This window comes from Narcine bancroftii, chromosome 1, assembly GCF_036971445.1.
Source record: "Narcine bancroftii isolate sNarBan1 chromosome 1, sNarBan1.hap1, whole genome shotgun sequence".
In the NCBI taxonomy this organism is placed as follows: domain Eukaryota; kingdom Metazoa; phylum Chordata; class Chondrichthyes; order Torpediniformes; family Narcinidae; genus Narcine; species Narcine bancroftii.
The window spans coordinates 18474660-18618838 of record NC_091469.1 but is presented as its reverse complement, the minus strand read 5'-3'; positions in this window follow the sequence as shown (position 1 = coordinate 18618838).

Below are 144179 nucleotides of genomic sequence, written 5' to 3'. Positions count from 1 at the left end.
GTTGCTTTATGAAGGGAGATGGAGTGGGTCCCAAAATTTCGAATGCAGGAGCTATTGCTGTCCTCAATGTTGGGCCCTGCTTGCCGCTGTGGGTATCGAGGTCTGCCAGTGTCGACCTGGAAATGCCTGCACGATGGGGATTCCCAGACATGGGCCAACCGCTGCAGCCATGAATGACGGTTGGTGTTTCCCAGAAACCCGCATCCGCATCCCATCGCTGATGGTAGTAACATAGCTATCTCAGGTTATTAAATTGCTTCTCCGCTGGCCTTGATCTTGCCGGGGGTTCTTCGTGGGGCTTACTGATGTGTTCTATGATGGTGCTGGTGTCCTTCTTCGCTCTCCAGAGTATGTCCACCTGGGCAGTGACCGTCCAAGGGATGCTAAAGTCCTTGTCTGTGAGCAAGAGCCGTATATCCTCAGGCAGCTGTTACAGAAAGATCTGTTCAAGGCCTGTGGCCCTCAGTTAGAGTGAGCATCTTGCTCATTAGGGTGGATGGGGCCCTGTCCCCCAGTCCAACTGTAGGAAACCTATAACCCTTCATCGAGGGCGCTGACAACGTAAAAGTAGTAGGTGTCACCACTGGTGATGTAGCAAAGCTGGAACTGAGCCTCAACCTGCTTGAACCACATGTGTGGCTTCGACACCCAGAATGTCAGAAGCCTGAGAGAGACCATATGGATGGTTGCTAGCTCCACTTGATATGTCATCTTCGGGTCCAGCTGCCAGTTGGACCTGTCGGGGTCACCAATGTAGTGAATGTGCTGCAGCAATTGTGGAAGGAAGACACACACATGAGGAATCAAAGTCAAAGACTGATTTATTGCACTGGTAGTTTATATGGACCCCTGGCTCTGATGTCAGGGGCCCGCATCATCGGAGCACCGGCCTGAGTTGGCCAGCATTCCTGCCTGAGTTCCCCATCTTCCCACCATGCGGAGATCACCCGCGTCGACGGCCAGTGTCACCCCCAGGTCCATGCGGTTGCCACGTTGTCGGCCATTTTCTGGGCCGGTCTGTGTCTCTGTGCACAGGTCACTACAGTGGTACAATTAGGACAGTATTTAGCCCAATGTTATTAGAGCGCCAACAACTCAGGTTTGACTGTAAAGAGTTTGCATGTTCATTGTATGACCTGCATGGGTTTTCTCTAGGTCCTTTCGTTTATTCCCACCCTTCAAAAATGTACATGGTTCATAGGTTAATTTATGTATTTGAGCGGCATAGGGTTGTGTGCTGAAAGGGCCTGTTACCATGATGTATCTCCTAAATAAAATAAAAAGACTGATTTACAGCCACAGGTATAACGGCACTGAATAATTTTGAAAAAGGTTATGTGTGCCTATTGAGCACAGTAAATTTGTTCAACTGGTTGTTCTTACATATATTTTCTTCAGGAGATCTTTAGAAGCATTTCATTGATATAGTTGTTCAGCTACAGAAAATGAATTACAATGACATTCCTTCAGTAAAATATAAAGCAATTTATCAGCATTTTGTCACACCTGAAAGACATTGATATTAGGAGAAGCATATATTACAGGCAAATTACACACACAATTGTCCTTGCTAGAAACTAGGACTGTACATTCAATGACAGCAGGTGTTTGAACTTAAACTGCATCCTCAGAGAAAATGGCAACAAAGTAAATCCAGATATAGGGAGTCACTACCTTCTCTTATTTGGATCAAGCTGAATACATAATTCCCAATCTAGATATATCCCAGAAATTTCCACTCAGTGGTGAAAATTGAAGTATCTTTTTTTTCTCATTTCCAGATCATCCAATGAATGTCAGTCGAAATGACAGCAGAACTGTTCTGGAAGCTTCTCACATTTTCAGTCAACTGTCTACATGACTAGCAACAAGTAATGAGTTTTCAACTGTGAAAATGTACATCTACACCCCCTTTACTGTAGATCTTAGCAAAGCAAGAATTTAAACAGGCAGCTCCATAACAGGTCCAACTGGACCATGCCCCCCCAAAACACCAATTAACCTACAATCCCCATACCAGTTTGAAGGATGGGAGGATACTGGAGCACCTGGAGTAAACCCACGCAAACTCCTTGCAAACAGTGTCGGTTTCTAACCCAGGTTACTGGCGCAGTAATAGCTTTGCTCCAACTGCTGCGCTAACCCTGTTGCCCATAAAGTAAAATAGCAGATGAGATCATTTGTGTTTTAAATCATATTTAACCAGCTCTTCATTGGCAGTTGCACTGTCAGCTGCTGAGACCCTCTGCTGTGGAATCTCCTTCCCTCAACCTCTCCACCTTCCTAGCTCTCAGCCTCATTGCCTTGAAAATAGTCCTTACTAACCACCTTATTGACCAAGATTTTAGTTAGGATCCTTATCATTTCTATTGCAGTTCACTATCATTGTTTGTTTGCAAATGATTTTGTCAAGTGTTTTGTCTCAATGAAAGAGATTTACATATGTTAGTATATTTACCATCTGTAAAATCAAGTGTTCCAGATGTTGAACATCTGGATTGAGAGGGAGAGAGAAACATAAGTTCAAAAAGTTTAACAATATTATATTTGGAAACTTTCACTCCAGAAGAAATTAGATTCAATTTTGATAATTGTTTATTTTTTGCATAAGACAAGTTGATTCACAATCAAATGCAAACATCACTAAAAGAAATATAAACAGTTACTTGCAATCCTCAAACTTATGCAATTTATTTAACATGCAGATGCGGTCACTTCATAAAAATATTGGAAATAATAAACAAATGATGCCATTCTCATGAAGCTGATATCAATTAACTTTTTGTAAATCACAGATTATTCTTCCAATCCATAAGATGCTGGTGGATTTGTGAATTGACAGAAGACTGTGTCAAAACAATAGACTTTTTTTCAGCAAATTCTGGCCCATTGTGACTTGTTTATTTTCAGTGAATATTACATACCAGCTCAGAGTTTTTCTTGTCAAACATACTATCTTATAGACTATTTGATGTAACTGCAGTCAAGTCTTTTGTGTGTATGCAACTCGCTTCCTCAAGTTAGTTTTAAGTTATGTATGTGAGTGGACTCCAGGCATGTACTACTTCAAAGAGGATGTAATGTTGCTTATGCAAAATCTCTATGCTTTCTGAAGGTCATTTCATTATTTCACCATGTTTTTCTAAAGTCTATATGTTTCTTCCACATTATTTATTCCCTTTCAAGATTTTGTGTCAACTGCAAATATTGCTCATGCCCTGAATGTTCAAATACAAGCCACAAACATAAATCAACTCCTGGTGCCGGGACTGAACTTGTACTCAATGTGCTGACTGATGAAGGTAACCATGTCAAACATCATCTTCATTCTCCTGTTCCGTGTTGCCAGGTAATTAGAACCAGAGAACAATAACAGCAAAGAAACCGACCACCTTGGGTCTTCTAGTCTGTGCTCAACACTCTCTTTTCCTTGTCCTACTGACTTGCACCCAGCCTGTAGCCCTTCATACTTTTCCCATCCATGTATCTGCCCAAATTTTTCTTGAATGTTAAAATTGAGCCTGCATTCACCACTTCAGCTGGCAGCTTGTTCCACATTCCCACCAGTTTCTGTGTGAAGAAGTTTCCCCTCATGTTCCCCCCAAACTTTTCCCCTTTTACCCTTAACCCATGACCTCTAGTTTGTATCTCACCTACCATCAGTGGAAAAAGCCTATCTACATTTACTCTGTTTATCCTCTCATTATCTTAAATACTTCTATCAAATCTCCTTTCATTTTCTACACCTGAGGAAATAATGTCCTAACCTGTTTAACTTTTCCCTGTAACTCAGTTCTTGAAGTCTGGGCAACATCTTAGTAAATCTTCCCTGCACTCTTTTTGTCTTATTGATATATTTCCTGTAGTTAGGTGACCAAAACTACACACAATACCCCAGATTTGGCCCCAGCAATGTCTTATGTAACTTTAACAGAAAATCCCAACTTCTGTTCACAATACTTTGATTAATGTAGGCCAATATGCCAAAAGCTCTTTTTACAACCCTATCCACCTCTGAGATCACTTTCAGGGAATTATGTACAGTACAACTCCAATTATCCAAAATCAGATTCTCCAAAATCCTCAATTTAAAAAAAAAATTGGATAAATGAGGATATTGGGGACATCAGGCTCCTGGTAGTGGCAGCAGCAGACCTTGGGCTCTTGACCTCAAGTTCCTGGGCAGGAGTGGGACCTCAGAGGGGAAGTGTTGGTGATCGGCAGTGGCCAGCATTTTTTTTTTTGGTGAGAATTAAACATTATTTTAATGCTTAAAAGCCATCTCTTGTTGTTTCTTGTTGTTTAAATACTGTTACAAGTGAGTTGCTGTTGCTACTGGGCTATTTTTTAAAAAAAATGACCACTTATCTTTAAAATCTTTGACCTGAAATGGTCCCGGACCTGACCATTTTGGATAATTGGAATTGAACTGTTTCTGTATTCCCAAATCCCTCTGTACTTCCACACTCCTCAGTGTGCTTCCAAAATGAACCACCTCACAATTGTCTGCCTTAAACTGAATCTGTTATTTTTCAGACAATTTTTCCAGCTGGTCCAGATCCCTCTGCAAGCTTTGAAACCTTCTTTGCTGTCCACAACACCTCCAATCTTAGTTTCACTGAAAACTTGTTGATCCAATTTACCACATTATCATCCAGAATATTGATATAAATGACAAACAACAGTAGACCCAGCACCAATCCCTGAGGCACACCTCTAGCCATAGGCCTCCAATGTGAGAAGCATCCATCCACCACTATTCCCTGGCTTCTCCCTTACAGCCGTTGTCAAAACCAGTTCATTACTTCACCATGAATACCTAATGTATGATTAATTTCTCATGTGGGACTTTATCAAAGGCCTTACAAAAGTCAAATGTAGACAACATCCACTATTTTCCCTTTGTTAACTTGCCTGCTAACCTCCTTAAAAAATTCTATAAGATTGGTTAAACATGACCTATCACACACAAAGCCATGTTGATTATTTCTAATCAGTCCCTGGCTATCCAAATAATGTTCAGCTGATCTTTTAGAACACCTTTCAATAATTTACTTACCACTGACATTGAGCTCACCAGTCTATAATTTCCAGGGTTACTTTTAGAGCCTTTTCTAAACAACAGAGTAAAGTGAGCTACCCTCCAATCCTCTGGCACCACACCTGTGGGTAAGGACTTTTTAAATATTTCTGCCAGAGCCCCTGTAATTTCTACACTAGCCTCCTTGAAGGTCCGAGGGAATATCTTGCCAGGCCCTGGGGATTTATCCACTCTCATTTGCTATTAGACAGTAAGCACTTCCTCCTCTTTAATCTGTATATGTCCCATGACCTCCCTGCTTGTTTTATTTACTTCCCATGACTCTGTGCCTGTTTCCTGAGCAAATAATCATGAAAAAAAAATTAGGATCTCCCCCATCTCTTTTGGCTCCATACATAGCTGACCACTCTGATCTTCAAGGGGACAAATTTTGTCCCTTACTATCCTTTTGCTCTTGATATACCTATAGAAACCCTCAGGATTTCTGTTCACATTGTTTGCCAAAGCCACCTCACTTCTTCTTTTAGCCTTTCTGATATCTTTCTTGAGGTTTTTCTTACAATTTTTTAATACTACTCATGTACCTCATTTGCCCCATGTTGCCTATACTTGTTACACTTTTCTCTCTTCTTCCAAACCAGATCCAAAATATCCTTCGAAAACCAAGGTTCCTTATACCTTCTAAACTTGCCTTTGATCCTGACAGGAATACGCAAACTCTGTACTTTCAAAATTTTACCTTTTGAAGGTCCTCCACTTACCTAGCACATCCTTGCCAGAAAACAACCTGTCTCAATCCACACATTCTAAATAATTTATCATTTCTTTAAAATTGGCCTTTCTCCAATTTAGAATCTCATTCTGAGGCTCAGACATATCCTGTACCATAATTAACTTGAAACTAATGGCATTATGATCACTGGACCCAAAATATTCCTCTACACATACATCTGTCACCTTTCCCTTCTCATTCCCTAATATGAGATCCAGTATTGCACTCTCTCTTGTTGGTACCTCTATATTTTGTTTTAGAAAACTTTCCTGAACACATTTGACAAACTCCAAGCCATCTAGCCCTTTTACAATATAGGAGTCCCAGTCAAAATGTGGAAAGTTAAAATCTCCTATTATCACAACTTTATGTTACTTGTACTCCCAATAGTCTTTGTTTTACAACTCTCCTCAGGTCTATTCACCATGTATGTCCTGTCTTGGTTTGTCCTACCCAAGTACAACACCTCACACTTGTTCAAGTTAAGTTCTATCGGCCATTCCCTGGTCCACTCTACAATTTCATCCCGATCCTGTTGTAATCTTCACTGTCCATTATACTGAACACTACACCATAATTTATCTGGTAATGTAGAACCTAGCCAGTTCCCTAATGCAAACTGCATGTGTGACAATGGCCTGGAGATCGATTTTGGCTGGATTTAGTTCAGGCTATTGCAACCAACAGGAGACCAGGCTTCAGTGCAAGGCTTGGCAGCTGACGTCTTCACACTTCTGGGAACCAGGTATTGTGTCCAACATTCGTGAAGATGTAGTGGTGAGCAGAGATCCCAAATGGCCTTGGGTACAGATGGCTTCTTATTGCATCAGAGGTTCAGAACCAGATTTCTGGGAGATGTAACTTGGATGATTTGAGCTCAGGTTCACCACTGAATAGCAGAAGACTAGGCTCTGGAGGTTATGGGTGCACAGGAGGCAGCAGCATCAGAGGTGGTGGCAGGATCCATGAGCACTCAATGTCTTTAGCCCTTTTTTGCACTGGCATCCCAGTTCATTAGCCGTTCAGTGTCCCAGTTAAAGTAGCCATTCCGTAGTTCCCACTGGGCCACTTTTAACTGGGACACTACCTGCTTTCACACTGACCACAAATCAACCCCAGGCATAGGAGAGTCAACCTTAAACTAGCTATCTCTTCCCTCACCTTCCACTGTGTGACTTGTGATTTTCACACTGGGTAAATCAGCACACCGGTGTCAGCTTATGTCAGGGATGTGAGTAGGGGGGGGGCGTGGCAAGATGGCGTAGGGAACGGACATGCCTTCCACACCTCTCCTGACTCTGATTTATTGTTTTGTCTTTAAGTGCCCGTTAAAGTTCTTTTAAAAGTTTATAAATAATAAGAGGTGCTGCATTAATACCTAATGGTTTATATGCAAAAAAAAGGTAAAAGAAAACATCAACAGACTATTAAAAAACTACATTTTCCGAAATTATCTGAGCCTACTTGTTTACAAGAAGCCAGGACTCAGCGTAGAATGGATCCAGAAGAAGACGTACAGAATTTGGCATTGAAACTCCGTTTTATACCGGTAAGACTCTCTGAAGGTCACACTCAGCAGCTTTCAGAACAAAGAGCTGGCCGGGTGCCAGTATTTCACACAACGGCCACTGTGAGTGCTGTTACTGAGACTTTGACAGTTGAATCAGCTGGGGCGCCACCAGCTGGAGAGTTAAAGAGCTGTCATTCGACTGCTACAGTGGTGGGGCTGCAAAATGCATCTTCAATTACAACAGTTTTTCCAGACATCGATTCAGTGAAGATGATTAAAGATATTTGGCTTAAAGATAACCCTGATCTTCAGTCTCCTGGCATTGCTGGGGGGACTTTAAGAGGGATTTTTATACAAAGTCAAACTGCTAGAAAAGATACTAAATTAGGGAAGAGACAGAAGATCCCGTGGTCTCTAAGGAACAGCAAGACCCCATTATGCCTGAATCTACTTCTGTTGAAATGTTTGTTAAGGATCTTGAAGATAAGATATATTCTGTATTGAGTCACTTAGCTAATTTTGTGAACCCGTTTATTTCCAAGATTAATGCGATGGCGGAAGCCATTAATGGAGCTTTTAAGCTTGAAACCATTGAAAGATTTGAAATGTGTGATCAAGGTTTAGTCGATGTACAGGATCAACTGCAAGATGAAAATAGAATAATTGAAACATTGCAGATCCAAAATAAAAATTTAGCAAAAAAGGTTGATTATTTGGAGAATCAATCTAGATGGAACAACGTGAAAATTGTTGGTTTGCCAGAAGGCAAGATCCAAGAAATTTTTTTACTGAATGGATTCCACGAGTGTTAGGACAGGATAAATTCCCTGAAGGTTTAATACTGGAACGTGCTCATGGAGTTTTAAGAAGAAAATCTTTTTCAGGACAGAATCCAAGACCTGTTTTGATCCGTTGTTTAAACTATTGTGACAGAGAGACAATTTTACATACGGCTATTAGAAATGCCCAGCAAAATAGATCTCCTTTGATGGTTCAGAATAATCCTGTTTTCTTCTATCAAGATTTGAGTCAAGAAATTATGTTTCAATGACGCGAATTTAATTCTGTGAAAGAACGGTTGTGGAAAAAAAGACATAAGGCAACATTCAGGTATTCTGTGCTACTGAAGATTTTTCAGGATGGAAATCATCCAAAGTTCTTTGACAATCCTAAAGAGGTTATGGATTTTGCTCAGTCTCTACCAATCATGGAGTTTCAGGAACGATGTAGTCCTTTAAGGTCTCCAAAGAGACGAGAGATGTAAGGTGGGATCCAGATTTTTAAAAGAAATGGAAGCAATGGTGACCGAAGTGGTAACGTTGATTTAAAAAAATACATCTTTTATCTTTTTTTTTTGAGAAGAGTTTAAATAGTTTAAATAATGATGATAGTTTAATGAAATGGGAGTTGGGAGAGGGAACTGGGTGGGCACTAGTTTCCAGAAGTCATCAGCTACCTGTGAGTTATCTCACACCCAATATTTTGGGGGAGTTACCGCTTTGGGCGGTTTAAACAGGAGGAGGTAGTCGTGATCTCCGACCTGTTTTTTTTTCTTTTTAATTTTTGGGTTAAGAAGTGAAGGCTTTTTTAAATTATTTTTTAAAAAATAAATATATGTTTTTTAACTCTTTTTGTTTTCTGATTATAATTGAGAGGGAATTAGGAGGTTCTTTTTCTCTCCTTTTTTTTCTCTTTTTGGGGGGTGGTTTTTTTTCTCTTTTTTCTCTCTTTTTTAAGATGTCACAGAAGATAATAAGTCAAAAATTGAGGATGTTGAATTAGATGAAGAGGAAGATGAGGGGAAAGGTGATAAGAAGAAAAAGAAGAAAATCAAGTACAAATACATTGAGGGAGAAGAGTTTAATAAAATGAAGTTAATTTCAATAGAGAATTTTGAAGATGTTATAAATGAAGAATATGGAGAATTTTATGAGTTTGAACTTTTTTTTCCCTCTTTTTTTATATAAGGGGAGGGGAAGGGAATAAAAAGTTTATCTGATTGTTTTTCTAAGGGATGTTTTTGTTCTCTCGATGAATTATAAAGGAAACTTGTTATTAATGGAAATTCTGTATTTATGTATTATTAATTATTATTTTTTGTATAACAGATATGTGGTTGATATATGATTTTAATATTTGAACTTAGTTTTAAAGTGGATTTCATTTGTTAAATACATGTATTCTTCTTTCTTTCTTCTTTGGCTTGGCTTCGCGGACGAAGATTTATGGAGGGGGTAAAAAGTCCACGTCAGCTGCAGGCTCGTTTGTGGCTGACAAGTCCGATGCGGGACAGGCAGACACGATTGCAGCGGTTGCAAGGGAAAATTGGTTGGTTGGGGTTGGGTGTTGGGTTTTTCCTCCTTTGCCTTTTGTCAGTGAGGTGGGCTCTGCGGTCTTCTTCAAAGGAGGTTGCTGCCCGCCAAACTGTGAGGCGCCAAGATGCACGGTTTGAGGCGTTATAAGCCCACTGGCGGTGGTCAATGTGGCAGGCACCAAGAGATTTCTTTAGGCAGTCCTTGTACCTTTTCTTTGGTGCACCTCTGTCACGGTGGCCAGTGGAGAGCTTGCCATATAATACGATCTTGGGAAGGCGATGGTCCTCCATTCTGGAGACGTGACCCATCCAGCGCAGCTGGATCTTCAGCAGCGTGGACTCGATGCTGTCGACCTCTGCCATCTCGAGTACTTCGACGTTAGGGGTGTAAGCGCTCCAATGGATGTTGAGGATGGAGCGGAGACAACGCTGGTGGAAGCGTTCTAGGAGCCGTAGGTGGTGCCGGTAGAGGACCCATGATTCGGAGCCAAACAGGAGTGTGGGTATGACAACGGCTCTGTATACGCTTATCTTTGTGAGGTTTTTCAGTTGGTTGTTTTTCCAGACTCTTTTGTGTAGTCTTCCAAAGGCGCTAGTTGCCTTGGCGAGTCTGTTGTCTATCTCGTTGTCGATCCTTGCATCTGATGAAATGGTGCAGCCGAGATAGGTAAACTGGTTGACCGTTTTGAGTTTTGTGTGCCCGATGGAGATGTGGGGGGGCTGGTAGTCATGGTGGGGAGCTGGCTGATGGAGGACCTCAGTTTTCTTCAGGCTGACTTCCAGGCCAAACATTTTGGCAGTTTCCGCAAAGCAGGACGTCAAGCGCTGAAGAGCTGGCTCTGAATGGGCAACTAAAGCGGCATCATCTGCAAAGAGTAGTTCACGGACAAGTTTCTCTTGTGTCTTGGTGTGAGCTTGCAGGCGCCTCAGATTGAAGAGACTGCCATCCGTGCGGTACCGGATGTAAACAGCGTCTTCATTGTTGGGGTCTTTCATGGCTTGGTTCAGCATCATGCTGAAGAAGATTGAAAAGAGGGTTGGTGCGAGGACACAGCCTTGCTTCACGCCATTGTTAATGGAGAAGGGTTCAGAGAGCTCATTGCTGTATCTGACCCGACCTTGTTGGTTTTCGTGCAGTTGGATAATCATGTTGAGGAACTTTGGGGGACATCCGATGCGCTCTAGTATTTGCCAAAGCCCTTTCCTGCTCACGGTGTCGAAGGCTTTGGTGAGGTCAACAAAGGTGATGTAGAGTCCTTTGTTTTGTTCTCTGCACTTTTCTTGGAGCTGTCTGAGGGCAAAGACCATGTCAGTGGTTCCTCTGTTTGCGCGAAAGCCGCACTGTGATTCTGGGAGAATATTCTCGGCGACACTAGGTATTATTCTATTTAGTAGAATCCTAGCGAAGATTTTGCCTGCAATGGAGAGCAACGTGATTCCCCTGTAGTTTGAGCAGTCTGATTTCTCGCCTTTGTTTTTGTACAGGGTGATGATGGTGGCATCACGAAGATCCTGAGGCAGTTTACCTTGGTCCCAACAAAGCTTGAAAAACTCATGCAGTTTGGCATGCAGAGTTTTGCCGCCAGCCTTCCAGACTTCTGGGGGGATTCCATCCATACCTGCTGCTTTGCCACTTTTCAGTTGTTCGATTGCCTTATATGTCTCATCCAGGGTGGGAACCTCATCCAGCTCTAGCCTTAGGGGCTGTTAAATACATGTATTATGTTTGATTTAAATATATGTTTAAGGGTATTATTTTAGTATTGATTTTTTTTGTTGTTAGTAATTTTTTTTGTTTTTAAGTTTTATCCTTTTTTTTGTAAGTGGGGATTTTTCTATTTTATTTACAACATTGTTAATTAATTCTTCACTCTTTACTTTGGGGGGAGGGTTGGACTAATTTTAAATTAGATGATTATTGTTGTGTTATAATTATTGGGGGGGGGTTAATTTGTGTAGTTTAATGATGTAGTATTCTAATTTTTATTATCTTATTTTTTATTATTTCTTTAAATGTAATTTTTATTTTATTCATGTCATCAAATTTTAAATAAAGTTTAAAAGAAAAAGGGATGTGAGGAGGGGTCGAGGCTGTCATTCTCTGGCGTAATTTTGTGTGATTTGTCCCCGGCATGCTAATTGATTCGCTTTCTCACTGGACTCTTAACCAGTAAATTTGCCGTCAATTCCTGGGACAAGATGCCAGTGAAAAAGGGGCTTCTGAAGAGACACTCTTTTGCTTCTCTTACTTGACTTGATAGTGGGGTTGGACTAGTATCACCTCTTTATGTGCCTTTTCAGGGAAAACAAAAGAAGAAGGCATCTGTATTTTTTAGTGTCCATGACAATAAACAGAATCCTGAAGATAGAATCATAGGACCTAGAATACTACAGCACAGTGCAGGCTTTTCTGCCCTTGATGTTGTGCCAACCCATATATTCCTACCAAAAAAGTACTAAACCCTTCCTACCTCGTAACCCTCAATTTGTCAGCCACCAACGACTCTCTGTGTAACAAAACTTGCCCTTAATATCTGCCCTAAAGTTTCCTCCATTCACTTTGTACATATGTCCTCTGATGTTTGCTATTCCTGTCCTGGGAAAAATGGTAGCTATTCACCCTGTCTATGTCTCTCAACTTTATACTCTAGAGATTTCAAAATCTCACCAGAGATTTGTAGAGTTGCAATACGGCCTCTAAACTCTTGAACCTAATCTCGCTACAGTATTAATGAAGCTCAATATCTCACAGCCCTTCTTAATTCTCTTATCAACCTGCGTGGCAACTTACAGAGATATATGGATTTGAACCCTTAGGTCCCTCTGTTCATTCACACCTTTAAGTAACCTTGTACTCATCTTTCTGGTTTATCTTTTCAAAATGCATCGCCTCACACTTATCCAGATTGAACGCCATCTGGATGTCTATATCATTTTGTAACTTATGACAAACTTCAGCAGCATCCACAACTCCTCCAACTTTTGTATCATCTTACTGAGCCATCCTTTTGCACCTTCATCTAGGTCATTTATAAAAATTACAAAGGGTAGGGGATCCCAGAATAGATCCATGTGGTATTCCAGGCAGAATATTTTTCATCCACTGCTACACTCTTCTTTCAACATGCAAGCCAATTTTTAATCAACACAGCCAAGATGCCATGGATCCCATGCCCCATGACTTTCTGAATGAGTCTCTCATGGGGGTTGTGAAATGCCTTACTAAAATCCATATAGACCACATCTTCTGCTCTACCCTCATCAATTTACTTTGTTATCTCCTTAAGATACTCAATGAGACTTGTGAGGCACAACTTTCCCTTCCCAGAGCCACGCTGACTCCTTGAGTAGACTGTACTTCTACAAATGCTCATAGATGCTATCATTAAGGATCCTTTCCATTTGTTTATATACCACTGACATAAGACTCACTGATCTGTAATTCCCAGGATTCTCCATATTAAATTTTAAAAACAAGGGACCACATTTTCCATTCTTCAATCATCCTGAACTTCCCCTATGGCCAAAGAGGACTCAAAGATTTTAGCTATTCCCCCAGCTGTCTCTTCCCTCACTTTCCGCAAGAACTTGGGGTATATCGCACCTGTGGACTTATCAATCTTAATGACTTTTAAGAAGATCCAACACTTCCTCTTCCTTAACCTCAACATCATCCAGCCTGTTCTAATCCAACCTCACCCTGATTAAGGTTCTTTTCTCTTGTCAATACTCAAGCAAAGTATTCAGTTAAGATCTCTCCAACCTTTTCTGCCTCAAGGTGCATGTTGCCTCCTTTATCCTTTAGAGGCCCCACCTTCATTCTCATTATCCTCCTGTTGTTCACATACCATCGATTCCCTGTCCCAGTGGGACAAACCTATCTTGAACCCAGAGCAAGTGATCCCAAAGACTTCTTTCACATTAGTTCAATACTTTCACCCATGAACATTTGTTTCCAATTTATTCTCACTAGTTCCTGCCTCATCACATCATAATTAGCCCTTCCCCAATTAAACATTTTCCCATTTTATCTGCTTTTATCCTTCTCCATAGCTATGATAAAGCTTAGAGGGTTGTGGTCACTCTCACCGAAATGCTACCCCACAGAGAGGTCCACCACTTGACCAGGTTATTACCAGTATTAGATCCAGTATGGCCTATCTTCTCTTTGGCTGGTCCACATACAGTGTCAGGAATCCTTTTTGAACACACCTGACAAATTCAGTTCCATCCATCCCTCTTGCAGTCAAGAAGTGCCAGTCAATATGAGGGAAGTTGAGGTCTCCCATAACACCAACCCTCTTAATTTCTGCACCATTCTAAAATCTGCTTGCTTACCTATTCCTTGATGTACCAGGGCTATTTGGAGGCCTGTAGACTACTCCCAGCACAGTGATTGTTCCCTTCCTATTTCTGACTTCCACCCAACCGACTCAGTGGACACTCCTTCACCAGCCACCTCCCTTTCTTTAGCCGTAAAACTATTCTTGACCAGCAATGCTATTCCTCCCTCTCTTACATCCCATGCTATTCCTTTCAAAACACCTCAACCCCAGTACCTACATTAGCCACACCTGCCCTTCCTCCAGCCAAGTCTCTGCACATCATAGTTCCATCTACTGTTTAATGCTGTTTATCTCCTTTATTGCTAATATTCCTAGCATTTAAATAGACACATTTCAAACCCTCTAACTGACTACATTTATGTTTCCTCCCATTTATCCTTCCTGACAAACTCTGAACATATATCATCATGCTTTTGATCTTCTGCCCTAATATTGGCCATAACATTCTGGTTCTCACCCCCTGCCAAACTAGTTTAAACCCTCTCCAATAGCTCTAGCAAACCTAGCTCTAGCAGGATATTGATGCCTTTCCAGTTTAGGTGCAGCCTGTCCTTTTTGTACAGGTCAGACCTTCCCCAGAAGAGATCCCAATGATCCACAAATCTGAACCCCTGTCCCCTGCACCAACTCTTCAACCACAAATTCATCTGCCACAACCTCCTATTCCCACCCTATCCAGTGTTTGGTACAGGCAGCAATCCAGAGATTACCACCCTTGAGGTAATTATTTTCACCTTCTTTCCTAATTTGCTATATTCCCTCTTGAGAATCTTGTCTCAATTCTTATGTCATTAGTCCCAACATTGACTATGACATCTGGCCACTCACCCTCCCGCCTGAGAATGCTATGGACTCGATCAAATATATCGCTGACCCTCACACCTGAGAGGCCACATACCATCTGAGAGCCTCGATCTCATTCACAAAACCCCCTATCTGCTCACCTAACAAATCCCCAGTCACCATAGCTCTCTTCTTCCCATTTCCCTTCTAAGCTGAAGGACCAAACTCTGTTCAGAGACATGACCACTACAATATGTCCCTGTAGATTGTCCCCTCCCAACAGTACCCAAAACAGTACACTTATTGTTGAGGGGAATGGCCACAGGATTGTTGTTCACTGTCTACCTACTCCACATTCCTCTCCTAACAGTCACTCAGCTTCCTGTCTCCTGACATTTGCGGGTGACTGCCTCCCTAAAACTCTTGTCTATCATTGCTTCTCCCTCTGGAGTTCATCCAGAACCATTTCTTTAACTTAGTATCCAAGGAGCTACAGCTGGATGCACCTCTTGGAGGTGTAGTTATTGAGGACAATTGTTCTGACCCAGATTTTCAATTTCTTGCACTCAGAGAATTCCACTGACCTAGCTGCTGTCTCCCTCAACAATTCTTTGTTTAGATGCAAAGATCTTACCTGGCCTTACCTTACTAGAAACAAGCTCAGCATTAGCCTCTGCTCATGAAAGTCTAGCGAGCCAAATCCTCAAAGTCCCACTCCTACCCTGAGCCACTCACATACTGGCTGCTCCACTTGAGCTTCACCTTTTCAGACAGTGATTTTATCACTGCCTGGTAATGCGGTGCCAATGCAGAGGACAGGGAAAAAAAAATCTCCAGATAGTTGTTAACTCAGTCAATGACATCATGGGCATCAGTCTTCACTCTTTTGAGGACATATACAAGAGGCAGCGTCTTAAGAAAGCTGGTTCTATCCTCAAGGACCCACACCACCCAGGCCATGCCCTCTACCATCAGGAAGAAGGTGCAGGAGCCTTAAGACCTACCCAATGACACAAGGACAGCTTCTCTCCTTCTACCATCAGATTTCTGAATGGACAAAGAACCAGAGACAGTACCTCACTTTCTATTTTCCCCCTCTTTGAAATGCCTTGTAATTTCTTGCAATAGTTGTAATGCTGCCACAAACAACAAATATTGTGACATATTCATGACAATAGATCTGATTCTAATTACTCAACTGAAATCCAAACAAAAAGAATTGCAGGAGGTAATGGATCCAAAGCAGCATCTATAGAGAGAGAAGAAAGTTAATGCTGAAGCCAACAATTCTTCATCAGAAATCTCCACAGATGTGGCCTGACCTTCTGAGCCTTTTCAATTTTCTGTCTTTATTACTTATTTTCAGTAACTGCTGTGCTTTTTAAAAAATATATATATTTTCTTTCAATTTGAGTGTAGAGATGGACAACATGTTGCTGCCATCTGTTGCAATGTACACGAGAGAATACTGAGAGGATTAGGAGAAACTGGGGACTTGGTGAGGTTGTTTCATCAGAGGTCTTGTGTGAAACAGTTTGTGGGATGTAGGGGAGTGGTTGTAGCAGATCAGAAGGCAAGAAAGAAGCACTGATGGAATGAGAGGAGGAAGGGGTAAGGAAAGGAAAACCATGGGAAAGAGGTGAAGGAGGAACAGGGGAATATGATGGGAGAGAGAGAGTGAAGGATCAGAGAAAATGTCTTCAAACAACCAAGTGAAGGGAATGAGAGTGACAAGGAGAAAACAGAGGAATGGCACTCGGGGGAAGGGGAAAGGAAGGCTCTTCTTTCAAATATATCCTTAATTTTTCAAAACCTCTTTGAACATCTTCCATAATCTTCCAACATCTTAATAAAAATATATTCCTTCTATATTTTTATATTACTGAGATTCTCCTTGTTTGTCATTTCAACTCTGACCTCCAATCTTGCCCAGATACCTCAGATTAATGGAATTATGAAGGAATCCATTTGATGTTTACCAGCAGGACAGGATTTATATTATAGATGCAACAGGGAGAAATATGGAGAATGGGGAACATTCCATCAAACAGAATAAAACCATATGCAAGGAAGTTTAGCTTATTGAGATGCAAAAGGAAATGACAAATGGAGATCATGTTATTTATTTGTATGTTTACTCATGAGCAGATGGGAAGGTAGTGAGCATGAAATCTTGAAGGAACTTCTGCAATTATGGTCAGACATGTCCATGGTAGAAAAGACTAATGTAGTTGAGTGGGATAGAGACTTGTGCTATTTAGTTTCCAAGGTGTTGTGGCCTCCTGATCCTTCAGCAATCTTGGTGAGAACAGTAAATTTTGTCTTGTGTTGAGTAATTATGCTGGGATGCTGCAGGTTATAGGTAGCACCTTAGACTCTTTCACTCATCCCAGATCATACCTGTGAGGGACTTCTTTTGTGCAAGGATAGACAGGGGCTCCAATTTTGCAATTAAATATTGTGATGCAACTTTGTGTTGAAAGGCCTGAATACACTAAATATGTATTGTTACATTCCAGATGACACAGCACTTTAAACTGCCACATCTGTTCCATTCAGTCGTAGTTTTGGATTTTTCTCAATTTACACCTTCAACATTTCTGCCAGTAACAACTTTGAGAGACCCCTGAAGATATAAAAATGACTGAGAAAAATAAGATTGGTCAAACTATTAAATTAATGCACAGACTGGTAAAACATCCTTGTATAAAACTGTGTAAAATTCTGTATACTGTAATACAATGAAAATGTTATAGTCTAGGTCAAAACTGATGATGAAAACAAATTTTTGCTGGTATTTGCAGTGATGTATCACTATGATTTAAATATAGTTATCACCTTGATACAACTGCTTGTAATAAATAAGATATAATGCCACTGCATACTTGATGTCTTGTTAGCTTTTATTAGTCACTTGGGACTCCTGGAAGTTATGGTTTATGGCTTTTTTTTTCCAGTGGGAACCATTTTTCTTGAAAGGTGCTTAATTAATGCAAACATTAGCAACTACATAAATAGAAGTGTGGAGTCCAAAGTAGGCACATATTGTGAGCAGAGTATTCAATACAGGAAACTTAAATCCAATGTGTAAAATCCAAATGAACTGATGAAACAGCAGCTAAGGTTATTGGATTGTAACTACAGCAGTAGAAACATGACATTACAGTCTACTGTGTTTCAATGACAAAACACAAAATGAGTTATTCAGGCAAACTGAGCTGTTGGAATTAACAAGTTAACAAGAAGCATTTAACATCTATTTGAAGAATTTCTGGCATCTTATTTTCCATTAACGTTGCCTTGAAGCTCTATATTTCAGCTTCAGAATCAGACTGACTACTGGAATGTTCCAAAGTTCAGTTTAAATTTGCAATAGTTCTTGATCACAGCCAAGAGATCATGGTGGCCAGTGCTCAGTTTGAGGAGATTTGGCATGTCCCCAAAGACTCTTGCCAATTTCTCCAGCTGCACTGAGCATTCTGACTGGTTGTATCACTGTCTGGAATTGAGAGAGGAAAAGACTACAGAGAGTTGTGAGCATGGCTTGCAACATCACAGGTACCAGTCTTTACTCCATTGAGGACATCTACAAGAGGCAGTATCTTATGAAAGCAATCTCTCTCCTCAAGGACCCTCACAACCCAGGCCATACCTTCTTCACAGTGCCATCAGGAAGGAGGTACAGAACCCTGAAGACAAACACCCAGCGGAACAAAAACAGCCTTTTTCCCTTGGCCATCAGATTTCTGAACAGACAATGAACCACATACACCGCCTCACCAATTTGCACCAATTTATTTATTTTTGAAATGTAATTTATAGCCATATTTGCACCTGTGATTGCTGCCGCAAAGCAAAAAGCTTTGTTACATGTTCATGACAATAAATTCTGATTCAGATTCATATCTGTCATAGCACTTCTACATTGTGAATTTTAGCAATGTCTGCACTTCTAGACCATGACACCAGGTCAATGAGTGGTAACTTGACTATAAGCATTAACCTGTGACCTGAAACACACATCCACAAATTACAATGTTCTATGACGTATCCACGATCTGGTTGAGCAGTATCAATATATACACACAAACCTTCCATTGCATGAACCTTGCTGTCCACTGCAGAATGTGTCACCTCATTCAAGAATGTGATCCACAACTGAATAATAGCACAGGCTTAATCATTGCTCACACCTATAGAACCAGGCAGTAGAAGAGGGAGGAGATGTTGTTTTGGGAGCACAGGATTAACCAACGCAACAGAACTGCCCATAAAAAAAATTCCAATCTTAGTATTCCCCTACAATTAACAATTTACCACTCCTCCATAAATACGCTCCTCAATGTCTGCTTCACTACGGCAAGATCAATGGAAAAACACATCAAACCATATTTATTCCTCCAGCTATTGTAAAACTGCTAAATCAACCGAAATGCAATGATGAGGAGTTAGGGATAGTCAACATGACTTTTTGCATGATTAGTCATGTTTAAAACAATCTTATAGAGTTTTACTAGGAAGGTTGATTAAGGAAAGATGGTGGATGTTGTCTACATGGACTTTAATAAGGCCTTTGACAAGGTCCCACATGGGAAGTTAATCAGGAAGGTTCAGACGTTCGGTGTTCATGGCTGGACTGGAGAAGCCAGAGAGTTGTGATGGATGTTTGCTTCTCAAACTGGAGGCCTGTGTGTGCCTCAGGGATCATTGTTGTTCGTCATCTATATCAATGATCTGAATGATAATGTGGTAAATTGGATTAGGAAGTTTGCAGATGACACAAAGATTGGAGGTATTATGGACAGCGAAGAAGGTTTTAGAAAGTTGCAGAGGGATCTGGACCAGCTGGAAAAATGGGTTGAAAAATGGCAGATGGCATTTAATGCAGACACGTGTGAGGTGTTACGTTTAAGAAGGACAAACTAAGAAAGGACATACATGGTAAATGGTAAGACACTGAGGAGTGTGGCAGAACAGAGGGATCTGAGAATATTGACACATAATTCCCTGAAAGTGGTGCCAAAGATAGGGTTCAAAAGAGAGCTTTTGCCATATTGGCCTTCATAAATCAGAGTACTGAATATTGGAGTGGGGGTGTTATAGTGAAGTTGCATAAGACATTGATGAGGCCAAATTTGGAGTATTATGTGCAGCTTTGGTCACCTAACAAATTTAATTTTTTAGACATATAACACTGTAACAGGCCAATTCAGCCCTACTGGTATGTGCTACCCAATTTACACCCATTAGCCTACACCCTGGTACGTTTTTGAAAGGTAGGAGGAAATCAGAGCCCCCAGTGAAAACCCATGCAGACATGAGGAGAATGTACAAATTCTTTGCAGACATGCGGGATTTGAACTCAGTTCCGGAGCTGTAAAGGTTTTGTGCTATCCACTACACCGACTGTACCATCTAACAGGAAATATATCAATAAGATAGAAAGAGTGCAGAGAAGATTTACTAGGAAAGTATTTTTAAACAAAAAAAGTGCAATTTTTTCCATTGCCTGGACCTTACTGTCAAAAAACATGCCCATTACTAGGATGTCGCCCAGACTTCAGGAACTGAGTTATAGGGAAAGGTTAAACAGGTTAAGACTTTACTCCCTGGAGTGAAGAAGAAGGAGGGCAGATTTGAAAAGGTATTTGGAATTATGAGGCGGATAGACAGAGTAAACGTAGGTAGACTTTTTCCACTGAGGGTAGGTAAGATATAAACCAGAGGACATGGGTTAATTGTGAAAGGGGAAAGATATAGTGGGAATATAAGTGGGAATTTCTTCACACAGAGAGTGGGTGGGAGTGTGGACCAAGCTGCCAGCTGAAGTGGTGAATGCAGACTCAATTTTAACATTCAAGAAAATTTTGGACAGGTACAGGTATGAGAGCTATGGACAGTGCAGGTCAGTGGAACTATGCAGAAAAATGGTTCAGTACAGACTAGAAGAGCTAAAGGGGCCTGTTTCTGTGTTGTAATTTTCTAATTATCTAATTTTTTCTGGTTCTAGTTTTGCTCACCCTACAGTTGAACTTGTGTAATTGGGGGAAGTAGAAGGTGAAAAGGCTTAACCATGGGGATACATTGCTTTCAATAAATTTAGCAGTTTTGACATCAGAGGTGCAGCCAAATGAAGAAGGATGTGGCCTCTGCTAAACAAATGGGTCCACATGGGCTGTGGGCGACATGGTCAAAGGACCCCCACAGGCTGATGGTGTTCTGACTCATGGAAACCAGGAACCTTCCAGAGGGCACTCGGGGCAAGAAAGGGCTCCCCAAGGACTTTGGGTGCTGAACACTTCCTGATCGTGTTGGAGGTTTGGATCTGGATATGGAACAAGGATCTGTGCAGCTGCAGAGGTTGCAGGAGTGCTGAGGGCTAATCCTTGGACAACCAGAGTCTCTGAAAGGACTCTCTTTTTTCCTTACTCTAAGGGGCGCTGGGCAACCCTAATGGTGACTTTGTCTTATGATAGGAAGAAGACAATTTCGTGTAATATTACATGTTCTGAATTATTGCATTACAATGAATGGATCTTGAATCTAGAAATATTTCTTTTGACTGATCACAGGCTACAGCATTGCATTAAGGGTAAATGAAGGGATCATTCCAAAACAGTTTCCTTTGCTTTGACTGTTGTCTTTAAATGGGAGGATTAGGGTCAAATATTGCTCCTTGATATGTCATGCATTTTGAACTGCCTTGATAAGATGCTCTTTCATTTATTCTACTCCAATGTCGTCACAACAAATGAAAATCATCACCGGAAGAAAGTTATTTGCAGGTCTCTGGTGCTTTTCCTCAGGACACAAACACAACTGGACATTGAAAATCTGCAGACAGCTGAAACATGGGGATGTGATAACCAAGCTTATTCCCTGGTGGTCACTAACACACAAATTCTGTCTGCAGGGAGCACTGTGGAAAATCCAGCAGTGGATAATATAGTCCTTTTCAATTTAGAGTTACTCACATTTGCACTGATGTCATGCAGGATAAATAAACAGTACCAGTTTAAAGCCCAGAACTTACATTTCCCCCTGGACTTTATGTACAGGAATAAAGTGCAAACATCATTTCCAACGATGTGTACTCACTTCCCTACTACACTTCATCGACACTCATGATTGTACAGTTAAATACAGTTCCCACTCCATCTTCAAGATTGACGATGACACCACAGTTGTGGACCAAGTATCAAATAACAATGAAATGGAATGCAAGAAAGAGATTGAAAATCTAATGGCTTGGTGCCAAGATAACAATCTCTCAATGGCAATGAGATGAAGGTGGCAGAGTCCACACCACTGTCCCATTACTGGTGCTGAAGTTAAATGAGTAGATAGCATAACTCCTTTGTAATAAATATTTCTAATGATCTGACCTGGAACAAGCACGTTGATGCAGTAATCAAGATCACAGCAAATGCCTCTGCTTTCTAAAATGACCCAAGACATTTGGCGTGTTCCTCGATGTCTCTCAACAACTTCTATAGGTGCACCATCGAAAGCATACTTACTGGATGTATCACAGTGTGGTACAAGAGCTGTTCTGCTCAAGATTGGGAGAAGCTGCAGACGGTGGTGAATGCAACTCAAAACATAATGTAAATTTCCCTCAATAGACTCCATCTACATCTCCTGCTGCCTGGGAAAGACCCCTCACACCCCAGACCCTCTTTCTGCTCTTTGCTCCCATTGGAAAGAAACCACACAACAATAGGCTTAAACACCATTTCTTCCCCACTATCCTATCATGCCACCTTTCTTTGAAACTAATTGATCTTGTTAATTGTAACCTTATATACAGTAAACTGTACATTAGAGTTTACAAATTAAAATGGCAGCACTGCTAGAGCTGCTGTAATTTCTCAACCTGTTAAGGAGATTTCAATTAAAATCCTGCAACTACTTGGTCTATGCCTAAAATGGTGATGACTATGCTAGGCAGCAGCCACAAGGGTTTTCAGACTCCAGGGGAGCAGCGGACTGATGATGGGGGCCAGAAATGGGGAGAATATCCCCCAGTGAGAGGGAGAAGCAGAGAGACAACCTTAGAGGACAGTGCCCATGGCAGTAGACCAGAGAGGGGCTCAGCAGCTGAAGTCCCCTACAGGACAGTGACCACGCCAACAGACCAATGCAAGGCTCAGTAGATGAAGGATCCTCACAGACTGCAGGCAGTCAGTGACTTGCAGTTGAGGGACTCGCAGAACAGGGATTTGTGAGGGTGCTGATGGCAAGAAAGGCTCCTCCAGTGCCTCAGATCCTGAAGGATTCCTGATGGTGTTAGAGCTTTGCATCCAGAGCTTAGGCTGCTGATAAATCGAACAGGAGTCTGTGTGGCTGGAGAGGCTGCAAGAGCACGGGAGGCAAATCCATAGATGCGCAATGTCTCAGAGGGGACTTTCTTTTTGCTACTTTTTCACTCTTACTGCAAGGGGCATCAGTCAATAATAATGACGATTCTTATTCAGCCTTACAACAGGCAGAAGATAATCTTGTATAATATTACATTATTACATGCCAATAACAGAATATTGAATATTGAAAAATAAATCTTGTGCTTATACTAGCCTGTATGTATGTTAGTGTTTTATTGGTGTGTTAGCAGAAGAACCCTTCTCATTGTACAAGGTATTTTGTGACATAAACCAAATACACTTTGAGTGTATTAATCGTGTGCTAAAGTATTTTGGAATTTCCTTACAAAGTTAAAAATATAGCGGCCAATTGAAAATATGAGCACACAGAACTCTCATTGTCCCCGGGTTTTCCTATACCTTGTTCGCTCACATTCCCATCAACTTCCTCCCCCTCCCCCTATTCTATCACCCACATCCGGGATGTGAGAACTCAGTGGAAACCCAAAGGGGCACAAGGAGAACATACAGACACCATACATTCAGCAACTGGGGCGTTGGGGTGTGAGGAAGCAGCTAAATCATGATTTAACAATTGTATTCTGATCCTAATCAAACAAGAGGGATAAGAGATGGTACCTGGAATTTTGCATTCCATATTTGGCAAACTGAGAGTAAATACATTAACTCATGATAAAATTTTGGACATGCATTTTTATTTATTTAACCCACAACAAAAACTACATACTTCACTTCAGTACCATTTTTTTTAAGCAAAATTAGATGTTCCAAGGCATGTCACAAGAACATTAAGCAAAACACAGCCCTACCTTACATCAATGGATGTTAGAGAAGATACCAAGAACTTGGTCAAAGAATTTGGCTTTAAGAAGTGTTTGAAAGAAGAAATAAGGAGTAATTGTGAAGTGTCATGGAGGGCCTCCCAATTTCCTGGCCCAGAAAGCTAAAGGAACTGCCACAAATGGCAAAGCAATGAGAATCAAGAATGTGCATCGACTCAGTGGGAGGTCCATAACAGTTGTTAAAGGATTGTCAGGCAGAAGAATGATGTTATAAGAATATTGGATGAGAGGATACCATGAAGATAGGGAGAGCAAGATCATGGATGGAACTTGAAAACAGGTGTGGAAATTCTTAAACTGAGCTGATGCAGCCAATCTTAATGAATGAGTGCAGCTACAATGTAATGAAACAAGAATATCTTGTATAGTAAATACCGAATATCGCTGGAGAAATTCAGCAGGTTCTGCAGCATCCATAGGAGGCAAAGATATAAAACCAACATTTCTGCTTGAATCCTTCAAGGAACGATGAGAAATACAATAAATACGAGGCTACGTATGATACAATATAATTGGTTACACAGACTATACATTACACCGCAAAAGTTAAATAAATGGGACCCAACAGTATCTGATAGATGTTTTCGATGTAAAAAAGAAATGGGAACAACAATTCATGCAATCTGGACATGTGAGAGAGTAGAAAAATTTTGGGATGATCTCAATCAGATATTAAATAAAATAACAGAAAACAATATACCAAAGAATCCAGAGATCTTTCTCCTAAGTAACATAAAAAACAAAGAATTTGGAATTGATTTGGAGGATGCACAAAAAAGATTTGTTAAGATAGCCATAGCCGTAGCAAAAAAATGTATTATGTCAACCTGGAAATTGGAAGATAATTTGAAAATACAACAATGGTATATAGAAATGAATAAATGTATTCCATTAGAAAAAATAACATATAGTTTAAGAAATAATATTGAAATATTCGAACAAGTATGGGAGCCTTACATTAAATACAATAGCGAAAACCTACCGGGGACAAACATTACCTAAGTTGATGGAAGGAGAAGGAAAGAAAAGAATGGACTCAGTAGAATTTCTGGTGTATTTTTGTTGAATGACAACATTGTCTGACTGGTTTAATGCAACCTAGATTGTATACCTAAAATGGATGAGAGGGGTGGGGTGGGGGGGTGGCTTGGGAGGAGGGAGGGGGGGGGGAGAAAAAGTCACTGTCTTTTCTTTGGCTTGGCTTCGTGGACGAAGATTTATGGAGGGGGTAAAAAGTCCACGTCAGCTGCAGGCTCGTTTGTGGCTGACCAGTCCGATGCGGGACAGGCAGACACGATTGCAGCGGTTGCAAGGGAAAATTGGTTGGTTGGGGTTGGGTGTTGGGTTTTTCCTCCTTTGCCTTTTGTCAGTGAGGTGGGCTCTGCGGTCTTCTTCAAGGGAGGCTGCTGCCCGCCAAACTGTGAGGCGCCAAGATGCACGGTTTGAGGCGTTATCAGCCCACTGGCGGTGGTCAATGTGGCAGGCACCAAGAGATTTCTTTAGGCAGTCCTTGTACCTTTTCTTTGGTGCACCTCTGTCACGGTGGCCAGTGGAGAGCTCGCCATATAATACGATCTTGGGAAGGCGATGGTCCTCCATTCTGGAGACGTGACCCATCCAGCGCAGCTGGATCTTCAGCAGCGTGGACTCGATGCTGTCGACCTCTGCCATCTCGAGACTGTATATGTGTGAAAAAGAACAAGTGTATATCATGGCTAATGTGATTTATGGTGTGAAAAAATAAAAAATTAAAAAAAAAAGGAATAGCTGAGAGTTAAATGCAGATTTACTCAATCAGATTATAAGGACTCTAAAATGGTTAGCTATGCAGAATAATTTTGGAATAACTGTGCCTTGAGGAAAAAATGAGTTCCGAAGCAGTTGAGCAGCTCATATGATGTTTTGTTCCAATTAACAATGATTTGTTGGAGCTCATCTTGTGACCTTGCCAGCAGTTGGACATTTGACATAAATATGCTAATTGCAGGCATTTATTGCTTTACAGCCAGTCTCATACCACCTGGAGGCTGCAACTGGCCAGTCTGATTTTAATAGCAAATACGTTAATATGTTTGCATAATATTTATCTGTTCACCAATGGCATAGACTTCTTTATTTTTAGCTGGTTAATACCTTTCTTTCTGAGAGACTGGACTGAGAAATTTCACATTAACAATTTATTTTTCATTATGTTACAGCTGGTCTGAGCTGTCCAAAAGCTTTCATTTCAGAAGCTTTTCCCTTCACCAAAGTAATGTGATGATGTTACTGAGAATAATTTGGTCAAACAAATTATGGTCTGAACCCTCTGTTTCAGTAGATACCTGGTTACTGCATAAATGCAGGCCATTGCCTAGCTGAAAAGGTCAGGCATTTAGCCCACCCTGTGGAAAGTTGTGAACCCTTTTGGATTATGAGTTTGATGGAAAATGGTCCTTCCGCTGCCACACCCCCTTATTCAAAATTCAGCATTAACTCAGCTGTGCAATCAGCATGCAGAAACAATGAACTGCTGGAGAGACTCAGCAGGTCAGGCAGCATCCATGGGGAAAAGTGATCAGTCAACATTTCAGGTGGGAATAACTTACTGAGCTTTAAATATGAATCCTTAACCTAGCCAAAGATGATTCACACTTACTAAAACTTAGTTGGACATTCTTGAACATTAGTTGTTCTTTCTTTCCTCATTCACTCTTTTGAAAACATAACGACCTAAAGCTGGTCTGGAATTGCTAGACTTATCCTAGTCTCCTTTTTTGATCTGCTCCATTCATTTAATCATCCTTTACTTTTGTAGCTTTGTTTCAGTTTTCGTGCAAACTCTGTTCTGCTGTGCTGATTATTGCTTCTAATAGAATCAAAGAACCAGAGACCTAGAGAACACCAGAACACAAAATTGGGCCCTTCAGTCCTTCTAGTCTGTGCTGAACTATTATTCTTCCTGGTCCCAATGACCTGCACCCGACCATACCCCTCCAATTCATGTACCTATCCAAATGTTCCTAAACATCGAAATTGACCCTGCATTCACCATTTCAGTTGGAACCTTGATCTTCACTCACCACTCTCTGTATGAAGAAGTTCCCCTAATGTTTCCCTTAAATACTTCATCTTTCACCCTTAACCCATGTTCTCTAGCTGTTGTCTCACCTAACCTCAGTGGTAACAAAAAAAACCCCTGCTTTCATTTATTCAATCTATATCCTTCAGAATTGTGAATACTTGTATCAAATAGTCAGTTACAATTTGGCTGTCATGCACATTGTTCCAAAAACCCATTAACCTCTCCTTAATGACAGTTTCCATTGCATTATTTTTAATGGTTATTTTATTCTTCTGTTTTATAACCAGTACTTTCCAGCTTTGTTTATTTATCCTTCAGGCTAATATACATGACAAATTCAGACAATCCATTCTAGTTTATTTTTGCCCTAGTACTGATAACAAATTTGCATGGTTTGGAATCTTTCATTATTTCTTAATATTTTCAGATAAGTAAATCACTTCAAGTCCATGTGAATCTAATCCAATCATGGCACAAATTACAAACAAGAGACTATGTTCCACTGATGGTGCTACAGCCTTGTCCATCCACTCTATTCTGACCCACCTGGAGAATGACACCTCAGACACCAGTTCATTGAGCAGCTCAGCATTTAATACAATCATTCTCTATAGGCTGGTGGAGAAGATATCCTCACTGGGACACAATACACCTCTCTGTAACTTCCAAACAGAAAGATCACAGTGTGTCAAGGTTGGTAGCAGAATTTGAGCACTGGCGTACCTCAGGGCCGTGTGCTCAGCCTGCCGCTGTTCACTCCACTGACCCACAACTGCAACAGCAGATCCAGCTCCAACAGGGTCATCAAGATTGCAGATGATTCAACAGTAGTTGGCCTCATCAGCCACAAAGATGCGTTACACTACAGAGAAGAGGTGGAAAATCTTGTGTTATAGTGCAAGGGTAACAACCCGAGTCTCAATGTGGATGAGACAAATTAGATGATTATGGATTTCAGGAGGACTAAGTATAGCCACCCTCCTCCACACATCATAAGTAGTGAACTATACTGACACACAACATCTCCTCACTTATCAGGAAGGTGCAACAGCGACTTTACTTCCTGAGAAGACTGAGCTCTATGAAGAGCTTAACATTGGAGGTCAATCCACAGGACCATAAATTGAAATTGACCTGCATCGAACTCAGGTTTTTATCTGAGCTGATGAAATCACTGATGATGCCACTTTCTGTCCATGTGACAGAAGCAGTGATGATAACAAGCCCAGCATGCAAGCCTGGAGGTGTCAATCTTGCCCTAGACTCCACAGCATGTAATCGACTTCCCTGTGTATACATCGACTCGACAACATGTAAACCAGCGTCTACAGTAGCTTAAATTCTGAGATGGAGAATCGAGCTCTCCATTTACAATTATGACATACTGTACTGGCCTCGAAAGCTAAATGAGCCCTTGGATGTCCTGGTTCGGGAGACTTGCACAAGTGTACAGATGGATCAATCGCAGGCACTGCACGACAACCTCTGCCACCCAGGGATCACTTTTTTTTTCATTTCAAGGCCCGTAATCTCCCCTATTCCATTGAGGACATCAGGACACTGACCAAAAATTGCTGAATCTGTGCAAAATGCAAACTGCACTTCTACCAACAGGTCACACCTGATCAAAGCCGCTCACCCCTTGGATTGTCCGAGTATGGACTTCAAAGAACCCCTACCCTCCATGAACATCATTGATGAGTACTCGAGGTTCCCCTTCGCCATCCCCTGCCCGGACATAACTGCAGCTACTGTCATAAAGGCTCTGAACAATCTGTTCATTATTTTTGGATACCCCTGCTACACCCACAGCAACAGGGGTTCATCTTTCATGAATGATGAGCTGCATCTGTTTTTCCTGTCTAAGGGCATCGCCTCGAGCCAGACCACCAGCTATAACTCCAAAGGGAATTCCCAGGTGGAGTGGGAGAACAGCAAAGCCTGGAAGGCAGTACTTCTGGCCTTCAAGTCCAAGGGCCTCCCCGTCCCCCACTGGAAAGAGGTTCTCCCAGAGGTGCTCCACTCTACCCAGTCCCTCCTATGTATAGCCACTAACAAGACACCTCGTGAGAGAATGTTTGCATTCCTCAGAAGATTGGTGTCGGGAGCCACCTTACCTATCTGGATGATGATCTCCAGGCTAGTCCTACTCCGTAGGCACATGAGGACCCATAAGTCTGATCCCCTGGAGAAGGTCCAGCTGCTCCATGTAAACCAACAGTACCCCAATGTGGAATTCCAAGATCAGCGTGAGAACACTGTATCTATCCGGGTCCTGGCACATGCAGGATCATCTGGAGCCCTCCAATCAGCTGAAAGGTATGTCCCACCTTAGCTCTCTAGGGCCCACCTTCCCAACACTCACCACTCCTGCCAAGCGGTAGGGCAACCATTTACCTGGATGTCCATCATGGACCTAGAGTGTTGATGGGGTCTGTACTGATTGAGGGTTACTGATACCATTGTTGGCTCATCGTCTGAGGAGTTCCATTGCCTGCTGGAGGTCTGGTAAGATGGCAGTCCCCATAGCATGCACGCAGCTCCGTCGTAGTTCACCAGAAGAGAAGGGGAAGGCAGACGTGATGTCATCACAGGTAACAGTCTCCATGGTGCATGTGCTTAGCTGCTCCAGGTACCCGGAAGTGACAGCATCAAATATGGCTGCCCCACTCACACACAGTGCAGCTGTAACAGGATTGGTTTAGACGCACACCTTTGAAGTGCCCTTTTTGCCCTCAGTTGGAGCAGACTGAATCCCTAGCAGGGTAGTGTTTCCTTGAGTGCTTAGCCTGCCCACAGAAGTAGCTCTTTGGGTGGTTGCTAACAGCAGCAGTCGTCAGTTCAGAGTGGGAGGAAGCTTGCGATGCCACCTCCCAAGATGGCAGCCCCAATGTTCCCCATGAGGTGGCCATGTGTTCATTGGAGAATGATTCAGCATTGTAGATGGCTACCTCGAGTGTTCACCGGTTCGATGGTCTAAGATAGGCTTAATTGTCTCTATTCGAGTAGGCTCTGCCTCACATAGTCTGAGCAGACATCTCTATAACAGGCTGTTTTTTTTTTAAGACACCGCCTCACTTAGATGTCCTCGATGGAGTGAAGTCTGGTGCCTCTGATGTCGCAGGCTGAGTTAACAATCCTCTGGAGCATATTTTTGTCCTGAGAGTTGGTGCCTCCATGTCAGGCATTGATTCAACCTGCCAGAATGCTTTCCATGTGTAGAAGTTTATGAGAGTTTTTGGTGACATACCAAATCTCCTCAGACACTTCGCAAAGTATAGCTGCTGACAAGCCTTCTTTGTAATTGCATCAATGCTTCAATGTGGAGGCTCCAGGACAGATCCTTGAAGATGTCAGCACCCAGGAATTTTAAGTTCTTTACCCTCTCCACTACTTAGGCCTCGATGAGGACGAGGTCATTTTCCCCCGACTTCCTCATGAAGTCCACAATCATCTTCTTGGTTTTGCTGACATTGAGCATAAGGTTGTTGTCATTACACCATTCAAAAACCTGTTCTATCTCCCTCCCTTACACCTCCTCATTGCTGTTTTTTGTTTCTACCAACAGCTGTGGTGTCACTGGCAAACTTGTAGATGGCCTTGGAATTGTGCCTAGCCACACAGTTGTGCCTGTATAATGAGTAGTGGAGTGGGCTATGGTTTTGCAGTCTTCTTCACACTTTCACAAGAGATCAGTGAATTGATGAGTGCAAGTAATTGAAAATATCTTTGTGTACCACTGCAAACAAAGCATATTGTTGTTTTTATATGTTTATGCTGCACCAAGCCATTATACTGCTTGAGAATATTCCCAGCCTAAAATAAACAAATTTTATGTATGCATGGACTGTAATTCCCTTGTATAAATATTTCAAAATATAATTATCCAGAGCTCACTGCATGCAGAGTGCCAACGGTTTGGGATCCATGAATAAATCACTAAATTGGATGAAATGTCCTTTTGAAAGCAGACGATCAATTCTGTATTGAAAGATGTGGGAAGTTTTGAGCTGTGCGTAGTTCAATGCGAGTTGTACATAAAACTCTCTCCTGCGCGGGTATTACTACACTATTATCACTAGTAATTATGATTTGAAACTCTGCAAGCCAATCTGTGAGTCCAAATTCAGTTAAATATAACTGGAAGATGGAATATTGATGATGACACCATAATTGATAAAAGTTGTCTCAAGGACCCAGTTAGTTGGGAAGGAAATGCCTTGTGAGAATCCATATTGATAAAAATTAAGTTGATTCTTATGTTATGAGGCCAGGGGTCCCCAAATGCAGCAGCAATATATATTCACCGAGACAAATGGTTACTTAAACAAAAGTTCCTTTTAATTATCTTTAAAAATGAAAACCGCATCAAACTTCTTATTATTAACTTAATCTAACTTAACCCCCTTCTAATACTAAGTGCATGTATATGCAATGTGTATGTTCAGAAAAGTTCTTTGATTCACAGTCCAATCTCACTTCTCATTCCTCCAAGTTCACTGGTATCAGACAATTCTTATACTGTGCACAGAATTTAACATTTACACATGTCACCAGACTTTGGTGCTTGAAAGGTAAATAGTTACCCCTCAGGAAGGTTCTTGTTGGCTTTCAGAGAGAGATTTGTTTCTCGTTGGATTCCCACAACTGATTCCGTTAGATCAGCCACTTCAGTGTCTTGCCAAAGAAACTTGCCCCATCAGGGTTTTCCAGATGATAACCTCTTTCTTTCAGGTCACCATAGAGCTCCTTTTTGTTTCCCTTATTTCAACTGAAACATTATGCAGCCAGTCCTCTCCTCTTGTATGGATGATAAGGGTTTTCACCAGGCAGAACTATGAACTCACAACCCATCTTAAAAATGGGGTTCTTCCCACAAATTTGCCAGCTTGTCCTGTTCCAGTCCCAGCTGCTGCTGCTGAACTGTAGAACTGAATTTTCCCCCTCTCCCCCTCTCAGAGAAAACCACATGACCCTCTTAGAACAGCCAACTGCACTCAGACAGACTGTGGCTCCAGACCTAATCTGAGTTTGTTCATCTGTTGCTTTCCAAAACAATAATTCATTACTCCATAGCATGTCCAATTACCACCTACTTGTGAAGTCCTTGTAGCCATCCTTCAAAGTTTTTGCAAAGGCACCTGGAGCCTAGACTGTCTGGCTTGAGCAGAGCTTTGGCATTTTAAGTGAGATCTGTTTTGAAGTGTTTGTATGAGACCTTCTTTTCTTTGGCTTGGCTTCACAGACGAAGATTTATGGAAGGGTAATGTATGAGACCTACACTGAAAAAAACTGCCACAATTTATCTCCTTTAAAACTTATCTATATATGATATAAAATATTACATAATCTGTCACATTTAACTTACCTTTGAAGTGCCGAGCAAGCTGGCTCAACCTGAAACAAATAACAGGGAACAAACCATATTCTACCAATATTTTTTTTTCAGAAAGCTGCAGAGGTTAAACAGCCATCTGTCAGCCATTCCCCCAAATTTCCTAGCAGGAATATCTCCTGATTGTGAAATGTAGACAGCATGCTGTGAGATCAGTGATGATAAGGGAGGGAATAGTTGAGGATAAACTTGGGTAGGGAAAAGATGGGTTGAAGAGAGGGAGGGAAGATGCAGGAGAATGGGCTGGAAAATCTTTGTAATCACCACTCTCACATCTCCTGAGGCAACAGAATAGGTTGAGAAACTTAGTACTTTGGAATTAGGACTGAAATTCACCATTAGTTTGAAATAAGGACTGGTGATGGGAATCCTGTGCACCTATTTTTTTTGGGACAGCACGGCTTCAGAGGTGGCATGGTTAGTGCCAGTTATTACAGTGCCAGCATCCCTCGGTTTGAATCCAGTGCTTTCTCTAAGGATTTTGTGCATTCTCCTTGTGTCTGTGTGGGTTACCTCCAAGTGCCCTGGTTTCCTTCCACCCTTCAAAAATGTTCAGGGATTGTAGGTTAATTGGGTGTAATTGGGTGGCATGGGCTTGTGAGCCACAAGGGCCTGTTATGGTGCTGTACGTCTACACATTATAAAAGCTTGAAAAATAAAAAATATGTAGACTTGTCTGAAAGCTGGTGTATAAACATTGTTCCCAAACTCTAAACAAGACATAAAACTGTTTTCCTCAGCTAGATGATGGCTACCAGCAGTTGAAAATGTTCTCCCAAATTGGAGTATAATAGCCAGTAATTAGAATTATAAACACATTCAATTCTGTCATCTAGCAGGCCATCAAAAATGAGTTAACCATTTATTACAAGCCACGGCCATCAGGTCTCTGGCATGGAGTCTGGTCCTGTGGCTAAGAAGAGGAAAACAGGTGAGCTGAAGTGTGACAGATTGTCATATGTTATATTGTATATAAATATGTTTTAAAGGAGATAAATTGTGGTAGGTTATTTTTTAGTGTAGGTCACAAATAAACACTTCAAAACACAGATCTCACTTAAAATGCCAGAGCACTGCTCAAGCCAGACAGTCCAGGCTCGGAGTGCCTTTGCAAAAACTTTGAAGAATGCCTATAGAGACTTCACAAGTAGGTGTTAATTGGGCATGCTGTGGAGTAATGGATTATTGTTTTGGAAAGCAACAGATGAACAAAGTCAGCAGATTAGGTCTGGAACCGTAGTCTGTCTGAATGCAGTTGGCTGTTCTAAGATGGTCATGTGGTTTTCTCTGAGTGTGAGAGAGAAATAATTCAGTTCTACAGTTCAGCAGCAGCAGATGGGACTGGAACAGGACAAGCTGGCAAACTTGTGGAAAAAAAAAATTAAGACGGGTTGTGAGTTCTTAGTTCATCCAAGTCAAAGCCCTTGTGGTTCATATTAGAGGAGATGGCTGGATGCATAAAACAAAAAAGAACTTTGTAGTGACCTGAAAGAGAAGTTATCATCTGGAAAACCTTGATGGGGAAAGTTTCTTCGGCAAGACAGTGAAGTGGCTGATCTAAAGGAATCAGGATGTGGGTGTCCAACGAGCAACAAATCTCTCTCCAAAAACTGTCAAGAAACTTCCTGAGTGGTAACCATTTATCTTACAAGCACCAAAGCCTGGTGAACTTCATAAATGTTAAATTCTGTGCACAGTTTAATAATTGTCTAATACCAGTGAACTTGGAGGAGTGAGAAGTGAGATTGGACTGTGAATCAAATAACTTTTCTGAACTTGCACACACATTTAATACATGTGCACTTAGAATTAGAAGGGGATGTTAGGTTAAGTTAATAGTAATAAATTAAAGTTTGATCCTGTTTTTATGTTTAAAGATAATTAAAAGCAACTTTTGTTTAAGTAATCATTTATCTTGGTGAATTTCTATTGCTGCTGGGTTTTGGGCTCCTCCAGGCCCATAACAGCAGTGAAAGAGGATTCCACAGTTCAGAGAAAGGTAAGAGGTTCTGTTGAAGAGATCAAGGATCCCAGATGGCATCTTGCCTTCTTGGTCCCAGTGTCAGAGATATTTTAGATCAAGTTGATAGAACTCTCAGTAGGGAGGTTGGGCAGCCGAATGTTGTGGTCTGTGCTGGGTCCAATGACTTAGGTGATTCTGAAAGGAGAATTCAGGGAATATGCACTTGGTTGAAGTACAGGACCTCAAAGATAGTGCCACATGCTAGTGAAGTTAGAAGTATGAGGATAATGCAGCTTACCATTTGGCTAAAGACATGGTGCAGGAGGGAGGGCTTCAGGTTTATGGATCATGGAGCTCTCCTCTAGAGAAGATGGGACCTGTTCCATTGGAACAGTTTGCATTAGAACTGGAAGGGGAATAATATCCTTGCGGGAAAGTTTGCTAGTGCTTCTCTGGTGAGTTTAAACTAGATTTGCAGGAGATGGGAATCAGAATGCCAGAGCGGATAGAGGAGTGGAGGAGGGAAAAGATTCTTAAAATTGAATGCAATGTTAGAAGTCAACAGGTTAAACTTTGTGGAAATGTTCTCAGGTGTATCTATTTCAATGCAAGAAGTATTGTAGGAAAGGCAGACAAACAGAACATGGATTGGCACATGGAATTATGACATTGTGGCCATTAGTGAAACTTAGTTGAAGGACAGCCAAGACTGGCAGCTTTATGTTCCAGTCTTCCATTGCTTTAGGTGCGATAGAATGGGGAGGAGTGGTATTTCTTGTCAGGGAAAATATCACAGCCTTGGTCAGGCAGGACTGACCGGAGGGCTGTCTATTGAGGCTATATGAGTGGAGCTGACATATCACATGGTTGAGGAGTGGGTATGTGTGGATGGATGGTAATGACCCTGAGGAAACAGAGTCCTATGATGCACATCCCTCCCTCTGCATGCCTGAGACTTTGCATGCCCGATTAATGTCCACATGGTCCCAAGTCTGCCATGAGAGCACCCAGCTGGCCCTCCAAAATAGGAAGGTAGCTGAAAATGGAGGGACCTCAGGTGGGGATGTATGTGGTCACTATGAAATTACGGAGTCCCAGGAGTACTCAGCTAAGGAGATAACTGGGTGAAGGGACCAATAAAACCAGTGGCAAGGTGAACACTTAGCCATGCCACTGCCACAGCTGTGGGGGTGAGGGGGCCCCCCAATGTCTTCCCCTCTCATTGGGAAGTGAGCACCCTGGGCATTCTGTCTGAACAACAGAATTTGAAGAGAAGATGATTTATGATGGCACCACCCATTGGGTACAGGTAGTGACTGTGTCCGGGCCAGATTCCCTGCTCTCCTTGAATGGGGCCTGCACAACTGGTTACAGTGGCAAATTGATGGGGAGTGGACAAGGGTTGGTAGGATGTGGGTATTGATTGTGGGTATCTAGGGGGCCCCCATGAACAACACTCCCCAGAGAGCACAAAGGTGCCTGTTGCCTTGGTGGGCTATTTAGTCATCACCACATGCCTCGACCTAAGAGGGTGGTCTTGCCTCTCATGGGAATGGCAACCAGGAAAACCATCCAGGAAGCCATAGCCTCCTGTAGGGACCGGAATACATGAGTGGGGGACACCCACCCTGTAAAGGTGAAATTCAGTCATATCACCATGTCGGTGACTAACAGAAACAAATTTTCTCTGGAGAGATGATTACAGGGGGAAGCCCCATGGAAGTGGATGTTCCTGTGTACTGCTCACTCTGTCCTGGACCATCCTCCACTCTGGTCCTTTCCCACCGGAGGTGGCCCCTGATTAATCTATCTTGAGCTCTCCCAAACACCCCACCACCTTACCTTGCTCCCCTCCCCCCCACAGGGGAAGGCGACCCTTCAAGCTCTTCCTCTTCTCAATGTGAGCATCTACAAAATGTTCATCAAAACAGACATCTGTGATTCCTGACACTGGTCTTCACAGTCTTCCTGCCGTCTTATCATTCTGTTTAACTGGCAAGGAGCTGTTGTCAATTATAATGCACAAAATTTTCAAGCAGACATATGCAGTGGCATATCTAGATCAAATGGCACCCTAGGGTTGCCATTGACATCGCATCCCCTGTCAAAAATCCACCACACACTAGCTGTGCCATTGTCGCCAGACATATCTCTGTAAGTAACACACAATGTGGTAATTTATTAGAAGTCTGTTTCTTACCTGCCATTCTGTTTCCAGCTGGAAGGTGCAGGGGTGGCTAACGGGGCAGTCAGCGGATTACTGTGGCGGGCTGTTGGCAGGGAAGTTAGCGGGCAGTGGGCTGTCAGTGAGCATCCGGGGGAGGCTGTGGGTTGGACAGTCACGGTGTGGCCAGCGAAGCTATCAATGGGTGGCTGGGGCAGGCAGGGACAGCTCATCCTATTGGCCGCTCCAGCTTCTGGCATCTCATCAGGCCACTTAGGCCTTCGGGGCTGCTCTTCGGTACCAGCGGCTCAAGGCGGGATCAATACATACATATAGTTAGAATGTGCACATAGAGTTTACTGTGTAGAAGTCAACTATTGATTGTCTTTGTAGCGATTGCAGTGACATGACTTCTGAAGGTAGAAAGGTTTACGTGGATTGTGGAGAAACACTTAGCTTCCCTGTCTGAAATATTGTGGATTACAGATGGTCACGTGTCCTCCCTGTCTGAAATTTATTTGTAAGTCACATAACCTGTCAATCAAGGTTGGACTCTGGCCACCAATCAGTGCACACCTTGCTGTTGGTTCATTTAAATTAATTACGGTTATTATTGGCTAGGTACCCAGATCACGACTGTATAAAAATCAATGCATAACATGTTTGTTTCTCTCTGTCTCGTGGTCAAGCTCCAGATATCATTCAATGCCAAGTTGCTACTGTGAATGTCGCTGGAAGTGTCATGGTTAAGGTGTGCACTTAAACTGAGCCACAGTACTGCGATACATCAGTACTTGCAGAGAGCCACATCCCTTATTGGTACAGGGAACCAGGAGTGTGTGAGAAAATCCCTGTCAAATGTGCGCACATGTGAGTGTGTAGATTATAGGCAGCCACTGGTATCAGTGTCCAACCTGGGTCCGATGTGAATGTCTGCATGGTTGTTCAGTAATGTAGTAATTGAGTATCTTTTGACATTCTCCCTGTTTGTCTCCTGAAGGTTCATTACATTTACCTATGAATATAACATTTGTGTCCAGACTCGTCTCTCCATGAATCCACTGAACCAGATACTCTTCCAAATGCAATAGTTTGACTAGTTATTTGGTGCACTCAGCTTCCAGGAGTTGAGATATTGAGGCTGAACTATACAGTTTAATAATATCACTTTATGTACATAACTTGGAGTGGCCTCTGGGGGGTTTAAGTTATCTTCCAGCTTTAGGGCATTTAATGGTAATGCTCTTAATGGTCAGAGCTTTAATGCCAGACTTGTCTCTTGCTTTAATTTTGCCGACATTTGTAAAGAAATTGGAAGGTAAATTACCCCATTTTTTTTGCTATACTCCAAACCTGAGAAACTCGGGTAATAATCCAGATCAATGCTTATATGTGAAGGCAAGAAGGCTAATCTCACACAACCAATACCTGGGTCTTCCTCAAACTTTATTATGGCATTTACCTTTCTGATCTATTGCTGTTAGGTCACATTCTGGGACATGTGGGACAATTTTTGTTTGTGTCTCTCTCAAGGCTGCTGCCTGTCTCTTCAGCTGGAACACTGACAATACATTGGAGCTGCTCCTTGCACTCGCATGGATAAAGATTGCTTCACTTTTCCTGTCTCTTCTCATCCTGCTCTCACCTATACATGATCAGTCTGTGACTCTTATTTTCCCTTTTTTGACAGCTGCAAAAGTGGACAAGCGAGCCACCTACATCCACAATTAAACCACAGACTTCCATAGCTGTCTCAAACCCACATCCATCCATCCACCCTGCTTTCTATAAGGACTTGATTCTATTCTTTCAGATCCTCCTTCTCAGTTTTTCCAGTGATGACACATACTGGACCGCTGACTGAAATATTTTCTTTCTTTCTGAGCCATGGCTTCACCTCCACCATAGGGGACAGAGCCCATGTCTGCACCTCAATTAATTCACTCACCTCTGCTCTCTCTCCTCCACCTGGGCAGAGCAGGATCAGGAGTTTGCAGAGTCCTCACCTTCCACCACATCAACTCTGCTATAAGTGGACCAACCCTTCCCATTTCTGCAAACTGACAGGATTCCACCACTAGGCAATATTTCCTTCCCCCTTCAGCATTTTTGATGGATTGCCTCCTTCACAACTCCTTGGTCCACCAGTCCATCCTTATCCCCCTCTTCTCATCTCACAGCACTTACCCAACCAACCACAGTAGAAGCAGTGTTCATCCTTCCACCTCTTCCTTCCTCACTATCCAGGGACCTAAGCACTCTTTGCAGCTGAAGCATTGTTTTCACCTCTTCCAATCTGTGGTGCTGCAGTTGGCATTTATGTGGTCAGCTGAGGGTGGTGAGTACATGGAGCTGTCAGAGGAAGTGATCGAGGCAGGTACAATTACATCTAAAAGACATTTGGACAGGTATGTGGATAGGAAAGGTTTGGAGGAATATGGGCCAAAAGCAGGGACATGGGTTCAGCATAGAATGGCATCTTAGTATTGATGTGTTAGGCCAAAAGGCCTGTTTCAGTGTAGTATAAATTTAAATTTAGAAATGCAGCCAAGAGGCGCTTCCGGCACATGAATCCATGCCACCCAAATACACCAATTAACCTACAAACCCCTTATGTTTTTAAAGGGATAGCTCTGTGACTCTAATTGCATTTGAAATGACCTGGTAAATGACCTGAATTGACATGTGATCTGTGTTCCAATCTCAACATTATGATACATTGGACTCTCATTGTGTTTTCAAATATGCAGAAATCCATTTAAGCTGAGAATTTTTTTCTTAACAAGGATTTGTCAGAAATTAATAGTTTGATGTGGTGATGTGATCTTTCTCAGTTAAATTAGCTCATACAGATGATCAGAAGTAATGTAAAAAGGCAATGTTATTTACCTGGAGGAAAGGTTGTCACATGGAACTCATTTTATTGGATTTACTTTGATGAATGGACATTTTCCACTTCCAATTTTCTTGTTTGATGATGTAAATACTGTTTAGTTAAAAGTTTAGATTTATTACTGAAGACCAAAACTAAAAATTTTACTATAGATTCAGAGATGATGAATAGATTTACTACTCTGCAAATTGATTTGTTCTTTGAAGAAGTATCAACTAAAGTGGATGCAGGCAACCAGGAGCTGCAATATATCTATTTTTTTTAGTACTGATGTTTGATAATCCATACACAACGTAAGATGTGGTGTGGAGATAATGCAGGTATATGGATAAGGAATTTGAGGGAGGTAGTGATTCAGGGTAAGGGTGCCATTTTCAGTTTGTCCACATAACCAGTGGAATCCCACAGGGCTCAATGTTGGGAACATAGTTACTTACAATATTCATTCATGACATACAGAGAGGAAACAATATACTGTAATTTGCAGATGTTATAAAGGTAAGGGGGAAAACACAAGCCATGAAGAGGATATAAAATGCTTGGAGTGATTGATGGGGTACATGAATGGCACAAAGTTGGCAAATGGTGTGAAGATGTAGAAGTACCGTGGCATGCTAACATTATACACAGTCTCAGTGTAGAGTAGGGAACAAATATCTGTGGGCAGGAAAGCATACAAATACTCTTAAGACGATCGGAACAGCCAGCCTCAGTGATCAATACCAGAGCCAAGTCTTGGATCTGCAAGGATACAACCATTGCATGGATGTGATCAAAGGCAGTAATTGGATGTCCATTTGAGAAAGTGAACCCCCATCAGGCCAGACACTGCTCATCTCATTTCACACATCCCATTTTCTCTCATCTCACAGGTAACTCTTGTTTACTAGTTGTAGCTGGAAGAAGAATGGAATTATTTTCGACCAGCCACCTCACATATTTATCGTTGTCCTTCACTCTACAAGATGCACCAAATTAGCTGATTATTCAAGCTAGTAATGAAGTCTCTTGGTAAATAAGAAAACTCATGATGTCTGAGATAATTCTGATGAACTTTCTTCTGTAGAGAAAGGAAGACTCTGAACATCTCTCACTAAAAAAAGACTGCAAACCACAAAGTATTTAGTCACATGGATCCAATTCTGAATGGGATAAGAACTAATGATGAACATTAAACATATTTTACACCATATGGACATCACATAATAATTAGTGAGAGAGACATGGTGAACAGTCACAATCTTTTTCCTGGAGTCTGAGTGCCTAATACTAGAGGGCAGAGATTTAAGATGGTGGGAGGAAGATTTAAAATGGACCTGAGAGGTAAATTTTGTGGTGGCTGTGTGGAACAAGCTGCTAGAGGAAAGTGGAACATTCCATTGTGTATATCAACTGGAGCAATGAGAACCATTCAGGGCACCATACTGCAGGAAAAAATAAAATGACTTCAGAGAAGGTTCATTGGGCATTTCAATGAGGTACATTAGTTGTGAACTGAGGTGCTAAAAGAGTAGAAGGGATATCCTCAGAACAAAGATGTTTAAGAGATAACCTGGCAAAAGTCTTCAAGAAGATATGAGAGTTTAATGAAACAGGGTGATACATTCAGTGGAGGAAAGTCAGTTTACCTCATGTCAAAGATGCTGATGTCAATAGATATATGAGCGTTGAATTGATGTGTGTTCAACGTGCCCCCTCCAAAAGGAGTCAGATTTAAATCTATGTAACCTGTCTCTGGAGAATGCATCAAACAAGAGATTTTAGTTTATTACATCAGGATCTTAAACGTGAAGGTTTGATTTCAGATGTCAGAGTACATGCATGACATCACACACAACCTTGAGATTCTTTTTCCTCTGGGCAAGGGAGAATTACCATTTATTGGTAGTGCAATTATAAAAAAAGATGGTTCTCAACGAATACATGTAAACAGAAAGAAATATAAACTGTGCTATATAGAGAGAAAATAAAAAAAATCAACGTGCAAAAGTAAGAGTCTTTAATTGAGTTTGTTGTTGGAGTCTGATGGTGGAGGGGTAGCAGCTGTTCCTGAACATGATGGTGTGAGTCTTGTGGCACCTATAGTTCTTAGTTCATAGAAGCAGCAGCAAGAACAGAGCATGTTCTGGGTGATGCGGATCCTTTATGATGCCGCTCTCTGACAACAGTGTTTCCTGTTCTCAATGGTTGTGAGGGTTTCCTGTGATGTCCCAAGATGTGTCCACTACCTTTTGCAGAGCTTTACACTCCAGGGAATTGGTGTCCACATATCAGACTGTGATGCAGCTAGTCAGCACAATTTCCACCATACAAATGTAGAAATTTGCAAGGGTTTCTAATTTCACATCAAACCTCTGCAAACTCCTTAAATTGTAAAGATGCTGACATGCTTTCTTTATGATGCCATTAGTGTGAGGCATCCAGGAAATATCCTCTGAGATGGTGATTCCCAAGAACTCAAATGTTCTCACCCTCTCCCCTTCTGATCTCCCAATAATCACTGGAATATACATCTCTGGTTTTCCCTTGCAGAAGTCAACAATCATATATTTGGTTTTGATGACATAATTGTTGTTGGTGCACTATCAATTTTAGGGGATGATGCTGTTAAATGTCAAACTGAAGTGAACAAAGAGCATCCTGATGTGTGCATCTTTGCTGTCCAAGTGTTCCATGGCTTTGGGTAGAGCCAATTGGAAGGCATCTCTGTAGGCCTATTGCTACCATGGGTGAATTGGAACAGATCCAGGTCACCACTCAGACAGGAGCTGATATGCTTCACCTCCAGTTATTTCAGCAGGTTACCACACTCTTCTTGGGCACTGGTACAGTTGACACCCATTTGAAACAAGTGTGTACCATGCCCTGCCAGAGTGAGATGTTGAAGATATCTGTGAATATATTGGCAAGTTGGTCAGCACAGCTGGCACTCTGTCCTGATGGGATGCTTTCCTGGAATTCATTCTCCTGAATGATCTTGACTGATCATGGTACATTGGATGTTTGAAAGAAGATTCACCTTTGTCTTGTGTCTGCCTACAATCTTGAAATTCCTTCACTCAAAAATTACTGAGCTGCATATTCTGCCAAAATTATGACCAGGCTGAGTGGAGGTGATTGGATCATAACCTTGTCCATCAAGCTTGGAAGAAGACGACTGTAACAAAGATTGATTTCATGTGAATAACCTCAATGTCACTCCACTCCATCCACTGCAGTTTTTTCAGACATAACCCTGCATTTAATGGGACAAGATACAGTTGTTTCTGGTTCCTCTATGCTTTACATGGAATTCCTCTTCTGAGTAAATGGTCGGGAAAAAAATAGACTGTGAATCATTTGCCTCCGTTTAACTCATTAGCTTACTTTGTAAAGTATTATTAATCCAGAGCGAAATTATTCTTACCTCCCATCTGAAACATTTGCTTCCAAAATTAAGAATTACTTTTCATTAGAAAAAAGGATGGTACGGTTAGTTTAGTGGTTAACACAGCGCTATTACAGCACCAGCAAGTCAAGTTCAAATCCACCAATATCTGTAAGGAGTTTGTACATTCTCCCCAAGACCTACCTGGGTTTCCTCGAGATGCTTTGGTTTCCTTTCACCCTCCAAAAACGTAGAGAGGTTTTAGTTTAATTGGTGTATTTGGGTGGCATGGGCTCATGGGCCAGAAGTCTATTACAGTTCTGTATCACTAATTTAAAAAAAAAAGAAATTGTTTTCCCTACTAAGGAGATGGTTTAATTTATAATAATTTCGAGGCACAGCATGATAACAGGCCCTTCCATTCCATGAGCCTGTGCCACTCAAATACACCCATGTAACCAATTCTTCCCTCTCAATAACTGAATGGATGCCAAGCACAATTACATGCAAAGAAAAATTTGCTGGAGGAACACAGTGAGTCTAGCAGGTTGTTATTTGCTCTGGGTTCCAGCATCTGCAGTTTCTCCTGTGTCCCCAACCACGCACATGTTAATGCTGTACAGTATCAGTAGCACAGGATCAGGGCTGAAAAAGATAGTTGGAATTTTGCAATGACAGGATTTTGGAGTGATGTTTGTGGTCAATTACATGCTTTAAGTATCACTGATCCTTTTATAAAGTGGTTAAAATAGAAAAGGATAGTCAGTGAATCAAGTTATGTATTTTTCATAAGTAAAAAAGACTGAAAATTTAAAGTGATTAAATTCTGTTCATTCCCAGAAGGGAAATGTAATTACATCATCAGGAACTATCTGTGCATTCCATGTTGACCAGATTTATAAACTCAGTGAAACATCTGGGCAGCTTTCACTTCTCTTTGGAGTTGATTGGTTTGATCTGGTCCTGAAGAAATAGTGATAAATATTGTTCATCTGCAAAATTAAATTGCATAATTTCTCACATCAAACTTGAACGTCAATATTCTAATTCACTGACTGACTGAAATTACTCACACCTCAGACATTAGCTGAGCCTTAGTCTTTCTCTGCTTCATGTCATGATGGAGTTACACAAACTAAGAGTGCAGAAGGAGATTAGCCAAACCATGGTAAAAGTTCCATTATTGTCATGTAATATTACATTTAGAATTTAACATGCATGAAATTCTAACTTTTGTCCACTTTATCCAGCACCCCTCACAGAAACCTACAACCTCTGGTGTTCCTAGGTGATCTACCCTCCAAGAATTGACCAATCCTGTGCCTGCTTAGCTTCTGAGATCAGGCAATGCCAGTATATTCAAGCTATTAGGTGCTGTGGGTGGTGCCTCCACTGGGTGTTTTGAAAGAGCAATAACCTTTTATCATACATCACAGGTTTAATCCATTAACCTCCTACAAAGGAGTCGGTATTGTGACAAAGTATTGAGAGGTGGTTTGGGAGGAATTGTTAGAGCAGCTTGCATACACACATGTTAAAACAAAATATTTGCAGAACTTTTGCAGAATGCTTTTTGCAGAGGAGCAACAAAGTAGCAACATATCCCATGCCTGGGAACATGTGATCTTTGCAGGTAGAGGAGAAGAGTTTTGCTCTCAGAGAGTGTAAAACAGAAAGAGGAGTCACAGAAATCCATTCCAGAAGGACAAAGCTGGCAAACTTTGGAAGGCTGTCTGGTCAAAGGAGAAGATTAGCAATCTGAAAAGTGACCTGAAAGAAAGAGGATCATCTGGAGAACCGTGAAGGGGATAAGTTTCGTCAGCAAGACTGATTGAGAAGGAATCAGTTGCGGATGTCCTGGAAAAGGAATTTCTCTCTGAAAACCAGCAAGAACCCTCCTGAGTGGTAACCTTTTGCCTGTTAAGCACCAAAGACTGGTGAACTTTGTTAATGCTAACTTCTGTGCACAGTACAAGAATTGCCTGCAACCAGTGAGATTGGATTGTGATGCAAATAACTTTTCGAATCTTCAATATACATTACACACACCTGGGCTTAGTATTAGAGGGGGGGATTAAGTAGTTACGTAGGTTAAGTAATAAGTTAAAAGTTCTATTTTATTTTCTTGTTCAACTATATTTAAAAACTACTTTTGTTGAAGTAACCCTGTGTTGTGGGGCATATCTATTGCTGCTGGTTTTTGGGGTCCTCTGGACTCCGTAACAGTATGATTTATAGAAAGCCATCTTCTGGGTGAAGTAGAGTTTTCGTACAAGTTCTCTTCAAGATTCCTGATTCCATGGAATGCCTTCCATGAACTCATTCTGCTCTCTCTCTGATAGCTAACATATGGCATCACTTTGGCATCTCCCTGTAATCTGGTGCATAGAGTCAGTGCCAAGTGTAAATTTTGAAGTGGTACCAGGGAAGAGGGAGCCCCTGGAGCTTCCACATTAGTTCTCATTATCCAACATCCCCAATTGCTTACTGCTAGTGTATTTCAACTTTAAGGACTTCTGTTGTTATTACATAGAATGAATGAGTGTAAGAGTATATTGTTATATACATATTACAAGGCAGTTTCTTTTGCTTCTCTTTCTCCTATTGTTTGGGGTGCCAGACAATGCTCATGGCAACTCCCTGTTTGCCTTATGGCAGACAGAAGCTAAAATGTATCATGTATATTTCATTTTTAATGTAACCAAAACCAGATGAAACAAAATTCTTGCTACAGCCACTTAGGAGGGTAACATACACCAGCTACAATTGTATAAATAAAATTTCTACAATATGAGACAGAAAAAAATATAAATATAAAAGGATAGTTAAATGAATATTCATTTGCTTCGGGGAGTTCAAGGAGGTCCAGGAATCTGATAGCTGTTGGAAAAATAAGTTCTTGATCCTAGAGTGCTGGACTTTAGGGTTCTGTACTGAGATGAGATGGTGACCATGGTGATGGGGATCCTTTGATTTTGGCTGCCTTCTTTTGTTTATATATATCTAAATTTTTATTTTTCACACTATGAACCATATTAACCAAAATACACACAAATATTTCACTCTTGAATATACACAGTCATTTTCTCCCCTTTTTCCCCCTCCCTTCTCTCCCTCCTTCCCACCCCCCTCCAAACCCATTAAAACGTTCAACATATACAATGCAATAAACCCATTAAACAATGTCATCACACAATGAAAATAAACAAGGAAATTGTGTCATCTACTTTTACACACTGGCTCAGTTAATTTTGTCTTCTCATTCTATCATTTTAGGGAGTGGAGGTCTGCGGTAGGCCCTTTCTGTTGTGTTCCATGTACGGTTCCCAAATTTGTTCGAATACTGTGACTTTATTTTTTTAAATTATGTGTTATTTTTCCAATGGAATACATTTATTCATTTCTATGTACTATTGCTGTACTCTCAGGTTCTCTTCTGATTTTCCAGGTTGACATTATACATTTTTTTTGCTACAGCTAAGCCTATCATAATAAATCTTTTTTGTGCTTCATCCAGTTTGAGGCCTAATTCTTTACTTCTTATATTACTTAGAAGAAAGATCTCTGGATTTTTTGGTATATTGCTTTTTGTGATTTTATTTAATACCTGATTTAACTCTTCCCAAAACGTTTCCACTTTCTCACATGCCCAAATTGCATGTACTGTTGTTCCCGTTTCCTTCTTGCAGCGAAAACATCTATCTGATACTGTTGAGTACAATTTATTTAAATTTTGGGGCGTGATATATAGCCTGTGTAACCAATTATATTGTATCATGCGTAACCTCGTGTTTATTGTATTTCTCATAGTTCCAGAGCATAGCTTTTCCCATATTTCATTTTTTATCTTTATGTTTAGATCTTGTTCCCACTTTAGTTTGGGTTTACAGCTTGTTTCCTCATTCTCTTTCTCTTGCAGCTTGATGTACATGTTTGTTATAAATCTTTTAATTATCATTGTGTTTGTAATCACATATTCAAAGCTGCTTCCTTCTGGTAACCTCAGCCTGGTTTCCAATTTGTCCTTTAAGTAGGTTTTCAGTTGGTGGTATGCAAACATTGTACTGTGAGTTATTCCATATTTGTACTTCATTTGTTCAAAAGATAATAAATTATTTCCCAAAAAACAATTTTCTATTCTTTTAATCCATTTTCTCTCCCATTCTCTAAAGGAAAGGTTATCTATTGTGAAAGGGATTAGTTGATTTTGCATCAATAATAATTTTGGTAGTTGGTATTTTGTTTTTTTCCTTTCTACGTGAATCTTCTTCCAAATGTTGAACAGATGGTGCAACACTGGTGGACTTCTATATTGCACCAGTTTTTCATCCCACTTATAAAGTACATGTTCTGGTACCTTCTCCCCTATTTTATCTAGCTCTATCCTCGTCCAATCTGGTTTTTCCCTTGTTTGGTAAAAATCTGATAGATATCTTAATTGTGCTGCTCTATAATAATTCTTAAAGTTTGGTAGCTGCAAGCCCCTTTGTTTGTGCCATTCCGTTAATTTATCTATGCTGTCCTCATTTCCCCCCCCCCTTTCCATAAGAATTTCCTTATTATTTTCTTTAGCTCATTGAAGAATTTCTCTGTTAAGGGAACTGGTAGCAATTGAAATAGGTATTGTATCCTTGGGAAGATATTCATTTTAATGCAATTTACCCTTCCTATCCGTGTTAGTGGTAAATCTTTCCAATGTTCCAAGTCATCTTGTAATTTCTTCATTAATGGCTGATAATTTAATTTGTATAGGTGGCCTAAATTATTATCCAGTCTAATACCTAGGTATTGGATTTCTTGTGTTTGCCATTTAAACAGTGATTCTTTCTTAAACTTTGTGAAATCCGCATTATTCATTGGCATCACTTCACTTTTATTCACTTTGATCTTGTACCCTGATATTTCTCCATATTCCTTCAAATTCTTATGCAATTTTTTATTGATAATTCTGGTTCTGTTAACTCCTCATCTGCAAATAAACTGATTTTATATTCCTTCTCTTTTATTTTTATCCCTCTTATTTTATTTTCTCTTCTTATCAGTTCTGCAAGGGTTCTATAGGTAATGCGAACAGTGAGGGAGATAGTGGACATCCCTGCCTAGTTGACCTGCTTAATTTAAATTGGTTCAATATATATCCATTTACTGTCACCTTCGCCAATGATCCCTTATATAATGCTTTAATCTAATTAATATATTTCTCTGGTAGGTTGAACCTCTGTAATACTTTGAATAAATAATTCCATTCTACACTGTCAAAGGCTTTCTCTGTGTCTAAAGCAACAGCCAATGTTGGCGTCTTATTTCCTTGTACTGCATGGATTTAATTAATGAACTTACAATCATTGTCCGTTATTTGTCTTTTCTTAATAAATCCAGTTTGATCTAGTTTTACTATTTTTGGTACACAGTTGGTCAATCTGTTTGCTAATAGTTTTGCTATTATCTTATATTCTGAGTTAAGTAGTGATATTGGTCTATATGATGCTGGTGTTAGTGGATCTTTCCCCATCTTTGGTATGACTCTAATAATTGCTGTTTTACATGAATCTGGCATGTTTTGTGTTTCTTCAATCTTCAATCCAGGAGAGGAGGAATTAGTAACTCTTTAAATGTTTTATAGAATTCTATTGGGAGTCTGTCCTCCCCAAGCGTTTTATTGTTTGGTAGCTTTTTTAATATATCTTGCATTTCCTCTATTCCAAATGGTTTTATCAATTTGTTTTGCTCCTCTTCTTGCAATTTTGGTAGTTCAATTTTAGCTAGAACCTCATCTCTTTTGTCTTTTTTCCCTTCGTTCTCAGTTCAATATAATTGTTTGTACAATTCCTTGAAGTTTTCATTGATGTCTGTTGGGTTATATGTAATTTGTTTGTCCTTTTTCCTTGATGCCAATACAGATCTTTTAGCTTGTTCTGTTTTAAGCTGCCAAGCCAGTATTTTGTGCATTTTTTCTCCTAGCTCGTAATACTTCTGCTTTATTTTCATTGTTCTTCTCCACCTTGTATGTTTGTAGTGTTTCGTACTTTATTTTTTTTTGTCTGGCAATTCTCTTCTTTTAGTTGTATCTTCCCTTGTTGATAGTTATTTTACTGTACTTACTATTACCCTTTCCAGCTGTTCTATTTCCCAATTGTAGTCCTTTTTCATCTTAGTTACATAACTTATTATCTGCCCTCTGATGAAGGCTTTCATTGTATCCCATAATATAAATTTGTCTTTCAGTGATTCCATATTTATTTCAAAATACATTTTAATTTGGTGCTCAATAAATTCTCTAAAATCCTGTCTTTTAAGTAGCATGGAGTTTAATCTCCATCTATACATTCTTGGTGGGATGTCCTCCAGTTCTATTGCTAATAACAGGGGTGAATGATCAGATAACAATCTAGCTTTATATTCCGTTTTCCTAACTCTCCCTTGGATATGGGCTGACAACAGAAACAGGTCAATCCTTGAGTATGTTTTATGTCTACTCGAATAATATGAGTATTCCTTCTCCTTTGGGTGTTGTCTCCTCCATATATCCAAAAGTTGCATTTCCTGCATTGATTTAACCATCAATTTGGCCACTTCATTCTTTCTGCTAATCTTTTGTCCAGTTTTATCCATCTTTGAATCCAAATTAAGGTTAAAGTCCCCTCCTATCAATATATTCCCCAGCGTATCTACAATCTTCAAAAAAAATTCTTGCATAAACTTTTGATCCTCTTCATTAGGTGCATATATATTGACCAAATTCCAGAGTTCTGAGTATATCTGACATTTTATCATTACATATCTCCCTGCTGGATCTATTATTTCCTCCTCTATTTTGATTGGTACATTTTTATTGATTAATATAGCTACACCTCTGGCTTTTGAGTTATATGATGCTGCCATTACGTGCCCTACCCAGTCTCTCCTTAATTTCTTGTGTTCCTCTTCATTTAGGTGCATTTTCTGCATGAATGCTATATCTATTTTTTTCTTTTTCAGTAAATTTAATAGCCTCTTCCTTTTGATTTGTTTATGTATTCCATTAATATTTATAGTCATATAGTTCAACATGGCCATCTTATACTTTGTTTACACCTCATTTCCGCTTCCTCACTGCCACCTTTCCCCTTTTCCCCATTTCCATTCCTCAGTTTTCTTTTTTTGAACGTATTGTATGACAACACTTCTAAAATATTTCAACCATTCCCACATCTAAAATTCCATTAACCCCAAGTGTCCCCCCCCTCTCTGAGTCACCCCTTGTCCCTTGCCGGGCAACCACAACTCCCCTCTCCATTTGGACCGTGAACCCGTTCACAAGTGTCAACTGATTTCGCAGTGACTGTTATTCTCTCCCACCCGATCCCCTCCAGAAGACTTTAATCTTCCCATTACAACAAAGATCCCCTTCATTTCTTATTTTTCCCTTTATTTATCTATTTATTTATTTGTTTATTATAATTTTTTAACCCCTCCTCTTTTTTCCCCCTTCTCCCTTACTTCCCTTTTCTCCCCTCCTTTAGTTCTTACTTGTACATTATTTTTACTTCTTTAAATGTAGTTAGTCATTGTTCTTTGTTCTTGTTACATCTCTTCATCTTCTTTCCGTCTTGCAGGTATTCTGCAAATTCTCGCGCTTTCTCCAGATCCGAGAACAGTCTGTTTTGCTGCTCCAGGATAATTATACATAACATAATCTTAACATAAATTTATAGCCTTTCTTCCATAGGATTGATTTTGCTCAATTAAACTCCTTCCCCTTCTTTAGGAGCTCAACACTTTTGTCTGGGTAGAAAAAAACTTTTTGACCTTTGTATTCCAGTGTTTTTTTTTTATTTTGGCTGCCTTCTTGAGACAGAGCATGACATAGACATCAGCATTGGATCAGATGTCAGAGCTGTGATGGTCTTGGCTATGTTTGATACTTTCTGTATTCCATTGAGGATTAACCTCTTTCTATTTGGTAATGGATCTTTCTCAATAAGCAATGCATTAATGAGTTATGTTATGAGATATTTTGTTTTAATTAATCCAAAGAACCAATATGGGCTTGAGGAACATCCTATGTAGTAAATATAAATGTCTCCCCTATATCTAGAAACAAGTTTCAAAGCAATGTTTCTGCAAAATAGCAATTCAGTTTTTCAGATTTCCTTTCAATTTCAGTTCTTTTCTGATGTTCAAGTTAATTGAGGCATGATTTTTACATCCATGTGAATTATACAGGTTTTGTTACAGACATACTGTGAGAGAGATTGCATGCCAGATCAAGGGGCCTGTTTCATTTGAATTCAGGCAATAAAGTATTTTAAAACATTAGAATCCTAATGAACAAACAGGATCCATTAAGTTCTGGTGGAAACTGCATCTGACTGCTGAGGAGGTTAATGCAATGTGACATGTACAAACCAGTTATTAATTTGCTAAGATTCCCTAATTGAACTTTCCATGTCCCTCTTTAATATGTTGTGTTAATGGAACTGAATCAAGCTTGTGCTTCAGAAAATAATGAAGCAAGAAACAAAATACTTGCTTAGCTTCCAGCAGAGGGTAAAGGAAAATTAGAAATAGATAACAAAAAATGGGGCGGGAGATTTAAATATACAATTTGTCTCAATTAGTTTTTACATTGGAATTGCAATTTAGTGTTACAACACTAAATTATTTCCTCTCCACTGTGAGTAAGTGAGTGAGGATTCGTATCTCAGCATCAGAATCAAGAAAATGACAGCATAAAGATTCTGTCAAACATTGGGATTGTTGTAAGTCCAACTCAGAAATATTCTTATTCATTTAAACCACTTGAGAATCTTCCAAGCTTTAATTTTTCAAGTCCATTTCCTCTGAGTGATCTTTCATGCACTTTATGACTGATATACCCAGCAAAACTCTCTGATGTAATGTACAAATTTGTAAATGTACAAATTTAATGTATAAAAGCTGTAACAGTTTGTGAATTTAGAAGGCATCTGCTTCATTGTTCATAGTATGCCCATATTCCATTTTGGTCCATATATCGCTGTCCACGTCATTTACATCAATCCAGCAGTTCTTTGGGAGCTCCACTGAATGCCTAACTTCAGACTGAAAAATAACAATTGATCAGAAGTATTTCTGTCCTTAAGTCACTGTTGACAATAGTTCCATCACATCTTGAAATTTTATTTCACTAAAAGCTTGTTAAAGTTGTTCTTTAACAAATTATTTTTTGAAGCGAGGTAAGCATCCACTGAACTTTCATTGGGAACCTTTGTTCCTTCATCAAAAAATCCTACAGTTTAAAAGACAAATTTCTGTTTAAAATACTGTGCTGACTGCTAGTTACTGATGCATGTGATATTAAGCTTTGATTCAGATTCTTGTTCCCAGATCACTACCCAACATCAATGTCAGTCAGGGTGAGTGACGTGGAATTGTCAGCTTTATTAGCATAACCACTTTTTGAAAATAAATGTCCTGTAACATTTCTCTTCTGATTCCCTGGCACCTGTTTCAGAGAGATCATGGGGTGTAAATAGAAATAGGCCTTTCTGCCCATTGACTCTATCCCAATCATTCATACTGATCTGAAACTAATGCCATTTGTTTTTGTTGTATTCTTAGCAATCACATAACAAGCCACTGGGAGCAATTCACAGCAGCCAATTAATTTACCTTCTGCCATATGTTTGTGGTGTGGGAGGATACCAGAGCACCCAAAGGGAACCCACAGGTTAACAGAGCATGCAAACTTTGCACAGAGAACACCCATGGTCAGGATTGAACTTGGGTTGCTGGAGCTCTTGGGCAGTCTCCTGCCTCCTGATCATCTCTGAGAAGGTATGGGAATCTTTGCTTCAACATTTCTCCAGTGGTCTGGGGTACAAACCCCACAGTTTGGGCCACTTTTCAAGTTTAGAGTCACGAGATACAGCAAGGAAATCTATTGTGTGTGCAATCCAGCTTGACAACCCATACATAGTACAGCAATAAAACAGTCCCGAGTACAGAGTTGAAGAGAGTGATCAGTTACCAGTTATCCCATATTTATTCCTTAATTGTTGAAACAACATCAATGTTTATAACAATTCAATATTCTTGATCCCTTCATGGGACCAAATATTTTAAAAAAAACTGATTATTGAAAAAAGGCACAAGATAATTTTGAAATAGTGGTGTCTTAGGCAAAACACTTCCCTTATTTTCAATTTCCTATGTATCTTATTCCAAACATTAATTGTTTCATCAATGGTGTTTCTTTTACCAACCATTAATTTTGAATGCCATTTATATATGAACTCTTCTATTACACTCTCTCCTATTTTTTCCCAATTTTATTTTAACTTGTACTGGTTTTCTCTCTCCTTCAAAAATGAAATAAGAAATCTAATTTGAGAGCTTGATAATCCTTCCTAAAGTTAGGAAGTTGTAATCCTCTTAATACATATTCTATGTTAATTTTTCTATATCTGTGTTGATATCTCATCTTTCTAGAGGAATTTCCTAACATGTTTAGATCCTTAAAATTTTTTGAGGTAATAATATCGGCAAAGTTTGGAAAATAAATATTGTATTCTTGGAAAGGTATTAATCTTAATACAATTAATTCTACTTAATGTTATAGGTAAATTCACCCATTTATTTAAATAATATTCAACCTTAAAGTAACAACAGATAATTTAATTTGTGTAATTTTTAAAAATTGTCTATATAAATTCCTAAATATCTAATTCATTTTTTTAGCCAATTGAATATCTTTTTGGCATTGACTATAATCTCTTTCTGTAAGGGGCATGATTTCATTTTTATCTCAATTTACTTTATAGCCTAAAATCTTTCCATATTCTTCCAATTTAATATATAATTTTCACTAAGAATTTTTAGAGTCTGTCAAATAAATTAATACATCTGCAAATAAACTGATTTTATGCTCTTCTTGACCAACCCTAAATCTCTTTATTTTCCAAATCTTTTCTAATTGCTTCTTTCAGTGGTTCTGCAGCTAATATGAATAAAGCTGGGGATAAAGGACATCCTTGTCTACTAGATCTTGTTAATTTTCTTCTTCCAAAATTTCAGGAATCCACTTTTGGAAAAAAAAATAATAGACTTCTTCAAGACCCTCTATTGTAATGTTATTTCTCATACTGAAGTTTTTGAACACATCTACTTTATGTTGAAGCTTGAGTCTCCATATCCAGAGATGTGACCATAAACTTCAACTGTACTGTATCACCAAGACATTGCAGATGATTGACCAAGTGCAGGTAAATGTGATTGGTATAGATGGGTACTAGATGGGCAACATGAAAATGATGGGCTGAATGGCTACCTTTGTGCTGTAGTCTATGACTTATCCAATTATTTTAAACTACATTCAAATCAAGACAGAATCTGTGCCCTATTCACCCCAGCAGAGTGTATTTCCCAGCTTATCCATGTCATTACCACTGTTGAAACAGATGTGATATTCATTTACTACCAAAACACAGGAGGAACCAAAGCTTTTCTTTACTCACTTCTCGTGAACTCAGTCCAATAATTATGTAGCTCAGGAATAGCTCCTTGCACCTCCCATATCAATGCCAACCATCCATATTAATCCCACTTACCATAAATGGGATTAGCCTGCTGTGCCCCGATGATTCTTGTGTTTTTCCAGATGAGTGTTGTGAAAGAATTTGCTTCTACTATCTTTGCTGACTTCATCTGAATGCAAAGAATTATTCCTCAGATCATCTCTGACTTACTGACACCAACTTTAACTAATGCTCTCTGGTTTAGAGCACCTTGGCTATGGAGATGGATGTCTGTCTATCTGGTATGGAGGCACCAAATCTCAGGAGAATAAACTCTGGAGGGTTGTTAACTTGGCCTGAGACATCAAAGTCACCAGACTTCACTCCATCAAGGACATCTACAAGGTGGTGTCTTTAAAAAAACAGCCTCTGTCCTCAAAATCCCTCACTGTCCAGGCCATGCCCTCCTCGCTCTGCTACCATCAGGAAAAAGGTACAGGAGCCTAAAGACAACCACACAGTGACACAAGGACAGCTTCTTCCCCACTGCCATCAGATTCCTGATTAATTAATGAACCAAATACACTGCCTTATTTTTAATGCATAGTTTATTTTTTTATATATTGTTGTAAGATGGATTATAATATGAATATTTGCACTGTTATTCTGCCACAAAACACCAAATTTTGTAACGTCCTCGTGACAATAAATTCTATTTACTGTGCCATTTCCCTTCCTAACTCTGCTTTATTCCCTCTCAGCCTCCTCTTCTCCAAAGAAAATAAACACAGCCTAGGCAATCTCTTCTGATAACAGAAATAGCCCTTCTCGGGCAATGTCCTAGCGAATCTCATCCGCACCGACTATAGTGCAATTATATCCTTCCTGCAGTGGTGTGACCAGAGCAATTCATAAGATTCTCACTGTGGCCTAAATGCATTGGTGAGGCCAAGTTTTCTTGCATCTTTTCATGTCAACTTTCTTAATCAGACCAAAGCTCTGTCATCAGATCTCTAGCCTTTACATTTTTGGAGTCCTTTGTAGAATGAAACTATGGAAAACAGATTAAAACATGATAGATAATCTGGTAATGCAGAGGTTAAGATGGCAGACTAAGAAATTATTCGCCAGGTCGATCAATCCAGGGGAAAGGCAGCAATCTGCAAATTCCACCATGACAACAGTGTAATTTGAATTTATTCAACAATTTGGGATTTAAAAAGAAACTCCAAGCATGCAAACTTTTTACCGCATCACTGTTGTCATTAAGGGGAAGAAATATGCATTCTTTACCTGGTCTGGTCAACATGACTGACAACTCAATCATCCAATTACCCCTCACAGGTACTTCAGAAAGAGAATGAGTGATGGCAATAAATTCAGGCCTTGGCATATTCTGGTATACAACCCATATGCACAAGGGGGCAGTACTGCACTATTAATTTGGTGCAGTTCCTGCTTTCTCAGATCCTTCATATAAAATGTCTGTTGTGTGCAGCTAGATCTTAATTAATTTGTGTTAAGGTTGTTTAATAATTTTTAACTTAAACAAATCAAGTTATCTTCTAATAACTTTTCATGATTAAATAAAATATAAATCGAACAAGTTAAACAACATGGTTTTGTTTTTAAACACAAAACCAATTCAGTCTTGCTGCTTTTTTTAGGCTTGGCAAGAGTGGAGACAATGCCATGGGAAGCAATAACAAATCTCAAAACCAAATACCCAGGGATTGCATTCTGCAGGAATTATCTAATTTGATATTTGTCTGATTTTTCACACATCTCTGCATTTTGCAGTGCAAAATGATAAACCAGGGGAAAAAATCCTTAAATCTATTAATTAGAAAGATCATGGGCCTGGTGCTAAAAATATTTCTGATTTAATTTCAAATGGCTATTGACAGGATTCCTTTGTGTGATGAGCAAATCCACTGTGACACAAAGATAGCAACACAAGATAATTTGCTCTGTTTATTCATGATTTTCAATTCTGACTGAAGAAGAAAAAAAACCCACAATTTTATCTGTTTAAGATATCAATAGGTTCATCAACATTTAAGTTCAGTCAATTAATATCATCTTGTGTGGCAAAAAGAAAAGAATGCTGTTCAAAGCAGAGTCGAAGGTCAGCTGTGGAATATGTTTTCGCAGAGGTGTTTCAGGGGAATTTTTGAGATTAAATTCACGTGTATAATAGAAGGATAGCAAAACAATAGTGTACTTTGTCATGTTTTATAATGTGGCTATGTCTAAGAGCCTCTGGTCTGAATGTGTTCTTAAGGCATTTCATAGTGTGGCTTCTCTCTCATTGAATCCACTGTGATGGTTTTTGTTTAATATACCTTGACCCACAGAAAATGAACAGCTATTTTGATAGAAAGATGCTTTTATGGTCGTCCATCTAGGAAGTCAATGCACGCATAAACAAGGTTGGATTTCTGAGACATTCGGGGAAGGAGATTTTTTTTGTGATTATTGTTATTGCTCATGGATGTGGGAGAAAGAGAAGGTGAGTTTGGATCATGCTGGGAAGCCTGTGCTGGAATCCTGATACATGAAATACTTATCCCATTCAGAACCAGTGCAGGGAGAGCCTGCAATCCATGCTCCTTTCTCAATGCAGTTCCCAGAAGGCACCAATCATGCTGTCAGTTCCATCAGAGCTTAATTTCATATGTGATCAACACCAACTGGGGCAGTTTGAAGCAATGCATATTGTAAATGGAAGGTACTCATAGCCTGATGTTATTGTTCAGCTTTGGGAAAATTCTTTAAGACCACAAGACACAGGAGCAGAATTTGGCCATTGAGTCTGATGCATTCCATCATGGCTGCTTTACTATCCTTTTCTACCTTATTCTGCAACCTTTTCTCCATAACCCTTGATTCCCTTTGCTAATCAAGAAGCTACCTACCTCTGTCTTAAATATGACCAATGATTCCACAGCCGTCTCTGGCAATGAATTCTATAGATTCATCACCCTCTGGGTAAAGACATTCCTCCTCGTCTCTGTCCAAAAAGAATATTTTTGAGTTCTGAGGCTGACCTCTGGTTGCAGACTCCCCCACCATTGAAAACAACTTATCCACATCCACTCAATCCAGGCCTTTCAGTATTTGATACTTGATATTTCATTCAGTCCAGCGAGTACAGTCCCAGAACCAACCCTTTAATTCATGGGATCATTCTTGTGAAACCATCTCCAATGCCAATACATCTTTCCTTTTATAAGGAGCACAGAACTATATATAATCTGCCTGACCAATGCCTTATAAAGCCTCAACATTACATCTTTGCTTTTTTATACTATCTTTGAAATGGATGATAGCCTTACATTTGCCTTCCTTACCAATGATTCTATCTACAAGTTAACCCTTTGGGATGAGCGAGGATAGGCTAACTCAGAAAATTACCTGCCAAACCTGCAGAAGGATTACCGAGATGGTGGCATGTCACTGCCTGTATTACTTTCTTGTTTAAATTCAAATTTATTCTCAAAGTACATCTCCTATAACCCAGAGATTCTTTTTCCTGTGGGCCAGCCAGAATTTCTATTTATTAGTAGTGTAAACTCCATTCAGGTGAAAAAAAAAGTTATGTTTACAAAAGAGAAATGTGAACAAAGAAAGAAATGTACACAAACTGCAAATGCAGAAAATATATTCCGTAATAAATGTGAAAAGAAAGAGTTCTTAAATGAGTCTCTGATTGAGTCTTCTGTTCAGGACTCCAATGGTGGAGGGGTAGTAGCTCTTCCTGAACCTTGTGGTATGAGTTTTGAGGCTCTTGTACCACTTTTTCTGATGGCAGTAATGAGAACAGAGCATATCCTGGGTGGTGTGATCCTTAATGTTTGCTACTGCTTTCCAACAGTCACATTCCATGTAGCTTTTCTTGATGCTGGGCAGAGTTTTGACTTTGATATCCTGGGCTGTGCCCATTATCTTTTGCAGGGCCTTCTGCTCCAAGTTATTGATGCCCCCATACCAGGCTGTGATGCAGCTGGTCAGCATACCTTTCATGACATATCTGTTGAAGTTTCCTAAAGTTTCATAGTCTTGAGGAAGTGGAGGCATTGACGTGCTTTCTTCATGATGCCATTTGTATGTTGTGGTCAAGAAAGATCCTCTGAGATAGAATCCTAGGAATTTAAATGTGCTCACCCTCTCCACCTCTGATTCCCCCAGTGATCACTGGATAGTATATCTCTGGCATTTCCTTCCTAAAGTCTACAATCAGCTCCTGGTTTGGGGGTCATTGAGTACAGCTCACTATTGTAGTATTGGCATCCAATTTGTAGATGGAGATATGAGGGTGCATGGCCATTCTTCCTTGTTCTGGAGGTCAAATCAGGTGTAGAAGGCATTGAAGTCATCTAGAAGTGAAGCTTTGGTCTCTCCTACTGCCCTGGACATAAATTCATTTATGGTCACTTGATAAGTTAAAATGTTGGAACTCTCCACCCACAGAAACCAAGTAATTCAGTGGAGCAGTGAGACGGACTGCTGCCTCACAGCCCTCATGACCTGAGTTCAGTTCTGACCTTGGCTGGAGTTTTCCTGTTCTCCCTATCTGGTGGGATTTTCCGTGTCCTATGGTTTCCTCCCACATCCCAAAGACATGGGAGAGTAATTGGCTACTTTTGTGTTGTCCCCCATTGTTTAGGTAAGTCATTGAATCTGGGGTAATTGATGAGAATGCCAAGAGAATGAAACAATGTCAGATAAGTATTGATGGTCAATGCAGACACGAGGGACTGAAGGATCATCATGACTTCAAATAATCTTCACCAGGCAATTGCACTCTCTTAGTAAGATGACTTTCTAACATTTTCTGAAGGGCATTTCTAAATGTAGGTTGTCTGCAATAAATTGTGGACTGAACTTTATTGCATTGGAATTTGAACTGCTGGAGATTTAATCAGGATCTCTGCATATTATTATAAACTGTAATATATATTAACAGCTGGATAGTGAAACATGAAGAAAGGTTTGCAGCCCCATGGGATGATAGTCCAGATGTAAGACAGCCAATTTTACTGCTGTGATAAGCAATAATGTTTAGACAACCTGAGATTAACTTTACGCAGCCACAATGGTATTGTACAATTGCTGGAAAAAGCCATTAGAATCCATTTAAATAGAATGAATATGTCATTGAATTAATGAAAAAAATATATAATTGTTAATCTATGGCAGGTTATCTTGAGGGATAGGGTCAATATCCCTCAATAATCTATCTGAATGTTGAAAGGCTCAAATGCTCCAATATCCACCACCCCTGGGGTGGGAGAGTGACAGATTTTTATTTGAACTTGTGAGGAAAAAATAATGTAGTTATAAAAGCAGATTTTTATCCTGGATTTCTTTGCTTGAAAAAAATTACTTCTTCTGAACCTACTTTATCAAATCATTTCAATCTTTTAAATCCCTTGTCACATCAGGTTCTCTCCGCCTGTACTCAGAGTTAAATCATCGAAGTTAATTTGGCCTGTGCTCATAATTTAACCTCTAAGCCTTGAAACCATTGTCTTAAATATTCACTGCACTTTTCCAAGGGATCTTGTATAATGCTTAAGTCTAAACTGCTTAAGTCTAAACATAATTCCCTGACTGGATCATTTGGGAACTCCCCATTGCAATTGCAGTGGATGTTATCGACCCCTGATAAATCTTTAGATTTATCTATTCTATCGATGAACAGACCTGCACAAAGTCCTATATCAACCACTTTGAATGTTACCATCGCAATGGCACGATCACAGAGGAATGCCCTCAAGTGCACAATAGAAGAAAGTGTAGCTTGGTCCTTTGGAAGAGGCACAATGTTAAACAACTCTGTCATGTTTGTAGAGATCAATCAACTAAAATGTTTGTCCAGTTCCTCAGTTAAAAGTATGCAAATGGATCCCACCTTTTACTTGAACCAAATTGATGAATAAAAGTTGCAGCAATAACCTCTAAATTATTTTGATTTCTTCAATGACATTCCTTAAGCTAAGGCTTCATTATTTAGGGAAATTTTATTTGGATTTCAGGATAAATTCCAAATGCCTTCATAGAGCAACCTAATAATCATTGATATCTGATTACAAGCCACTTGAAATATTTGACTCTACTAAAGTACTTGAATTTAAACAATCTTTTAATGATGTGAAATATCCTAAGGTCTTTTGCAGAGATATGAATTCCAAGACATAAATGAAGGGCAAGAGGAGGTTAAAATCATGAAAGCTGTTAACAACAAAAGAGTATAATTAAGGAGTTTAGCTGAGAGTTTTGAAAATAAGATCAAAGGGAGCTGCCCTACACAGGGTTAGAGAGTCAGAGATAAGGGAAGGTGCTTGTGTGGAATAGCCAATTGTTTGTACTTTATGGTCAATCCTTGGGCTATAGGGACACAAGTAGTAACAGGAAAATATGTTTTGCCTTCCAACATGCAGCCATATTATTGCCCAAGTTTTATTATTTCCCTGTGCTTATTTCATCTCCCTTGATTCTTACAATATCCAAAATCTATCAGCCTCTGTCTTGAATACACTCAACAACTGACCAGTCTCTCATCAGACGAGAATTCCAAACCTTCACTTCCCTCTGGGTGAAGAAATTACTTTTCATCTCTGCCCTCAAAAGCTGACCCCATATTTTGCCACTCTGCCAAACTCTCCTGCCTTGGGAACATGGTCCTTGATATATTTTGTCAAGCCCTGTCAGAATTTCACATGCTTCAATGAGATCACCTCTTGTGGCTCTAAACTCTGGAATGTATGGCCCCATTCTGCTTACTTTCACCTCATCTAGCACTGCTATAATCCCAATAATCTATCTGGTGAGATTTAATTGCACTTATTCTGTGACCATATATCCTTCCTGAGGCAGGAAGGATTGGCCAGCGCACAATACTGCAGATGCAGTTTCACAATAAGACATCATATTCCTTGCAATAAAGGCCAACTCTCTGTCTCCCTTCCTAATTTTTTGCTGTATCATTACGTGAATTACCAATGTTGAACCAAATAAGTAATTTTAAAATAGGTTACAGGCATTGAGAGCAGGATAAGAATAAAATTATCCACTTGATAGAACTAAAACAGCAGCATGCTTTGAAAATCACTATCTTTCAATTAAAAAATCTGTTTTTCTATTTCTCTCTACCAAGTGGATGACTTCACATTTTTTTCTACATCATATGCCATTTTCTCCATCTCTTTCCATATAATTAGCCTTGAAGCTTTCCTGCATTCTCTTAACAAACTCATGTTGCCATACAGCTTTGTATCAACATCAAACTTAGATATATTACACTTGATCCTGTCATCCAAATAATTCCAATACATTACAAAATATTTCCGACCCAATCCACAATTCTTATGGTACCCCATTAGGTACAACATCTCAATCTGAATATTTCCCATTTATTCTTGATCTTTGTTTTCCATCCACTAGCTAATCCCCAATCCACACTGACGTTACACTGACTTTACTCCATCTGCTTGGATTACATTTAGTCCTTTGCTAAAAGGTAACTTTTTGGATGCTGGAAAGTCAAAACATCCACTGAGTCTCCTTTATTTATCCTGCATGTCACCACATCAAAAGACTCCAACAGATTTATCAAACCTATGGGCTCAGCCACCCCATTATTATTTTCTCAGTGCCTCAAATGGAATTTTGGTGGTGGATGCATTGGTTATCAATTCCCATCTCTTCCAAAACCTTGGATTGTAGTTCAATAGGCCCTGGGGATTCATTGCCATTCAGTTTATTGAATTTCTCCAATCCTGTGGTTTATTCATGTTGAATTCTTTCAGCTTACTCTTTGCTCTAGGTTTTTTTTTGCCCTCTACCTTCTCCAGCGTATTTTTTGTGTCTTCTTCCAAGAATACACACAAAAATAAAATCCATTGAATATTTCTGTATTCCCCGTACCTGTATCTTATGCTGTGAGAGGATGCATTGACATTGAATGAACAAAGGAAGATGGAAGGTCTCAACAGGTCAGGCAGTATCTGTGGATAGAAATGGTCAGTCAATGTTTGGGTTGAGATTGACAGTGTTGTTCTCTCTTCTTACCTATAAAAGCTTTTAAATACATTTTTTTAAAATATTCTCACAAGATTACTCTCACTGCTAAGAACAACCTCATGGATGAAAGGTGTCCTCCTCTGGGCTGGACTTTAGCAGCAGAGAGTCAAAGTAATTAGATAAAGTACAGAAAAACTTGAGTACTGGGGAATACTGAAGCAAAAATGTTGAACCAAATAAGTAATTTTAAAATAGGTTACAGGCATTGAGAGCAGGATAAGAATAAAATTATCCACTTGATAGAACTAAGCAAACCTCATTATATCTGGTGCAACAGGAACATAGTTAGTTTTCATTGAAGTTCCAAATAATTTAGCTCTGTCTGGGAAAGCCTCCAAGGATGAAAACTAGGACAATATTTTGCTTCACATAAGCAAAATGAAATGGCTTTGATTTTGTAACATCCAGTTGGAGGAAGTCCTGGATAAAGGAAATGAGAGGCCCATCTCTTGGTTCCAAATCAGCACAGTAATTTTAACAATTATTTAACATTTCTCAAATGAGATTCTGGAGGTTAAATGAGTGCTAGCAACTGGGAATGATTGCTGAGTACAGTGAGAGGATAAATGGGATTATTGTAAACATGGGTGAAAGGGGGAAAAGTTGAGAGGGAACATTAGGGGAAACCACATAGAGAGTGGAAGTATAGAATGAGCTGCTAGCTGCATTGGTAAATGCAGGGTCAATTTTGACATTTAAGGAAAGTTTCAACATGTACATGGGTGGGAGGGGTATGGAGTAATACGGTCTGCATGCAGGTCAGTGGGACATGAGAACATAAGAAATAAGAAGCATGAGGAGGTCAATGAGATCATGGCTGATCTGAAAATAAATTACCTTTCCATCTACCTTTCCCTCTATCCCTTAATTCCCCTACTATGTAAAAATCTATCCAATCTTGTCTTAAATCTATTTACTGAGGTAGCCTCCACTGTATCAATGGGCAGCAAATTCCACAGATTCATCACCATCTGGGAAAAGCTGTTCCTCCTCATCTTCATCCTAAATCTACTACCTTCAATGTTGAGCCTCAGACCCTAGTTTTGGTTTCCCCTACCAGTGGAAACAATTTGCATACCTCTATCTTATTTATGCCTTTCATAATTTTATTCATTTGTATGAGATTCCTTCTCATTCTTCTAAATTCCAGTGAGTACAGTCCCAGACAACTTAGTTTCTCCTCATCTGTGGAATCAACCTGGTGAACCTCCTCTGCACCACCTCCAAAGCCAGTACATCTCTTCTCAAGTAAGAAGACCAGAACAGCACACAGTACTCCAGATGTGGTCTCACCAGGATTTTGTACAGTTGCAGCATAACATCCTTGCTCTTAAATTCTATCCCTCCAGCAATGAAGGTCAACATTCCATTTGCCTTCTTGATAGACTGCTACACGTGCAAACCAACCTTTTTGTGCTTTATGCACACACTCCCAAGTCCTTCTACATGGCAGAATGCTGCAATCACTTGCCATTTAAATAGTATTCTAATCTTCAATTTTTGCCTCCAAAGTGGATAACCTCATATTTGCCAGCATTGTACTCCATCTGCCAGACCATTGCCCACTCACTAAATCTCTCTCTATATCTCTCTGCAGTTACTCCATATTCTCTGCACAATTTGCTGTTCCACTCAATTTAGTGTCATTAGCAAATTTAGATACACTACACTTTCTGTCCCCTCTTCCAGGTTGTGTATGTATGTCGTGAACTGTTGTGGGACAAAGCAGAATAATTAGTTTAGCACAAATTAGAAGGGCCAAAGGGCCTGTTTCAGTGCTGTTGTGTTCTATGGTTTTAATATTGGTGCTTGACAGAGAGCATGCTCAAAATGGGCTGAAAGGCCTGTATCCATGCTGTATCTCTCCATGACTCAAAATCGAAGAGATAACCTGAAAAACATTCACTTGTTTTGCAAAACATTCTTTTTCAAACTTGAATGAGGTTCCTATCAACATGGCACCTCATTATATTTGGCATGCAGAAACATTGAAGTGAAAATTTGGCATGCATTTGTAATGGTTTCTTTTAAATATTCACAGCTTATGCCTCATTTGTCTTCTGAAGATGACTTGTGTTCGAGAGGTACAGATGCTATGACACACAAGGGACACATTGTACAGCTGTTTCAGTAGAAGCCACTTTTAGATTGCATTATCCTAGACATGAATTGTAGATAAGACACACAATTATTAAAAAGACACAATATAATGCACAACCAAGATCGTTGCTTAATTGCTTGTAGTTATGAGCAATTAATTCATTTTAGATCTTGGTGAAGAAAGTGGATTGCAGTAGAAAGCATGGACTGGAATCCTGGTCCTGGACTTGCTTGAGACAGTTTGATATAGTGCTGGTGAAATAAAAGATCTGTGCCCTGATCTCGTGTTCTTCTCATTCACTGTTGGAATTAGCTGAAGCCATCTCATGCAGATTGAGGTCATGTCCATGCTCATGAAGGTCAGATGTTTAAAAGGGAAAAAAACTGCTAGAAATCATTCTAAATTATGGGAATGCCATAGCATGCAAAGACAGAACATGAAAGAGAGCAAGCTCTTTAATATTCTCATGCCACTCCAGATGTTTCAGCAAGCTCAGAGAGGAAATCCTCAAAGTCCAGACTTTACAAATGAATGTAAAATGAAGGGGAAGGATAGCTGGCAAAAATGGCCAGTCCTGAGGGAAGGAGAAAGAAAGAACAAAGTTTTAAAGTTGGAGCAGTGTTGGGTACTGCAGCCAGCTCGGGCAAAATATTAACAGCTTCAATTTCTGCAGCTCCTGCCAGACCAGATGAGATTTTCCAGTATTTCTGGGTTTTTTTTTAAATTTCAAATTTCTAGCATCTGCATTTTTTTTGATTTATATCGACTGCTTGCCGATACTCTGTGCACTAGCCGTGTTGTGACTTGATTCTGCAGATAATGTATCAAATCCGTGCTGTTAAAGGACTGAAATCATAAATAGATTAGTTATATTATGTGATGCTGAGCTCACAGCACCAAGCTAATCAGTTTAATACATATTGCAGGGTGTGGTCAGAGTGGTCACAGTTGGCAAGGTCAACTTGCCAGATATCCTGCCCAGAAACAGGATGCCCTAATTTCATCACCATTTTCTTGATCTGTAACGGAAATATTTTTGTTCTTGTTACACCTCCTGATAACAAAATAGTTGCCCGGTGTTCATTTCCAGTTACTGAGTCCAATATGTCATTCATATACCAGAGGGACAAAACACTGACACCATTATAATAGAAATAATTTATTTTAAAGATCACATCAATTTTAATTTTCTAATGACAACAAAATATACTGTCAGAGAAGATAACTCAATTTACTGAATAATGGTTGTTTGAATGTGTCAATTAAGAAATTATGTGCATGAAGATTAACAATATTAAGGATTATAATATTCAATTCTATTCCTATTTCTAATACTCAAATGGTTCATCTTTAGCCAAGTGGTTGGAAATTAAATTTAAATTTAAAATTTAAACATTCAGCATGGTAACAGGCCCTTGAGTCCATGCTGCCTTAATTATGCCCAATTGACCTACAACCTAGTACATTTTAAAGGGTGGGAGGAAGCCTCAAAGAGACGGGAAGAATGTACAAGCTCCTTACAGACAGCACTCGATTTGAACCCCAGGCGCTGACACCGTAACAGCAGTGTGCTAACCTTGTCACCCATTCATTGCTAATGAAGTGTCGGAGTAAAATAAATGCATCAGAGCAGAGTGTGCTGTTTTTTTTAACCTCGATACAGCACTCATAAAATAATTGAATAAACTACAAAGATAAAAGTTCACCTCTGGATTGTACTGTATTGACTTCAATGAAATAAATTCAGAGATGGAGCTCATTGCAATTCACACTACTATATTGTATCTGTAGTACTAATAGCCCAGGATGTATTTCTCCAAAGGCCATTACACATCCAACATTCAGATTTCACAATTATTGCCAGAATACATACATGACATCACATATAACCCTGAGATTCTTTTTCCAATGGGCGAGGCAGAATTACCATTTATTTGCAATGCAAAATGAACTGTACATGAAGTACACATGTAAACAAATAAAAATTTCTTTGTAATACAGGGTGAAAAAAATCAGTAGAGCATAAGAGTCCTTAAATGAGTCCCTGATTGAGTTTGTTATTGAGGATTCTGATAGTGGAAGGGTAGCATTTGTTCCTGAACCTGCTGGTGTGAGTCTTATGGCACCTATCTTTGGCTTGGCTTCGCGGACGAAGATTTATGGAGGGGGTAAAAAGTCCACGTCAGCTGCAGGCTCGTTTGTGGCTGACCAGTCCGATGCGGGACAGGCAGACACGATTGCAGCGGTTGCAAGGGAAAATTGGTTGGTTGGGGTTGGGTGTTGGGTTTTTCCTCCTTTGCCTTTTGTCAGTGAGGTGGGCTCTGCGGTCTTCTTCAAAGGAGGCTGCTGCCCGCCAAACTGTGAGGCGCCAAGATGCACGGTTTGAGGCGTTATCAGCCCACTGGCGGTGGTCAATGTGGCAGGCACCAAGAGATTTCTTTAGGCAGTCCTTGTACCTTTTCTTTGGTGCACCTCTGTCACGGTGGCCAGTGGAGAGCTCGCCATATAATACGATCTTGGGAAGGCGATGGTCCTCCATTCTGGAGACGTGACCCATCCAGCGCAGCTGGATCTTCAGCAGCGTGGACTCGATGCTGTCGACCTCTGCCATCTCGAGTACCTCGACGTTAGGGGTGTGAGCGCTCCAATGGATGTTGAGGATGGAGCGGAGACAACGCTGGTGGAAGCGTTCTAGGAGCCGTAGGTGGTGCCGGTAGAGGACCCATGATTCGGAGCCGAACAGGAGTGTGGGTATGACAACGGCTCTGTATACGCTTATCTTTGTGAGGTTTTTCAGTTGGTTGTTTTTCCAGACTCTTTTGTGTAGTCTTCCAAAGGCGCTATTTGCCTTGGCGAGTCTGTTGTCTATCTCATTGTCGATCCTTGCATCTGATGAAATGGTGCAGCCGAGATAGGTAAACTGGTTGACCGTTTTGAGTTTTGTGTGCCCGATGGAGATGTGGGGGGGCTGGTAGTCATGGTGGGGAGCTGGCTGATGGAGGACCTCAGTTTTCTTCAGGCTGACTTCCAGGCCAAACATTTTGGCAGTTTCCGCAAAGCAGGACGTCAAGCGCTGAAGAGCTGGCTCTGAATGGGCAACTAAAGCGGCATCATCTGCAAAGAGTAGTTCACGGACAAGTTTCTCTTGTGTCTTGGTGTGAGCTTGCAGGCGCCTCAGATTGAAGAGACTGCCATCCGTGCGGTACCGGATGTAAACAGCGTCTTCATTGTTGGGGTCTTTCATGGCTTGGTTCAGCATCATGCTGAAGAAGATTGAAAAGAGGGTTGGTGCGAGAACACAGCCTTGCTTCACGCCATTGTTAATGGAGAAGGGTTCAGAGAGCTCATTGCTGTATCTGACCCGACCTTGTTGGTGCAGTGAGAACAGAGCATGTGCTGGGTTGTGTGGATCCTTAATGATTGCTCCTGCTGCTGCTCCGACAGCAGCGCTCCCTGTAGAAGTTCTCAATGGTGAGGAGGGTTTTGCCTGTGATGTCCTGGTTTGTGTCCATTGCCTTTTGCAGGGCTTTATGCTCAGGGGTATTGGTGTCCCCATACCAGACTGTGATGCAGCCAGGGTTGCACATCTGTAGAAATTTGCCCGACTGCTTTCAAAACCCAAACCATGCTCTGTCTTTTCAAGTTTCACCTGATGATTTCTGATCCAGTGAGTTGCACTGTAGAGAATAGTGCCAACACCTAAAATTTCCTGAATATTGCAGCTTCTCAGAAATGGTATTTCCTCAGATATTTGCATTTAATCAGAACAAGAGGTCAAACATTTTTAAAGACCAGTATCTATTGCTTGCATTCAGCCACTCTGACCACATGCAACTTGCATTTTATGAAGATTATTTGGATCTTGTTGTCTACCTATCTCTGCCATCCCCTGAAAATTTGTAAATTTCTTCCTGCTGAGATAAACTAGTTTCAGGCCTGTGTTGCTTTGCTTACATCTGGGTACACAGATTTTGGGAAGAGTTGTTTCTCTTGGTTAATTTAACTGGGGCAGCGTGGATAGCACAGCAGTTAGTGCAATGTCATTACAGTGCCAGTGACTTGGGTTCGATTCATTGCTGTCTGCAAGGAGTTATTACCTTCTTCCCGTGACTGCATTGTTTTTCCCCGGTGCTCCACTTAACCTCCTGCATTCTAAAGAATTAAGGGATTAAAAGGTTAATTGTTCACATGGGTTTCATTGGGTGGTATGGGTCGTATCTATATATAATTGGCCTTGTATCTCAATTAAATGCACCACTTTCATGACTTATAAATTGGTCAGGGTGATGAGGTGCCTACACTTGTGTGAAGAGTCTTACTTCCTTTTGATTTGTGTGACAACTATGAGGCAGTTGAATTGCAATTACTATGTTCTGCAGCTAGAATTTGCACCTATATTAACAGATCTCTTGAAGCTGGCAATCTTCAATCAAAGCAATTTTGTTTTTAATTATTCCTGGGCTTCATGTGTATAATCATCTGTTGTGTTTATTTCTTTATTTTGCACCTTATCACATACATTTCACCAAAAAAATACTGCTAGAACATTGGTTACATTTGAAATGCTGGTGTTTACTGTATAAGCTGAGTCTGAGTATATCGGAGCAGGTAGGTTATGATCCAACTTCTTCATACCATGCCTGGAATGTTATGCGCAGCTCTGGTTTATATGCTGTAGGAACGACTTAACAGTACTGTGAAGAATGAAAACAGTGGTCCCTGGGATCAGAGGGCAGAAATTTGGAACCAAAAAACTTATGTATCTGAGGAAGAATTTTTTTTTGTCCAGTGGGTGGATGCAATATGAATAGTGTTGCCTGAGAAAGTGGTGGAGGCTGGTATTCTCCTGATGTTTATGAAACAGTGGACAAACATGCAAATGGCCAAGGCAGAGTAGGTTCTGGACTTAGATGTGAAATAAGATTATTATATTCATGGTCAGTAGAGACATGATCATCTGAAGGGTCTCTTTTGATGCTGTATGACCCTGGAATTTCTTGCACCTTCCTTATTTTCCTTGATAAGTGGGTCACTCCTAGAACGCTTCCACCAGCGTTGTCTCCGCTCCATCCTCAACATTCATTGGAGCGCTTTCATCCCTAACGTCGAAGTACTCGAGATGGCAGAGGTCGACAGCATCGAGTCCACACTGCTGAAGATCCAGCTGCGCTGGGTGGGTCACGTCTCCAGAATGGAGGACCATCGCCTTCCCAAGATCGTGTTATATGGCGAGCTCTCCACTGGCCACCATGACAGAGGTGCACCAAAGAAAAGGTACAAGGACTGCCTAAAGAAATCTCTTGGTGCCTGCCACATTGACCACTGCCAGTGGGCTGTTATCGCCTCAAACCGTGCATCTTGGCGCCTCACAGTTCGGCGGGCAGCAACCTCCTTTGAAGAAGACTGCAGAGCCCACCTCACTGACAAAAGGCAAAGGAGGAAAAACCCAACACCCAACCCCAACCAACCAATTTTCCCCTGCAACCGCTGCAACCGTGTCTGCCTGTCCCGCATTGGACTTGTCAGCCACCAATGAGCCTGCAGCTGACGTGGACATTTACCCCCTCCATAAAACTTCGACCGTGAAGCCAAGCCAAAGAAGAATAATGGCAACTAATAGTGGACCTGTCAGAAAGTACCATGTCTGGTAAATGAACAAAAATATCTAATCGTATTATTGGTCCTTCCTTCTGATATTTTTTGATTCTGTTTATCATTCTGCTGTAGTTAAGTGAGAATAAAGTATTTAAACAGTCCAATATAGTGTATGGAAACCTAAAATATCATGTTTAATGTATAGTCATGGAGCAACATCTTTCTTTTTCAATCTTTTTTATTAATTTTTATAATAAATACAGTTCAATGAAGATAAGGGAACACAATTGAAAATACAATATCATGTATGTATATCAAGATAAAACTTCAAACAGTATAAACTCACTGCACTAGATAAAAAATTAAAAAATGAAACGAACCAAAAAAAAACATCTGGGCAGCTTATCCTGAGGGCTAAATATATTTTGTAGCTTTTGATTTGTATCATGATTCAAAAAACGAAGTTAAAACTATATCTCACCTGGAAGAATGAGTACATCTAATCATATTAAAAACATCTACATCAAATGAAAATAAGTAAAAAAATAAAATGTCACCATGTACAGGTATCTTCAAATTTCACCAATGAATCAACTACATTATATCTATATTTTTCTAAACTTAAACTTGACATAATATGAGAGAACCATTGAAACATTGTTGGAGGTCTGGAGTCTTTCCATTTGAATAAGATGGCTCCTAGCCAAGAATGTAGAGAAGGCCACAACCCATTAAGCAGGTTCAGAAAAACTCCCCATGTCCGGGTCAATAACCCCAAAAAGAACAGTTATTGGATTGGGTCTTAACTCTATCTGAAAAGCAGTTGAAAAGATATTAAAAAAAAATTATTTCCAATAGATTTCTCAAGATGCACAATACCACAACATATGTGTCAAAGTAGCAATATCAGATTTGCACCTGTCACAAGTAGGGTTAATATTAAAAAAGATACCAGCCATCTTATCTTTGGACATGTGAACACACTGTACAACTTAGAATTGGCTAAATGAATTTCAGGCACATATTGAAGATATATTCACCAGTTTAAGAATCTTGTCCCATTGATCTTCAGATAAGGGTCTTGCTAGTTCCAATTCCCAAGCTTTTTAAATCTAATCGTGGATATAACTTCAATAATCTGTCATATATAATTCCAATTAATCCTTTCTGAGAAGTATTCAACTGAAAAATATTATCAACTAAATCTTGTTGGTATATAAATATGATATTTAAGAAATTTCTAATCTGTAAATATCTTTAAAAAATGAATATTTGGTAAGTTGTATTTACTTGCCAGCTGTTCAAAAGACATTAAGCAGCCTTCCTTAAATAAATTTGCAAAAGAATTAATACCATTTATTTTCCATATAGAGAAAGATTGATCAATTATTGATGGTTGAAAAAAATAATTGAGAGATAGCACTAGACAAGCAATGTTTCTTAATTAAAAAAAAAATCCTAAATTGGAACCAGATTTGCAATATATGTTTGAGTACTGGATTAGATATATCTTTATTGATCTTGGAAAATCAAAATGGAAGAGGCCACTGAATACTGCTGCATATGTTTCAATTTTAAACCTATCCATAATGGACGATCAAATTTGTCAAATAAAAAATCCAAAAAGTTAGATATTGAATATTCATCCATCTGTCCATGGCCCATTCTTTCACAAGCGAAGATGAACACGGTGCTTTGTAGCTTTTCAGCTTTCGGCACCATGTGCCGGGGCAAGGACTTCCAGGACAAATGCCTCCCTCTGGGTCCCTTGCCACTGAGCCCTGCAGAGTGTGAGGCACGACAGCCAGAGTGACGTGGGATTGCCCCGCTGTGGTCTGTTTCAAGACCATGCTCGCTGGCCGTTGTCCTTACGGATCCTTCATCCACTGACTTTGCTGCTGCAGACCGCTATGGAAACTATTTCCTGCACTCTGTCACAGGTGCTAGCCTCTGCTGCCAGACTGACATGCTTTTTGCCCATAGCTGAGGCCCTTTCCAGGTATTGACGTCTGGGCGAGCCGAGCCCGGGGATTTGAAGTCAGAGTTGCCTTCTCCTAGCCTTTGTCTAAAGAGGCTCTTCCCACAGGGCATCAGATATTAATAGCCCAATGATAAAATCTAAAATTAAGTAGGACCATACCTCCATCTTTTTTCAACTTTTGTAAATGAAATTTACCAATTCTAGAGTTTTTGTTCTTTTAGATAAAGGAAGAAACTTTTGAAATGGAGCAGCATCATGGGCATTCTCCCAAGACTGTTGGCACTGAAGAAACTGAATGTGGGAGAGAGTGAATGTGGGAAAGAGTGAATGTGGGAGAGAGTGAATGTGGGAGAGAGTGAATGTGGGAGAGAGTGAATGTGGGAGAGAGTGAATGTGGGAGTATTTCTTAATGGTCTTGATGACCATCCATAACATTGAATTCCATAGATCACCAGCTTGTAGGCAAAAAAATTCCCCTTAAAGAGACATTTATATTATGCACCCTCTGGTCCCAGTCTCCCCATTATAGAAGTATTCTCTCCACATCCACTCTCTTCAGGCCTTTCAGTATTCAATAGGTTTCAATGAGATCCCCTCTCATTCTTCTAAACTCAAGTGAATACAGACCCAGAGCCATCAAATGCTCCTCAGATGATAATGTTCTCATCCCAGGAATTAGCCTGTCTCTTTTGGACTGTTTCCAAACCTTTATTCTTTCCTGTCTAAGAGGATCAGAAATGTGTGTCGTGCTCCAGGTGTGGCCTCACCCATAACCTGTACAAATGCTCTTCAGTCATAACTCTGATCCCTTTGTATTTGCTATTCACTCTTTTGGCATCTTTTCCTTGGAACCAAAGCAGACAAAACAAGTCAAATTCAAAACTGTGACAGCTTTCATATAGATTTGTTTTTTTTTAATGATTACTTATAAATGGAAATAAGAATTCACTTAAATCTGAGAGTACAATTTTTTCTTTATAATTTCAGCAGATTTACTAATGACTCAATGTTTCACACAGGCCCACAGTGGGTTACAAATTAAAATGATTATTGCCTAATACATTCCAAGCCACCAGCCAAAGCAAATTCAAGGTATAAGACTTCGATCAGGACCAGCTTATGTGATGTATTCACAGATTTCTGTACTCATTTTTATGGGCACATTCTCATAATCTTTTTACATTTATTGCTGCAAAAAAATATTGTGAGTTGTACAGGTCAGGATTGAAAATAGGCTTAATCAGCCATAGTTTGTGGACTAATGGGTAGATATCCTCATACTTCACCAGTGCTTGGCATTAGAAAACACATACATCTGCTCTGTCCATTATAGTTGCAGTTCTGTAACCTTCCATGCATATATATTCTTCATTATAATCTGTACATTACCACAATTTATTTGTCCAATATATGTTTGCCACTCAGATCAAATGCCAATAATTTATATGGAATCATTAACCTCTGTTGTAAATGGACTGACTCTTTTAACCATATAACCATATAACAACTTACAGCACGGAACAGGCCAGTTCAGCCCTACTAGTCCATGCCGTAACAAATCCCCACCCTTATAGTCCCACTGACCAGCACCTGGTCCATAACCCTCAAGTCTGCTCCCATCCATGTAACTATCCAGTCTTTCCTTAAATGTAACCAATGATCCCTCCTCGACCACGTCTGTCGGAAGCTCATTCCACATCCCTACCACCCTTTGCGTAAAGAAATTTCCCCTCATGTTCCCCTTATAATTTTCCCCCTTCAATCTTAAACCATGCCCTCTAGTTTGAATCTTCCCCACTCTTAATTGAAAAAGCCTATCCACGTTTACTCTGTCTGTCCCTTTTAAAATCTTAAACACCTCTATCAAGTCCCCTCTCAATCTTCTACGCTCCAGAGAAAAAAGCCCCAGTCTGCACAACCTTTCCCTGTAACTCAAACCTTGAAATCCTGTCAACATTCTTGTGAACCTTCTCTGCACTCTCACTATTTTGTTTATATCTTTCCTATAATTTGGTGACCAAAACTGTACACAGTACTCCAAATTTGGCCTCACCAATGCCTTGTACAATTTCATCATAACCTCCCTACTCTTGAATTCATTACTCCGACTTATGAAGGCCAACATTCCAAATGCCTTCTTCACCACACCATCTACCTGAGTATCAGCCTTGAGGGTACTATTTACCATCACTTCTAAATCCCTTTGTTGCTCTGGACATCTCAATACCCTACCATTTAATGCATATGACTATTTAGATTTGCCTTTCCAAAATGTAACACCTCACACTTATCTGTATTAAATTCCATCAGCAATTTCTCAGCCCACACCTCCAGCCTTCCTAAATCACCTTTTAATCTATGGTAATCTTCCTCACTGTCCACAACACCACCGATCTTTGTATCATCCGCAAACTTGCTTATCTAATTCTCCAGATCTACTTCCAGATCGTTAATATATATAACAAACAATAGTGGACCGAGGACCGATCCCTGAGGAACTCCACTAGTCACCGGCCTCAAATTGGACAAACAATTTTCTACCACTACTCTCTGACACCTCCCATCCAACCATTGCTGAATCCATTTCAATACCTCCTCATTTATACCTAATGCCTCCACCTTTTTTCCTAACCTCCTGTGGGGAACTTTGTCAAAAGCTTTAATAAAGTCTAAATAGACAACATCCACAGCTTTCCCTTCATCAACCTTTTTTTGTAACCCCCTTGAAAAACTTTTGTTGAAATGAAAGACCCTACCAAAGATAGAGGACCCAACACAGTATACTGATTTTACATGGTCCTAAGCTGTGATTCTGTGAGCACATCCTGATCTAGAATGGGGTTGTATCCTACCGCAGAAGAACAATAAGTACGAACAATGCATGAAGAGAATTTCCACAGGAAGACCATAACAGGTATAAAGAGGATCCAAACAACTTAATTTCTCTGCAAATAATAAGATGCTGGAGGAACTCAACGGTCAGGCAACGTCTATGGGTAGAAATGTTTCATTTACGTTTTAGGTCAGGACCCTTTATTGAGACTCAATAAAGGGTTCTGACCCAAAATATTGACAGCCTATGACCTGCTGAGATCCTCCAGCAGTGCATTGTTTGCTCATAATCCCAATATATTTAGTCATTGTGGTTTTATAACTCAGTGTATGATTTGACATCAGAAACCCTGGAAAATTTTTAGAGGTGGATGGTGGAAAGTGTGCTGACTGACTGTATCACGGTCTGGTATGGGGATACCAATAACCCTGAGTTTAAAACCCTCCAAAGGTAGTGGACACAGCCTAGGACAGCAAACCCCTCCCCACTATTGAGAATATGTGCAGGGAATGATGTCATGGAGAGCAGCAGCAATCATTAAAGACCCACCCCACCCAGCACACACTCCATTCTCACTGCTGCCGTCAGGAAAGAGGTATAGGCACTACAAGACTCACACCATGAGATTCAGGACGAGCACCATCAGACTCAACAACAAACTCAATCAGGGACTCACTTATGGACTTTTACTTTTGCACTTTACTTTTTTATTCTCTCTGTATTGCACAGTCAGCTTCTTTACAGTTCTTTATTTGTTTACATGTGTACATTGTGTACAGGCTGTTCTCTAGTTAAAAATCAGTTCTGTCACCTAGGTATGTCTTTAACTCAAATTTGTTTTAAGTCGGAACAAGTATATATAGTCCTGATTTGGTGTCAGTTAGTCAAATGTACGTATATATGTATAATATATATTTTACCTTTCTATGCATGTAAAACACTTAAGAAAAACTTCCAAATATGCTGCAACATCTTAAACATAATAATACCGTACATAATTAGATGATGGAGAGATGGCTACTGCTGGAGAGGATGGACCTGGTTTGATTCTGCTACTGGGGGAGGGGGATGCTACTGGAGTCAATTTCTTGAAGTAGGCATCAAGGGAGGTTTGTACAGATCTTGACTTTTTATCATCATAAATGGCCTTAAATCCCCTGATAGATTTGCTACAGTGCAAAAACAGTACAGGTGTATTAGGATTTTTGCCTCATGAAATTTGGAGGTAGAAGCATCTGTTCATTACTAGCTGCCTTTAACCCAAGGAGGCAGTAAAGAGTCACCAGACTGTTGGTTCATGAGTCACTTGTAAACAGTATTGTACAGGTACAATGTTTGAATCTGTACTTTTCAGTTTCAAATCTGTTCCCACGCTTGCCTTCTGCAGCCTACTACTCTCTTGCAATCCTGGGCAATGGCAGCGTCGCGCGAGTCTATTGTACAGCACTCTTTCTCACAATGCTCACTCAGCCACGTTCAAACCGGAAGTTGACGGCATTCTAATTCCGGCAGGCTTGTCGGGTTGTCAGTATGAGTTGGTTTTAAATCAGATGTTTTTTAACCTGGGGACTGCCTGTACAGTATTTTTTTCTTTAGCATTATCAATAAATGATAATTCTGCCTTGCCTGCATGGAAAAGAATCTCAGGTTGCATATGATGTCATGTACATTCTCTGAGATCATGTAGAAGTGCCAACAACAGCTGTCACAGGAGTGGAAATTATGGATTCCTTGCTCAGCAAGAACAGTAACAATGGATTTGAGATGGAGCCCTCCTCCTCTATATCTTGTCATCTCGAACAGTCTTCTCAAGTGTATTCCATGTTCACAGTCCTCTACTGAATGCTCTAAACTGGTGGTCTTGCTTTCTTTGAATTGACTGCAGATTGGTTTCATCAGCACCTGAAGCACCAGTGTATGAACAACTGTCTTGTGATCAAAAGCCTCATAACTGTCTTTGAGTTTCCTCTTTCTCTCCCTCAATGGCATGTTGCTCCCTTGCCATTTTCTTAGATTCAGCTGCAAGGCTCGACACCTGCAGTAGTTCCTTAAGTTCAGTCACCATCACTCCAATGCGATTTACTGTTTGAAAGTGCTAGGATGGGCAATGTGTTCAATCAGTAATTTAGAGCAGAAAACAATCTGCGCAGGAATCAACACATTGAGTAGTATTTGCAGGGAAAAAGAATGCTCACTCTTTTGGCAGGAACCCTTCATCGAGATGGAGGGCAGAGGGGAGATAATCAGTATAATGAGGACAGAATGGGATGGACTAGACCCAGGCCAGCAAGGGATTGGTTAACCAAGGTGGGGTGAAGTGTGAGTGATGGATAGGAAGGCAGGTGCAGTTGTTTAGCCAGACAAAGGGAGAGAGAGGCAAGAGACAAATAAAATCAGGCATAAGATAAGTCATACAGGGTGGCACTGAAAATGGCTGGAGGGGGTGATGAGGTCTACCAGTGGTGACAGCTTACAAGTTGAGACGGCGACAAGAGTGATAGAATGGAAGCTATTAAGGGAGGGCAATGAGAATAAGTGGAGGGTTGTAAGTGAGAAAATGGGACAAAAATAGTCTCTAATAACTTGGATCTTCACAAAATGAAGTATATTGGAATGTTGGGCATAGCAATGTCCGTACATTTTTATCAAGATTGCAATCCCAAACCAACTTCAGGCTGCAGGGGATAACCTTGAATTTAGGAACAATCTATTTTGTAGATTCATATGTTTGCTCATCCTTTTTCTATCCTACTATGTTACTGGAGCATAAATATGAACTGGAAAATTAGCCACTGTTTCTGATGCAAAACAAAGGCCTTCTGCTGGAGGAATCAGTGGGTTACGCAGCATCAGTGGGAGGGAAAAAAGTTTGGGTCAGAACTCTTCATCAGGACTGCAAAGGTCTCGATTAAAGGGTTTTGGCCCAATACGTTAGCCTTTCTTTTATTCCTTACTGATGCTGCTCAATCCACTTGAGTTACTCTGGCAAATTGTTGCTCCTGGTCCCAGCACCTGCAGTCTCCTGCATGCCCAGAGCTTCTGAAATATTTGCTTTTTTTAAATCGAATGTGGTATGCAAATGACACAAAGAACATTGATCAAGAAGAAATCCATTAATTTCTGCAAGAATTCAGTTGATTTGTAGCTAAACTCCATCCACTTACAGTGGCTCTATATACCTTGACAAAAATTGTTGTCAGTCTTAATTTGTCAAATTGCACTGACACTCTTGGGTATTTTTGGGCAAAGGATTCCAAATTTCTTCCATCACTTGGCTGAAGAAAAAGTTTCAAAATTCCCTTCCAAAATGACCTGGCGGCCCTGTCAATGTGGCATTGCTCATTTGAATTTTCCAGTGCATTCAATAAGTTTCTGCCTGTCCAGCTATTGGGCAAAAAAAATGGAGACTCATTGATTTAATACCACATTTACTGAAAGTTAACTCAGACACGTGAAATTGGGAAGCCATGAAATGAAAAAAGACATTTGATGACTGAGGTCATTGGATTCTACAGCTATTTGTTCATTATCACTGGAATTCATAAATTTAATACATTGTGGTCACATATTTCAATATTGTTGCAAACTCAAAACTGTGGATTAATTGGATCTGTTCTTTTTGACTTTCATCATATCTTCAAAATTTAATTTTGGTGTCAACAGATGTATCCCATTCAACAAATTCTGAATAGAGATGAGGATTAAAGCATTTGGTCCTTTATTACTGATTTTGTGCTTATTCTCACTGTTTTGAATTACTCCACCATTAAGATAAAGCCATTGGGATCAAAGATAAAGATTATCGTAATGCAAACAAAATAAAACATTAAATTCCTGATATATAAATATGAGCTTGTGGATGTTTTCAAAATGGAAATTTAATACATTTTAATATTATAATAATAATAATATTTTATTTAGAAATCATGGACACTCTGGTTTACTATTTTTCCAAGTTTATCTCTGAGGATTTGTTGGTGTCCCAGATCTAAATGGTGCTGCATTTATGATAAAGAAAACTTAACAAGTTGGCAATACAGTACAGGTAGGAAGGGCATGCATGAGTTGAAATAATTAAAAAATCTAGAGTTTGGTTTGAACATTTAGGATTTTGAGTAATCCACTAACCTTCATCTGGTTAAAAATAATCTTTTGAAACCTATTCTGATACATTAGCTTTAATCTTGTCCATTCACTCAAGGCAGTGATACTGAAGGGGTGGCACGGTTAGTGTAGTGGCCAGCACAATGCTATTACAGTGCCAGTGACAATGTTCAAATCCAACACCATCTATATGGAGTTTGTAAGTTCTCTCCATGTCTCAGTGGGTTTCCTCCAGGTGCTTCAATTTCCTCCCGGATGCTACAAAAAAAAACATACCAGGTTGCACATGGATGTATTTGGTAATGTGGGCTGGAAGGACTGTGCTGTACACCTCTGGTGGAACTCAACAATTCGAGTAGCATCAGTGGGAGGAAAATGATGATCGATGTTTCAAGCTAAAACCTTTTAGCATGACTTCTTCAGATTCCAGAACCTTACGGTCGTTTGTGTGAATTCTGATGTTAGTTTTCGTTGCGTCAGACACAATTTTTGCAATCAAATAAACCATAAAACTCACTAGCTGCTTTAATGTGCTGTTTTACATAATGTTTTCCTCTATAACTTATTTAGTTCCGATTGTATTGATTTTTGTTTTCTTTTAATTTTTTTTAAATTTTTCACGCTATGAACCATATTAATCAAAATACACACAAACATTTCCTCTTGAATATACAGTGTCATTTTCTCCCCTTTTCCCCCCTCCCTTCTCTCCCTCCTTCCCACCCCCCTCCAAACCCATTAAAACATTCAACATATACAATACAATAAACCCATTAAACAATGTCATCACACAATGCAAATAAACAAGAAAATTGTGTCATCTACTTTTACACACTGGGTCAGTTCATTTTGTCTTCTCATTCTATCATTTTAGGGGGTGAAGGTCTGCGGTAGGCCCTCTCTGTACTGTTCCATGTACGGTTCCGAAATTTGTTCAAATAATGTGACTTTATTTTTTTAATTATATGTTATTTTTTCCAATGGAATATATTTATTCATTTCCATGTACCATGGCTCTCTTCTGATTTCCAAGTTGACATTGTGCATTTTTTTGCTATAGCTAAGGCTATCATAATAAATCCTTTTTGCACTTCATCCAGTTTGTGGCCAAATTCTTTACTTCTTGTATTACTTAGAAGAAAGATCTCAAGATTTTTTGGTATGTTGATTTTTGTGATTTTATTTAATACCTGATTTAGATCTTCCCAAAACCTTTTCACTTTCTCAAATTACTAAATTGCATGTACTGTTGTCCCATTTCCTTCTTACAGCAAAAACATCTATCTTATATTGTTGGGTCCCATTTATTTAACTTTTGGGGTGTGATATATAGCCTATGTAACCAATCATATTGTATCATGCATAACCTCATGTTCATTATATTTCTCATAGTTCTGGAGCATAGCTTTTCCCAATTTTCATTTTTTATCTTTATGTTTAGATCTTGTTCCCACTTTTGGGTTTACAGCTTATTTCATCGTTCTCTTTCTCTTGCAGCTTGATGTACATGTTTGTTATAAATCTTAATTATCATTGTGTCGGTAATCACATATTCAAAGCTGCTTCTTTCTGGTAACCTCAGCCTGCTTCTCAATTTGTCCTTTAAGTAGGTTTTCAGTTGGTGGTATGCAAACATTGTACCATGAGTTATTCCATATTTGTACTTCATTTGTTCAAAAGATAATAAATTATTTTCCAAAAAACAATTTTCTATTCTTTTAATCCATTTTCTCTCCCATTCTCTAAATGAAAGGTTATCTATTGTGAAAGGGATTAGTTGATTTTGCGTCAATAATAATTTTGGTAGTTGGTATTTTGTTTTTTTTTTCCTTTCTACATGAATCTTCTTCCATAAATGGTACAGTACTGGTGAACTCCTATATTGCACCAGTTTTTCATCCCACTAATAAAGTATATGATCTGGTACCTTCTCCCCTATTTTATCTAGCTCTATCCTCGTCCAATCTGGTTTTTCCCTTGTTTGATAAAAATCTGATAGATATCTTAATTGTCCTGCTCTATAATAATTTTTAAAGTTTGGTAGCTGCAAACCACCTTGTTTGTGCCATTCTGTTAATTTATCTAGTGCTATCCTTGGTTTCCCCCATTTCCATAAGAATTTCCTTATTATTCTCTTTAGTTCATTGAAGAATTTCTCTGTTAGGGGAATTGGTAATTGAAATAGGTATTGTATCCTTGGGAAGATAGGTATTGTATCCTTGGGAAGATATTCATTTTAATGCAATTTACCCTTCCTATCAGTGTTAGTGGTTATTCTTTCCAATGTTCAAAGTCATCCTGCAGTTTCTTCATTAATGGCTGATAATTTAATTTGTATGGGTGGCCTAAATTATTATCTAATCTAATACCTAGTTATCAGATTACTTGTGTTTGCCATTTAAATGGTGATTCTTTTCTAAACTCTGTGTGATCCGCATTATTCATTGGCATCGCTTCACTTTTATTTGCATTGATCTTGTATCCCGACATTTGTCCAAATTCCTTCAATTTCTTATTTAATTCTTTTATTGATAATTCTGGTTCTGTTAAGTATACCATGATGTAATCTGCAAATAAATTGATTTTATATTCATTCTCTTTTATTTTTATCCCTTTTATTTTATTTTCTATTCTTATCAGTTCTGCCAATGGTTCTATAGCTAAAGCGAACAGTAAGGGAGATAGTGGACATTCCTGCCTAGTTGACCTGCTTAATTTAAATTGGTTCAATATATATCCATTTACTGTCACCTTCGCCATTGGTCCCTTATATAATGCTTTAATCCAATTAATATATTTTTCTGGTAGGTTGAATCTCTATAATACTTTGAATAAATAATTCCATTCTACCCTTTCAAAGGCTTTCTCTGTGTCTAAAGCAACAGCCACTGTTGGTATCTTATTTCCTTATACTGCATGGATTAATTAATGAAATTACAGATATTGTCTGTTGTTTGTCTTTTCTTAATAAATTCAGTTTGATCTAGTTTTACTATTTTTGGTACACAGTCGGCCAATCTGTTTGCTAATAGTTTTGCTATTATCTTATAATCTGAATTAAGTAGTGATATTGGTCTATATGATGCTGGTGTTAGTGGATCTTTCCCCATCTTTGGTATTACTGTAATTATTGCTGTTTTACATGAATCTGGCATGTTTTGTGTTTCTTCTATCTGGTTCATTACTTCCAGGAGAGGAGGGACTAATATCTCTTTAAAGGTTTTATAGAATTCTATTGGGAGTCCATCCTCTCCAGGCGTTTTATTGTTCGGCAGCTTTTTTAATATATCCTGTATTTCCTCTATTTCAAATGGTTTTATCAATTTGTTTTGCTCCTCTTCTTGCAATTTTGATAGTTCAATTTTAGCTAAAAACTCATCTATTTTGTTTTCTTTCCCTTCATTCTCATTTTGATATAATTTTTCATAGAATTCCTTGAAGTTTTCATTGATCTCTGTTGGGTTACATGTAATTTGTTTGTCCTTTTTCCTTGATGCCAATACAGTTCTTTTAGCTTGTTCTGCTTTAAGCTGCCAAGCCAGTATTTTATGTGTTTTTTCTCCTAGCTCGTAATACTTCTGCTTTATTTTCATTATGTTCTTCTCTACCTTTTACATTTTTAATGTTTCGTATTTTATTTTTTTGTCCACCAATTCTCATCTTTTTGTTGTATCTTCTCTTGTTGCTAGTTCTTTTTCTGTACTATTTCCCTTTCCAGATTTTCTATTTCCCGATTGTAGTCCTTTTTCATCTTAGTTACATAAATTATTTGTCCTCTGATGAAGGCTTTCATTGCATCCCATAATATAAATTTGTCTTTAACTGATTCCATATTGATTTCAAAGTACATTTTAATTTGGCGCTGAATAAATTCTCTAAATTCCTGTTTTTTAAGTAGCATGGAGTTTAATCTCCATCTATATGTTCTTGGTGGGATGTCCTCCAGTTCTATTGCTAATAACAGGGGTGAGTGATCAGATAGCAATCTAGCTTTATATTTTGTTTCCCTAACTCTCCCTTGGATATGGGCTGACAACAGGAACAGGTCAATCCTTGAGTATGTTTATGTCTACTCGAATAATATGAGTATTCCTTCTCCTTTGGGTGTTGCCTCCTCCATATATCCAAAAGTTGCATTTCCTGCATTGATTTACCCATAAATTAGGCTACTTTGTTCTTTTTGCTAGTCTTTTGTCCCGTATTATCCATCTTTTGGCCCAAATTTAGGTTAAATTCCCCACCAATCAATATACTCCCCTGCATATCTACAATCTTAAAAAAAACAATCTTGCATAAACTTTTGATCCTCTTCATTAGGTGCATATATATAGACCAAATTCCAGAATTCTGAATATATCTGACACTTTATCATTACATATCTCCCTGATGGATCTATTATTTTTACTCTCTTTTGATTGGTACATTATTATTGATTAATATTGCTATACCTCTGGCTTTTGAATTATATGATGCTGCCATTATATGCTCTACCCAGTCCCCCCTTAATTTATTATGTTCCACTTCAGTTAGATGTGTTTCCTGCACAAATGCTATATCTACTTTTTCTTTTTTCAGTAAATTTAATAGCCTCTTCCTTTTGATTTGGTTATGTATTCCATTAATATTTATAGTCATATTGTTCAACATGGCCATCTCATACTCTGTTTACACCTCATTTCCACTTCCTCACCATCACCTTTCATCTTTTTCCCATTTTCATCTCTATTTTGTTTTTCTGAACTCAATGTATGACAACACTTCTAAAACATAAAATACTTCAACCACTCCCACATCTAAAATTCCCTTAACCCCAAGTGTCCCACCCCCTCTCTGAGTCACCTCTTGTTCCTTGCCGGGCTACCACAACTCCCCTCTCCATTCGGACTGTAAACCCGTTTGCAAGTGTCAACTGATTTCGCAGTGACTGTTATTCTCTCCCACCCAACCCCCTCCAGAAAAGACTTTTATCTTCACATTAATACAAACTCACCCCTCTTTTCTTCTCTTTTTTTCTTTCTCCCTCCTCTTTTTATCCCACCTTCCCCCTTACTTCCCTTTTCTTCCCTCCTTTAGTTTTTACTTAGACATTATTTTACATTTTTATATGTAGTTTGTCATTGTACTTCATTCTTGTTACATCTCTTCATTTCTCTTTCTGTCCTGCAGGCATTCTGCAAATTCTCGTGCTTTCTCTGGATACGAGAACAGTCTGTTTTGCTCCCCCGGGATAACTATTTTAAGCACCGCTGGATATCTTAACATAAATTTGTAGCCTTTTTTCCATAGGATTGATTTTGCTGTGTTAAACTCCTTCCTCTTCTTTAGGAATTCAAAACTTGTGTCTGGGTAAAAAAAAAATGACCTTTGTACTCCAATGGTTTTTTGTCTTCTCTAATTTTATTCATCGCCTTCTCCAATATATTTTCTCTTGTCATTTATCTCAGAAATTTTACTAAAACGGATCTTGGTTTTTGTTGTGTGGTTTCGGGGCTAGTGTTCTGTGTGCCCTTTCTATTTCCATTCTTTCCTTAATTTCTGGCATTCCAGGACTTTTGGGATCCATTCTTTTATTAATTATTTCATATCTTTGCCTTCTTCATCTTCCTTTAGGCCCACTATCTTTATATTGTTTCGCCTACTATAGTTTTCCATTATATCCATCTTCTGAGCTAACAATTCTCGTCACCCTTTAACTTTTTTGTCACTGTCTTCCAATTTTCTTTTTAAGTCGTTCACTTCCATTTCTATCACCATTACACGTTCTTCCACATTTTCTAATCCTTTCCCGACATCGGTTATTACCAGCTCTATTCTACTCACTTTTTCTTCTGTACTTTTCATTTTTCTTTTCATTTCACTAAATTGCAGTGTCAACCATTCTTTTAATGCTTTCATTTGTTCTTGAATTTTTTTAAAATCTATGTACTGTCCATTAATTTTACCTTCTATTCCTCTGTGCAGAGCTTGGTCGTCGTCTTCTTCTTCTTCTTCTTCTTCTTCTTCTTCTTCTTCTTCATCATCATCATCATCATCTTCTTCTTCTTCTTCATCATCATCTTCTTCTTCTTCTTCTTCATCTTCATCTTCTTCTTCATCTTCTTCTTCTTCTTCTTCATCTTCATAATCTTCTTCTTCATCTTCATCATCTTCTTCATCTTCTTCATCTTCTTCTTCATCATCTTCTTCTTCTTCATCTTCATCTTCTTCTTCTTCTTCATCATCTTCTTCTTCTTTATCCTCTTCTTCTTCTCCATCTTCTTCTTCTTCTTCTTCTTCTTCTTCTCCTTCTTCATCCTCTTCTTCATCTTCTTCTTCTTCTTCTTCATCATCTTCTTCTTCTTCTTCTTCATCTTCTTCTTTTTCTTCATCTTCATCTTCTTCTTCTTCATCATCATCTTCTTCTTCTTTATCTTCTTCTTCATCTTCTTCTTCTTCTTCTTCATCCTCTTCTTCATCTTCTTCTTCTTCTTCATCATCATCTTCTTCTTCTTCTTCTTCTTCTTCATCTTCTTTTTCTTCATCTTCATCTTCTTCTTCTTCTTCATCATCATCTGCTCTCTGGTTTCTGTCCTCCTTCTCTTCCTGGTATTTGTGTCTCTTCTGACTTTCATGTTGCGCTGCTTGCCTCAGTTTGTTGGGTGTTTTTTTTTCATGGCTTCTTGATGTTGGTTCTCTTCTTCTGGGTTAGTTATCTGTTGGGCTTCCTGTTGCTGTTTTTCTTTCTTATCACTTCCTTTCCCATTGGTTTCCTCTTCTTCCAGCCAAGAGCCCTGCTGTCGGGCATCTCTCAGCTGGTCGTGCTGTGTAGGTTCACTCCACAGTTGGGCCCCCTCCCATCAGTGTTCTCCTTTTCCTTGTTGTGAGCATTGCACACCTCTGTTTGGCTCAGTGAGCCATTTTTGCAGTCCCACTGCGAGGTCTCCACTAACCTCGGGGAGCAAGATCCTCTGTCCACAGCGGGTCCCTGCTTCTTCACACAGGTAAGGCTTTCTCCTTTCTCTTCCGGCGTCTTTCTTTCTTCTTTTTTCCCATTATTTTTGGTTTTCCTTTCTTAGATGCCATTTTCTTTCTTTTCTCCACACCTTTATCTTTTATTTGTTGTGTTTTGTGTTTCTTGAGCTTTGCGTTTCTTTCACTTATTTTCTTAATTTCTGGAGAGGCCTGGTATTCTCCTACCGGCCACTACTCCATCATGTGACTCCTCTCGATTGTATTTTTAAGACAGTTTTATAAAGCCATCATTTCATTATTTAGTTCTTGTTATTGATTTCATTGCAAGGATAATGTAGAAAGTTGAATGTTGAAATCTTTCCTGGACCCATCATATTAATGCTCCCATAAAGGTGGCATGTCAGCGCCACTACTTGTTCAGACATTCGCAGAGGTTCCGTATGTCGCCAGAAAGCCTGGTAAACTTCCGCAGATGTGTCATGGAAAGTGTGCATACTGACTGCATCATGACCTGCTGAGAACCAGATCACAGGCATGTATGTTCAGAAATCAAGATCAGTACAGCAGGAGCAGATTTGACCTGCGGGAAGCTATCTCCCAGGTGAAGCGGAGATTCCGGATGAATATGGAAATAACAAGGAACAACTGACCAGCTGTGGCAGGACCTAAATGTCATAACCTGTTGCAAAATCAAACCCAATAAACTAGCAGATAGCAAAAATGCTCTCCCAGAAGAACTCAACACATTCTATGCCCTATTTGACAACAGTAAGAGCCACCCCTCTACAGCCCTACGTCCCCTGATGATCCCATCCATATCTGGGAATGACGTGCATGATGCCTTCAGGAGAGTGAATCTGAGGAAAGCATCTGGCCCAGATGGAATACCTGGCTGAGTATTAAAAATCTGTGCTGACCAACTTACCAAGGTGTTCACATACATCTTCAATAGTTCACTCCAACAGGGCATGGTACTGATCTGTTTCAAACAGAGTGTAATAACCTGCCTTAATGACTATCAACTAGTAGCATTTACATCAACAGTGGTGAAGTGTTTTGAAAGGCTGGTAATGAAGCATATCAGCTCATCTCTGAGTGATGACATGGATATATCCCAATTCGCCTATTGTAACACGTCTATGGTGGATGCCATCTCATTGACTCTACACAAAGCCCTGAAGCACCTAAATGGTAAAGATGCATACATCAGGATGCTCTGTGTCAACTACAGTTCAGCATTTAACACCATCATTCCCTCAAAACAGATCAGCAAACTTCAAGACTTGGGAGTTAACACCCCACTATGTAATTAGATCATGGATTTCGTCACCAACAGACCACAATCAGTTAAGACTGGTAACAACTTTTCTTCCACAATCATTATCAATACCAGAGCACCACAGGTCTGTGTTCTTAGCCCCCTGGTCTACTCATTTTACACCTATGACTGTGTGGCTTGGTACGACAATAACACCATATACTTATTTGCTGACTATACCATGGTAGTGGGTTGTATAAAGGAAGGGGATGAGTCAGCGTACAAGATAGAGATTGAAAACTTAGCTGAATGGTGCACCAACAACAACCTTGCATTCAATGTCACCAAAATTAAGGAGCTGATTGTTGACCAGGAAAAGAAAGGCAGAGTGTGGTGTGCTGTTAGCTAGAATCAGACGCACACAAAGATAAAGACTACAACAGGCTTTAATCGACAAAGACTTCCACAGACCAAGGCTGGCTGTAGCTGCAGTAACTCTGAGTGCAGCTTCGGGAGGCCGATGCAGGCTTATATCCCAGAGGGTGATTGACACCCAACTGGGTGGAGCTTGATCCGTTCAGACTGACTGATTGACAGCCAGCCAGGTATTGTCCTGTCCCCTTACACTCCTGCAGGTACAGAGGTTGCTGCCTGCAGTAGGCTGGCGGTACACTCCTGTAGGTTCAGGTGTTGCCCCCTGCAGTAGGCCAGTGGTGTACCACCACACAGAGGTATACGATCCAGTGATCATTGGGGGATCAGAGGTAGAGAGGGTGAGAAAATTTAGGTTATTGAGAGTCACTATCTTTGAGGATCTTTCCTGGATCTAGCACATCAATGGAATCGTGAAGAAAGCACATCACTTTCTCTACTTCCTCAAAAGTTTGTGGAGATTTGGTATAATATCAGGAACATTGGCAAATTTCTACAATATGTGGTGGAATGTGTACTGACTGACTGCATTACAGTCTGGTTTGGAAAATCCCATACCCCTGAGTGTAAAGCCCTCCGAAAGGTAGTGGACAAGCCCAGGAGATTACAGGCAAAATCTCCCCACTATTGAGTACATCTGTGGGGAATGCTGCTGTTGGAGAGCGGCAGCAATTATCAAAGATTAACACTACCCAGAACACACTCTGTTCTCGCTGCTGCCATCTTGGAAACGGTATATGTGCCACAAGACTCACCACCAGATTCAGGAACAGCTATTACTCCACCACCATCAGACTCAGGGACTTTTTTAAGGACTTTTGAGCACTTTATTGATTTTCTTTTTGTTCTCTCTGTATTGCATTTGGTTTGTTTACATTCATTATGTTTACACTTTGTTTACATGTTTTACGCTGTATAGAGTTTATTTTTTGCACTGCCAATTAGTGGTAATTCTGCCACGCCTGCAGGAAAAAGGAATCTAAGGGTTGTACGTGATGACATGTATCTAACTAGTTAATATATCTGAAATCTATATGGGGGCACCATTACCTGTGAGTGGAAAGTGCTGTCAAAGGTAGAGGACCCAGCCCAGTGCATTATAGGCAAAACCCTTCCCTCCATCGAGAACAGCTACATGGAACATCGCCATTGCTCAGTATCAGCAATCATTAAGGATCCACACCACTTAGGACACACTATGTTATCACTGCTGCTACAGGTGTCACAGGACTCTTACCACCAGGTTCAGGGATAGTTGCTACCCCTTAACCTGAACAGCAAACTTATGCAGAGGTTCATTTAAGGATTCACACTTTGCTCATTATTTATTACGGAATATTCATAATTTGTTTTTGCACAGTTGTTTACATTTCTTACTTTTCTTTACATTTCATTCTTTTGTATACACTTCTTTCTTTTTGAATACAGTTTACAGATAGGGGAATTTAGAAATTCAGCCTGGCCCACTGGAAAAAGAATCTCAGGGTTTTATGTGTGGTCATGCATCAAGATCGTTTTATTGATGTAATAAAACAGAAAATGTAATATAATACAAAAATCCATTTGGTCTGCCATAAGACAGATAAATATTGCCATTAGCATTGTGCAGCGACCCTTGCAGTAAGAGAAAGAAAAGCAAAAGAGAGACCCTTCCGAGTCACTGAGTATCCATGGATTCACCCCCAGTTCTGCAGCCACACTAATCCCTTTTCTCTCCATTGGAAACACTGGCAAATTTCTACAATGTGTGGTGGAAAGTGTGCCGACTGGCTGCTTCATGGTTTGGTGTGGGTCACCAATACCACCCCAAGTGTAAAGCTCTGCAAAAGCTAGTGGACACAGCCAAAACCCCTTCCCACCATTGAGAATATCTATGGGAAACGTTGCCACCAGAGAGTAGCAGCCATTATCAAGGATCCACACCACCCAGCACACACTCTTTTCTCACTATTTTAATCAGGGAAGAGGTATAGGTGCACAAGACTCACACCACCTAGTTTAGGAACAGCTGCTACCCACCCCCCCCCCCCCACCTTCAGACTCCTCAACAACAAACTCAATCAGGGATTCATTTAAGGACTCTTGTGCACTTTACAGTTTTTTTTTTCCCTTTCGGTATTGCACAGTCAGTTGTTTGCATTTGCTTACATGTGTACAGTTTTTTTTCACTACAATTAGTGGTAATTCTATCTGGCCCACAGGAGGGAAAAAAGAATCTCAGGGTTTTATGTGATGTCCTGTATGTGCTCGAACAATAAATGAAATCAGATCCAAACTTCTGATACAATCAGGGAGCCTTCAAGGTCCAAGGCTCTTTAAGAGTTATTCTTGCCTTCAGCACTCTCTCAAATCCTGGTTCCCATGAGGCAGTCTCCAGCAACCTGCCACCTGTGAGTCCTCTGACCATAAGTCACCAACAACTAGCAGCCTGTGTGAATCGTACAGCTGCTAAGCACTTTGCTAGTCTACTGCCATGTTCGGCATCCTGTAGGGTCATCTCCTATGCTTCTCCTTCTCAATAGAGGAGGGGAACGTGTGGTGTTTCTCCCCATTTCTGATGCCCTGCACCAGTCTAATGCTCTGAGACTACAATTCCTCGAGGCTGCTGCCGGAACAGGCACTGGCCATCTTGGGCAGCGAACCTATGGTTATAGGATTTAAAATAAGACACCATCAGCTCCTTTAATAGGCCATTTAAAGCCTCTGTGGAGCCATTGGGAACAGGCAGTTAAACTCTGTAGAGGAGTGTTGTGTCTTCACTCCCTGCTCTCCCTTGTCAGTATGTAATCTGACAATGCATTTGAACTTTGAACTTTGAAAGTTCATTCCCCTTGCGTGCATGCCCATGCAATGGGACTCAATGACAGGGCAGTTGGGTGCAGTGTGCATCTTCAGGAATGCTTGCAGAATCCATCAGACCTCCAGCAGGATCTGGTTGGAAAAAGGAATTGTTCCCTTTGTCATTTTATTGTGGAACCATGACAGATTTCTTTGAGAATGGAGTCTCCTGCTAAACAAAACTATCCTCCAGTTCCTCTTCCTCCTGCTCTCCCACCTCTTTGGCACATCATCCTGTTCTGCATTCCTATTATTCTTCCTTCTTCTCCCTGCCACACACTGACAGAAGTGATAGACACACATCTCCAGCCATCTTTGGTGACTTTTCAAACTTCAGTGGTCTTCAGTGACTTTCAACCAACTCTCATTCCATGTAATCTTCCATAAATCTGATTCTTGTCCAGATATCTGAGAATTCAAGGCAGCTGAAATCCAAATTCCTCATGTGTGATCAGTTGCTTTGTTAGAGTTAAATGCAGCCATACTGGCATCAAACCGATGTGTGGGATCATTGATCACCAAGTCAACTGATTCTTAACTATCACTGTCCACTTTACTCCCTCACAACCAATTTGTCCCACAGCACATTTGCTCAAAAAATTGGACACTGGGTGCATGAGTCAAATTGAAAGCAAATTGTTACTTGAATAGCCAATATTAAGGAAGCGAGCTGCCCACCAGGCTCACCTTGCAAAGCCGTCCTGGCCAGAGAAGAAACAAGCCTTCCGTCGCGCATGCAGCCATCTTCAGTGTAAACCCTGGGAGATCCAAAATGAGTGGTGGACTAGCCTCGCCAAACGAACCCAACTCAGCGTGGACATTGGCGACTTCAGGGGTTTTTACAAGGATCTAAAGGCTGTGTACGGCCCCTCACCCCGTCCAAAGCCCGCTGCGCAGCTCAGATGACAAAGTCCTCCTCAGTGACAAGATCTCCATCCTCAAACAATGGTCAGAACACTTCCAATCTCTTTTCAGTGCCAACCGCTCAGTCCAAGAATCCGCCCTGCTCCAGCTCCCTCAACAGCCCCTAAGGCTAGAGCTGGATGAGGACTTCACCCGGGAAGAGACATATAAGGCAACTGAACAACTGAAAAGTGGTAAAGCAGCAGATATGGATGGAATTCCCCCCAGAGGTCTGGAAGGCTGGCGGCAAAACTCTGTATGCCAAACTGCATGAGTTTTTCAAGCTCTGCTGGACCAAGGAAAGCTGCCTCAGGACCTTCGTGATGCCATCATCATCACCCTGTACAAAAACAAAGGCGAGAAATCAGACTGCTCAAACTACAGGGGAATCACGTTGCTCTCCATTGCAAGCAAAATCTTCGCTAGGATTCTCCTAAATAGAATAATACAAGTATCGCCGAGAATGTTCTCCCAGAACCACAGTGCGGCTTTTGCGCAAACAGAGGAACTACTGACATGCTCTTTGCCTTCAGACAGCTCCAAAAAATGTGCAGAGAACAGAACAAAGGACTCTACATCACCTTTATGACCTCACCAAAGCCTTCGACACCGTGAGCAGGAAAGGGCTTTGGCCAATACTAGAGCGCCCCGGATGCCCCCCAAAGTTCCTCAACATGGTTATCCAACTGCACGAAAACCAACAAGGTCGGGTCAGATACAGCAATGAGCTCTCTGAACCCTTCTCCATTAACAATGGCATGAAGCAAGGCTGCGTCCTCGCACCAACCCTCTTTTCAATCTTCTTCAGCATGATGCTGAAACAAGCCATGAAAGACCTCAACAATGAAGATGCTGTTTACATCCGGTACCGCACGGATGGCAGTCTCTTCAATCTGAGGCGCCTGCAAGCTCACACCAAGACACAAGAGCAACTTGTCCATGAACTACTCTTTGCAGACGATGCTGCTTTAGTTGCCCATTCAGAGCCAGCTCTTCAGCGCTTGACGTTCTGTTTTGCGGAAACTGCCAAAATATTTGGCCTGGAAGTCAGCCTGAAGAAAACTGAGGTCCTCCATCAGCCAGCTCCCCACCCATGACTACCAGCCCCCCCACATCTCCATCGGGCACACAAAACCCAAAACGGTCAACCAGTTTACCTATCTCGGCTGCACCATTTCATCAGATGCAAGGATCGACAACGAGATAGACAACAGCCTCGTCAAGGCAAATAGCGCCTTTGGAAGACTACACAAAAGAGTCTGGAAAAACATCCAACTGAAAAACCTCACAAAGATTAGCGTATACAGAGTCGTTGTCATACCCACGCTCCTGTTCGGCTCTGAATCATGGGTCCTCTACCGGCATCACCTACGGCTCCTAGAACGCTTCCACCAGCGTTGTCTCCGCTCCATCCTTAACATTCATTGGAGCGTCTTCATCCCTAACATAGAAGTACTCAAGATAGCAGAGGCCGACAGCATCGAATCCACGCTGCTGAAGTTCCAACTGCGCTGGGTAGGTCACGTCTCCAGAATGGAGGACCATCGCCTTCCCAAAGTCGTGTTATAAGGCGAGCTCTCCACTGGCCACCGTTACAGAGATGCACCAAAGAAGAGGTACAAGGACTGCCTAAAGAAATCACTTGGTGCCTGTCACATTGACCACTGCCAGTGGACTGATATCGCCTCAAACCGTGCATCTTGGCGCCTCACAGTTCGGCGGGCAGCAACCTCCTTTGAAGAAGACCGCAGAGCCCACCTCACAGACAAAAGACAAAGGAGGAAAAACCCAACACCCAACCCCAACCAACCAATTTTCCCTTGCAACCGCTGCAATCGTGTCTGCTTGTCCCGCATCAGACTTGTCAGCCACAAACGAGCCTGCAGCTGACGTGGACATTACACCTCCATAAATCTTCATCCGCGAAGCCAAGCCAAAGAAGAATTAAGGAATTTGTAGCTCTTTGCCTTCCATTAGATAAGGTATAAGAAATAGGAGCAGGAGTTTGCCATTGGGTCATCAAGCCTGATTTGCCATTCAACAAGATCATGACTGTGGATTAATCTCCCCCTATCTGATTTTTCTCCACAACTCTTAATTTCTCCATGATGCAAAAATTGATCAAACGTTCATAAACTTATTTAATGAGGCAACTTCTACTGCTTCCCTGGGCAGGGAATGCCACAGATTCACTACTCTTTGGAGAAAAAAAAATCCTCCTTATCTCTGTCCTAAATCTATTCCCTCAGATCTTGAGGCTATGTCCCCAAATTCTAATCTCACCTTCCACTGTAAACAACTTTCTTACCTCTATCTTGTCCATCTCCTTTACAATTTTATTTTTCTATAAAATACCCTCTAATTCGTCCAAGTACCAGTGACCACAGTCCTAGACCACTCTATCCCTTCTCATAGGCTAACCACCTCATCTCTGGAATCAACTTGGTGAACCTCTTTTGCACTGCCTCTAAAGCTAGAATATCTTCTCAAGTAAGGAGTCCAGAACTGCATGCAATGTTTCTTGTGCAATCTCGCCACTACCCTGTACAGTTGCAACAGAGGCTCCCTGCTCTTAAATTCTAGCCCTCTGACAATGACAGCCAATGTTCAATTTATGTTCTTGATTACCTGTTGCACTTGTAAACCAACCTCTCGTAATTCATGCACGTCCTCTCATGTCCCTTTGCACCAGCATTCTATAATCGTTCACAATTTAAATAAATCTAATTTTCTTTTCAAAGTGGATGACCTCATATTTATCAGCATTTTATTCCATCTGCAAGATCTTTGCCTGCTCACTTTACTTTTATACATCTCTCTGCAGACTCTCCAAATCCTCTGCATATTTTGATTTTCCATTCAATTTCATGTCATCATCAAACTTAAGAAATATAACCATAATTCCTTATTCCAAATTTTCAATATTATGTTTTGCACTAACAACCCTTTTAATTATGTTTGGGACTTGAGGGTTTTTGTCGGCACTAACATGGGAACAGCAATGGAAAATTCACCAGACATGTGGTAAATTCAAAATAATCATCTTTATTAAACTATTAATAACATAGCATTTCTTTCTTATCTCTAAACTTACTTAAATCTAAACTTAAGCCCACTATGCTCAAATGTAAAATGTGTGTGAGATCATTTAAATTCCCTTTCTCAAACATTGATCTTTAGAAGTTCACATTATTTTAGTCTTGCTTGAAGGTCTTAAATTCTCAGTTCAGAAATAATTATAAAGCATTTTTAAACGTTATATCTTCAGACCTCTTTTACTCACAATGTAGTTTTACACAAAAAGTATCTACCCTCTTCTCAATGACAGTGAATGTAACATTTTTCTTTCACAATGAATTCACAAACCCAGACAAGGGTTAAATGAAGTGGCCAAACATGAAAATAGATGCAGTAGAATTATTTCCTCTTTTCCAAAGAGACAGAAAAGTGGTCTTCATTCATTCAATAGCCACTGATTCTGTGTTCACCTTCTTCCAGGAGTAACACACAAAAAACAGCACCAATTCTGGTTACTGTAACTCAACCCTGTATTTCAGAAGGTTTATATCCCCTGTATGTCACGGGGTTTTAAATTCTGTGAACTCCAGGCTGAAACTAAAACATAATGCCTCAATTTGGTAATATATTTCTCCAAATCATGTGACTGTTACATCATCATTGAGGTGAGTTCCAATTGTTGGAAACCACATGACCATCAGTTTTATTTATAACAAAATTCTGTTCCTTTTTCAAAACCATTCCATACCCATAACAGCCTCAGACCTCATCTCTGTTCAAGAGGCATAAATGGTTTTGATTTTAAAAAAATCAGATGGCTTCCTCAGCAGTTCTTGAATAATTAAGATTCACTTGAAATCCATTAGCTCTGTCTGTCCAAGAAACATCAATTCCAAGAATGAACTCTCTTTACTGAAAACAATGGTTCTCTATAAATGTGTTGTGACCTGTGTGAAACACTGTACCAACCCACAGCTAACTTACTAAGAATACAGATGCAATATTTTAACCCTATAATTTACTTTAAAACATTTTTACAAAATAAATATAGTTTAGCATTAAATTAAAGGTTAACACAAATCAATTACAGTATATTGTGTACTGTTGTGTTCCCAGTAATGATCCCTGTGGTATCCCACTAACTTCTTCTTTCTTTCTTTTTTTGGCTTGGCTTCACGGAAGAATATTGATGGAGGGGTATGTCCACGGTTGCTGCAGGCTCGTTGGTGACTGACAAGTCCGATGCGGGACAGGCAGGCACGGTTGCAGCGATTGCAAGGGAAAATTGGTTGGTTGGGGTTGGGTGTTGGGTTTTTCCTCCTTTGTCTTTTGTCAGTGAGGTGGGCTCTGCGGTCTTCTTCAAAGGAGGTTGCAGCCCGCCGAACTGTGAGGCGCCAAGATGCACGGTTGGAGGCGATATCAGCCCACTGGCGGTGGTCAATGTGGCAGGCACCAAGAGATTTCTTTAAGCAGTCCTTGTACCTCTTCTTTGGTGCACCTCTGTCTCAGTGGCCAGTGGAGAGCTTGCCATAGAACAAGATCTTGGGAAGGCGATGGTCCTCAATTCTGGAGACATGACCCAGCCAGCACAGTTGGGTCTTCAGCAGCGTTGATTCGATGCTTGCGGATTCTGCCAGCTTGAATACTTCGATGTTGGTGATGAAGTCATTCCAATGAATGTTGAGGATGGAGCGGAGACAGCGCTGATGGAAATGTTCTAGGAGCCGTAGGTGATGCCGGTAGAGGACCCATGATTCAGAGCCGAACAGGAGCGTGGGTATGACAACGGCTCTGTACACGCTGATCTTTGTGTGTTTCTTCAGGTGATTGTTTTTCCAGACTCTTTTGTGTAGTCTTCCAAAGGCGCTATTTGCCTTGACGAGTCTGCTGTCTATCTCTTTGTCGATCCTTGCATCAGATGAAATGGTGCAGCCGAGGTAGGTAAACTGGTTGACCATTTTGAGTTGTGTGTGCCCGATGGAGATGTGGGGGGGCTGGTAGTCATGGTGGGGAGCTGGCTGATGGAGGACCTCAGTTTTCTTCAGGCTGACTTCCAGGCCAAACATTTTGGCAGTTTCCGCAATACAGGACGTCATGCGCTAGAGAGCTGGCTCTGAATGGACAACTAAAGTGGCATCGTCTGCAAAGAGTAGTTCACGGACAAGTTGCTCTTGTGTCTTAGAGTGAGCTTGCAGGCGCCTCAGACTGAAGAGACTGCCATCCGTGCGGTACCGGATGTAAACATTGTCTTCATTGTTGAGGTCTTTCATGGCTTGTTTCAGCATCATGCTGAAGAAGATAGTAAAGAGGGTTGGTGCGAGGATGTAGCCTTGCTTCATGCCGTTGTCAATGGAGAAGGGTTCGGAGAGCTCATTGCTGTATCTGACCCGACCTTGTTGGTTTTTGTGCAGTTGGATAACCATGTTGAGGAACTTGGGGGGGGGGGGTGGGGTGGCATCCAAGGCGCTCTAGTATTTGTCAAAGCCTTTTCCTGCTCACATTGTCAAAGGCTTTGGTGAGGTCAACAAAGGTGATGTAGAGTCCTTTGTTTTGTTCTTTGCACTTTTCTTGGAGCTGTCTGAGGGCAAAGACCATGTCAGTAGTTCCTCTGTTTGCGCGAAAGCCACACTGTGATTCTGGGAGGACATTTTCGGCGACATTAGGTATTAGTCTATTAAGGAGAATCCTAGCGAAGATTTTGCCTGCATTGGAGAGCAGAGTGATTCCCCTGTTGTTTGAGCAGTCTGATTTCTCGCCTTTGTTTTTGTACAGGGTGATAATGATGGCATCACGAAGGTCCTGAAGCAGCTTTCCTTGGTCCCAGCAGAGCATGAAAAACTCATGCAGTTTGCCAACCAGAGAAACATACAATTCCCACTCTCTGCATTCTATTGGTCAATCAATCCTCTATCCATTCTAAAACATTACCTCAACTCCATGTATTTTTATGGATAAATCATATATGTGGCACTTTATCAAGTGCCTTCTTGAAATACATATAGAACATCCATATGTTTCCTCTATCTATTGCCCCCATAAAATAAATAATTCCAGGAGATTTATGAAATATTACCTTTTCTTTCAGAATCAATGCTGCAGCTGTCTGATTGAACAATTTCTATCAGATGTCAGGCTAAATTCATTGGAGTATAGAAGAATGAGAGGGGATCTCATAGAAACATTTTGAATGCTGAAAGGATTGGACAGAGCAGATGTGAATCAGATGTTTCCCTTGGTGGGTGAATCCAGGACAAAAGGGCACAAACTTAGAGTTAGAAGGTACCCACTTAAAACAGAGAGGCGAAATTTTGATGCCACATATAGCTATGGAGACCTGATCATTGGGGGAATTTAAGGGAGAGATTGATAGATATCTAATTAGTCAGGGTATCAAGGGGTATGGGGGCAAAGGCCAGAATTTGGAACCAGATGTGAGAACAGTTTAGCTCAGTGTGGATTTGCAGAGCAAACTCAATAGGCTGAATGGCCTGCTTCTGTTCCTTTATCTTGTGATCTACTTCTTCCTTAATGATAGTCTCCAGTAGTTCTTTACTACAGATGTTTGCCTAACTGGCCTATGGTTTTCTCTACATCACTTTTTTTAATGATGAAAAATTTGCAACCTCCCAATCTGCCAGGACCTGTCCAGAGAATGTTGATAAATTATCATAAATGCCTCTACTATAACTTCCACCATTTCTTTCAATACCCAGGGATGCATTCCATCAGCATCAGTACTTCCCAACCATGGAGTTGCCATCTACCTTTACACTCATTAGTTTCCTCAGCTAACTCTTTAGTGACAGGAATCTCTCTTTGGCATATCAGTTGCGTTCACCACCATGAAGACTATCACTAAAAAGTCATTCAAAGCCTCAGCCATTTCCACATTACCTAATATTAACTCCCCCTTTTCAGCTTCCAAGGGATTTGCATTTACTTTAGCCAGCCTTTCTGCTTTACATAATAATAAAAAAACTTTTACAATCTGTTTTATATTTTGTGCTAGTTTCATAACCTATATTCTTTCTTTATTGCTTGCTTAATGGTTCTTTGTTACTTTTTAAAACTTTTCCAGTATTTCTGTTTCCTACTGTTCTTGCAAACTTTGTGTGCATGAGCGATAGGTTTAGTGCTTTCCTTGTTTCTTCAATTTTTCAAGGCTCTTCCCACTCTTACTGTTCTCATTTTTAACTGCAATATGCTTTTGTGGAGTACAGGCATACCCTGCTTTACGAAACTAGAGCATTGCTGTGAAACCTTTCGTAAGCCGAAATAGTGTAAAGCGAAGACCCATTCACTACTATTGAAGGCTATTTTCATAAAAACGAAAACCCATTCCACCCCACCATTTAGCCTGTGTTCCCAGTCTTCTAGCTAGCCATCTCCTCTCTCATCCCATTGGAGCCTCCCTTGTCTGGCATAATAGGTTAGTTTTAGATTGAACTATTGCACTCTCCATTTGTTTGAGAAAATAAGATTGCTCTTTCCAAGACAATCCCTATCCAAAAGATTATTAATGTTACCTGTCTCATTGCATTAGGGCCAGATATATATTGAACATAATCCCTTGAACGTTCAGTAACATGGTGTTCAAGAAAGTTATCATGCGGTAGATACATTCTATGAGACTGCCTTGACCAACTTGATTCGTCCAACCTACGGAGAAGTTGGTCCCCTTAACAACTTCTGTTTCATTCTTAGATAGTTGATTGCTTGTGCCATTGTTGTGTTATTATTCAATGGCCTATAGACAAAGCAGTTACTAAGGTACTTTAAGAAATACCAAGGCTGCCGCTAAAATAAAGAAGTGAATAGCACTACTGACCAAGATTTAGCAAACCCTGAGAATGACACTATCAAAATGTGTCAAACTCCCACCAATGATTTTTATTCCCCTTTTACTATCCCTAACTTCTACCGAGATGGGTTCAGCTTGGAACACATGTAACCTTTCAAAATTGTCCTGATCTCATCCTTCATTAAGAGCCACCTCCCCACCTCCCATAATCATATGTTGAATTCAACTTTAATAAATTGCCAGAAGGTGTCAGTATTGCTTTAATATTATAGTTGAAAGCTAAAATACCAACATTTATCAATCTCTCTGAGACTGGAGGTGGCTACATAAGTTTTCAGTCATTGAAGTGATGCAACATCTTCTTGATGAAGTGGTCATTATGTGGTGGTACTACTGCAGGTGGCAACCTCTGTACCTGCAAGGGTGTAAGGGGACAGGACAACACCTGGCCGGCTGTCAATCAGTCGGCTTGTATGGATCAAGCCCCACCCAGTCGGGTGTCAATCATCCTCTGGGATATAAGCCTGTGTCGGCCTCCTGAGGCCTCACTCAGAGTTGCTGCAGCCACAGCCAGCCTGGCTCTGTGGAAGTTTTTGTGGATTAAAGCCTGTTGTACAGTCTTTATCTTTGTGTGTGTCTGATTCTGGCTAACAGAGCACCACACATTATAAGACCAAGGTTATCTTTTTTAAAAAAGCTCTAATGTTAAAGTATTTCACTCGTTCTACAAACATTGAAAATTCAGACAACCAAAAGAAAATATCTTAAACATTACTGTGATATTTGTGTAGCCTTGCTTTGTACACATTGTCCAATGTAGTTTTCTATAATAAAACTACAACAACACTTCAAAGTTATTCCGTGGCTGTGAATTGCCTTGGGGTGTATTGGGGTCAGGAAAGACACTAAAATGTAAGCATGGAAACTACCTAAATTTTACTACTTTTTTAATATGTTAGTGACCTTCAAATGATAGTGAACACAGGGTAGTGGTTATATGAATTTAACTGCCAGAGGAAATGGTGGAGGACATGGCAATGTTTAAATTCTTTTTAAAAAATTGGACAGGTACATAGATAGGAAAGGTTTTGAGGGATATGGGAAAAACACAGAAAATTGGATTAACTTTGATAATTATGAACAATTGGGCCAAATGGTCTACTTCCATGGTATGTATCTGTAGTACTATGTATAGTATTGGTCTTCTCATTGAAGGAAGAATGCCAGTGTAGTGGAAGCAGTTCAAAAAATTTACTGAATTGATAGGTGCAATGGATAGACTGTCTATGATAAAAAGATTGGACTGAGTAGGCCTAAATACAATTGAATTCAAAATAATGAGAGGTGATTTGATTCAAATATATAAGATCTTGAGAGTTTTGACAGGGTGGATGTGGGGAGATTGGGGACTCTTGAATTAGAGGGTTGGAGGAGAGGGAAATCACTTTTCATAAAAAGTGTCACCCAGTGAAGACAGAAGTGAGGAAAAATTCCTCCTTTCAGGGGGTGGTATGACCGTGGAACCACAAGGGGAGGTGGAAGTCGAATTATTTGATTCTAAGGAAGAGGTGGATAGGTTCTTGATAGAATCTTATGGAAGGTTATTGATGGTAGATAGAAACATGGAGTTGATGTTACAGTCAAAACACCTGTGATCTTATGAAGTGACAAAGGAGTCTTATGGTAGCACTGCAACACTGTCTGATGAGTCATTTGTTTGTTTGTTTCAAAGCACAACCTGCTGGAGGAACTGAGCAGATCAAGCAGCATCAGCAAGAGATGAATTGACGCTGGCCAGAATATTTCATCTGGTTAGTCTTTGAAGGATTCTGGCCCCAAATGCTGACCTTTCTTTTGCTCCCTCTGATGCAGCTTGACCCACTCCTCCAGCAGATCATCTTTAGCTTCAGATTCCAGTATCTGTATCATTCCTGTTGTTGTCTCACACATTGTGAAATTGGACTGTGTATTCCTGAGTGTGATTCAGCTTAGAAAAGTTGATGTTTCAATTATCGACATAATGACACCGATGTAATGCCATCTTTGCCTTACCCACAGATACCAGGAGAATAAAGTGCAAACCATTAGTCAAACAAAGAGCAAACACCACAGGAGGTGCATTAGCAGATGTGAATTTATGGTGCTAACCAGGTGATTAATGTACTGCCATATGCCATTTCTTTGTTGAGAATACATGTCACATTGCCTTGCTGGATCAAATTGCATGATTTGCAGACTATTGAAATAATGAACAGCTTATTTCAGGTGTTATAATGAGTCCTTGCCTCACAGTGGCCTAAGGTCAACCATAACAATAAACTCAATTTTGAAGGATGCTTCATTGATGAAGGTCTTTAACTATGCACACCGGAGACTTGTGTTCCAAGCCCTTGTGTTTTCCATCAGGTCCTGGCTCCTTGCTTTGCTAATGCTTTCTGACTACTATGGAAAGAATTCCTGTGGCAGCAGACTACTTCCCATGATTCCTAATACAAATGCTATGCCATTTCCAATGTCCTCAGGGTGCTGATAAAAAACCATGCAAATTGAGAACCATCTTCCCACCTTTTAGAAGGTAGATTTTCTAAATGTTATTTTCTTGGCAAGGTCCTTTTAACAGACCATCAGCATCTTGTCTAATACACTAAATCAAGCTGAAATCCAGATTCAGGCCAATATTACTTTCATTCCTGTAGGTGTGTCTGCTGGTGTCACCTCTGTCCTATAAAGCTATATAGCAACATAGCTTCCCTTGGTCAACAATTTTATTAACCTGAGCTTTATCTCTCTTTATAAAGTGAATCGAATGCTTGATTAAATGGGGTTACTGGAGCATGCAATTGTGTTTGAGGAACCTATGATCTTTGGTTTGTGTGCAGATGTAATTACTGCCTGTCTGTCTGTGCTCCTAGCAACCAAAGTGGTTAAACTCATCGGACACTTGACCTTTTACAATTGTTTGCATTGTTATTCCATCTAAAATATTAAATAAAACTACTAGTTCAGCTCTGAAACCAAGTACACATCCACTCCAGGACTCATTGTCAATCCTTTGAATAAAGATATGATTAGAAAAGGATGACACAAGGTATCAAACAAAATTTGATAGCATGGAGGTCAGTGCCTTGCTGAAGTCACAGAGAGATACAACAGAGAAACAGATCCCATGCCCCATTGCATCCATGCTGACCATCTCATTCACATTAATCCTACATTTACCCATTTTTTAATTCTCACCATGTTTTTGTGAATTCCTCTCAGATTCTACCACATAACAACACTCTAGGGCAAATTTACAGTGACCAATTGACCTGAATGTTTTGGGATGTGGAAGGAACACAATACAATCATAGGGAAAATGTGCAAAATTCACACTTTCTGCGCTGCTGGTCAGGATTAAACCTGGGTCCCTGGTGTTGTGAGACAGCAGTTCGACCAGCTGCACCACTGTGCCACTTGGCTGTCGATTCCATATTTTCATGTAACAAGAGGCTATTCAGCCCATTGTGCCTCTGCCAGTCCAGTCATGCACATTGTCTCACTAACTTCACTGTAACTTATTTTCATTAGATGCTTCTCATCTCCCACGCTCCGAGACACCACCTATCTCACCAGTGTACAAAAATGCTGGAGAAACCTAAAAATGCTATATCCATGGGAAGCAATAGGCAGTAAATACATTGGGTCTGTGGATTTCTTCAAGAGTACTGAACATGGCAGGCATAGACTGTGTTGAACCCAAATTCCTTAAAAAAAAGCCATGAAACCTACAAACTGCTGAGCACACATTGCTTGGACAACGAATATCTAGCTGCAGGTGTAAAGAAATAAATGAAGCCAGCAATGGTTTTGAAATGGTCAATGTGGGTTTATTAAGTTAGTCCAGCGAAATAAATTTTGGAGGCTTTGAAAATGGGACAGAGGAGGTTTATAAGGTTGCTGCCTTAGAGGGTATGAGTCATAAGGCAAGGCTGGACAAACTTGGTTTGTTTTCTCTGGAGCACCGGCTGTGGGGTGACCTGATAGAAGTTTATAAAATTTTGAGAGGTTTAGGTTGGATAGACAGTCAGAATCTTTTAGCAGATAAGGATATGTCAAATACTAAAGGACATGCATTTAAGGTAAGAGGGGCACATTTTAAAGGAGATATGCAGGGAGGAGAGTTGAAGGTGCTTGGTACAGGTCGCTGGGGGTAGTGGTGAAGGCAGAAACAACAGTAGCTTTGGAGAGGCTTCAAAATAAACACATAAACACATGCAGGGAATAGAGGGATACATATCATGCGCAAGAGGCAGAGATTTCGTTTAATTTGGCATCATGTTTAGTGATGGCTGTTCCCATGTTGTATTTTCCATGTTCTATGTACATCAATCTATAAAATGTCAATGGATGCTGGAGATCTGAATCAAAAACAGAAAATGCCAAAACCATGAACTAACCAGGTAGCACCTTGAGTAAAGAAGCAGTTACAATATCTCAAGTTACAGAAATACTGGAGGAACTTAGCAGCATCTCTGGCAAGTAGAGACACATAAGCAACGTTTCGGGCCTGAGCCCTTCTTCAGCCGAAAATGTTGGTTATATGTCTTAACTTCCTATGTAGACTACAAAACTTGCAAAGTTACTCCAGCATTTTTGTGTTTTTAGTACAATGATAGTCTGCAGGTTTTCATGTTCTACCACAATATTTGATGTCAACAACTCTACAGCAGTAATTCTCTTCCAGAAATACCTCTATTGCAATATACTTATCTTCCTGAGTTTTAGATAGTAACTTGTTTTACTTTAAATAAAAGGTGATGCCTCTTTCTTTTAATCCTATGTATATTTATTATTAATGAGGAATCAAATAAAAGAGGTTCATGCATGTGATTTTGCAGATGAATAGGAATAAACAGATCATAATGAGACACTGCATTGATGATGTATATCAGGAAAAGTTCCTTTAGGTGATCCAGTTCAGAAATAATTACATTTCATTATTCAGCAAGAATGGATTAGGAACAAGGGCAGAGGCATCTGAATGTTTCCATCCTTACTTTGATGGATAAACTGTGCTGGGAGATTGAAAAGACAAGAAGTTATGATACGATGGAGACACTAGAGACCACAAACGTTGGATTCTCGAGCAGAAGGTAGAGTTGGAAGAGGCGATCGGGTAAGGCAGTATTAATGAATGTGAAGGAATGGGTGACATTTCAGAAGACGCATGGGTCAATATTTTAGGCGGCAGAAAATGGGAGAAGTGCATGTGAGGGCTCCATCAACTACTGCGTGGTAGCTACTCCCCCCCCTCCCCACCACCACCACCCACCCTGCTATAATTGATGGAGCTGTCATGCATTTCCTCCATTTCCCACTCGCAAAACATCAGACATTCCTTTATCTCCAGAGACATTGTTTGACCCGCTGTGTTCTCCCAGTATTTTATTCTTTGCTCAAAGTTGTGGTACCAGCTGTGTTGCTTGTTCAACTCATTTCCTTTGAAGTATTTTTTTAGAATCTGAATCGTCCTATATACACCTGATCCACTGTGTGTGTGCAGTCATTTAAGTAACTTTACTGAAATGGGTAGACATCAATTATGCCTAGCAATGTTTTGAACAAAAACAAGACATCCTAGTGATCATGAGAATGGTCCAAAATTTACATCTGCAGAATATGTAATGTTAACTAAGATTAAATTTTGGGCATGAGACACACATAAAGGTGACAAGTTGCCTGGGATTGAAGGCTGTTGTCTCAGTAGCTCTATGAACAGGTCATGAACTCCAAAGTAAGATTCAAAGATAAACAACAGATCATAGGTGTCAAATATTAGTCTCTGATGGCAAGTAGGTTAGGTACTGTCAGTCACCAGTGTAATTGAAGGACTATATGCATACATTACTCCTGTTGTGAATGTATGGTTGTTTAGGTTAAATGCTGAAATTTTGTTTTCAGGTCAATGATGTACAGAAATATCTGAGTTCACCAAGTGAGTACTGTTGAATTGGCCAATGAGGACACAAGAATAGATTCTTCGGGAGTGTTTGAGATTGCACCATTGTGTGAACCTGACATACAAGGTAATGTGAAAAAAATGTCTCCATGAGATTCATACAGGGATTCAAGAATGCTCAGTATGCTTATTAGATTTCAGATTTATTGTCAGAGTACATACATGACATCACGTACAACTGTGAAGATTCTTCTTTTCTGCAGGTGTGGCAAAATTACCACTTAGGGTAGTGAAAAAAATAACTACACAGCATACACATGTAAACAAATAAAGAACTGTAAAGAGATAATGAATGTAACCAATCTGACTGTGCAATATAGGGAGAATAAAATAATCAATAACATGACCTTAAATTATTCCCTGATTGAATTTGTTGTTGAGGAGTCTGATGGTGGAGGTGATACAGCTGTTCCTGAACCTGGTGTGTGAGTCTTGTGGCACCTACACCTCTTTCCTGATGGCAGCAATGAGATCAGAGTGTGTGCTGGGTGGTGTGGGTCTTTGATGATTGCTGCTGCTCATTGTAGCAGATGAACTTCAAGTCAGATAAAGATATAGCATGGAAACGGGTCTGACTTTGCATCAGATCTGGACTGGCCATCAACCTACTTATACTAATTTTACTTCATCGCATTTTATTCCTCCCACATTTCCAGTAACATATCCCCAATATTATCATGTACCAACACTCATAGGACAATTTAAGATGGTCATTTAAGCAACCAACACTCTTTGGGATATTGGCAGAAACTGGAGCAGCTGGGGAAAGCCCATACAGTCGAAGGGTGAGCATGCAAATTCAACACCGATAGCAGCTGAGGTCAGAATTTAATCCAGGTTAGTGGCGCTCTGAGGCAGTGGTTCTACTGCCTGTGTTTCTGTGCTACCCACCCAAGAAATGAATCTAAACCATGCAAAGTCAAAAATAATACACAGTTACCATTTGATATTTGAATTCTGGCCAAACAAAAATGTTGATAGTTCCACCTTCACGACGTAGTCTGAGAAATGCATGTTAGATGGAATTATGTTATTAACTGGGTGTTTTTGTTGAGTTTTCAATTTTGAAGGATATCCAGCTGAATTAAACTATAATCACACAATAGGATGTGCTAGAGCATGCCAATGAAGCAGAACTCAAAGTCATTCTCCCAAGGATGTGGGAGGCAGTCATACAAATTCTGCCCCTGTTTTTTTGCATCTTCAATGCCTTTTGTAAGTAGCTGCTGTTAGCAACCTGCACATCATGTAGGTTCTGAATGTTTTTACTGGGCAATATAGTCTGCAATCTAGTGAGGACACAAAAGGTTGGCCCTTCTTGTTTAATTTACTCTGGGCAAGATTTCTTGAACAACAACATGCCAGAACTACACATATATTTTAATATTTTCCAGGAAATGACAGATATAAGTCGATCATGCCCTAAATTTTGCAGTAAAAAAATACAATGCTGGAGAAACTCAGCAGGTCAAACAATGTACTTTATATAGCAAAGATAAAAATACAGGCAAACTCTGCTTTACGTGATTAATTCATCCCAATTTAAGATGTGTGATGGGTTATATTGTATTTTATATTTATATATAAATATGTTTTTAAAAGAGATAGATTGTGGGGTTTAGTGTAGGTCACTTCACAAACAGACATTTCACAAAACACATCTCATTTGAAATGCAAGAGCTATCCACAGTGTCCTTACAGAAACTTTGAAGAATCCTGATGGAGACTTCACAAGTAGATGTTAATTGGACAGATGTTGTGGAGTGAATGGACTACTGTTTTGAAAGCAACAGATGGCCAGGTCCAAGCTGATTGAAGTGCCATCAATCTATCTGGTTGCAGTTTGCTGTTCTAAGAGGGGTCGTGTGGCTTTGCGAGCAGAGAGAGAGGAAATACTAAACAGGATTTCTCTTTTAAAAAGAGAGAGAGAACTGAGTTAGCACAGTGGCTTTTGGAGGCTGCAACATGGCAAGATGACAGCTTGTTAAAACCCCATTTTGAAGATGGGTTGTAAGTTCAGTCTATTGAAAACCCTTGTCGTCCTTACAAGAGGAAATGGCTGGTGAGAGTGTTGCTCCTGAAAAAGGAAAACAAGAGGAACTTTGCGCTGACCTGGAAGAAGAGGTTATCATTTTAAAAAAACCATGATGGAGAAAGTTTCTTCAGCAAGACACTGAAGTTATTGGTTGGAAGAAATCAGTTTGTGTGTGTGTGTCCAACAAGCAACAAATATCTCTCTCTGAAAGTAACAAGAACCTTCCTGAGTGGTAACCAGTTACCTTTAAGCACCGGAGCTTGGTGAAAATTCATATATGTTAAATTCTATGCACTGTATAAGAAATGCCTGATACCAGTGACTTGGAGGAGAGAGAGAGAGGTGAGATTGGATTGTGAATAAAGAACTTTTCTGAACTTAAACACATTATATACACATGCGCTTAGAATTAGAAGAGAGTTAAGTTGATAGTAATAAGTTTGTTTAAGTAACCATTTGTCTTGGTGAATTTCTACTACTGTTGGGTTTTGGGGTCCTCTGGATTCATAACAAATGAATCCATGTAAAGCAATTAATAAAATCAATTGGAATAATTACAACGAATCCCAGTCCTTTCAGATCATCCATCAAGACATAAAAATGTTTATAAAACAACTTTTAGCTGCATATAATGCTAAAACTGCTAAGATTACTAAAATAATTATATTTTTCATTTATTTCATAATTACATCATAACTAAATTATTTCTTAGAAAAAATATTTGACCATAGTTGACTGCCCCGATTTTGATGTTTTTGTTTATTTTCATGTTTTGAGGCACCATCATATTATAACCGTCTTACAACATTATAAAAAGTAAAATTAATAGAGCATGAAATGCAAGACAGAATCTTTGGTTCATTGATTATTCAGGAATTTGATGGCAGTGGGGAAAAGCTGTCCCTGTGCTGTTGAGTCCACAATTCCTAAGTCCACAAAGTATACAATTTCCCATAGCTAGCAATTTGATTTTTTTCTAAATTACTGCAGATTTCCATGTTACGATCAGCGTAGACTGGGTATTCAAAAATATTAAAGATTTTTTATTCAAGATAATTTTGCTTCTTTTGATCAAATGAGGACAAAATTTAAATTACCCAATAGTCTTTTTTTTCCAGATAGCTGCAAGTCATACATTTTGTTCAGTCCAACTTTCTGATTTTCCATGAATTTCTGAAACAAACATTCTTTTTTTTTTAAATATTTTTTTTATTTTTCACACTGTGAACCATATCAACCAAAATACATACAAACATTTCCCTCTTAAATATACACAGTGGCATTTTCTCCCCATTTTTTCCCCCCTACCTTCCCTTCCCACTTCCCACCCCCCTCCAAAACCAATAAACATTCAACATATACAGTACAATAAAACCATTAAACAATGTCATCACGCAATGAAAAATAAACAAGAAAAATGTGTCATCTACTTTTACACACTGGATCAAGTCATTTTGTCATCTTATCATTTTAGGGGGTCGAGGTCTGAGGCAATCCCTCTTGTTATGTTCCATGTATGGTTCCCAAATTTGTTCAAATAATGTGACTTTATTTTTTTAATTATATGTTTTTTTTCCAATGGAATACATTTATTCATTTCCATGTACCATTGCTGTACTATCAGGCTCTCTTCTGATTTCCAAGTTGACATTATACATTTTTTTGTTACAGCTAAGGCTATCATAATAAATCTTTTTTTGTGCTTCATCCAGTTTGAGGCCTAATTCTTTACTTCTTACATTACTTAGAAGAAACATCTCTGGATTTTTTGGTATGTTGTTTTTTGTGATTTTATTTAATATCTGATTTAGATCTTCCCAAAATTATTTCACTTTCTCACATGCCCAAATTGCATATACTGTTGTTCCCATTTCCTTCTTACAGCGAAAACATCTATCTGATAATGTTGGATCCTATTTTTTTAACTTTTGGGCCGTGACATATAACCTGTGTAACCAATTACACTGTATCATGCGTAAACTCGTGTTTATTATATTCTTCATTGTTCCAGAACATAATTTTTCCCATGTTTCATTTTTTTAAATTTACTTTTTGACTTTTAATTTTCTCATAGAGGCTCAAAATCAATTATTTATAGTGATCTGATGGACAAGAATAGCTTCGCTAGTTAAGATTAAGAGCATGACTTGGATTTTTCACTTGATGAGGACTGGAAAACTTCTAAATATGATTAATGAATCCTCCTCTGTGCTCGACATTGTTGCAGTTCAAAGTGGTGCATAAAGTAAATATTTCAAAAGTGAAACTATCTCACTTTTATTCTGATATCGATATATGATAAATGTCAAATTTTTGAGGCCTCATTGATACATATGTTTTTGGCTTGCCCTAGTTTAGAAAAGTTTTGGAAAAATTATTTTCAAACTCTATCAGTTATTTTTAGGGTCAAATTGGAACAGGGCCCCTTAATTGCTCTATCTGGTTTTACTCAAGAAGAGAAAATACTGTTGACTTCATCTCAGAAGAGAATTTTAGCTTTTACCTCATTGATAGCTCGATAGGCAATCTTGATGAAATGGAAAGACAGTACTCCACCTACTCATGCTCAATGGTTACAGGAGGTCATGGCTTTCCTCAGTTTAGAAAAAAAGATCAGACATAATGTTAAAGATGTAAAGATTAACTTTTACAAGACGTGGGGCCCATTCATGGAGTGTTGCCATAATTTAAAGAATTAGGGTGTTTGGATGTTCCTGAACAGCGCTGTCTGGTTTCTGAATGCCATTTTTTGTTTTCTCTATACATTAGATGTTCAAGTTAACCTTGTTTTGAGGGAGTGGTTCAATTAATAATATTTTTTTTCCTTTTTTTTCCTTTTGAGATATTTTGACAAAATGGGTTTGATTGAGAAAGATTCACACAATTTATACCATGTAGAATTAGGTATTATTCAAGAAGTAGAAATTATATGTCTTTTCTTATCGACATTGAGATAAAAATGCTTGGTGGCTTCAACAAGTTCAAATCCCTTTTGAAACATTTCTGGAAATTTTGCAGCTGCTTTTTTATCAGCCCAGCAGCTTCCCTTTACATTGTGTAATCCTGTTCGATGTTTAATGCAGTCAAACCAACTTAAACCTGCAACAAAAGTTTCCGTATCCCCTTGAAATTTATTTTCTTTAAGCATCGAAAAGACACTTAAAGCATTGGTTTGAATGTTTTTTTGTACAAAGTGGTATTCGCTTTTGGTTACAATCTTCAATCGAAGGATGAGGTAGCCGTCCCACTTCAATCATTAATGGACTTCTGCTTTGGGTAATTTGAAAGCTTAGAGAAACTGATGCAACTTGTTCTTTATATTCTTGCTTCTTACTTAAATTTGTGTGTACCGTTGACTCATTATAGCCCAGACCATATATGATTTTCACATTGTTGGCACCATCTTCATGTCATTTAATAACTTCAAGTTTTTCTTCTAAAGTAAATGCTTTTCTTTTCATTTTATATCATTGTCAGATTCTTTTCCACATTTTCATTTATCCATATTTAATAGGGGGCACACACCAAGTCTGACTGTCAATTGCACATATTTTATTTAGGGCCATTCACATGATCTACTTGTAACTCAAGTTTTCTAGAAATTTCCAGAAAGATCTCTCGGTAACTGAATAAAACAGGAATTGGTTGCTGTTTTCCAAATTGAGGTAACTGAATTTCACATTGATTAAAGTAGTGTATAGTGGGGTTTGCCTGTACATAACCATTTTTTTGAGCTTGAACCCTTCAGCAAGATACCTCGACCACAGTAGGTGTTTTCATACTACCCTGTAAAATGCCCGGTTAATGCCCCATTCACAGGGCAGTTTGAAAGGGTCTGACATGGTTGTTAACATGAGCAATTAACTGGGTTCCTACCCTACCTTGGAGGCAGTCAGGGAACCCAGTAATACTCACTTGGGTCATATCCTCCTGCAGCTTGAAACCGAAAATGGCCAACCCGGTTGTTCCAGTGATGTCAGCGCTTATGCGCTGCGTCACATGGAAACTTCTGGTGAAGTGCCTGCCACAATCGCGAGGGGAGAAAGAAGTCATTGCCGCTGTGCCCAAGGTGGCGTGGGGGGTGCTGGAGATTTCTGCCGCGGGGCTGGGATGTCGCCACGATCAAAGGGGGAGGGGTTGCTAAAGCAGGGAAAAGGAAAGGGGTCGCTACCGTGGGGAAGGAGCGAGGAGTCAGTTGGGGGGGAGTGTGATTGATGGTAGGAGAGAGACGGACAGCTGGGGGGACGGAGAGACGACTTTGCATGGTGCATCACTTACCACGTCATCGCGGGGGTGGGATCCCCCTTAAATCACCAGGTTGGCGATTTACTGGGGCGATCCAGCCCCAGCTTGAAAGGTGCTGGGAGTATCTTTCACCCATTTAACGCACCTGGGTCCCAGGACGGCAACCCAGGTGTGACAATTTAAAAGCACCTAGTGTCTGCAGACTTTCGTGTTTTACTTCTAACTAGATTTAAGCGATTGTAAATAACTTTCAAAACAGATGTACCCTTCTAAGCATCATTGGTTTTCTTCCTTCTTCTGGAAGATTTGTGTTCCCTTTGTGATCCCAAGAGCTGATGAGACCATCTCTCTTTCCCTATCCTTCTATCTCCTTTTATCTAGCTGTCCATCCTCTTCCCTTCCTCCTCCTATCAGAGAGCTATCCTCTGCCCTTTCCTCCAACAGTTCTCGGGTTTTTCCTGCTAACCTTCCACCTGCGACCTCTTATGAGCTATCCTCTGCTCCTTCCCCTTTTTCTTCTTCTTTTCCTCTCTCTCAACCCCCCACCCTTTTTTCAGATATCTACCTGTTTTTCCTTATTCCTGATGAGGCCAGAAGCATTGGTTATCCTTTAGACCCTGTGAGTGCTACATGACCTGTTGAGTTTCTCCAGCATGTTTGTGTTTGGCCATAGACCCATCATCTGCAGGCTTTCTAGTTAACAATGACAAGGCTAGGGATTTGCATTTTAATCAAGATAGAAAAAGGAAATAATTTATTTTCTTGGCAATTATTAAAGAACCTAAGTGAAACATTTTTACTTGATTCATTTATGCTGCTCATGGTGATAACCACCTAGCAAAATTGTTTGTTGTTTGACAATCATCTCACCAAGGGCGATACAGTTGGCATAGTGGTTAGCCCAATGCCTTTGCAGTGCTAGCAACAGGGATCAGGGTTCATATCCCATGCTGTCTATAAGGAGTTTGTACAATCTCCCCATGTACGATTGTACGTTCTCCCCATTGTACGGTTTCCCCAGGGGCTCCGATTTCCTCCCACCCTTCAAAATGTACTGGGGAGGGGGTTGTAGGTCAATTGGGTGTAATTGGGTGGCATGGGCTCATGGGCCAAAATGGTCTGTTACTGTTCTGTATGTCTAAAAAAAACATATTGGCAAAGATTGACTTGGATATTAAAATTGACATTACGAAGCTGATATCTTTTGTATTTCTGCCCAAACATGGACTCATCCACACAAATATAATTATAAAATACTGAATATTTATATAAGCTTTATGACTCTATAATATAATCTGTTGTTACAATTAGACTATGTTAATTATAGAGATTTATTTTGTCTTGGCATTTTGCAAATGAAGGTGTTCATGATAACTGAATATATATCACAGGATATATATTCTCTGAGATTATTTTGCCAGATGGGTCTGCATTTCTTTTCAATGTAAAGGCTGTAACCTTCACCATAAATCAGACAAGGCTTTGTAGTAAGAAAGGCCAAAAAACAATATTCTGTACAGCTCTTTGAAATTATATTATCTGACTCAGAATCTAGAAAATGGCATATATACCACAACAATTTCAATTAAACATTATTATAACCCCGGATACACCTGAAGTTATGATTCACACTGGTGATTTCCATGCCTGCCAGGAGTACCTAGGTTAAGGACATCGAGGTATTAAACTCCCAGCGTATATGTAAATAAGCAAAAGGGGAATTTTAAAAAAACAATGCGAACAATTTAGAATTTTCCATGAGTTTAAAGCAATTTAATCACTAAACAAACACGCATTGTGACCAACAGAAGCTGTTGAAATAGTAAGCCAACTCTTTTCGGGTGAAAATAGCATTTGTTCAAAATCAAAGATGTAGAAATGCAAGGCCAGAATTTTACAACTGATACACATTAAAAAACACACAAGAAAATAAGAGCAGGTGAAGGCCATTCCACCCTCCAGCCTGTTCTTCCATTCAATATAATCACTCTACCTCTTCTGCATCAGTTCTCCATTGCCCTTGATTCAGCAGAGCAGGGATATACCTGGCGAAACACCCCTGCTCTTTCTGGCCCTAAAGTAATCCAATAAAAGATGGTGACCCAAAGAGTTGCACTTATGACCTGCCAAGAGTACTCAGGAATCTCTCCTAACTTGAATTGAAAAGTAAATCACCATTAATTGCACACCAGTATCCCAAAATGTTCCTACCCTCACCTCAGCACATTTGTCTGGTTCTCAGTCCCCAACACAATTTATATTCAACATAAATTTCTAATGAGCACAATTTCATGATCCAAGTATTCCTTGAAATCAATCCTATTCTTGAAACATCCCACAATCAGACCCCAACTCTTGCAGCTCTGCTGAGAAACCTTTAATCGCATATTTGATGACCTTCAAGGATTTATTCTTGACTTCTCTTGTTTGGAGTTGACCTGCTATATTCAACAGCACCTTCTGAATGTTGAAAGCTCCTCACTCTACCTCACAATCAAATCCCTTGGCCGTTCAACTGTTGTCAGTTATATTGGCATGAACAGGTATTGCCAGCAATGTTGCTGCTATTCTGACCTCAGTACCCCTTAAACACTCAATCCAGAATGCAAGCAGCACACTTCCAATTCTCGGGGAGAGTTGAGAAGGAATTAACATATGATGCATCAACAAGAAAAAGTTGGATGAGTCATCCCAGAGGGTAGAATTACATGTAGATGTGCTAAAGACCAATAGCCCAGGAAGAAGTTTCCTTTGGCAAAGGCATTTTCCAGACACCTCCCAGGATAATCACTAGGGAGGTGTCTGTAAGGAAAACATGCCTTGTCTGAAGTCCTATTCATTGGCAAAACTTGTAATGCAGCCAAATGTTCTTGCCATTGCATAATTTGAAGGTAACATGATCTATCCATCAAAAGATTTTTTAGTCTGATGGTTGGAGCATTTTATTAGCAGGAAGCTAATAAAAGTTGAATATTTTAGCAGAAACAGCCTGCTAGGGTCCCTTGGCAACCTTTTTGAGAGTGAGGGTAGCCCATTATTGAAGGGAACAATGCAGGCAACAATACATTGATAGTTTACTGAAGTCATGGATCTGATTGAGACATGTGTTGCAGAAAGATTTGTTCCTGTCAGAACTGTTGGTGATAGTTTGGATCCCATGAAGATTGAGGGACAACTTTGGTCAAACACCTTCCAACTCATTTCTTACCTAATGGTCACTGAACCCCAGCTTGGATCAGTTCACCTGATTTTCTTCTAACAGATAATGTTGGCCTTTAGATAATGCTTCTTTGAAGCATTCAGTATGAGCAATATTAAAGAAAGGTAATAGTATGGGAGGAGGTCAATTAGCCCTGTTGTGTATGCACTCACACAATTAAGACCCGAGATGTGATGCTTTCTCATCCTTTACTTCTATTAAACTAACAAAGCTACTGAAACACAGGATTATATATATGGAAGGGTGACATCATTATGTGGGCACATTGATGTCAGCAGAGGGTGGGCTTATACCCAACACTCTTCCCCACCCCCATGTGATAAATACTGACTGGGCCCTTTCGAACTAATAAGATTACATTGGGCTCAGGACCTCCAGTGAGAATTAAAATATATCTTATGAGTAATTATAATTATAAAGGAGAAAGTATTTAATAATAATCGGGGAACATAGTCCTTAAAGTGTTCGGGTTATCTTCTTTCTCTTTTGGACTGTCTCGGTGTGGTTTGCTGTGCCAGTCTTTTCTTGGGACCCATAGATAGTTAGGTCAGCGATCAAGTCGGTGGCAACTGCCCATCTTCACTGCCCACCTGACTGTATGTCTCAGTTACTGGACTCCTCACTCACTCGGTTTGAGGGGTGAGATGGTCGCAGCAGGCCACAGCAGGACTGGCTCCACCTCCTCCAGTTCATGAGGCAGTTCATGGACCTTAGTGTCAGTCAATGCTCGTAATTGATCAATGTGTCGCTTCCACAATCTGTCCCCCACGAGAACAGAGTATGGGCAGTTGTTCAATTTTTGTAAGATTACTCCTACCACCCTTGGATCTTTATATTGTGTATAATCTTGTACCAGAACTCTCTCGCCCACTTCCAATGTTCTAGGTGAGTTTTGTGGCAATTCTGTTTTTTTGCAATCGGAGACCCAGATCTGGATGAACTGTGGACAGACTGGTTGTGGCCAAACATTAGTTCTGCTGGGGTGCATTTTGTGGTACAGTCTGGTGTGTTTCTGTACCCCGATATGGAATCTGCGATTTTGTGTGTTCAGGAAGCATTTAGAAGTTTCACCATTTTCATTGCTTTTTTGAATGTTTGTACAAAACATTCGGCCTCCCCATTAGTACTTTGGTGATAGATTGTGGACAAAATATGTCTGATATTGTTGTAACGTATAAATTTTATAAAGTGTTCTGATGTAAATTGAGGCCCATTGTCCAAACTAGTTCATGAGGCAATCCGTAAGTGGCAAAGATAGCTCATAGACAGGCAATCGTGGGATCTGCTTTGGTGTTTTTCAGCTGTGAAACTACTGGCCAATTGGAAAGTTCATCCACAGCTGTAAGGAAAGTTTCACCCATGAATGGTTCAGCAAAGTCTACATGAATCCCATGCCATTGTTTGGATAGCCATTTCCATGGGTTAGCTTCAGCTTGTGGCATTTTTAGCTGCATTGTCTGACATACTTTGCATTCTCTTACTGTTGTTTCAATGTCTCTGTCAATGGAGGGCCACCAGACATGCATCCAGACCAATGACTTCATTTGTACCATTCTCTGATAACATGGTAGTTTGCCATTTGGCTGGAATAATTGTACAGGTACACCATAGTAAACATTCTTCTTCGTCTGATAGTTCATGGCGGCGTGTGTGGTTAGGTTTTAGATCTTCTGGAATGACTTCAGATTTGGACCACCCATTAAGAGTGAAGTATTGGATCTTGCTTAATGTTGCCTCTTTTGGGTTCCTTTCCTATCATCTGGGCTGTAATAGGTAGTTATTGAAGTTGTTCTTGGTTGATGGGTGCAGCCTCTGCTATCCATTTAACAATTTCTTCTTGTTGTTCTGTCTCGGGTAGTGTCATGCGTGATAAGGCTTCTACATAGCTGTTGAGTGTTCTTGGTTTATGTTTTATATCATAGTTGTATGCCGCTAGTAGCATGGCCCATCTTTGAATTCTGGCCACAGCTAATATTGGTATACATTGTGTGGCCCCAGGATTAAACCAAGAGGCTTGTTGTTTGTAATCAGGGTGAATTTTCTTCTGTAAAGAAATTGGTGGAATTTTTTTTACACCAAAGATTATTGCCATTCCTTCTTTTTCTAGTTGGGTGTGATTGTGTTCACTTGTGGTTAATGTTTGCAAAGCATATACTATTGATTGCTCACCTTTTTCTGTGATTTGGGGTAGTACCGCTCCTAGTTCCACTGGTGAAGCATCCATGACTAATGTGACTTCTTTACTAGTGTCGTAGTGGATCAGCACCTTATTTGTTGACATTAGCATTTCCTTTAGTTGATGGACTGTGTTTTTAGTTTCTATGTTCCAATACCATGTTTGATCTTTCTTGAGTAATTGGTTCATTGGGCTGCATAGTGTAGACATATTAGGGATATGTTTTCAGTAGTGATTAACAAGCCCTAGGAAGGACAGTAATTCTGATTTGTTGGTTGGGTGTGGGGCTTTGTAAACAGCTTCTGTTCCTGCTGGATTCATTCACACCCCCTCATTGTCGATTGTAAATCCAAGATACGTTACCGAGGGGCACATGAAGACACATTTGTCCTTTCGTAATCATATATTAGCCTGTTGTAGTCTGGGTAAAGCCTTTTCAAGGTTTTGTATTTTTCACTGTCATTTCGGCCGTGATGATGATATAATCTACGTAACATCCAACTGGGAGTCGTGTAGTAATTTGTCCATTGTTGACTGAAAAATCACAGGTGTTGCTGAAACTCCGTAAGGCCCGTGTGTATCGGTGAACAGTCCCAGGTGGGGATTGATTGTCACATATTCCCTTGATTTTTTTCTTCAATTCTATCTGTTGGTATGCTTGTGACAAATCTAGTTTTGTGAAGTTTTGCTCCCAGTTTAGTGTTTGGAACAATTCTTCTGCCTTGGGCATGGGGTGTTCAGGTATTTTGAGTGATGGATTGATGGTGACTTTGTAATCGCCATAAATGTGAATCTCACCATTTGCTTTTTGTATGGGTACGATGGGCGCTGCCCAATCACTGTATTGTATTGGTTCTAATATGCCTTCATGTTTTTAGTCTGTTTAATTCAGCCTCAATTTTCCCTTTCATAGCAAATGGGACTGTTCTGGCTTTGATGAAGTTTGGTTCTGCATTATCTTTTAATTGCGGTTTGGCTTGAACACCTTTGATTTTCCTCAATTCTTGTTGGAAAACCACTGTGTGGTTATTGAGGATTTGGTCAAGTTCTGGCTGGGAGGTGTCTGTGTGGTTTACATTTAGTATTGAACCGATCTCTAGCCAATCTAGGGGAATGTGTTGTAGCCAGTTTCTTCTGAAAGTCTTGGTCCCTGGATATCTACAATGTAGAGAGAGAGTGTTTTTGGTTGCTGTTGTTTCTATTGTACTTGGACTGTACTTTTTCCAAACACTTTGATTCTGTCTCCTGTAACAAATCGTAGTTATTTCAGTTGTTTTTACTGGGAGGCATGGTAGCAAGTGTTCCTTTACATGTAACGGCATTAGGAACACCTCTGCCCCTGTGTCTAACTCCATCTTCAGGGCATGTCCATTTATTTTTAGCTGTATAAAGATGTCTGTGTTTCCTCCATTTATTCCTTGGATGTGTAATATCTCAGGAGCTGAAATTTCAGGAGCTTGAAGGTCAGCCATTGGGCTGTTATCGTCATCGTTGCAAGGTTGCATCTCTCTCTCCGCAATTGTTTTGACCTTAGCTGCCTGCTTATTTGCAGACACCTGCACTTTAGAAGTGGACTTTTAGCTTTGATATGTTTTGCAATGGTTGCATTTAGAATTTTTGAAGAAACAGTTTTCTGCTCGGTGGTTGGTAGGAAGACCTCCTGATCCATACCCACATCCTAGGTTTTATCTGCCATTTCAGAGCTTCAGGCAGCCCTGTATGCAATCTGTAACATAACATCTTCATCCATTGCCTTGCTTGGCGATTTGCCAGCCTCATCACTAATCTGTCTCACAGTGCCTGATTTATAAACTGCTTGACCTCCACCAGTGTGTGCAAGAATGCCAGATATTCAGATACTGCTTCTCCTGGTCTTTGTCTCCTTTCATAGAATTTTTGCCTTTCTGCCATAACTGGTGGTTTGGGGCTTAAATTATTCTTTAGAGCTGTGCATAATTTGTTGAATGTCTTCGTCCCTCCTAGGTCAGCAAAGTCTTAAGGAGGTCAAATGTTTTGCTGCCCATTATACGGATGAGGAGGGCACATTTGCGGTTTACTGGACCTTCCACAATATTGTGAGCTATACAGTAGTATTTAAACCATTCTACATAGTTATCCCAACTTTCTTCTGCTTCGTTGAATTCCCTGAACTTTCCCTCCGGCATCTCGGGATGCTTTCGCCCTGATCTTTTGGTGGGAATTTGTTGGGGTTGTTAGGTAGTAATTTTCTACTTTTCTTCTGTTGTTTTCCTTCTCACGGTTGGTGCATGGAGTATGTGTCAGATTCATATTGTTCCTCATCACCGCTGTTGTGTATGCACTCACTCAGTTAAGACTCAGAGAGGTGATGCTTTCTCATCCTTTACTTCTATTAGGCTAACAAAGCTACTGAAAGACAGGGTTTTATAGATATATATATAGACACATATGGAAGGGTGACAACATGATGTGGGCATCATGATGTCTAGCAGAGGGCGGGCTTTTGCCCGACAGCCCCCAATGTATCTCTGAACCAAAGAAATTTAACTGTTCCGATGAAATGTTCAGGTTTGAATCATTTACTGTTTCTCTTTCCACACATGCTGCCTGACCTGTTGAGGGTTGCCAGATTTTCCATTTTTATTCTCTATTTCTACCATTTACCTTTTTATTTCATTCACTCTTCCTGCTCCCTGTACTGGAATCATTGAAATGTCTCCTCCTTTCAATCCCCTTGGGCAGCACGTTTAGCTCAGTGGTTAGCACGCCAGCAACCAGGGTACGAATCTGGTGCGTTCTCTAAGAATTTTGTACATTTTCTGCGCATGCCACATAAAAACTGTGAAAGGAGTTAAGCCTTTGGTAGTCTACAACACACTTTGATCACCTATATGTTGCTGTCATTCTGCTGTTACATTGAAGGCTTATTAACATCCCATTTACTGATGATCGCCATAGGAGCCATTGGCTGTCATTGTTCAATGATTGAGATCTAACACTACCTCTGTACCATTTTGACAGAAGTTCTGATGGCTGGGTCTGCCGGGTTGTGCAATGCATTGAAAACCTGCCATCTCCATGCTGCTGGCACAATGGGGTGGGGTTTGCCGGTGGAGACATCTCAGAGGAGCATCTGGTTACCAGGCCTGATGGCGACATCCTCCAACCTGAGCCCAGAAATTGCTGTCCTGTATTCTGGGATCTCAGGGTCTTCCTGCTGTGCACTGGCTAGGGCAGAATAGTCTATTCCTTGGGACAGGGCCTGGACGGACTCGATCAAGGGCAAGGACAGTGCATTACCCACCTTGTTGGATGTCTGTGGTGAATTCAGACACATATGAGAGGTGCCATATTTGACACCTAGCCGACTACAGGTCTGACACTTTATGGAAGGCAAAAGTTAATGGTTTATGGTCCATGAGACCTTGAATTGTCTAACTTCCAAAAGAATACTGAAGTACTGGACTGCCAGGTACAGTGTTAATAGCTCCCAGTCAAACACACTGTATTTGAGTTTGGGTGGCCAGAGGTGTTTGCTAAATAAGGCCAGGAGCTGCCATATCCTTTCGATGAATTGCTCCAGGATGCCACCTACTGCTGTGCTGGAATCGTCTACTATGAGGCAGTTGATGCCTCTGCCTGGGGTGTACCAGAAGGGTGTTATTAGCCATTGTGTTCTTGGCCCTTTGGATCGCAGCTGAGGCCTCATTGTCCCAGGTAATGTCTTTACCTTTTTTTCACCATGAGAGCAAAATGGGGGCACTTAATGTGAGCTGCTGCTGGTATGAATTGGTGATAAGAATTAATCATACCGGTGAATTCTTGCAACCTTTTCACTGTGGAGGGCTTGGCAAAACGCCAAACCGCCTCTACTCTTTTGGCCAGGGGTTTTGCTTTGTGCCTGTTGATTTGTTCCTGAGGCAGGAAGTCGATTATTTCCAACCTGAACAGACACTTAGCAGGGTTTACAGTTAGTCTGAATCCCTGCTGCTGAGCGCACAGTCACCTTAGATGGGCTGCGTGCTCTGTGTGATTGTGGCTGGCAATGAGAATATCATCCAAATAGATGAATACAAATGGAAGATCCAATGTGGCATGCACACTTCCGCAAAGTGTGGAAAGAATGGCACACACCCAAGAAGACAAAGTTGAAGACTGATTTATTGCACTTCCAGCTCTGCTTATATTTTTTCCCCGCTGCTGACAGCAGGAATGACATCACAGCAGCGCCAGCCTCGGATTTGTCAGCATTCCTGCCGTTGCTCATTGTTTCCTGCCATTCAGGATGTCACCTGTGGGGTCCGTGTTTTTCCGCCATCTTGTGTACTGGGTCACTTCCCAGTTAGCAGGCCGCTATAATTACCTATTATGTTAAAATGTGAAAAGCCCAATTTGGCCATTTTCATGATTAATTTCGTTGCTTTTCTTTTACCGTGGGATTTTTTTGTGAACTTTTAAATTCAAATTATCACTGGAAAGAAGTGACATTTTTACAATACCTGGAGAGTACAATATTTATGATTTTCACTATATTTTGGTGTATGAGACAATAAATTCTGAACTCTCAAAAATGACTGCTGCTTAGACAATTACCAATGGTTGAATGAACACAACGGTAAATGCATGTCAGCTGATGATCAGTAACCTGTTGTTGCTGTGCATTACTGCAGAAAAGATTTGTACCATGGAGCAATAGATGGCAGGTTTGTTGCTCTGCCTCCTTACACAGTGGGTTCCTCAGCTGAGTAATTTGCAGAAAGCAGGCAACCGGAGAGAGTCATCTCCTCACTTGGGCTGAAAATTGCTGGCTGCATCAATTTTGGGCTAACTTTACTGAACCTGGCAGCAGGAAATAATTGAGCATCCCAAAATGTCAGATGCTTATCCTCTTTGTGAGCAAATAGGCTGCAATGAATATTGTACCTCTGTCTGTGCAAAAGGAAGGAGGGATGTCTCTTGGAGATGTGTGGGGAGGAAAACAAAAACTCCAGCTGATGGCCAGTGTACTAGTGAAAGTGCCAGAGCAATTTCCCCTTGAAATGGGTGCTCAAAGATTCTGATGAGCCACTGAAAATATCTTAAAATATTTATCTTGTTTTGATACTTCCCAAATGGTTGTCTGCCTTTTATTCATACAGAAAGTCTAACGTTAAAATGACATTTTATTCTTGGTCTTGCACTTCCACTATCACAAGGTCTTGTAATCCTATGTCTTACGATGAGACATGACTGCTTTTAATCTTGTTGCAAGTTCAGTTGTCCCCATATTAACATGGAAATAGATCGTTAGCCATTGAAACACGTTAGTGGATTGTGATATTCATTACTGCCAGTCTCATTTTATCTTTGGGTAAGATAGCCAAAGAAAGGAAGAATTTAACTCGCATCTGGGTATAAATCAATGGTTCTCAACCTTTTTCTTTCCACTCACATACTACTTTAAGTAATCCCTATGCCATTGGTGCTCTGTGATTAGTAAGGGATTGCTTAAGGTAGTATATGGGTGGGAAGGGAAGGTTGAGAATCACTGCTCTAGACTCAATTGTTACTGAAATATTTTGCTTGAGAAAATTTGTTATTGGCCCACTTTCTTTGGAGTTATGAAACTATGCATGTAACGAGTCAATTAGGTATGATTTAAACAGTGGTTTTCATACATTTTTTTCCACTCACGTGCCACCTTAAGCAAACCCTTACTAATCACAAAGCTCCTATGGCCTAGGGAATACTTATGTGAGTTGAAAGGAAAAGGTTGAGAACCACTGGAATTGTCTCTATTTTTAAAAATAATTATTAGTAAGAAGAGAGGCCTTTCTGAATGAATATTGAAAGCACTCGGCATTTCAGATGTGACTCTGTTTGCAAGAAAGGTTCTGCATTTATAAATGTGAATGACTCCCTTACTTTATCATCATCATGAGAAAAAAATGAAATCAAGTCAGATCAATTTGTATATTCTTTTCAATAATATTTCAATATAAAACAAGGAAAAGCAAAAACCTGTACTAGAAATTTACAGATAGCTAACAAGTATGTCAACATATATTTCTGCCTTTCCATCCAATAGGTTGATGATGTTTCTTTTCATGCATTTTGTGGAGTTTGATATGAGGATACCCCACTCCTCAGAAAGGTACAGCGTGAGCGTGAATAGATTTAGGTGAGCACAGGTCCCCTCTTGACATCCCTTCCCGTATCCAGCAACACGGTGAGGCCCAAGACGGCTGGGGGAAGTTCTATTGCAGTGAATAGCCAAACCAAGCTGTGATGCAAGGGATGCCCTTTCCACACTTCATGGCACGTGTTTTCTAGTTGGCCGTTGAACCTGTGAGAGGGTTCATCTGCCCTTTGACAGGTCTTGTTTTTCATGCTGCAGGGTGTCTAGCCACCCTTCACACTAGGCAAGACTGGTGGGGGAGCTGGTTTATTCGTGGACCGCTCAACCATGTGACAGGTGATACTGGGATACGTGGTACCAGTAGCACTCAGATAAGTGACCTGACAGAGCAACATATATAACAAGGAAAGATTCACCTGTTTCAAGGTTTGTATAAATATGACTTTATTCAGATGGTTATAGATGTGTCATGCATCTTGAGTGGTTTTTGCATTATTTTTTGAATAAAAAAATGAGTTAACTAGTTCTTCAGTAACTTGAGCTTTGGAGCAAGCTAATATTTTTGTATTAAATTAACTTCAAATTGACAAAAGGTACTAATGTATTTGCCAACATGAGCAGGAGAATGCACAGTGAGCCAGTTAATACATAGCTGGTGAGGAAAATGTTTGTGACTGATATACATCATATATAGATCAACGTTATGGACTGAATGAAAACCAATCATGAGGGAATGAAAAGAGAAGGGAACTGAGTAAAACACAAATGTCTGCAGACACCATGATTGAAGTAAAACACAATGCTGGAGAATCTCAGCAGGTCAAAGAATGTCCTTTAAGAACTTAAAAATGTGAAGCATGACTCTGACCTCATGATGCATGAAAGATCAGTGATGAAGAAATTTGGACCAAGCCATTTAATGTAAGGATAATGACTCTCTTCATTTCAACACACAAGTCTGCAGATGCTGTGATTGAGGTAAAAACTCAGAAATGCTGGAGGAACTCAACCGGTCTCGCAGCATCCCTAGGAGCACATCGACAAGAGGCGGTGTCTTAAAAAATCTGCCTCTATCCTCAAGGATCCTCACCACCCAGGCCATGTCCTCTTCTCACTGCTACCATCAAGAAAAAGGTGCAGGAGCCAAAAGATGAACACCCAATAGCACAAAAACAGCTTCTTCACCCTCCCATCAGATTTCTGAATGGACAATGAACCACAGAAACTATCTCATCTTCTCTTCTTTTACACTAATTGATTTATTTTTAAATGTGATTTATGACAATATTTACACCTGTAATGCTGCCGCAAAACAGTGAATTTTGTGACATGTTCTTGACAATAAATTCTGATTCTAAACATAAATTTGCGAAAGTGTGTTTTATTTACCTGGGAAACTGCAGCAAATAAGACTTTCCTTGCATATTGTACTTATGACATTACCCCTCCATAAATCTTCGTCCGTGAAGCCAAGCCAAAGAAAGAAAAAAGAAGATATGATAATAAACTCTTCATTCAATCATATGTTTATTGGATCTTGCACTAGGACAAGAATTTATCTTCAAGTGATTAATAAATGATAATAATGTTTGCTGTCATACATGTAAGTACAATATTCAGATGCCCTAATTTTTTTCCTTGCAGCAGCCACACAGATAGGTAAGAAATACCAACCTTAATCATATATATTTCCTCCATGAGGAAAGAGATAATGGACAGATGGATTGATGGACAGATAGATGAATAAATATTCACAGTGCAGTTAATGCAAGAAAATAATGTGATCTTTTTAATGGCGCAGACAGGTCCTTTTAGCAGCCTTGGAGTAGCTTATAGTGAGGGTATTAAGGAGAGGCTGAAGAGCCTGATAGATACTGGATTAAAAAAAACTGTTTATGAACCTAGATGTGCTGTACTTCAGGCTTCTGTACTTCTGCCCAAAGGTAGCAGAGAAAAAAGTGATGGGGATTCTTTTATGATGCTGGCTGCTTCGAAGTACAGTAAAGACCCTGGTATCTGCATGGTAAACCACTGTTACATCATGATTGGCTGCTACCATCTGGACACGCCTCCCAAGACCTTTGCTGGCCATTGGGGTGACTCTCTTAAAATGTCTCCTTATCCTTGCTCAGTGACCAGGTCAGAGACTTTATCTGTAAAATTGGGGGAGGGGGGTTAATTATCTGTACATTTTTTGTTAATCTTTCAGGCAACAAAGAACCTGCAGATGCATTGACAGTTAAATTATTTCAAGGAATGTTAATGATGATAAAGTAAAATGCTTTAAAGTTTATAAATTCATGCAAGTGAAATTATTTTAACTGAATTACTACTGGTACCCTCAGAGCAGTCTCTTGGGACATCAGGTTTCAGAGTGACACCTCAGCCATTGCACACCACTTTATTCACAGAGAGAAAGCAGGAAATCTGCAGATAGGTGAAGGTGGCTGAGAAATTGAGCTCTGATAGGAGAAGAAAGGGAAAGGGTGGGGAACTGGAAGAAGGGAGACAGGAGGATGGAGGAAAGTGAGAGACCAAGGAAGGGGAGGTTAGTGGAAAATGGAGAAGTCAATTTGGTTGCCATCTAGTTGGAAATTGCTGACACAGAATATAAGGTGTTGTTTCCCCAATTTATGAGCGGTCTCAACTTGCAGTATATGAGGACAGGGACAGACATGTCAGTGTGGCAATGGTGTGTGGACTTAAAATGGTTCAACACTGAGAGGTCCTTGCTGTGATAATGGGCAAAGCAAAGGTGCTCAAAGAAATGATCTCCCAGTCTGTGTCCAGTCACCCCAACATTGAGGAGGCCACAGTGGGAGCACAGAATGCAGGAAATGACCCTGACAGATTCATGTGAAGTGTTGTTTACTTAAAAGGATTGCATGGGGCTTTGAATGGTGAAGAGGGAGGAGGTTTAGGTGCAAGTGCGATACTTCCTCTGGTCACAGAGGTGGGCTCTTGTACTACCCTGCCTTCTTATTCAGGTGTCCGCTCAAAGCATTGGAATGCTCTTCACTTTCTATGGATACTGCGTGATCTGCTGAGTTTCTCCAGCACATTTTTGTCTATTTCATTCACAGGGGTCAGATCTCCAAATAAACATGAAAATAATTCATATGTAAATCTCAGCTCTAACAATTACAGTAATTAAAATCTTATCTTTCATCATGAAATGACCTCCTGCTTTATCTGCAAAAGATAATCCTCTGGTTCTCCACTGGGACCTTTATATTTGTCCCATCAACAATGTTGCATGTTTTAGTCTCTCACCATATGATTCCCCTGCACTAAGGCCTGATTTCCTATCTTGATGATGAGGTCCCAGAAGATTGTTAGGTACTTGAGCTGTTGCTGTAACACTAACTTTTTATGTACAGTTTGTTTGAAGAAAAATTGGCCAGATATGTTTAACCTTATGGAATAACCTTACAGGCACTGAGGGAGGGATTTGGGCATGACAGCTTTTATGGGGATATCTAGGAAGGAGGAGTCACCGGTTCCGGGGGTTGGTACAGCCCATAGAGTACATACACAGTGGTAGCATCACATAATGTACTGTTAAAATGCAGCGTTAAAAGCAAAATAGCACGATTGGGATCTTGTTCCATTTTAAGTTTTAAGTTTGTATAAGGTGACACTTATTTGTCACCTAGCACAGTGAAAAAGGTTCTTCTGTGAGCAGAATTAGAATTTAGTATCATGAACAAGTCTTTTTTTTGAAATTTACAATTATACAAAATTAAACCATGCAGTTATATTTTAGGATAATATTGCAGAAGAAAAAAAGAAACCCATATGGTCAAAACTCAAGGTTAGAAAAAAAACCTAACCTGTGGATATTAAGTGATGACATCTCAGGAACTGACAACACAGCATTGAAGTTTAGATCAGACATAAATCTTCAGATTATGGTAATGGTCCATGAAAGGACCCCATGCCTTTAAGAAATTAGTATTTGAATCTTTTAATGGGATTTCTATTTTTTCTAAACTTAAACAGGACATAATATCATTTAACCATTGTGTATGTGTAGGTATCTCGGCTGCACCATTTCATCGGATGCAAGGATCGACAACAAGATAGACAACAGACTCACCAAGGCAAATAGCACCTTTGGAAGACTACACAAAAGAGTCTGGAAAAACAATCAACTGAAAAACCTCACAAAGATTACCGTATACAGAGCCGTTGTCATACCCACACTCCTGTTCGGCTCCGAATCATGGGTCCTCTACTGGCATCACCTACGGCTCCTAGAACGCTTCCACCAGCTTTGTCTCCGCTCCATCCTCAACATTCATTGGAGCCACTTCATCCCTAACATCGAAGTACTCGAGATGGCAGAGGCCGACAGCATCGAATCCACGCTGCTGAAGATCCAACTGCGCTGGGTAGGTCACGTCTCCAGAATGGAGGACCATCGCCTTCCCAAGATCATGTTATATGGTGAGCTCTCCTCTGGCCACTGTGACAGAGGTGCACCAAAGAAAAGGTACAAGGACTGCCTAAAGAAATCTCTTGGTGCCTGCCACATTGACCACCGCCAGTGGGCTGATCTCACCTCAAACCGTGCATCTTGGCGCCTCACAGTTCGGCGGGCAGCAACCTCCTTTGAAGAAGACCGCAGAGCCCACCTCACTGACAAAAGACAAAGGAGGAAAAACCCAACACCCAACCCCAACCCACCAATGTTCCCTTGCAACCGTGTCTGCCTGTCCCACATCAGACTTGTCAGCCACAAACGAGCCTGCAGCTGACGTGGACATTTACCCCTCCATAAATCTTCGTCCACAAAGCCAAGCCAAAGAATGTATAGGTGGAATGTTATCCTTTCATTTGATCAATATTGCATGTCTGGCTATCAATGAAGTAAAAGGTAAAATTTGGTTTTGAGGTGAAGTCAAGGTGATGATTATCATCATCAGATGATAATCCAAACAAAGCAATTAAAGGGCAAGGTTCCAATTTAACCTTGAGAATCACTGATAGTGTGTGAAAAATATCCTTCCAATTTTTTTCTAGACCATAAACCAAACCAAAAAATGTAAACAAAGGAAGGAGTTGCAATTTTATAGTTGTCAAATAGAGGATTTATATCAGAATAAGAATGAGCTAGTCATGAAATAAGTGTTTTAAGGCAGCATTATAATGCAAACATTCAACCATCATAAAATATTACTATAAAAAATTAAAATAATAGAGCATTAAATGTAAGTCAATGTCTTAGGTTCATTGATTATTCAGGAATCTGATGGCAGTGGGGAAGAAGTTGTCCTCTTGCCACTGAGTGCTCGTCTTTAGGTTCCTGTACCTTTTTTCCCAATGGTACCAGAGTGAAGAGGCCATGGGTGGTGGGATCTTTGAGGATAGAGGCTGATTTTTAAAAAATACCGTCTCATGTAGATGTCCTCGATAGAGTGAAGTCTGGTGCCAATGATGTCACAGGCTGAGTTAATGACCCTCTGGAGTTTATTCTCATCCTGAGAATTGCGCCTCCATATTAGACAGTGATGCAACCAGCCAGAATGCTCTCCACAGTACACCTGCAGAGGTTTTCGAGAGCTTTTGGTGATGTACCGAATCTCCTCAGACACCTCACAAAGTATAGCTGCTGGAGAGCCTTCTTTGTGGTTGCATCAACATGGTGGCTCCTCCGAGATGTTGACACCCAGAAATTTGGATTTCTTGACCCTCTCCACTACTGAGCTAACAGGTTAGCTCTAATATTCATACTGACATGTAAAGAGCACAATTTATAGAGAGTGAGATTGCAATGAAAAGTGAAATCAATTTGAACTGAGCAAGGGCAGCATGAGACCACTGCTATGTATTTCATTCAGGAGCACAAGAGCTGCAGGGAAGGAACTTTGATGCACTCTTAAACACTCTTGAGCTGTCTCTCCAAGAGTGGAAAGAGAAGAAAGTGTGTTTGGTAGGTAATGGGTCTTTCCGTGTGGTGGCTGTCTTTGCTCAGCAGGAAATGTAAATTGAGCTTCTTCTGAACTTGTGCAGAGCAGCTCCCGTGCCACGCTGTGATGCTCCAGCAAAAATGTTATATGCACAGATGTTGTTGAAAGACAAAGGTGGGGGGTGGGGGGGAAGGCATGCTGACCTTCCTTTGTCTTCTAAGAAAGGAGAGGCATTAATGTGGTTTCTTGATCGTCATGTCACAGTGTTTCTCCCAGCTCATGTCTTTGGAGATATTTAGTCTAAGAACTTAGAGCTATCTACTCTTTCCATTTCAGTGTCAGTAATATGGATAGGGGTGTAGACTCCATCCCCTCTCCAGAAATCAATGGTCATCTTATTGATATTAAGAGATACATTCAGGTTATTGTCTTCAAATCAGATTTTACAATGTAGCAAAGATGAGACTAAATTATGAAGAATGATGTGAACATATTCAGATTTCAGATTTATTTTTCAGAGTGGATACATGACATCACATACAACCCTGAGATTCCTTTTTTTCCTGCAGGCACAGTGGAATTACCATTAATTGGTTGTGCAAAAAAAAACTACACCGTGTAAAATGTAAACAAGCAAAGAACTGTAAACAGATAATGAGTGTGCAATACAAATAGAACAAAAAAGAAAATCAATAAACAAGTAGGAATCCTTAAATAAGTCTCTGATTGAGTTTGTCATTGAGGAGTCTGATGGTGGAAGGGTAACAGCTGTTCTTGAATCTGGCGATGCGAGTCTTGTGGCTCCGAAACCTCTTTCTTGATGGATGTAGCAAAAACAGACTGTGTGCTGGGTGGTGAGGGTCTTTGATGATTGCTGCTGCCCTCCAACTGCAGCATTCCCTCTAGATGTACTCAATAGTGAGGAGGGTTTTGCCTGTGAATTCCTAAGCTATATCCACTACCTTTTGGAGAGCTTTACATTCAGGTGTATTGGTTTTTCCATATCAGACCATGATGCAGCCAGTCAGCACACTTTCCACCACACCTCTGTAGAAATTTGCCAGGGTTTCTGATATTAAACCAATCCTCCACAAATTCCTGAGGAGGTAAAGAAACTGAAGTGCTTTCTTCATGATGTCATTGGTGTGTTGGATCCAGGAAAGATCCTCTAAGATAGTGACTCTGAAGAACTTAAATTTTCTCACCCTCTCCGCCTCTGATCCCCCAATGATCACTGGATTGTACACCTCTCACTTGCCTTTCCTGAAGTTAACAATCAGCTGGTGACATAGAGTGTGAGGTTGTTGTTCAGCCAAGTTTTTAATCTCCATCCTGTCTGCTGACTCATCCCCTTCCTTTATACAACCCACTAGTTAGGCATCATCAAATTTTGTCGATGGTGTTATGTCACACAGTGTAAAGTGAGTAGAGCAGAGGGTTAAGAACACAGACCTGTGGTGCTCTGTTACTGATGGAGATTGTGGAGGAGAAGTTCTTATCAATCTTCACTGATTGTGGTCTGCAGGTGAGGAAATCCATGATCCAATTGTGATTTTTACTTTCTCTTAATGAGGTCATTCCCTGTGGATTTTTTTTTTGGAGAATTGTGGAACAAATTAGACTATTTTAATGCACATGCAGACCAGGAAACAAAGTTTTAACAATACAAAATTGGATCAGGACACTAGCAAAGTAAGTCCCATTCCTTCCTTGCTTCTGAAGATGCTGATAGCCTACCAACACTTTCTGGGCACATGATACAAACTCCTAATTGTTCTCAGCCCTGAAACTCTTTGGTCATGCTAACAGAGGTCATGGCTAACACTTTAGCACCTGAACTCCAGAAAGGCTCAGCTCCATATCTCTGATCCTCCAAATATTAAAGTTCCCAGGACATCCCTATCCAGTAATGGCCTGAGCCATCTGAGGCCAGCCAGAAATCCTCTCAAACCCCACACAATCTCAGAGACCCAATCCTAGCCATTGATTCTCAGCCACATACCTGATTACCACTCCATCTCACTTAGACTGTGCCTTCCCACCTCTTAAGCACCCTACATTGTCACTGGCCATACTCAGGACCTATTTCTTTGACTAGAGGTGATAACCTTTGAATCCTATCTCAAACCAATAAGCTGAGTGTAAGTGCATTTCATTTCTGCTAAAATGCATCACTCATTGCATAGATAGCACCTTGGTCTCCGATGAAGTTTACACCAATGGTCCAGAGATTCACATCGCCACTATTTTACCCCTTCAGTGACCATCCAGTACATCCATTTTGGTGCAAAGAATTTGAATATTAAATGAACAACATCCCAGTTCCTCCTTCTATTGCCACTCCTTTCTTACACTCCTGTTGCTAATCATCGCAGCATTTTTGCACCAAAATCACGGAATACTTGAAGACACTACATCTATAATCCAAAATATATTTATACATCCACTCATCTCTGAAATCACATGTGTTCATCGTTACAGCGTGTCTTCCATGCACCTTTGCTTTTCTACAATTGCTATGTGTCACTTCTCTCTGGAACTGCAATTATCGACTGACTTGCATCTAAGAGGGTTTAGAATACCATCAAAGCAACCCTAGGGATCTGCACCTGGAAGTCATTGGCTTTGGATTGTACTGGCACACTATGATATTTCTGAATGACAAATTACAACATGGACATCAGCTGGGATCATAAATGTTGTTGAGGTGTTAATATATGATCTGTGGAGTTCTGACCTTGCTGAGGTATCAACTCAGTGGAATTTGTCATCTGTTGGGGGACAGATGGTTGGGGGGGGGGGAGATGGAACTCTTTCTGTTCTTCCCAGAAGCAGGTGAGACATTTGATCCTCCATTCAAATGGGCCGTTGGAAGTGGAATGGGCCATTAGAAGTGGAACAGGCATTGACTGGTGGAGCTGGCCTTCACTTCCAGTCTGGAACGGATGGACTCCAGCCATTAGGCAAAGCTCTGGAGCAGAGATCCTGTGAGCTCTTTGTCACTGACTCAGTCTTCAGCTCACAGCTCTCACACACTGGCAGCAATTCATCCATGACAGGCACATCAATCAGATGCATGACCAGATATTCACAAGAATGCCCTTTTTTGCCAGATAAGATGGCAAATAATATTGCTACAGTCACCAGGGGGGTCAAGCACAGATCCACCAACATCATTGCAAATATATAAGCATTTTCTTGCATATGCTCATTCTACTTCAACTTTGAGTAATCTTATTGTAATCTTCCTCTGTCTTCAGGATCAAGATATGTGCAGTCTTTAACAGTTTGGCCTTTGAGTCTCCTATATCCTCTGCCTTAATTGCAGGCCACTCATGCCCAGTGATGCATCACATTCAGATCTCACATAAATTTTCCTTCTGTTCTGTAAAGTGGCAATATCTGAGCATGTGTCTGAACTGTCAAATCAAGCGATGGGTTCTTCCCCTTGTTGCCTTGAATATAACTATTCATTGCATGGTGGAAGCTCTTGGTTTTATAAAAGAAATAAGTTAGGAGAGTAAATGGTTGGAAGAAGGGGAACGAGGAATTAGGTATGAATCCAAAGTTAATATCAGTAATCACATTGGTACCACTGCAAAAATACTCAAAAGACAGTTGTTCCAATAGCATTGGTCAACATTTTTTTTTCAAAAGGTTTTCTTCCTTAAAAAAATGGGAATTATAATAAGGCAACTTCAAGCTGAACACAAAGATAATTTCTTGTTTTCTACATCACATGAAATGTTGGAGATATATTAAATGAACTTTTATTGAATTTTGCCTGTTCAAGCTCTCAGGTTGATAGCACAACAAATGTGAGGAGCCCAGGGTTTGTCTTGGTCACTAATTTTGTTCTTTTCTTCTTCTTTCTTTGGCTTGGCTTCGCGGACGAAGATTTATGGAGGGGGTAAAAAGTCCACGTCAGCTGCAGGCTCGTTTGTGGCTGACCAGTCCGATGCGGGACAGGCAGACACGATTGCAGCGGTTGCAAGGGAAAATTGGTTGGTTGGGGTTGGGTGTTGGGTTTTTCCTCCTTTGCCTTTTGTCAGTGAGGTGGGCTCTGCGGTCTTCTTCAAAGGAGGCTGCTGCCCGCCAAACTGTGAGGCGCCAAGATGCACGGTTTGAGGCGTTATCAGCCCACTGGCGGTGGTCAATGTGGCAGGCACCAAGAGATTTCTTTAGGCAGTCCTTGTACCTTTTCTTTGGTGCACCTCTGTCACGGTGGCCAGTGGAGAGCTCGCCATATAATACGATCTTGGGAAGGCGATGGTCCTCCATTCTGGAGACGTGACCCATCCAGCGCAGCTGGATCTTCAGCAGCGTGGACTCGATGCTGTCGACCTCTGCCATCTCGAGTACCTCGACGTTAGGGGTGTGAGCGCTCCAATGGATGTTGAGGATGGAGCGGAGACAACGCTGGTGGAAGCGTTCTAGGAGCCGTAGGTGGTGCCGGTAGAGGACCCATGATTCGGAGCCGAACAGGAGTGTGGGTATGACAACGGCTCTGTATACGCTTATCTTTGTGAGGTTTTTCAGTTGGTTATTTTTCCAGACTCTTTTGTGTAGTCTTCCAAAGGCGCTATTTGCCTTGGCGAGTCTGTTGTCTATCTCATTGTCGATCCTTGCATCTGATGAAATGGTGCAGCCGAGATAGGTAAACTGGTTGACCGTTTTGAGTTTTGTGTGCCCGATGGAGATGTGGGGGGGCTGGTAGTCATGGTGGGGAGCTGGCTGATGGAGGACCTCAGTTTTCTTCAGGCTGACTTCCAGGCCAAACATTTTGGCAGTTTCCGCAAAGCAGGACGTCAAGCGCTGAAGAGCTGGCTCTGAATGGGCAACTAAAGCGGCATCATCTGCAAAGAGTAGTTCACGGACAAGTTTCTCTTGTGTCTTGGTGTGAGCTTGCAGGCTCCTCAGATTGAAGAGACTGCCATCCGTGCGGTACCGGATGTAAACAGCGTCTTCATTGTTGGGGTCTTTCATGGCTTGGTTCAGCATCATGCTGAAGAAGATTGAAAAGAGGGTTGGTGCGAGAACACAGCCTTGCTTCACGCCATTGTTAATGGAGAAGGGTTCAGAGAGCTCATTGCTGTATCTGACCCGACCTTGTTGGTTTTCGTGCAGTTGGATAATCATGTTGAGGAACTTTGGGGGACATCCGATGCGCTCTAGTATTTGCCAAAGCCCTTTCCTGCTCACGGTGTCGAAGGCTTTGGTGAGGTCAACAAAGGTGATGTAGAGTCCTTTGTTTTGTTCTCTACACTTTTCTTGGAGCTGTCTGAGGGCAAAGACCATGTCAGTGGTTCCTCTGTTTGCGCGAAAGCCGCACTGTGATTCTGGGAGAATATTCTCAGCGACACTAGGTATTATTCTATTTAGTAGAATCCTAGCGAAGATTTTGCCTGCAATGGAGAGCAACGTGATTCCCCTGTAGTTTGAGCAGTCTGATTTCTCGCCTTTGTTTTTGTACAGGGTGATGATGGTGGCATCACGAAGATCCTGAGGCAGTTTACCTTGGTCCCAACAAAGCTTGAAAAACTCATGCAGTTTGGCATGCAGAGTTTTGCCGCCAGCCTTCCAGACTTCTGGGGGGATTCCATCCATACCTGCTGCTTTGCCACTTTTCAGTTGTTCGATTGCCTTATATGTCTCATCCAGGGTGGGAACCTCATCCAGCTCTAGCCTTAGGGGCTGTTGAGGGAGCTGGAGCAGGGCGGAATCTTGGACTGAGCGGTTGGTACTGAAAAGAGATTGGAAGTGTTCTGACCATCGGTTGAGGATGGAGATCTTGTCGCTGAGGAGGACTTTGCCGTCTGAGCTGCGCAGCGGGCTTTGGACTTGGGGTGAGGGACTTGGAGTAAGTACATTGAGTACTTACTAAATTAACTTTGAGCAACTACCTCAACACGATTAACAAGTTATAAAACATGAAAGTCTCCACACACTGTGGTTGAAATAAAAACACAGTGCTGGAGAAACTCAGCAGATCAAAGAGTGTCCTTTATACAGCAAAGATAAAGATACATAATCAAAGATTTGGGCTTGAGCCCTTCATCAAAGTACAAGTTGGTGGATATTTCCAACTGGAAGTGGCCAACTCTTAATTGGCAACAAATAAAAGCTTGTAGGCCACGTGCTACAGGAAAGAATGACACTCACAAGTGTAGTCAGGTTAAGCGCTGCTTTATTAGGGCTCAAGTCTGACTTTTATATTGTTCAAGTTGTCACCGTTTGCCCCGATTACTGACATCACATTCTGCATGACAAAGGCAGGTTTTCCCACACATGTGTACATCCTTGGATGACAATACCTCCTTCCCTGCATGCTATCCCAGCCTGTTGGCTAAACAGTGGGATCAGCGCCATTTAAGGTTCGCTGGCCCCTTAGGCTGCTTTAGCCATTTTTCCACCGGTTCGCTTGCTGGGGCCAATGCCACTGCATGGTCTGTTGGCTTTACATTGTGCTCGCCACCCAAAGCGTTGGCTTGTTCACTTCAGCAGCCGGCCGCCCCATGACCCCCAACCCCCCCAGAACTGGCAAAATTGTCGATGGTGCCCACTGTATAGGTTTCGGTGGCCTGTCTCTTTTGTGTGGTGCTGGTGTTTCCACCAGGTCTAAATGTGCCAGCTTCAACCTGTCTGTGCTGAGGACCTTGGTCTTGCCTCTGACCTCCAACTCGAATGTGGCCCCATTGTTGTGTACAACCCAGAAAGGTCCTTTGTACAGTCTTTGTAGCAGAGAGCAATGGAGGTCCCTGCAAATAAAGACATACAGTCCCACAGGTCCTTGGGTATGTTGGTCCTCATGGTGCCGTGCCAGGATGGTGGAGTTAGGGCCAGGTTACTGACTCTTTCTCACAGTCTTTCTCTCATTGTCTTGTCTGCTGGGGGATGGTGTGAATTTTCCTGGGACGACCTGTGGAGCTCCGTAAGCAAGTTCAGCTGACAAGGTATTGAAATCCTCCTTGGGTGCGGTGAATATACCCAGTAGTATCCATGGTAGCTTGTCTACCCATTTGGATCCATGGAGTCTGGCCATGAGCGCAGCCTTCAGGTGCTTGTAGAAGCAGTCTACCAGCCCGTTTAACTGCAGGTGGTAGGCCATTGTATGATGCAGCTTGGCGCCCCAAAGGTTGGCGAGATCGGACCACAGGCTGGAGGTGAACTGGGCTCCCCTGTTGGACGTGATGTGTGAAGGCAGTCCATACTGTGCCACCCAGGATGAGATGAGGGCCCTGGCACATGAGGTCATGGAAGGGTGACTGCCTCTGGCCACCTGGTGAAACGATCTGACATCGTGAACAAGTAGTGGAAACCCTGAGATACTGGTATGGGCCCTACATTGTCCATGTGGACATGGTCAAACCTTCACTTGGCAGGCTTGAAGTGCTGAGGTATGGTTTTGGTATGCTGCTGTACCTTGGCTGTTTGGCACTGCATGTATGCATTCGCCCACCTGCTGATGTGCTTCCGTAAACCATGCCTCATGTATTTGCTGACCACCAACTGTACTATGGTCCTGACGGATGGGTGCACCAGCCCATGGATGGAGTCAAAAACTGGTCATCTCCAAGCCGCTGGGACAATGGGTCTGAGCTCTCTGGTGGTCACGTCACACAGGAGGGTGAGACTACCTGTGACCATTAGGATGTCCCTAAGTTGTAGTCCCTAGGTGGTTGTTCTGTATTGGGACTTCTCTTTGACCTCCTGCTGCACGTCCGCCAATGCCATGAAGTCCACTCCTTTTGACAGCGCATGGATACTCTGCCAGGACATTGTGTCGAACACCACGTTGTCTTTTCCTAAGACATTCCTCACATCCGTGGTGTACTTGGAAATGTATGAGGGATTATGCTGTTGGCAGGCTGACTATGGTTCCAAAATCTTGGCCAAGGCCAAAGTCAGGGGTTTGTGATTCATGAAGGTTGTGAAAGTCCTGCCTTTGAGGAAGTTCCTGAAGTGGTGGATGGCTAAGTATAGTACCAGTAGTTGCCTGTCGAAGGCGTTGTACTTCAGCTTTGAGGCATGCAGATGTTTGATGAAGAAAGCCAGCGATCATCACCTTCCTTCAACCTGTTGCTCCAGGTCTCCGCCGATCGCCATTCCAGAAATGTCCACCGTCAGTGCTGTTAGAGCATCTGCCCTGGGGTGTGCTAGGAGAGTGGCACCTGCCAGGGCTTCCTTGGCCTTCACGAAGGCCTCACCTGAACAATGGCCGCATGACCTGGGCTGCCGAGGGGATGAACCTATGGTAGAAGTTGACCATCCCCATGAACTCCTGCAGTCCCCTGGTCATCCTGGGCCTGGAAACTTTTGGATGGCCTCTACTTTGCTGGGTAGCAGTGTGGCACCATCCTCGATTATCCTGTGGAACAGGAAGTCGATGAGACCTCTCTAGCCCAAATTGGCATTTGGTTGGGTTGATGGTCACTCCGAATTCACTCAGCTGGGTGTAGAGGTTGCAGAGGTGCATCAGGTATTCCTTACAAGGATTATATCTAAATAGACAAAAGTGCCATCCAGGTCTTGGCCCATGGAGTCCATCAACCGCTGGAAAGACTGTGCGGCATTTTTTAATCCAAACAGCATCTGCAGAAACTTAAACAGGCTGAAAGGAGTTATGATGGCCATCTTGGGGATATAATCGGGGTACATCAGGATCTTATGATATCACCATACAAGATCAATTTTTGAGAAGATCTTTGCACCGTGTAGATTGACAGCAAAGTCTTGGATGTGTGGCACGGAGTATCGATCCGGTGTGGTGGCCTCATTGAGGTGGCGGTAGTCACCATATGGTCTCCAACCCCCATTGGCCTTGGGCACCATGTGTAGGGGAGAAGCCTACAGGCTGTCTGACCACCTTATGATGCCCAGCTCTTCCAGTTTTTAAAATTCCTCCTTGGCCAGTTAGAGCTTCTCCGAGGGCAGACGTCTCACTCAAACATGGAGTGGTGGGCCTTGAGTGAGGATATGATGCTATACCCTGTACCGTGGCATCACCATGGAGAACTGGGGGGTGAGCACCTCCAGGAACTCAGCCAGGACCTTGGCATACTCGTCCATGGATATCTGTATGGGGTCCTGGTAGAGGGCTGGAAGCTTGGCGTCTTGGAGGGGAATGGTCTGGAAGGTTTTGGCATGGACCAGTCGCTGGCCTTTTAGATCCATGTAGGCACATAGAAAGTCTGCTCCAAGAAGTGGTTGCTCCACTGCTGCCAGCGTGAAGATCCATGAAAAGATGCTGCCACCTATCAGCAGTTGGACCTTGTGGGTACCATAGGTCTGGATGGTGCTGTTGTTGGCAGCCCTCAAAATGGGGCTCGCTCGTCCGTTCCTGGTGTCCTGTTCCAACAGGGGCAGGATGCTGACCTCTTCTCCGGTGTTCATGAGGAAACATTGTCCAGACTGGCATTCCCAAACGTACAGGAGGCTATCAAGTTGGCCAGCCACCATGGCTATTAGCGACGGCTGGCCCTGGTGTTTCCCTGAAACGTGCAGGGAGGCCTGCATCGGTGGGCTCCGGAACCCCATTGCTGGTGATAGAAGCATCACTTTCCTTTAGGGTCACTTCACCTAGGGGGCTGCTGCTCTTTAGGTGGGTCTACACTGGTCTGGTTGCAGGGTCTTGTGACGAGACCCATGGATGCCGAGCCCTCTCTCTTCTGCTTCCATAGAGCATCCGCTCCTGCAGCGAATTTTCGGGGGTCGTTGGAGTCAGTGTCTGCTAGTAACAGCTGTACGTTCTCAGGTAGTTGTTCAAGGAAAGCCTGCTCTAACATGATCCAGGGCTCGTGTCTGCCAATGAGCACCAGTATCTCATTCATGAGCGCCGAAGGGGGCCTGTCTCCTAGCCCGTCCAGGTAGAGCAGACATGCTCCTCTCTTGCTCCTTGGGAGCCCAAAGGTCTCGATGAGTAGCTCTTTGATGGTGGTATAAGCACCGTGGGTCAGGGGCTCTTGGATAAAGTTGGCCTGGTCCAAGGTATTCTCTATATGGTAGTACCGAGTGGACTCTGCCAGATCTGAAACTGTGCCTCAGCCTGATCAAACCAGATGCATGGCTGATTCATCCAGAAAATTAGCAGCTTGTGGGCGACTGCATGAACTGCTGCCAGCTTGCTCATCATTGGGTTTAGAGGCCACCTAAACCATCGGGGTCACAAATTGTAGCCGTCAGCTACATGAAGGAACAACACTCACAAGTGTGGTCAGGTTAAACTCTGCTTTATTAGGGCTCAAACTCGACTTTTATATCATTCAAGTCCCGATTACCGACATCACACTCTGCATGAAAAAGGCAGGTTTTCCTATGTACGGGTACACCCTTGCATGACATACCTTCTTCCCCACGCGCTACCCCAGTCTGTTGGCAGTACAGTGGGGACAGCACTATTTTAGGGTCGCTGGTCCTTTAGGCTATAGCCATTCATCCAGCAGTTCGCTTGCTGTGGCAAGTGCCGCTGCGTGGTCTGCTGGCTTTATGTTGTGCTCGCCGCCCGGAGTGGCGGCTTGCTCACTGCGGTGGTGGGCCACCACAGGTTAATGTTATCTCATTATTTTAAACTGCAAACCATGTGGCAGCATTCCTCAACAAATTGTAAACAACAGTCTATGTACCACAGGTAGGATTATCGACCAGATTTATATTACAGTGTTCGTTTCACAAACCTCACTGTATTAATAATGTGGTACTCATTGAATACAGTAATCGGATATTGCCTAAATTGATCCTGATTCCTTCAGATCCTGGTGAACCTAAATAACTGTACTTTTATAAGAGTGGCAAAGGGAATTCAGATCAAAACATTAAGTGCAAAGGAAAAGAGTCAGGGCAAAATTTAAAAGGAGGTTGATTCAAAGTGTGTGGTGTTTTTAGTTTAAGTCACTTTGGATTTGCCTCAGCAACCCTGGATTTGGCAAATATATTTTCTTGCTCTCTTGTAAATGACTATCAGTTATCTTTTGTATTTATTACCTCTTTTTAATTTAATATTATTGCAGATTTTTCTCTCCTTATGAAGTATCTGTCCAGTAAGAGATTTGGGGCCTATTTACATTGTATAATGTATAAGACAGTAAACATGATCATTATTATTGTAGGAACCCACAAATGCTGCCTTATGATGCCAGGTGGCGTACATATACCAGCAAATAGTGAAACAGTTGGATAGACAGACTCCAGTACTCAAGTGCAGCTCAACAGTAATGAGAAAACACATGCATAGGAAGGCTTAGATTTGGCAGAAGAATGCCAGAGTCAGCTTGGCCTTCAACATTTTAATTGTTGGGCTGTTTCCAGACTAACAACATCAAACATCATTGCTCTCACATGCAGAACTCAAATTAGAGGTGCAGAAAAAAAAAACTCAACCCTTCTCTTTCATTCAGGATTTTAAGTATGCAGTCCTCACATAAGAGAATATTGCCATCTTAATTATCAGATACCAAATAAGTCTGCACTCACATTTCCTCTGATAGTTCCATGCTGATAATGCTTAGGCAACCTCCATTGCACAAAGAATTCCTCTGAGGTGCTCTGGTATTCATTTCTGATTGTCTCTGTATCTATTGCTAAGTCATTTTGCTCTTCCACTAAGTGGTGGACACCCAATGGAGTCCCATGTTTCCCTACACACCCCTGCCAACCAGCGACCCTAAAATAGTGCTGTCCCCACTGTACTGCCAATGTAGGAAACCAGTAAGTTCAAACAGTTAGTGAGAAGGAGGAAGATAAAGGTCATGGGAGGACTGCATGTATAGATAGAAATCAAAGGTTTGTATGCGATAGAAATTTTCTCAGGTGTATATATTTTAATGCAAGGAGTATTGTTAGAAAAACTGATTTCCATTGTGAAAACAGCAAGGTACGTCTATCTCCTGAATCCTCCATAGAGAGCAAGTCTTCTCTCTCTCTCTCTCTCTCTCTCTCTCTCTCTCTCTCTCTCTCTCTCTCTCTCTCTCTCAACAACATAAAATATTTCATCATGTATTTCAATGAAAAACAATAAAAGGGATAAAATGAGTTCTCTTCATACTGTTGTATTTATCAGTCTCATACTTGTATACCCATTTTTATATTTTTTGCTGCACAGAAGAATCAGTCTTGATGACATTGAAATGTAGTTTAATGGAGGTTTGATCAAGTGATATGGCTACACTTCTGTGAGTGGAGAATCTCATAGAAGAGAATATACAATAAAATCCCCATTATCTGGAATTCAAGGTACCGGCAAAAAAAAAATCACTGAAAATAAATAGGTTAAAAAAAGTTTAAAGTGGCACTCTCTAGTTCACCAATCCATACAACATGCAATCTCAAGCAACCATAAATTAGTTATGCAGCAACAACCAATCCCCATAGGTGTTGGATACCAGGGGTTTTACTGTAGTTATAACATTAGGGAGTGGGCATTTAAAATGTATGCATAAACTTATGTTTGCGGAATTTTCTACTGAAGAAGGTTCTGGAGGCAAGATTTTTGGGGTATTTAAAGAGTGGATACTGTTTCAAAATATCAGGGAACTGAGCAATGTGTGACTGGTGGAGAAGAATCTACTGGGGGATGTAGGCTAAAGGGGCATAAATTGGGTGGTTTGTAGGGCCAAATTGGCCAGTTACAGTGCTGCATGTTAATTTAAAAAAAAATAAAAGTGGGGCTTGGGGCAAATCAATTTTGATCATATTGAAAGGGGGATAGGTTTGGTGGGTTGAATGGCCTACTTGTGTCCCTAATCCCCTTGTTAATAATGAATCACATTGCAAGATTATTCCATGGAAGGGTTTTACTTGAGAGCACTGTCATCCAAAACATTCCCCATTTTGGATACTGCTCAGGGGGATGACCTACCAGGTACAAGCCATGGTAATCAGGTCTCTGACATTAAGTCTGGTGCAGTGGATAAGAAGGAAAAGGGAAAATGAGGTGAGTTGAAGTGATAGGGGATTTGGTAGTTTGGCAGAGATATGACAGGTTTTGTGGAGGTGATTGTGAATCCTGGATGTATGTTGCCTCTGTGGTGCCAGGATATGGGATATCTCAGATTGAGTCTACAACATTCCTAGGAGGGTGTGTGGTCAGCCAGGTGTCGTGGTCCATATTTGGACCAGTGACATGGGTAGGAAGTGTGAGGAGGTCCTGTGAGGAGAGTTCAGGGAGTTAGGTGCTAGGTTGAAGAAGAGGACCTCCAGGGTAGAGACCTCAGGATTGGTACCCGTGCTGGTTAGAAATAGGAGGATAAGGCTAAAGGGGCATAAATTGGGTGGTTCGTAGGGCCAAATTGTGGCCAACATGTGGCTGGAGATGTGGTGTAGTAGGGAGGGGTTCAAGTTTCTAGATCACTGGGCTCTTATTGTATCTGAACTGGAAGGGGACTAACATCCTTGCAGGTAGGTTTGTTAGTCTTATCCCAATGGGTTTAAACTATATTTGCAGAGGGAAGGAAACCAGTAAGTTCAAACAGTTAGTGAGAAGGAGGAAGATAAATGTCATGGGAGGACTGCATTTATAGATAGAAATCAAAGGTTTGTATGCAATAGAAATTTTCTCAGGTGTATATATTTTAATGCAAGGAGTATTGTTAGAAAAAATGATGAGTTTAAAGCATGGATTGGCATGTGGTATTAAGGTATTATTGCTATTAGTGAGACTTGGTTACAGGAGGGGCAGAACTGCCATCTTAATGTTCCGGGGTTCCATTGCTTCAGATATGATAAAGGGGGATGGATGAAAGGGGGAGGAGTGACATTGCTAGTCAGGGATATCTCAGTTGTGCAAAGTCAGGACAGCCAGGAGGTTTTGTCTACAGAGGCCACATAGGTGGAGTTAAAGAACAGGAAAGGTGTGAACACACTGATAAAGTTGTATTATAGACTGCCCAATAGTCAGAGAGAATTGGAGGAGCAAATCTGTAGAGAGATAGTAGTCCGATGTAAGAAGCAGAACATTGTGATAGTAGGAGATTATAACTTTCCATGAATATTGACTCGGACTCCCATTCTGTAAAAGGGCTGGATGGTTTGCAGTTTATGAAATGTGTTCAGGAAAGTTTTTTATAGAGAAGCCAATGAGAGAGGATGCAGTACTTGATCTTGTAATAGGGAACAAGACAGGTCAGGTCACAGATGTATGTGCAGGCGCACGTTTTGAGTCCAGTGACCATAATGTCATTAGCTTCAAGTTAATTATGGAAAAGGATAAGTCTGGTCCTCATGTCGTGATTCTAAATTGGAGGAAGGTAAATATTATAGGAAGAGTGAATGGGGATATGTTGTTTTCTGGCAAAGGTTTGTTAAGTAAGTGGATGGCCTTCAAAGACAAAATCTTGAAAGTACAGAAAATGCATGTTCCTGTTAGGGTTCTTTCTTTGGCTTGGCTTCGCGGACAAAGATTTATGGAGGGGGTAAATGTCCACATCAGCTGCAGGCTCGATTGTGGCTGACAAGTCCGATGCGGGTCAGGCAGACACGGTTGCAGCAGTTGCAGGGGAAAATTGGTTGGTTGGGGTTGGGTTAAAGGCAAAGTAAACAGACATAGGGAACACTGGTTTTCAAGGGATATTGGGGATCTGGTTAAGAAGAAGCGGAAGGTGTGCAGCAAATATAGGCAACGAGGAGCTAATGAGGTACTTGAAGAATACAGAGAAAGGAAGAAAATACTCAAGAAGGAAATTAGGAAGACAAAAAGAATTCATGAGGTTGCTCTGGCAGATAATGTGAAGGTAAACCCGAAAGGTTTCTACATTAGGAATAAAAGGCTAGTAAGGGTCAAAATTGGTCCCCCAAAAGGATTATAGTAATCAACGATGTGTATAGACTCACAAAATGGGGGAGATCTTAAACAGTTATTTTTGGATCAGTATTTACTCAGGAAACTGGCATAGTGTATAAGGAAGGAAGAGAAACAAACAGAAGGGTCATGGAACATAGAGATTAAGGAGGAAGAGATTAATAAAGGTAGATAAATCACCCAGGCTGTATGTGATATTCCCTCGGACCTTGAGGGAGACTAGTGTAGAAATTACAGGGGTCCTGGCAGATAAATTCAAAATGTCCTTAGCCACAGGTGAGGGGTCAAAAGAGTGGAGGGTAGCTCATGTTGTCCCATTGTTTAAAAAAGTGTCTAAAAATAAACCAAGTAGTTATAGGCCGGTGAACCTGGTGTCAGTAGCAGGTAAATTATTGGAAGGAGTTCTGAGAGATAGAATATATAGGTGTTTGGACAGTCATGAGCTGATTAAGGACAGTCAACATGGTTTTGTGCATGGTAGGTA